The sequence below is a fragment of the Dendropsophus ebraccatus genome, chromosome 2, assembly GCF_027789765.1.
Source record: "Dendropsophus ebraccatus isolate aDenEbr1 chromosome 2, aDenEbr1.pat, whole genome shotgun sequence".
Classification (NCBI taxonomy): domain Eukaryota; kingdom Metazoa; phylum Chordata; class Amphibia; order Anura; family Hylidae; genus Dendropsophus; species Dendropsophus ebraccatus.
In genome coordinates this window covers 62,468,963-62,613,141 of record NC_091455.1, presented here as the reverse complement: position 1 = coordinate 62,613,141, position 144,179 = coordinate 62,468,963, and the positions used below count along the sequence as shown (strand labels likewise).

At 43.4% G+C, this 144,179-nt stretch overlaps 1 protein-coding gene across 2 annotated transcripts; it reads right to left on the bottom strand.

The window, feature by feature from the left end:
* Positions 1-74,982: 74,982 nt before the first annotated feature.
* TRAPPC8 (trafficking protein particle complex subunit 8) lies at positions 74,983-130,397 on the bottom strand. Of its 2 annotated transcripts, XM_069957660.1 has the most exons (30): positions 130,012-130,397; positions 127,608-127,802; positions 119,932-120,015; positions 115,514-115,603; positions 114,554-114,728; positions 112,031-112,184; positions 111,306-111,396; positions 110,325-110,572; positions 109,570-109,685; positions 108,863-109,013; positions 108,095-108,195; positions 107,809-107,914; positions 106,112-106,243; positions 100,379-100,603; positions 98,788-98,896; positions 98,270-98,464; positions 97,722-97,882; positions 97,120-97,194; positions 96,901-97,027; positions 96,006-96,163; positions 94,272-94,714; positions 92,735-92,882; positions 88,579-88,675; positions 85,459-85,530; positions 84,227-84,285; positions 83,339-83,512; positions 81,861-81,962; positions 79,989-80,134; positions 78,070-78,159; positions 74,983-75,974 (listed from the first exon to the last, which is right to left on the bottom strand). In XM_069957660.1, exons 1-30 carry the CDS (start codon positions 130,166-130,168, stop codon positions 75,740-75,742), a joined length of 4,416 nt encoding a protein of 1,471 aa, XP_069813761.1. In that variant the 5' UTR covers positions 130,169-130,397; the 3' UTR covers positions 74,983-75,739. The 2 variants fall into 2 exon arrangements, with proteins under 2 accessions (XP_069813761.1, XP_069813763.1); XM_069957662.1 differs by lacking the exon at positions 119,932-120,015.
* Between the last annotated feature and the right edge of the window lie 13,782 nt (positions 130,398-144,179).

Sequence of the window (144,179 nt, the reverse complement as noted above, 5' to 3'; positions counted from 1 at the left end):
TATTACAGCAACTAAAGTTGTGAATGAAGGTGATAAAGGTCTCTTCTTAACTTTAAAAGGGGTAGTGCGGCGTTTAACACTTATTCACTAAATAACACACATTACAAAGTTATACAACTTTGTAATGTGTGTTATTTAAGTGAATGGCCCCCTTCCCCGTGTTCCCCCCACCCCGGAAGTGTGGTGCGGTATACTTACTCAATTGCTGTCGAACCCGGTCGCCATCTTGGGCCGACGACGTCATCTTCGGGAGGCCAGCCAAACCGCTCCAGCCGTCCCTCATGCTGCCCCCCCCCTCTGCCGCGTCATCAGCTGCTCAGCCGCCATTGGCTGAGCATAACTATGCCGGCACCAGGGACAGCTGGAACGGCCCGGCCTCCCGAAGATGACGTCGTTGACCCAAGATGGCGGCCGGGGTCAACAGTAATTTGGTGAGTATAATGACTCACTCACTCAATGAGCACCACACTTCCGGGGTGGGGGGAACACGGGGAAGAGGGGCCATTCACTTAAATAACACACATTACAAAGTTGTATAACTTTGTAATGTGTGTTATTTAGTGATTAAATGTTAAACGCCGCACTATCACTTTAAGCTGCTACTGGTTTCCCTTCAATGAGATAATGTCCAGATTCATCATCAACCCCTACATTACAGGATAACAATGGACTGAGTGTTAGATGAAACAGTACACATGAGCCTGGTACATAGCAATAGGTGATAGATGAGAGATAACCTCCACATAACAGGGCAGAGGCAGCATGCATATATGTATAATGGATGAAGGTGGATCAGAATACATCCCTGGATCCAGGGCCTATCACCAGAAATAGGCTGAGTGTTATGGGTAAACAAACCTTGGTGTAGAAAGTTCACTAGAAACATTCTGTTTATACATTGTGGCCCCTAAGGGCCCTTTTACACAGGTCAGTAGGCTGCAGCAGGCAAGCCCCAAGCTCTGTGACTATATACCATGATGTATGCTGCCAGGCCTTACAAATAATCAGGGCATTGTTCGTGCTGCCCATTCAGTGCCTCATTGTGGCTGCTTATCACCTGTTTACACCTGTGCAGCCGACATTCATGTATTTTATCAGCCTAAACCAGTCATGTCAAACTATTGCCCACGGGCCAAATCTGGCTCATGGTGCCATTATTTTTGGCCCACCAGGCAACTCAGAGTTTGAATAACATCTAGCCCACCATGGCTACTATCAGGGGCGTAGCTAGGGGTTCAGCCTAGGGGGGGCGAGTGAGGCTGAGTGGGCCCCCAACCAACGTTACCCATAGGGAACCCCAGCAGGTGACAAGGATTTTTTTGAATAATAAAGGGAATATTCTTCTACATTTCTTATAGTGAATAAGGATACAGAGCCGTGTAAGAGGCTTCTACATCTGGAATATAGAACCACAAAAAAAGTAAAAGGGCTTAACATTAGAAAAATATAGCTGCCTTCTTCCACAGACAGCACCACTCTTGTCCTCAGTTTGATTCTCCTGGTGGCTGCAACCTGTGGGTGACAACCATCAGCCCTGAAGTTCCAGCAATACATCTGTCTACAGCGGCAGGTATCGGAGGATTGTACTACTGTACTACAACTCCCAGCATACCCTGAGGGCTGCAGACTGTCAACCTGGAGCCCCCCTTCCTCGACCAAGTGCATGCTACTGGTATATATATATGGTATTACCAATAATACCAGTATACAAGGGGGAAATATCGCCACAACCACTACCATCACCACCATATTGTTACTGACTAAATCCTCTATACTAAATCCAATAAAACACAGTACCAGATTACAAGTAACAAATAACACCACTACTTACTGACTAATACCAGCACATACCGACTAATACCAGCACATACCGACTAATACCAGCACATACCGACTAATACCACCACATACCGACTAATACCACCACATACCGACTAATACCAGCACATACTGACTAACACCACTGCTGCAACTGAATAATCCACTGTACACAGAGCAATATCACCTCTTCAAGTCATTTACCAGTAGCCCCAGCTCAACACAGGTTCTATACACCATATACATTACAGTGCAGATATATTTAGTGACTCACAGGTGACGTCTTCTCTGATCAGAGTTCTTCCCTTTTCATCTTCTTCTCCATCTGCCCTGGGCCGTTATGAGAACTTCTCCGAGCCACGAATCCACAGAATCTGCCAGACAGACATATTAGTCTCCACACTCTGGCACCATCCTCATCCATCCACCATCCACACTGCACATCTGTATTGGCCCCTTTACACCCTTGTTTAGTGGGTAGGCTGACTCTTATAGATGGCTCCCCCCTGTATTGCCCCCTTATAGATGCCCCCCCTGTATTACCCCCTTATAGATGGCTACCCCTGTATCCCCCCCCTTATAGATGGCTCCCCTCCCCTGTATCCCCCCCTTATAGATGGCTCCTCCTGTATTCCCCCCTTATAGATGGCTCCTCCTGTATTCCTCCCTTATAGATGGCTCCCCCCCCCTGTATCCCCCCCCTTATAGATGGCTCCCCTCCCCTGTATCCCTCCCTTATAGATGGCTTCCCTCCCCTGTATTCCCCCTTATAGATGGCTCCCCTCCCCTGTATCCCCCCCTTATAGATGGCTTCCCTCCCCTGTATCCCCCCTTATAGATGGCTCCTCCTGTATTCCCCCCTTATAGATGGCTCCTCCTGTATTCCCCCCTTATAGATGGCTCCCCCCCCCTGTATCCCCCCCTTATAGATGGCTTCCCTCCCCTGTATTCCCCCCTTATAGATGGCTTCCCTCCCCTGTATTCCCCCTTATAGATGGCTCCCCCTCTGTATCCCCCCCCTTATAGATGGCTTCTCCCCTGTATCCCCCCCCTTATAGATGGCTCCCCTCCCCTGTATCCCTCCCTTATAGATGGCTCCCCCCCTGTATCCCCCCTTATAGATGGCTCCCCTCCCCTGTATCCCTCCCTTATAGATGGCTCCCCCCCTGTATCCCCCCTTATAGATGGCTTCCCTCCCCTGTATTCCCCCCTTGTAGATGGCTCCCCCCCTGTATCCCCCCTTATAGTTTGCCCCCTGCACAGCAGATTAAAAAAAACAAACACACAACTCACCTAACAAGCGCTCCCCCGTCGCTGCTGTCTTCTCTTCTTCTGCCCCCAGCTGATGCGTCGCTCCCTGGGGGATTCCCGGGCAGCGCACACATCCGGAAGCTGAGTGTGCGCTCAGGCCGGGACTTCCGGTACAGGAAGTCCCAGCGACGCGCACTAAGGTTCCTGATACGTGCGCTCCCTGGGAATCCCCCAGGGAGCGACGCATCAGACAGGGGCAAGATTGCCTCTTGCGGCCGCAAGCAAGACCGTGCTTGCGGTCGCAAGAGAGGCATAAAGGAGGGGGTGGGCTCGGCGGTTCGGGGGGCGTGTGCGGATGCGGAGCGCAGCCTCTTGTGGCTGGAGGCATAACGCTGCCTCCGGCCACAAGAATGATTGACACAGCCAGGAGCCAATGGCTCCTGATGCTGTGTCAATCACATCCTGGCCCAGTCGGAACTGTATGCGCTCATTAGGAGTGCGAGCGCATACAGTTTCGGCCACTACTGACGTGTTAATGCTGTCTGCAAAAGCAATAGCTTTTGCAGACAGCATTAACTGTCTAAGACCTCAGTGGGCCCCTGTCTGAGTGGGCCCGGGGGCAACCGCCCCCCTTGCCCCCCACCAAATTTCGCTACTGGCTACTATATAAGACTATGGGGGAGGGCTGGCTACAATATAAGACTATGGGGGAGGGCTGGCTACCATATAAAGAGATTATGGTGGAGGGCTGGCTACTATATGAGACTACAGGAGAGGGCTGGTTACTATATATAAGAGACTATGAGGGAGTGCTGGCTATTATATGAGCCTGCTGGGGAGGGCTGGCTACTATATAAAAGACTATGGGGGAGGGCTGGTTACTATATGAGACTATTGGGGAGGGCTGGCTACCATATGAGAGACTATTGGGGAGGGCTGGCTACCATATGAGAGACTATGGGGGAGGGCTGGCTACTATATGAGACTAATATGATGAAAGTGGACAATTTTAAAGGGGTTGTTCACCATTTTTTTTTCTTTCAAATCAACTGGTGCCATAAAGTGCCAGAGATTTGTAATTCACTTCTATTAAAAAATCTTAAGTCTTCCAGTACTTATCAGCTGCTGTGTGTCCAGCAGGAAGTGGTGTTTTCTTTCCTGTCTGACACAGTGCTCTCTGTTGCCTCCTCTGTCCATATCAGGAACTGTCCAGAGCAGCAGCAAATCACGTTAGAAAACCTCTCCTGCTCTCCAGACTGGAAATACAATTTCATGCTGGGCATACAGCAGATGATAAGTACTGGAAGGCTTGAGATTTTTTAATAGAAGTAAATTACAAATCTCTGGCACTTTATGGCAGCAGTTGATTTGAAAGAAAAAAAATTTTGGTGTACAACCCCTTTAACCTCTTAAGGTTGCATGACGTACCGGTACGTCATGCGCCCGTAAGAGGTGTTCAGAGCGGGGCCGCGCGGCGACCCCGCTCTGAACCGCCGCGGTCCCGGGTGCCGCTTGTAGCCCGATCTATTAATTAATCACATTCCTGATCTTGCACGGTAAAAGGCGTAAGCGCCCCAAAAATCCCAAAGTGCAAAATTGCGCATTTTTGGTCGCATCAAATCCTGAAAAAATGTAATAAAAAGCGATCAAAAAGTCGTATATGTGCAATCAAGGTACCGATAGAAAGAACAAATCATGGAGCAAAAAATGACACCTGACACAGCCCCATAGACCAAAGGATAAAAGCGATATAAGCCTGGGAATAGAGCGATTTTAAGGGACATATATTTGTTAACAATGGTTTGAATTTTTTACAGGCCATCAGATACAATGAAAGTTATAGTCGTAACGACTTGAGGAACATGCAAAATAAGTCAGTTTTACCCCAGGGCGAAAGGTGTAAATACACCATCCCCCCAAATAAAAGAAATGCGTTTTTTTTATTTATTTATCCAGAGTTACCCTTTAAGCAAGGTCTCAGGGCAAGAGTCTGGTCTTTATAGCAGTAATTTATAGTAATTATTGTAACAGGGTGTGGCAGAAACCAGAGAGAAGCAACTTGCTTAAAGCAACTCTGTACTCACAATCTGCCCCCCCCCCCCCCAACCGCTTGTACCTTCAGATAGCTGCTTTTAATCCAAGATCTGTCCTGGGGTCCGTTCGGCAGGTGATGCAGTTATTGTCATAAAAAACAACTTTTAAACTTGCAGCCCTGTGTCAAATTGCTGTGGCCTAGAGTGTCTATGCCCTAACTTTGCACCACCCCTCTGTCCCTCCTCCCCACCCTCTTCATCATTAGAAATGCCCCTGGCAGAACTTCTCCTATTCCTCACTTTTCTGAACACTGCATAGGTGCCTTAACGATCCAACTCATGTGCAGTGTTCACACAGCTGATGAATAGGACAAATCCTGCCTGGAATATTCCTAATGATGAAGAGGGAGGAGGGACAGAGAGGCGGTGCAGGCCTAATGCATAGTCACGCTAGACCACGCTGATTTGACACAGGGCTGCAAGTTTAAAAGTTGTTTTTTAGGACAATAACTGCATCACCTGCTGAACGGACCCCAGGTCAGAACTTAAATAGCAGCTATCCGATAGTACAAGCGCTTTGTAGGGGGCAGATTGTGGGTACAGAGTCGCTTTAAACCTCCTATCACTGAGCCAGTAGCTAACATATTTAGACATATCTGCTTACGGACACAATGAGGGTCCTGTAGCAAAAATTGCTGAAAAAGTTAAATGACAGATGAATGATAGTTTCCTTTGCATCATGTGGATGGCTGATCTTGTGTGCTTCATTACAGGATAACATGACCATTTATTCAGAAAGTCAGACGAGGTTGATTTTTATTGCTTTAGAAAATGTAAGTCACATGGTTGTCTAGGGGTCCGTTGCAAAAGGAAGTGATCATTGAACACAAGAACTTTGTGCGTCTGCATATTGTAGCCCTAGCAACTTGGCAATTACATGCTCTATTTATCTGCACATAATTATTCGAGTAAATGCCAAGTTTCTGTCACATGGGCTCCGATTGAACAATTCGTCAGCATTCATAAAATAAGACACTAATAACTTTCCGGAATCTTAGCAAAAATGGGAACTTTACAAACTTATCCCTAAAGTTCCATGTTTCAAGTTTACTCTTTCTGTGCCAACATTTATTAACCTTACTATGACTTCTCACCCCTAGCATTAAAGGGAATCTGTTATTTACTCCACCTTAAATGAGGGCAGCATAAACTAGTGTCAGAAATGTTGACTAGATATGTGTATTAGTTCCATCATTCTGTTCAGCTGTTCTCCTAATAAGCAGGAGAATAGGATTCTTGCCACACCCCTCCCCCCGTCCTCTGGCTGCTGATTGACAGCTGACTGACTATACACAGCATGGATAGATAACTGCCAATCAGCAGCTGGTGTGTGGAGTTTTCTGTTTCTCATGAATATCCAGGACTACTGAGCACATGCACATAATGGAGAGGAATACTTATCGTCCATGTTATTCAGGCGGATATCTCTGAATCAGCTGCACAGAACAATGTAAGTGATATATCATTCTGTTCAGCTTCTCTGTCACTAGTTTATGCTACTCTTTGATAGGACACCATAAACCTTTCGACAGAGTCTCTTTAACATTGAAATTGGAAATGTCACTTTTTATTTCAGATTTTAAAGGTACAGTACAGTGCAAATGTTTTAGTTAGGTATGGGATATGGAAAATATGATTGCTATCAAAAATACTGTAGAAGTGTTGATAGTTTACTTTTATTAACCAACAAAGTAACTGAACAAAACAGAATCACACAAAATCAAATTACACTTCTCTTTGCCTTGATATAGCCTGGGGAAGTGCACTAGACTGAGCAATCTGGATGATTTACAGGATGTTACTACTATAGATGTCATTGAGACATTAAAGGGGAACTATCAGCAAGTAAGACTTGTTTTTCCAGCACATCCCACAGGTAGTAAGTTGGATTGAGAAATGTGTGATAGGAAATGTGGAGACCAAGTCAATACCTTAATTCTTTGGCATATTCCTGAAAACATTCCATCTTTGCTGCCTGGCAGCACATATTATCAAACTGAAAGAACTCACTGACTTTAGACATTAGGGGAATACTTAATCTTGTCTAGAGAAAATATTTTTCTTTCAAATCAACTGGTATCAGAAAGTTATATAGAATTGCTCTTTATTTCTATTTAGAAAACTTCTCCTGCTCTGAACAGTTCCTGTCTGGGCCAGAGATGTCAGCAGAGAGCACTGTGTCAGACTGACAGCAGCAGCTGATAAGTATGGGAAGACTTGAGATTTTTTAATAGAAGTAAATTACATATCTATATAACGTACACCAGTTGATTTGAAAGAAAAAAGATTTCCCCTGGACAACCCCTTTAAACAATGTTTAGCTAGGTGGTACATGTCAAAGACAGCACATCCACATAAATGCTTGTATCTAAGGCTTCCTAGCTGCCTCTGTCAGCTCGCCTTCTTCCCATTATGTGTCCTGGTAACATCTCTTTCCCTTGTAAGCAATGCACACTCACACTTTATTTGGTTTCACATAAAATATATAAACTTTCAATACAGGCGGGGTTTCAAGTCACAAGACACATACATATCCCATTCTGGTCAATCCATTGATTGTGATCAGCAGTTTCCTGTCTGTTGCAGTCTTGCTGGTACAACGTGTTGTTTACCATATATTGTTTATATAACAATGTCTCTTTTTTACGTCTGTATGGTGGCTGCAATGTAAGTTCAAGGTGCTGTGCTCATAGGCGTGCTGCCAGCATTCCTCTCCTTTTTCCAGAAGCAGATACAAGGCTGAAGCCATTTTAAGGATTACAATGTTTTTATCCAATGTAACATCACCTTTATAGTCACCTTCACAGGCCTCCCCTAAAAACATTGAAATCAAACTATCCCTGAGGGTCTTTGAAAACCTGAGGCTTCTGAGCAGGGAAGGGGTGTAGGAGACTTCACCAGATCGAGACGGGTTCCCCTTGTGGGTAACCACCCTTTGAAGTCACTAACAAAAGCAGATGACCTTTATTGCTAGGTCAAAAGGCTGTGTGTGTGTTCTAGGGTCTTCACTACTTTTGGGGACAGCTCTTCTCTAGCAGATAGGCTACCTCTTAAGGGGCTTATACAAATGTGAAATTCTAATGTGTCTTAATATGGAAGGTATGGGGGTGACATCTTCTATGTTCATTGGCTTCTTTGGAATCGTCTGAGACTGGGAACTCGGCATACATATCTAGAGTTGCTTCTTCAACATCTGGATGTTCCTCGAAGACACATTGTTCTTTCTCCTGGAAGAATATCTATAAGCATCAAGTTAGTTTCAACCCCTTATTTACCATTAGCCTTCAATATAGTTCTAATGATAAAGAGTTTACAGAGAATTTAGTGAGAATCGGGCTTAATATCCAGTTGGTGTTAGTGGTTGGCTCATGGATAGATATCAGAGGGTTGTTATACCTGGAAGTGTCTGTAACATGGAAAATGATTTATCTTTACTAGATAAGTGTCCAAACAATGTGTCATATCGGCAGTTCTGTGTCTTAAAAGTAAAGGATTTGGGGGTAGTGATCTCTGAAGCCATTTTAAGGTTTACAATGTTTTTATCCAAAGTAACATCACCTTTATGGTCACCTGCACACCCGGATCTTACAGCTGCAACTTCACACACCCGGCTGAGTGATTGCCCGCTCAGCCAGTCAGTGACTGGGTGGTGTCCCTTCCCAGTCACTGATTGGCTGAGCGGACAATCACTCAGCCAGATACATGCCGTTGCAGCTAGAAGAGCCACATGACACCTGCGGCTGTCAACTGGACCTGGGAGAGGCGCTACAGGGCACTGGCATAGGTAAGTTTTCTTTATTATTTTCCTGCGCCCCAGTTCCTCTCTGCCTTTTTATAGTTTTGTGGGACTTCTTTAAATAAAATCAAATATATTACAATCGCATTAAAAACATAAAAAAAAAACATGCTTCAGTATCTGGCTCTAATCAGGAAAAGAAAATCTAAATGATACATGCCCTTTAAATTAGTATTAGGCCACAGGGACAATGATAATTAAAGCAGCTAGGGTCACGTGTTTGGAAGTAACACTAACAGGTGAGTCAGTGTACTTTGAATTTAATTGATTGTAATAAATTAATTGCACAGTTCTTTAGTAACATTTAGTGCATAAGTGCTTAAAGAAGTCCGGCAAAAAATATTTTAGCAAAGTTTTGTATTGCCCCCCAAAAGTTATATAAATCACCAATATACACTTATGACAGGAATTGCACATAAAGGTCTTTTTTCCCTGCACTTACTACTGCATCAAGGCTTCACTTCCTGGATAACTTGGTGATGTCACGACCCGACTCTCAGAGCTGTGCGGGCTGTGGATGCTGGAGAGGTTGATGGCAGGGGGACACTGAGAGACAATTGATGGGCAATACAATACTTTTGCCAGACTTCTCCTTTAAAGGGTCTTTTAAACAATATTTGACATGTGATGAAGACAAGTCAAAACTTATGATTGTTTGGGGTCTCGGTGCTGAAGTCCTCAGTGATCACTAGAATGAGCAGGGAGAAGTGCTCGGCTTAGTGCTTCTCTCCCTGTCTCTCTCCTTTCTGCAGGAGACTATTGTAAGACTTCATTTTTAAGGACCATGACTTAAAGTGACACTGTCATGCCCTTTTAGCATTCTGACTTCTCTACACAGGTGTAATGGGTAAATTTAGCAGTTTTCATACTTTAGCACAATCTGCAGTTGATAAAAGATGACTTTTTACTTTAACAAACACCATGACGTACAATATAAAATAAGGTATAAAAACTGCTAAATTTACCCATTACTACTGTGTAGAGAAGTCAGAATGCAAAAAGGGGGTGACAGTGTCACTTTAAGGCTATAAACAGAGAACAGATCATAAAGGAAAGACTGAGATTTCTCCTGGTTTAACCGATAGCTGCACCAGGACGTAACTGAACTTCTTGGTGCTGCTGAGGGGGGTTGCGCAGCAACCCCGCTCTGAACTGCCGCGATCCTGGGTGCTATATGCAGCCCGGGACCGCGGCTATTAGCAGGCATGGTCCGATAGCCGTGCCTGCTAATTTTTTAGATGCAGCTGTCAAAGATGACAGCTGCATCTAAGTACTTGCTGTAGCCCTTCCCTGGTCGTCTAGTGGGCGGATCGCGATCCCTGTATCCTGCAAAAGCCAAAAGCAATACAGCGCAGATCTCATGGATCTATGCAGTATATCTATACTGCATAGATCTCTATGAGAGATCAGTGTAGTAATACTAGTATGTTTGAAAAAAAAAAACAACATTTTTTATTAATACAAAATCCCCTCCCCTGATAAAAGTCAGAATCACCCCCCTTTCCCCATTTTATAAATAAATAAACATGTTTGGTATCGCCGTGAGCGTAATCGCCTGAACTAATAATGATCACATTCCCGATCTCGCACGGTAAACGGCGTAAGCGTAAAAAAAATGCAAATTTTTGGTCGCATCAAATCTCAAAAAATTGGAATAAAAAGTGCTCAAAATGTTGCATATATGCAATCAAGGTACCAATAGAAAGAACAGATCATGGGGCAAAAAATTACACCTCACACAGCCCCATAGACCAAAGGATAAAAGTGTTATAAGCCTGTGAATATTATTTTTTAAAAGGTTTTAATTTTTTAAATGCCATCAAATAAAATAAAAGTTATAAAAGTTACATATCGCTGTATTCCTAACAATTTGAGGAACATTTATAACAAGTCAGTTTTACCCTAGGTCGAATGGCGTTAAAACAAAACAAAAAACAAAAAAAACATATAAAAATAGGGTGTTTTTTTTCCAATTTCACTACACATATCATTTTTTTCTGGTTTCACAGCTTATTTTAGGCAAAAATTACATCTGCTATTGCAAAGTACAATTAGCGGAGCAAAAAATAAGGGCTCATTTGGGTCTCTAGGTGGAAAAATGCACGCGCTATGGCCTTATATACACAAGGAGAAAAAAACTAAATCGCAAAAATGAACTGTGTCCCCTAAGGGTTAAAATCCATTCCTGGCTTTGACTTTAAGAATCTGTCATATAAATTTGTGTGTGATCCTTTAGTCCCGCTAGCTAGATCTGTGGAAATCCCTCTGATTGCATCCGTCTTTACATTCATGTGCGTGTTTTCCACTGATGTGCATCACATTACCCAAGTATGTATTCCACCATGTGTAGGCATTATGCTGAGCTTTGTTGTCCCCTCTGCTGTCACGCGGAACCTTGTAGTTGCCTCTATGGCATATCGGGCATTGTGGTCCCCCTGTGTATGGCATGCTGGGCCTTGTAGTCCCCCTGTATATTGCATGCCGGGCCTTTTGTCCCCTTGTATATGGCACGCTGGGCCTTGTGGTCCCCCTGTATATGTCATGCTGGTTTTTGTGGTCCCCCTGTATATGGCATGCTTGGCCTTGTAGTCCCCTCTAGACACCCCACCCCCATTGGATCCCACAGGTCCAAATTCCGCCCCTCAGACAGCGCATAATCCACCCCCACCCCCGACACACACACACACACACACACACCACCACCACCACCCTTAGGCCTTATTCACACGTTCAGTAATATTTTCTAGTCCTGAAACAACCCGCTAAAAATTACGGATTGGACATCCGTATTGCATCCGTAGTTCCGTAAATCCGTTTTTACTACTGACTGCTTTATACAAGTTAATAAAGTTGGATAGGTTAAAAAAAAAAGTGGCACCAGTTTGCCCAACCCCTAAAATAAGTCACATGATCGCTTGTCAGCCTGTGGTTGCTTAGAAACAGAACCTTGTGACCTATAAGTCATCCGTATTTTTTACGGAAATACGGATGCCAAACATTGCAATCCGTAAACAATTGATTTCAATGAGAGGATCCGTAAAAAAATCTGGGTCCGCACTAGGACATGTCCTTTTTTTTCGGCATTGATTTTCATCCGTTTCATCTACTGATAGTGTGAATGGCCCAATAGACATCGATGTGCACTAACTCGGATATGGAAATAAGGATCCGTAAATTACTAGACGTGTGAATAAGGCCTTAGAGTTTAGATGGGAGTGCTTAATCCAACATCGCACACTACGGATTCCCAGCGGAGAACTTCAAGCATATTCTGCTGCGCGCCTCCGCATAAAGCTCCGCCCGTCCCATAGGCTCCATTCTATGCTCTGGCATGTTTTATTCTTCCAGGCAAAGATTTTAAAGACGACTGGGGTTTCAGGATGTGCTGTTTAAGATCTTTTAAAAAAGCACGAAGAAATGGGTAATCCTAAGGACTGTAGACACACTGGTGGCCAAGGAAAATGAGTGCAGCAGATCAAAAACATATCATGCTTCTCATGTCCAGCAGTGTTATCAGCTCAACTGGCATAAACCAGTCGGACCAAGGTACACCCATCTACTGTTCGGAGAAGTCAGTCCAGAAGTGGTCTTAGAAGAATTGCAGCCAAAAAGCTATAGCTTCCAAGTGGACACAAGGCTAAGCTAATTATGTATCAAAACTTATGAACTGAAGTGCAGGAAAATGGAAGCTGGTGCTGTGGACTGATGAGACCGTTTGAAACCTTCGGCTGTAACAGAAGGGAGTTTGTTCACCATAGGGCTCGAGAGCGGTACAATAATGACTGTCTGCAGACAACAGTGAAGAATTCCTTACAAGTTTGGAATTTGGAGTTTTTACAAGTGTAAGATTCCTTACAAGATTGGAGATTCCTTACAAGTTCTCACATTCTCTAATAGCTCAGTGTGTTATTAGGCTGATTCCCAAGCGAAAGGTCACTGGTTTAAATAGAGGAGCAGCCTCGTTGTCCAGACGCAACTAAATGGAGGAGTGGTGGGTAAAAGATCATGGCCAACAGTATTACAGTTATATAAAAACTCCCATAAAGTGCAATGCTAGCCACAAATAAAAACTAAACTTCTAGAGAATTCTCAGGCTTCTTTTAGTTGGTCCAGTGGAATGGACAAGTTAAAGGGGTAGTCCAGAGAAAAAAAGATTCTGCTGTCAGAAACTGCCAGAGATTTGTGAGATTTGACATGCAGGAGAACACACAAACCTTCAGGAAGCCACCATACAAATTACCCAGCTGATCCTGGCAGGTTTAGCCGACATTTGACTAATGTGTATGGGAACCTAATGAAGCTAATAAGAAAGTTATTGAAAATTAATCCCAAGATAGTTCAGTGGATTTGTGGATGTGCCACAGGGGTCTTTTCTGGGCCCTGGTGTTTTTTTCTGTGTAAGTGACATAGGAGAAGGTTTGGTACATGTGGTTTGTCTGTTTGACGATAATAGGGTTGATATTCCTAGAGGTGTCAGTAAAATGAAGAATGATTTAGCTTTGCTGGATAAATAGTTAAAACAATGGAAACTGCAGTTCAGTGATTTGAAATGTGAAATAATGCGCTTGGGAAAAGATAATACTAGTATTGTATTGGAAGGTCTTTGTTAGTGAACAATACCAGGGAACTGAGAGTTAAAGGAAAGTATCAGTCTGATTTCCAGTAATTTGCACAGCGCTCACCAGAATTTGTAAATTGAAATCCCCAGAAAGAAATAGGAAAATGTGCTCAATGAACACGAAGGATAAGGTAACTACAGGAGGGAGGCCCTGGAGAGGTAACCAGAGAAGAGGAATTCCTCCTTCATTTCTTTATGTGAGAGAACAGCTCCAGTGTCCAATTGTAATACAACAACTTCAACAGAGAAGGGTTTGTTGGGATCATCATTAGCACCGTCAGTCTAGGTAACAGTTCTTAGGACTCCAGAAATGACAAGCCACATCAGTAGGTTTTATGGTGCGTTTACACGGAACGATTATTGTTCGAATTTTTGCAATAATTATGGCATTCGAGCGATAATCGGCTCGTGTGAACACAGCGAACGATTAAGCGACGAGCAAGAAATCGTTCATTGTGATCTTCCAACATGTTCTCAAATCGTCGTTGGTCATTTGCTAAAAATTCTCAGATCGCTTTGTGTAAACAGTCTTTTAAAGATTCACCCAATGTGTGAGATGGGCTTAAGAGGATCGCAACAACGATTTTTTCTAACGATTTATCTTGTCTAAACGCTGATCGTTATAAAGACCAAATAGTTGATTCAAAATCATTAAACGATCGATTGGGCAAATTATCGCTTTGTGTAAACGGACCATAAGTCTTCTCACCTACATAGGTTATCTCTGGAGGACTAGTAGAGGAGTTTGTAGTGGCATTTGGAAAATACATCTAAGCCTATGCACCTGATGAACTTTATTGGACTCAATCACTTATGGAAACAGCTCCGTTAGCCAATGATGTTGTATTGGCCCACATTAGATGTATCTTTACTGTAAAGAAACAATGAAAGCAACCTTCGCTAAACCTCAAAAAAGCACGGTACACTGGTCGAGTCTACAGGTCCATATAAAATGGAGCCCTATGAGCCAAGCAGGTCCCCAGTTCATACATTCTGAGGCTTCCCTGTCCTTGTGTTTAACCCTTTAAGGACGGGGCCAATTTTCGTTTTTGCGTTTTCGGTTTTTCCTTGTGTTTAAAAGGCCATAGCACTTGCATTTTTCCACCTAGAAACCCACATGAGCCCTTATTTTTTGCGTCACTAATTTTACTTTGCAATGACAGGCTTAATTTTTGCATAAAATATACTGCAAAACCAGAAAAAAATTCAAAGTGTGGTGAAATTGAAAAATAAAAACGCATTTCTTTTATTTGGGGGGGAATGTGTTTTTACGCCATTCGCCCTGGGGTGAAACTGACTTGTTATGCATGTTCCTCAAGTCGTTACGATTAAAATGATATATAACTTGTATAACTTTTCTTGTATCTGATGGCCGGTAAAAAATTCAAACCATTGTTAACAAATATACGTTCCTTAAAATCGCTCCATTCCCAGGCTTATAGCGCTTTTATCCTTTAGTCTATGGAGCTGTATGAGGTGTCATTTTTTTGCGCCATGATGTTTACTTTCTATCGGTACCTTGATTGCGCGTATACGACTTTTTGATCGCTTTTTATTAAATTTTTTTCTTGATTTGATGCGACCAAAAATGCACAATTTTGCACTTTGGGATTTTTTGGCGCTTACGCCATTTACCATGCGAGATCAGGAATGTGATTAATAGTTCGGGCAATTACGCACACGGCGATAGCAAACATGTTTATTTATTTAAAACCTGGGAAAAGGGGGGTGATTCAAACTTTTATTAGGGGAGGGGGCTTTTTACTTTTTTTTTTACACACATATACTAGAAGCCCCCCTAGGGGACTTCTAGTGTATACACTTTGATCTCTCATTGAGATCTTTGCTGTATAGTGCACTCTTACCGGTGCATGACGTACGGGTACGTCATGCGTTCTTAAGAGGTTAAAGGGGAACTCCATATAAGTAAAATTTGTTTTCTATTAATAGTACATTAAAAGGTATATAGATGTGTCTATACAATGTATTACCGTATCTGTATGGTTCTGCCACACTGGTAGCTGATAGAAATCCAGGAAGTAAAGAAAAATCTGTGCTAATTCACATTGTCTCCTGCTCTCACTGCTCTCCCACCTTAGGAGATAAATATTCCATGCTTCTGTCTCACATTGAGTGTGTTTGCTGAGCACAGGCTGATGATGCAGACAGGGGGCAGGGCGAGATGTCACAGGAGGCGGGGCTGGATCCCCCAATCCCCTGAGTGGTTCACAATCTCTAACTGACCAGAAGCAGGTGCAGCAAGGACTGTGGACTTTGATGAACAACTGAGGGAAAGCATTGCATTCTGGAACCAGTACTGCATTCTGGGAACTGCTCAACCAGAATGTACAGAAACACAATACAGAACAAAAAACCCCAAACAAATGGATTTTTGGAAGTTTCAAAACTGGGATAGATAGGTAAGTAATGCGTTATGCTTCTGCAGAAGTTTCATTTTTTTAACCTCTACCTGGAGTTCCCCTTTAAGTTATTATATTATTGCCCCCCAGCTATTAATTACCATCAGGCACCACAATCCATCATCCATGTGCATTTCTTTATATCTGTGTATAATTTGTGTATGTATTGTGCTTATTTGTATGTAATATGTATGTACATGTTATATGCACTCACTTGAAACTCTTCATTCCATACCTAAACCTGCCAGGGACTCAGCTTCCAGGTCTCAATTAAGCAAGGAGGGAGGAGACATTCTAGCTTGAAGCCTCTTTGACTCTTTGCACCAGAGAATAAAAACGAGTTACAGCTGACAGATTCCCTTTAAAGGAGAAGTGTCGTGAAACTAACAAATGACAGGTGGCGGGGGGGAGAAGGGGGGGGCTTGGTGCGCGGGATATCCATCAACAGTGTACGTGACATTGCAGCTGGAGGAGGCCGGCGGCAATTTGATATCATTATGGAAAAGCTACAGGGGCATGGGGATGGGTAATGGTACTTTTACACGGAGCGATAATTCGCACGATTAACGATTTTGAATGAACAATGTTTTTTTTATAACGATCAGCGTTTACACGGAACGATACATCGTATGGAAAATTCGCTATGCGATCGTTTAAGCCTATCTCACACATAGGTGAAATCGCTGAAAGAATGTTTACACGGAACAATCTGCGAATTTGTGCAAACGATCAACGATGATTTGAGAACATGTTGAAAGATCAAAATGAACAATATTTTGCTGGTCGTTTGATTGTTTGCTGCGTTTACACGTACGATTATTGTTCGAATTCGACCGTTATCGTGCAAAAACGAACGATCAATCGTCCCGTGTAAAAGGACCATAAGTATACTTTTTTTTATTGTGTTTTCACAAACCCCTGCCTGCCTGAGATTTGTTAGTTGCATGGGACTTCTCCTTTCAAGAAACCTAAGTGGCACGTTATGCTGTTTGCATAGAGAGACTGACAGGTTACTAGCAGTGAGCTAGCATCGCTGGTCACATACACAGCTGTGTGCAAAGTCACTATAGTAATGTGAAAGGTTTGGTACTAGTTATATCTGGTGTATGTAGAGCGGGCCCCTAGAATCAAATTCCCAGGTGGGACCAAGGTACCTGACACTGGCAGGTGCTCCCCCTAAAATCCATAGGATAAGCGATATCAAGCTGATTGGTGGGGTCCCAGTGGTCACAAGAATGTGGGGATAGTGTCTCCTTCAAATAAGCAGAGGGGGTGGTGCTCCATTAATTCCCTAGAGGGCTTCTTATCCTGTGAATATCCTTTGAGAGAAGAGTATGTTCTCATGTATTAATGCAATCTGGCATATAGCATTTTTTTTTTTTGGGGGGGGGGGGGGGGTCAAAAACGCTGCAATTGTAGCTGAGAGTCAATGGGGAAAAGTTAAACCCAATACCCATAGGACATTTTTCTCAGCATTTTTTTTGTGGCAGGCTAAGCGTTTGATGTTTTGCGATAGATTTCTATGGGAGGGGAAAGAATTTCATGTCTATAAGCGAATGATTATTTTTTCCTCAGTTCTTCAATAAAAAAAGAATCACATGACTGAATAAAAAAAAAAAAAAAAAAAAGCCGGAACATTTTCAACAATCTTGGTTCAGATTTGTAGTGAATTTGCTACAGGGAATTTTGTGGATTTTGCCAAATTAAAGGATTACTCCAGCGTTGTGTTGTTGTTTTTTTTGTTGTTTTTTTTAAAATCAACTTAGAAAGTTATATAGATTTGTATTTCACTTTTTATAAAATCTCCAGTCGTTTAGTACTAATCAGCTGCTGTATGTCCTGCCTGCAAGAAGTGGTGTGTTCTCTCCAGTCTGGCACAGTGCTATCTGCTGCCACCTCTGTCCATAACAGGAACTGTGCAGATTAGTAGAGGTTTTCTATGGGGATTTGCTACCTCTTTAAATTAAATAAAAAAGTCGCAAAAATTAGAAAACTTAGGGTGGTATTACACGGGCCGATAATCGTTAAACAAGGGCTGCAGGGACATTGTTACCGATGTCCTTGCAGCCTTTGTTTAAACTGTATACATACCTAATCCATGGTCCAGGGTTCCTCCTCTTCTTAACTTCTCCCCAGGTCCGCGCACTTCAGCTTCACAGCGGCTTGTCTCTGCATACAGGCTGCTCGGCCAATCACTGGCTGCGGCGGTTCCGGCCTGTGATTGGCCGAGGGGCCTGTCAGCTGACACAGGCCGCTGAGAAGCCGGAGCGCACGGGACCCGGTAAGAAGCTCTGAGGAAGAGGAACCCTGGACCATGGATTAGGTATGTATTCTTCTTTGCTAATCATCAGCGTCGGCCGCGCACTACTATTACACGTAGCGGTGCACGGTCGGCGCCCGACGATTATAGGTCTGAACTTATATCAACGATTAGCCGATGACAACGATCATCGGCTGATCGTTGTCTTTAGTACACGGAACGATAATCGGCCGAATCGGGCCGATTCGTCCGATTATCGTTCCGTGTAATAGTACCCTTAGACTAGACAGTGTAAAGATGCCACATATTTGGATGCTGTTCACACCAAGTTTTTACTCTTGCTTCAGACTTGCTCTGGACAGTTTCTGTCATGGACAGAGGTAGCAGCAGAGATCACTGTGTCAGACTGAAATGACCACTTTCTGCAGGACATACAGCAACTAATAAGTACTGGAAGACTGGAGATTTTTTTTTTTTTATAGAAGTTAATTACAAATTACTGGCACCAGTTAATTTGAATTTTTTTTTTGTTGCTGGAGTACCCCTTCAATACTGTGGACTATTTTAGTTTTATACAACTAGACAACCCCTTCCGTACAGTCAACAATTTCCTATGAAAGCCTGGGAGATGTAGTTTTACATGCCACCCATCCTGCTTGTCTTTACTCTGAAGGATTTCTGGGTAGGGATCCCTCCTTCCCTATTCATTTCAGCAGCTTTATGTATAATACTCTTTGGCCGCCATTTCCACATACAATTACATCACATTGTCAGCAGTCTCCTTCATGTTAACAAATCCTCTGTATATAACCGTATACCAGTGGATTCGAAACTGAGCGACAGGAAATGCTGGGAATTGTAGTGTATAGAAATGTCTGTGAACCACATGTGTCCCTCAAAAAAGTTGGGAGTTGGGAAGGGCTGACTGCAAGGCATTCTGGGGAAGCATGATGTCATGTGTTTTCAGTCATCATCTTCATTATAAGCTTTACAGCAATGGAGCAGCTTTATCAATCTGCCAGAGACAAAACACTGATTTGCCCATAGCAACCAATCACAGCTCACCTTTCATATCTTAACAAGCTCTTTTAAAATTAAAGCTCAGCTTTGATTGGTTGCTATTTGCAGGTTAGACTGTCTAAGTTGCGCATTGCAACCAATTACAGTTCAGCTTTTTCAGTAATTTGAGAAATGAAAGCTGAGCTGTGATTGGTTGCTATGGGCCACATCAAACCATATTATTTTGTGTTCTTAGTGTGGCCTAACCATAAGCTGTTTGCTTGGTCACAAGTGTGTTTAGTGACCTCTGCAGTAAAGTACATAACCAATCATTAATGGGTTAATGCTTCAGATGTGTTTACCTGAAGTAACCATGGCAACCATGCACTATGATGACAAGCGCTTATGTCATAAAGAAGATTCCATAAAGCAATGCACCGCGCCCTGATCAGTGCCATCTTGGATGCGCCAGAGGACCTTGAGCTTGACTACTTTACTGCCCCCTACCCTTGATGTATTTTGGAGGTTGTAGCAGGGGAAAAGGGGAGGTCTGCTTTAGACTACCCCTTCATCAAGTCTCCACCTTCTTGAGAAGTGGACCTGGATCTGTGAGGGAGAAGAGATACATCCGCCTGCTAAGCCATCAATTAGGTGACAGATATTGCAGCCAGACCTCTCTCACATCCAGTTTATTATATTTATAGTATGGTATTACATTCTAAGCCCAGGGGAGGGGCAACTCTCCAGCCATGGCTCCCTCGAGGTTTCCCCCACATGGGGTTTTTCCTCGTCTGAGTGCTGGAGGGTGACTCTTTGTGAGTTCGGGGTCTACCATTTTCAGTGTCACGTAATTTTAAATAAAATCAGACCCTCTGACCCCTGATTACAATGTGCTGTGTCTTTATTTTGCTTTCTTTGGTGTAACTTATTATGCTTGGTAGTTGGGGGTCCATCACATATTGCATAGTCATAAAATCTGCCTTCCACACAGATCTATCACCTGCACAATGAGCGCAATTAGGATGGAGCAGTCGATACTAGAACTTCTGCATGTATATGTGTTTATCCCTGGATTAAAGGGACACTCAACTCTTGAAGAAAAAACATGCATCGCAAGGTTTATACCTACATCTGGAAGGATTGTCAAAAATTTTTCGATTGACAGGGTCACATCAATCATAGTATATCATAGCAATAGGAACACCACCATAAATATACATCATATATACACAACTCTCTTGTGTATGTGGGCAGCAGCAAGGCAAAGTATTGCACCCACACACACATACACCCAGGTTTGGTCTAGGAAGCTGCCCTCCTTTAAAATCAAAAGGATAGGGGATATCAAGCTGATTGGTAGGGCACCATTGGTCACAAGAGTGTGGGGAACGGGTCCCCCTCAAATAAACAGTGGGGACGGTGCTCCATTAATTCTCTATAAGTGTTTTTATCCCTTTTCTTGTGAATAACTTTGGAAGAGAGGTATGTTCTCATGTACTATATGGTTGGACTGTACGTTTTTCAGAAATATGCCATTTTGTGGTGTCAAAAATGCTGCGACCAGATGTTAGCTGATAGTCAATAGGGAAAAACAAAACAAAATACCATAGGACATTTTTCTGCTATGGTGATTTTTCTTTTTTTTTCTTTTTGTGAAATCGTGGCAGGCTAGGCGTTTCTATAGGTGGGATTGTCGTCATGTCTATATGGAAACTAGTGTTTTCTCCACAGTTCTTCAACAGAAAACCTAGAATCACATGATAAACAATCGCATGACTTGTACTTGGAAAAAAAAAAAACAGGATAAAACGCTAATAGTCATTTACACTAAAATGATAAAATGGTAGAGAAAAACACCAAAAAGCAGGAAAATGTGCAACAATCTTAATATTGGTTCAGATTTGTAAAGAATCTTGTAGAATTAAAAGGGGAATATGGCGATTTTTTTCTTTCAAATCAACTGGTGTCAGAAAGTTATAAAGATCTCTATTTTATTTCTATTTAAAAATCTCCACCCTTCCAGTACTTATCAACTGCTGTATGTCCTGCAGGAAGTGGTGTATTTTCTCCAGTCTGACACATTTCTCTCTGCTGCCACCTCTGTCCATGACAGGAAATGTCCAGAGCAGGAGAGGTTTTCTATGGGGATTTGCTACTGCTCTGGGACTTCTCCTTTCAGGAAACCTAAGTGGCACGTTATGCTGTTTGCATAGTGAGACTGACAGGTTACTAGCAGTGAGCTAGCATCACTGGTCACATACACAGCTGTGTGCAAAGTCACTATAGTAATGTGAAAGGTTTGCGCTGGTTATATCTGGTGTATGTAGGGAGGGCCCCTAGAATCAAAGTCTCTGGTGGGCCGAAGGTACCCCAGCCCAACACTGCTTGCTTTCATCAGCTGTTGGCCTCCCCTCTGCTAATTGTTGTCTTTATTACATCTCCCTAAATCTGCCTAATGGTGCGTTTACACAGAGAGATTTATCTGACAGATTTCTGAAGCCAAAACCAGGAACAGACTATAAACAGAGAACAGATCATAAAGGAAAGACTGGGATTTCTACTCTTCTCATATCCATTCCTGGCTTCAGCCTCCAAAATCTGTCAGATAAATCTGTCTGTGTAAACGCACCATAACTCGGGAGATAATCACTCTGTGTAATGCTGCGTTTACACACACAGATTTATCTGACAGATTTTGGATGCCAAAGCCAGGAATGGATTTGAGAACAGGAGAAATCTCAGTCTTACCTTTATCACCGGTTCCCAGTTTATAATCTGCTCCTGGTTTTGGCTTCCAAAATCTGTCAGATACATCTGTCTGTGTAAACGCACCATAATAGGGCCTTTAGGGTTCATTTACACAGAAAGATTATCTGACAGATTATCTGCCAAAGATTTGAAGCCGAAGCCAGGAATGGATTTGAAAAGAGGAGAAATTTTAGGCTTTCCTTTATGACCTGTTCTCTGTTTATAGTCTGTATTTGGCTTTGGCTTCAAATCTTCTTCAGATAATCTGTCAGATAATCTTTCTGTGTAAATGGACCCTTATGCCACGTTTACACGGAACGATAATTCGCCCGATCGTATGATTAACGACTTCGAAGTAACGATTTTTCTTTTATAACGATCAGTGTTTAGACGGAACGATATATCGTAGGGAAAATTCGTTTTGCGATTGTTTTGCGATCGCTTAATCCTATCTCGCACATAGGTTAAATAGGTGAACGACTGTTTACACGGAACGATCTGCAAATTTTTTGCGAATGACGATTTAAGAACATGTTCAAAGATCAAAATGAACGATTTCTGGCTCGTCGTTCAATCGTTCGTTGCGTTTACACGTATGATTATCGTTCAAATTCGATCGTTATTGTGCAAATTCACACGATAATCGTTCCGTGTAAACGTAGCATTAGACTCCAAGATCAGCAGTTCTTTACAGAACCCATTACATGGCTGTAAATCTTGATTCAAATCTACACCTGCTGAGAGTGTGTGATGACTCTCCCAAAGACAATCCCCAGGTTGCTACCCAATATGCCATAATAATTAGGGTGGTTTTTTTCAGTATCTTAAATTTATTAGTTTTTAACACAAAACCCATTAACATATAAAAACGGGAGACTAATGCTGCGTTTACATGGAACGATTATCGTTTGGATTTTCGAAAAAACGATCGCATTGAGCGATAATCGTTCCATGTAATCACAGCAAACGATCAAGCGATGAGTGAAAAATCGTTCATTTTGATCTTTTAACATGTTCTTAAATCATTGTTCGTCGTTCGCTAAAAATTCGCAGATCGTTTCGTGTAAACAGTCTTTCAAAGATTCACCCTATATAAATGATGGGCTTAAAGGATACCTGTCACCCCCCGTGCCGGGGTGACAGGCTCCCGACCCCCCGTTAGAGCGCCCTATACTTACCTAATTGCGCGCTGACAGGAGAGTCCGATGCCCATAGAGAATGACGGAGCATCGGACTCCCCATTCATTCTCTATGAGCGTCGGACTCTGCTGTGCGATTAGGTGAGTATAGGGGGATCTAGCAGGGGGTCAGGAGCTTGTCACCCCGGCATGGGGGGTGACAGGTCCTCAGATCTTAAAAACGATCGCAATAACGATTTTTCCTACGAATTTTCTAACGATTTATTCTTCTAAACGCTGATCGTTATGAAAACCAAATCTTTGCTACAAAATCGTTAAACGATCGATTGGGCGCATTATCGCTTCGTGTAAACGTAGCATAATGGTAGCATAAGGGTGCAGGTCATAAAGGAAAGACTGAGATTCCCTGTCTTTTCAAGTCCATTCCTGACTTTGGCTTCCAAAATTGGTCAGATAAATCTGCCTGTGTAAAATCAGCTTCTCTTGAAAATAAATACAAGCATTTAGAAAAGTTCCTCTAGAATCCAGACCATCTGACCATTGATGATAGTTGTAGTTACAACTGGTCTTTTCAAGAGGCCAGAAGTTAGTGCACACAACCAATAGCAGCACAGTCCCATGCAGGTGAATAGCAGCAGCAGCTGTGCATAGAGATGCAGTGTTCATGGATTATATGCTCTCTTATTTTATGTTTGTCGACTCACATTAGTTAATTATTATATTCATAGAGCCTTTTCATTACGATTGGTTTGGGTACATCACCAGAGACCATGGTTGGGACAGTACAGTTTATTTATTGTAAAAACATAAGCGAATCTTTTTAATATTACTACTATATTGTATACATTTGTTACCAGTGTGACCATGTAATTGCCGTTTTGGTTCCTCCATACACCGCTCCTTTTTAAATGTCTGATTTTTTTTTAAATTCCAATAATGTTCCTTTGCATGATTGTATTATTTGTGGTTTGTGAGCTTGTTCCCGTGGGTATTATAGTGTTAATATTGTGGGGATAGAATTACAGTAAGATTAGCTCTGGTACAATGCTCTGTTTTGCTGGGGAAAGATGTTCTCCTTTTTCTTTAATATTCTCCTTGCTGGTGTCTTGGCACTGATTGAACTTTTATATACTCAGCTGTTCACCTCATTTCTGCACATTTCTCCACTACTGAACTTCCTCATACCATTTACTTTATGACTCCAAATCAAACCTTGCACACTGTGTTAAAGCCTAAACCGGTCTTTCTCACACTATGAAAGTCACACTTTAGATATAAAGGACAGTGACCTGTAAGAAGTCCATTGGTTAGTTACCCCTTGCAACGGCACAGAACCTTTTTGTATAAACAAGTGGGTTTATTCATCGCAGAGAAAGTCACGGCACACTTAGTTTCTGTTGACAAAATGGACATATACAGAAGGCGTCCAAACATATACTCAGAGCAAGCTGAATTTAGGAGCGGTTATAAAAAATAAAAGGGGTTTTCTAGGTAAAATAGCCCAATGTAATTTCATCAGTTACTGATTGGCTACATCGGCTGTTCAGTGCCAACACTACACAGTGAACAAGACCTATTACTGTGGCTCAGCTGCCCTTCAAGTGGGGAGACGTTTCGGTCCCGGTCCAGCCACTACATAGTGAGCAGAGACAACTGCCTCCAGCCTCATTTATGGTGGGGTGTGGGCACCAAACAGCTTTTTAGGTGGGGTGCTGGGTGTTGGCACCTCACCAATCAGTAACTGATATTCTAACAAACAGCGAGTGTGGATCCGCTGTGCTGCTCACCTGGTTTGGCTTTGGGCCACAATAGGAAGCGAAGTCTAAGTATCCCCTGGGTCTTCACCAATTATCCCGCTCCAGGATGCGGAAACTGGACTTCTGTGGCCAGAGGACATCAGGTGACAAGTGTGGTCCGGGTGTGAGCCACGGCTGGTTCCCAACAACAAGACAAATTTGGTGCAAGGCACCAGGGAACAGAGTTTTCATGGTCAGAAAGCCAAGTCGTCAGCAGATGACTCAGCGCAGTACCAAGGATAAGGCAGGAATCATAGTCAGTCAGACAAGCAAAGGGTCAGGGAAGGTGTCTTCAGAGGCATGTCAAACATTCCAAGTCAGCAACAGGAGAGGCAGGCAGTATTGACGAGGGTCAGGCAAAAATCGTAACGCGAAGAGCGGGCACAGGTCAGGATGCATGGGAATACAGCAGACAGATACCTTCACTTGGAATGCTAGAGCCCAACAATGCTCAGGCAGGGGAGGGGCTACTGGAGCTAGTTTAAATAGGTGCGGGCAGGGCCGCCATCAGGAATTTCGGGGCCCCATACAACCAAAGTGTCTGGGCCCCCCACATTAATAAAAAAAAAAAAAAAATTGTGTGTTTGCCCCACGCCTTGCTGGGAGGTATAATTTGGTTCAGATCAATTCTAGAGAACTGGCTCATATTCCCCATTTTCCCCAGTGGCTTAAAATGTAACCTCTGTTATACAGTTATAAAATTGTAGAAACTAAATGTGAACAAGGTGCAATTCAAATAGACACTTACTTGTATAGCTGCCTCTTGTGCTCTGTATGCAGTGCATTATATTCACCCCTGCAACGTACAATTTATAGCGTGTCTACAAGCCCAGCGGGGCTCATTATGATGGAGACTAAAACTTATACAAGAGTGGGGTAGGGGTTCCCCTGTATTCAGAATGCTGTTGAGTACTAGGCAATGCCCCGTTTGGGGTTATTGAATTTCGAGGGTCTGGGGGGCTGTTTGATTTGTATATGTTCACCAATATCCCCCCCGGTATGCTCACTAACATAGAATATGTTGATAAGGCTAATATAATGAGGCTGTTCCATGTTAGTGAGCATATACAAATCATCCCCCCCCCAGGCAGACTAGTTTAGCTCACCCAAGCCAGTGATAGCGAATACATGGCGGTGAGAACGCTTTCTAGGAGATCCTGTTTGTGCAGCAGAGGTGCCTTTATCCTGCTCTGCATAGACCCTCGAAATTCAATAATCCAGACGGGGCATTGCCTAGTACTCAACAGCATTCTGAATACAGGGGAACCCCTACCCCACTCTTGTATAAGTTTTAGTCTCCATCATAATGAGCCCCGCTGGGCTTGTAGACACGCTATAAATTGTACGTTGCAAGGGTGAATATAATGCACTGCATACAGATCACAAGAGGCAGCTATACAAGTAAGTGTCTATTTGAATTGCACCTTGTTCACATTTAATTTCTACAATTTTATAACTGTATAACAGAGGTTACATTTTAAGCCACTGGGGAAAATGGGGTATATGAGCCAGTTCTCTAGAATTGATCTCACACACAGACACCAGCACACATGTATACACACATACAGACACCAGCACACCAGGGCACGATGAAGTTTGAACTTCTGCAACCTGGAGAAATCACCTGATATCACCTGCAGTCCTATGTAACACCACATAACACAGTGGTATCTCTGAGTACAGATAATGTAGTAGATTTCACCTGCAGTCCTATGTAACAGCACAGATAACAGTGATACCTCTGAGTATAGATCATGTAGTAGATGTCACCTGCAGTCCTATGTAACAGCACAGATAACACAGTGATATCCCTCTGAGTACAGATAATGTAGATGTCACCTGCAGTCCTATGTAACACCACAGATAACACAGTGATATCTCTGAGTACAGATAATGTAGTAGTCACCTGCAGTCCTATGTAACACCACAGATAACACAGTGATATCTCTTGAGTACAGCTAATGTAGTAGCTGTCACCTGCAGTCCTATGTAACACTACAGATAACACAGTGATATCTCTGAGTACAGATAATGTAGTAGTCACCTGCAGTCCTATGTAACACTACAGATAACACAGTGATATCTCTGAGTACAGATAATGTAGTAGTCACCTGCAGTCCTATGTAACACAACAGATAACACAGTGATATCTCTGAGTACAGATAATGTAGTAGCTGTCACCTCGGGGAGCCCCTACTAAATGATGTTCTACAAAATAAGAAAAGTGTCATACAGGGACTCACAGGTGACTTCTTCTTTGATCTGAGGCGTCACTTTCCCTTTTCCTCTCCATCCGGCCCAGACCTCCATGATGATTCCTTCCAGATACGTTTCATCCCCTTAGAACCTGCGAGACAAACAATTTAGGCTCCGCACATTTCTAGCAACTTCCTTTCCTTTCTCCCCCCTGTAGGCTCCCATAGTAACTGCGCTGTGTGGGATGTCCCCTGTATGTAGGATCCCCTGCTGTGCCCCCTGTATGTAGGATTCCCAGCTGTGCCCCCATGAGCTAATAATGCCCCTAGAGGTGGCCCCCATGAACTAATAATGCCCCCAGAGGTACCCCCATGCACTAATAATGCCCCCAGAGATGCCCCCATGAGTTAATAATGCCCCCAGAGGTTCCCCCATGAGCTAATAATGCCCCCAGGAGGTGCCCCCATATACTAATAATGCCCCCAGAGGTGGCCCCATATACTAATAATGCCCCCAGAGGTGCCCCCATATACTAATAATGCCCCCAGAGGTGCCCCCATATACTAATAATGCCCCCAGAGGTGCCCCCATATACTAATAATGCCCCCAGAGGTGCCCCCATATACTAATAATGCCCCCAGAGGTGCCCCCATATACTAATAATGCCCCCAAAGGTGCCCCCATATACTAATAATGCCCCCAAAGGTGCCCCCATGAACTAATAATGCCCCCAGAGGTGCCCCCATGAACTAATAATGCCCCCAGAGGTGCCCCCCATATACTAATAATGCCCCCAGAGGTTCCCCCATGAGCTAATAATGCCCCCAGAGGTGCGCCCATACACTAATAATGCCCCCAGAGGTGCCCCCATATACTAATAATGCCCCCAGAGGTGCCCCCATATACTAATAATGCCCCCAGAGGTGCCCCCATATACTAATAATGCCCCCAGAGGTGCCCCCATACACTAATAATGCCCCCAGAGGTGCCCCCGTAGACCAATAATGCCCCCAGAGGTGCCCCCATATACTAATAATGCCCCCAGATGTGCCCCCATATACTAATAATGCCCCCAGAGGTGCCCCCATACACTAATAATGCCCCCAGAGGTGCCCCCGTAGACCAATAATGCCCCCAGAGGTGCCCCCATACACTAATAATGCCCCCAGAGGTGCCCCCATATACTAATAATGCCCCCAGAGGTGCCCCCATATACTAATAATGCCCCCAGAGGTGCCCCCATACACCAATAATGCCCCCAGAGGTGCCCCCATACACTAATAATGCCCCCAGAGGTGCCCCCATACACTAATAATGTCCCCAGAGGTGCCCCCATACACTAATAATGCCCCCAGAGGTGCCCCCATACACTAATAATGCCCCCAGAGGTGCCCCCATATACTAATAATGCCCCCAGAGGTGCCCCTAAAAAAAACAAACATCCTACTCACCTAATCCGCGCTGTGCAGGCAGCAACTCTTCCTCCTCCTCTTCGGGCTCCATCTTGCGAGCCGCAGGGACGGGACTTCCGGCAGACGTGATGACGTCACATCATCACGCCTGCCGGAGGGGCACATGACCACGGCCCGGCCTCCCATAGGCTGCTGGTATGAAGTGCCGGCAGCCTATGGGAGAGAATACAGGAGGAGGACGCTGACAGGTCCTTCTCCTGTATTCTGATCGCTTTAATGTTCCGCCCGCTGTGCGGGCGGAACATTAAAGCGATCAGTGCATCCCGAGAAGCTGCGTGGCCGCAGCTTTTCGGGATGCTCAAAAACAGTTGGCAAGGGGGGCCGTGCGGCCCCCCCTAGCGTAGCGGTCGGGGGGCGGCGGCCGGCGGGCCCGCCGGGCCCCCAACCGTGTCTCTTAGGGTCCGGGCCCCATACGGCAGTACCACTTGTACTGCCCTATCGGCGGCCCTGGGTGCGGGTGACTTTGGATTGGTAGGCGGAAGAAGCTGGTGGAGATAAGCTGCCTCTACAAATCCAGAGCAGTTGGCCACCTACACACCCTAGTGGCCACAGGTGTCATTGCAGAAGGAGGAAGAAGACGCAGAAGACACAAGCAGCCCCAGGACAAGCATGAGTACCGCAAAGGAGCAAACAGGATGGCCGCTGGACTGGTTTTCTGACTGGTAAGGCAGCTGTCTCCTAGGTCGGGATGACTGACCCTATTTTTGTTGATTAAACAGCTAGGCAATGAAACTGGAAGACTAGAACGTGCTTGCATTCAACTTGAATGATGTAGTTTGTGTTAGTATTAACCATGGTCCTCTCTAAACCCACAACATATAACATCTCATCTGAGCAGAGAAAAACAAACATATTCCTTCTACCTATTGTTTTCTCTGCTCGCCACCACGCGCTCCGGCCGGTAGCGCGTGCAACACTTGCAATGTAAAAGTCTTTTGCTGGGTAGTGTGACGTCACGTAACGTCATACTACCCAGCAAAAGACTTTTACATTGCAAGTGTTGCACACGCTACCTGCCGGAGCGCGTCCCTTGTGATGAGGATATTTCAATTGGAGCAAACAGACTGCAACTCTCTTCAACAATCACTACACCACCATCTGGAGTGAGGATTGCTAGCTTCTTTTCACACTATCCCAGAGGGGATACATGCAGTGGATTACAAATCTCAACAGGGATAAAATGTGTATCTGGAGGTTAGTACTGGTTATACAGCCATAGTGTAGGGTTTTTTCAACAGTCTTTTGCACATTCTATATATCACATGCACGAAACAGGTACAATTACTTTGTTTTTGGTCCTATATACTACTGGGGGAGCGCACAGGAGGGCTGTATATAACTGGGGGAGCACACAGGGGTCTATATACCACAGGGGCACCTTAAAACTATGGGGGCACAAAGGGGTGTTACTACTATATATGGGTACAAGGGACCTAACTACTGTATGTGTTGGAGCCTGAAATATTTGTCTGGTAGATTCTGGAGAGAAGATTCACAGCTGAGGGAGACATCATGGTGGCCCACGCTGGATGGAGCAAAAAAGAAAAGGTGACAGATTCTGATTCTGAGAAGACGCCCCCTGTGAGTCACTGGATGTAACTGCACTCTGTTATAGGCTTGTAGTGATAGGGGTCAGTGTGTGACGGTATTATGTAATGGTATCATTGGTGATATTTTTCTGATATTGTTCAGTGCAGTTTTGAAAGGGTGCGCCGAAAGTGAAGGGGGGGGGGCACTCTTTAGGGCTGTGCACCAATGTATTAAAATGGCCCTGAAGCAGACAGAGGGCAAGAGAAGAAGTAATGTATAACAGTTTATTCAATTGTTAGCCATGCCTGGCGGCCAATGATTTTGGTATCAGACCATTTGACACGATCAGCCGATGCTCGGAGCAATAATTGTTCGAATCAGCCTGATTCAGCCGATTATCGCTCCATGTAATAGGGCTCTAAAAGTCCTAATAAAGTTTTCTTTTTACCGGTATGAAACCCGACAATCCAAGGAGGACGTTTCTTCTTTTCATCATGGTTTCTTTTGGAAGTTAAAGGGGTTGTCCGGCGATAAAAAATTATTCACAGAATAACACACATTACAAAGTTATACAACTTTGTAATGTATGTTATGTCTGTGAATGGCCCCCTTCCCCGTGTTTCCCCCCACCCACGCTAGACCCGGAAGTGTGGTGCATTATACTCACCGCATCTCGTGTCGTTCACGGTCTCCGATCCTCAGCAGTGACGTCTTCTTCGGGAGGCCGGCGGATCTTCCCGAGTGCCGGCCACCCTCTGCAGCGTCATCCGAAGCTCAGCCGCGATTGGCTGAGCATAACTGTGCTCAGCCAATCGCGGCTGAGCAGCTGATGACGTGGCCGCGTCATCAGCCGCGATTGGCTGAGCACAGTTATGCTCAGCCAATCGCGGCTGAGCTTCGGATGACGCTGCAGAGGGCGGCTGGCACTCGGGAAGATCCGCCGGCCTCCCGAAGAAGACGTCACTGCTGAGGATCGGAGACCGTGGTCGGCACGTGACAGGTAATGTATAGCGCACCACACTTCCGGGTACACGGGTGGGGGTGGTGGGACACGGGGAAGGGGGCCATTCACAGACATAACATACATTACAAAGTTGTATAACTTTGTAATGTGTGTTATTCTGTGAATAATTTTTTATCGCCGGACAACCCCTTTAAAGAACAAGAACATAAAACTGTAATTTGGCAAAAGCACCAAGAAGCAGCAACAGAAGCTGATGCTAGATGGCTGATCATAAACTCCTGCAAGCTACTTTTCCTTTCATAAGTTGCAGCCACCTAGCTAGCAGGTAAAACAGCACACACCTGGTGGCATTCCATATAAATTCAACTCATTCTGACCTAAAATGGGGCTGGTAATTTTTTTTATAAAGGTTCTTTGTGAAAACCACTTTAAAGTGACTGCACCACCAGGCCCAGGCAGAAGCACTGGAGGCGGGCCGACCCTCCCTTAGTGGGAGGAAACCCTAGCCCCTCTATGATAGGGTTACATTGATTCTAATGGAGTCACGCCATGGAGGGGCTGGGGTTTCTTCCCACTAAGGGTGGGTTGGCCCGCCTCCAGTGCTTCAGCCTGGGCCTGGTGGTACAGTCACTTTAAGGGTGCAGATTTGATGCTGTGTTCAGTTATATAGATCAAATCTGCTGCGGATCCGCTGCAGATCCTCAGCAGAAAATCCGCTGCGGATCCGGTACATGTGAACGCACACTAAGGGCACCTTTTATGATATTTGTCTTCTTTGTCAGGGTGTGTGCTAACACTGGGCATGTAGATGATGCATACAACGGAATCTGACCATAAAACATAAATAATTTGCATAGAGAGGTCCTTATGTAACTTTAGGCTACTGCAAAGCTTTCAATAGTGCTAAGCATAATACATAAAGTAGATACTTTTCTCTCTTGCTTGGCTTCTTACAGCATAAATATTAATGACCCTCTACCTCAGCAGTTGTAACACCTTAATGACCGGGCCTGAAAGGGTCCTAATGGCTAGCTGTTTTTTTTAAAAAAAATAATAATTTTACTGACAAGTGGCATTTTCACAGGAAATGTAATGTAATTAATGTTTTACATTAATCCACTTGCCTAATTAAAGGGGTTATCAAGTGCTACAAAAACATGACCACTTTCTTTCAAAGACAGCACGACTCTTGTCTCCAGTTCAGGTGCGGTTTGCAGTTAAGCTCCATTCACTTGAATAGAACTGAGCAGCAAACCCCCCCCCCAAACTGGAGACAAGAGAGGGACTGTCTCTGGAAGAAAGTGGCCATGTTTTTGTAGAGCTGGATAACCCCTTTAATTCATCAAGTAATTACACTTGGGTCGATATAAAAAATGCTAAAATGTATATAATTTTTATTTTATTCTGTAATATGTTTTTCCCTTACGTCCTCAGCAGCAGCACAAATGGGGGAAGATCCTATCTTCCTGCAATGGTAGGACAGATGGTACTAATAAAAGATTGATTAGGAGCCCTATAAGAAGGCCATACAGACCCCTCCTCCTTGTGTTTTTTTCTGTCCTCCTGTGGGACAGGTGGTAGGAGAGGGAAGCAGGCTCAGGCCTATGTTTGTGTCTGACTTTCCTTTCCAAAGATTCTTCCTTTCCACATGGTCGTGTGGAGAGGGGAAATTTATAGAAATGTTGTTTTTCCTGCTCTGCTGTATCAGAGAGGAGATTATTTACTTTTTAGTAGAGTTATCGCTCAGCTTCTCTGCTGTATGAAGCCGCTGTGTGAGGGAAGCAATGAAGCTGCTGCAGTAAGTATCATGGTGCTGCCAGACCTGTGTCCTCACCTGGGCGGCTGCTAATGTTTCTTGATACTTCAGCAAGGTAAGATATGCTGCTTTTTCTTTTGAGCTGGAAGCCTGGCATGTGTGTCAGGAGGATTATTGGATATATATATATATATATATATATATATATATATATATGTGTTGTATGAGGCTTTTACGCCTCAAATGTTTCGTTTCAATGTCTTTCACTTTTTTTAACATTGGTTGTGCAAGTCCTGTTAGACTGCTTCACTATATGAGTGACCTATGTAACTATAGTGTGTATACATGAACACAGCTTTAAAGCTGCTAGTTGTGTATTTAGTACACCTGCTGTCTCATTATTTTCTCCAGTACTGCTACAATAAAGCTATAAAAATGTGTATGTGTGTGAACACAGCCCTAGAGCTGCTAATTGTGTACACCTGTTGCCTCATTACTTTCTATAGTACTGCCATCAGATGATGCAGTGAAGCTATAAAACTGTGTGTGCACACAACCCTAGAGCTGCTAGTTGTGCAGTGTGCACACCTACTGCCTGATTACTTTCTATAGCACTGCTACCAGATGATGCAGTGAAGCTATAAAACTGTGTGCACACAACCCTAGAGCTGCTAGTTGTGCAGTGTGCACACCTGCTGCCTGATTACTTTCTATAGTACTGCTACCAGATGATGCAGTGAAGCTTTTAAACTGTATGTGAACACAGCCCTAGAGCTGCTAATTGTGTACACCTGTTGCCTCATTACTTTCTATAGTACTGCCATCGGATTATGCAGTGAAGCAATAAAACTGTGTGTTTGTGTGTGCACACAACCCTAGAGCTGCTATTTGTGCATTGTGAACACCTGCTGTCTAATTACTTTCTATAGTACTCCTTAGAATTGTAGTTGTGTAGTGTGCATACCTGCGGTCTGATTACTTTTCCAGTATTTCTATCAGATGATACAACGAAGCTATAAAACTGTGTATGAACACAGCCTTAGAGTTATTGTGTAGTGGTAGATACACCTCCTGTCTAATAACTTTCACTAATACTGCTAACAGATGACGCAGTCACCCTATGGAGCATCTGTGTGCTACTCCAGTGCTGCCATTTAAGAATGCAGTTGAGAGGAATGAGTTAATCCATCCAAAGTTTGAAGAAAAATAAACTCTTTTAATAGAAGAAAAATAAACTCTTTTCTGATGAACTTTCCTATTTTTGAACTGAATCCTGTTCAAGGCCATAAAGCTGGTCCACCACCTGTTTTTTTGCAGATAATTAATGTTATTTTATTATTCACATTTTTGTAAGCAGATAACAAAATGTTCATGTATCAACATCCTTATGTAAACAATTTTTTAATATCAACATCCTTATGTAAACAATTTTTAATTGAACATTTAATCTTACTATATGTCCATATCTGTCAAAACATATCTGTAGTTATCCGTTCTTTGAAGTTGATGACTTGCATAGTGTATGACTTTGCATTTTACATTCATATCCATTGGTTTTTTTCTGTATAAATAAAGGTGGGTTCTCAGAGATAGCAGAACACACCAGACTTGTTTGCAAGATACGTTGTCTGTGTCCTCATTCTAAGTGCATGGTGTGGGAGAGGGGATCCGGACCCATTCTCCAACTCAATTAGGAAACAGCCAACAACAGTAGGCCTTCTTTGAGAAGGCACCCTAACATTATTGGCGCCCGAACAGGGACACGCCCATTACATCGGGAGATCGGATGACCTGCACTGCTGTACCAGGAGAGAGAGGGGTGAACAAGGAGACCACAAAACCTGGCCAGGTAAGAGTAAAAAATTTGTTTGCTCTTTTCTGTGCTCTCCTCCTTCACATCTTTCTTACCTACCTCTGCAGAGTAAGTTATCAAAAGTGAACTCACGATAGGCGTGTTAATTTGAACTCTGTTCTCCTCTTGTTGGCTGTTCTATGTTTGTTTGTCCTAACCTGTGAGGGATAGTATATAGTAGGCGAAGAATTGCTCATTCAGGCTAAAACTGTTACTCAGGGCCCGGCCGTGGTTGTCACACAGATCCTCATAAACACGGAGCGTTGTGCAGTGGGAACAGTGCCAGTGCTAAAACCACTTTGGAATGAGCCTAGTAGCCTAACTATACAAGGACGCTGGACAGTAGTCTGGTTGTTTCCAAGGGAAAGATCTGTAATATGCTAATCCCTGTCCTTTGTATACTTGGGGTAACTTGTTTTGCAATCTACATAGCAGCAAGAGTATATTTCAACATAATAGAAGGAAGCCCTGAACCGTGGAATATTCTAAGTCCCAGCTTCTGGTAGTGATCCGTGGTCATAAGTGTACAGGACACAGGAAAGAAAATCATCAGTTGATTATTCTGGGTGCCTCCTGTCATAAGTGTACAGGACACAAGAAAGGAAATCATCAGTTGATTATTCTGGGTGCCTCCTGTTATACGATCACGAAGTAATATAAAATGGGACAAACAGAATCAAAAGGGGTTTCTGCAACCCACATAGTGACCTGCCGATATGGCAAAGAACAAGCAAAAAGGGCAAAAGCAATGTTGAAATATTTTAACATCCAACACGATGCTGTTTTTAACCCCAATACTTGGACTAAAGTCCAAGAAGAAAGGGGAGGATTAATAATTGATAATGGATGGGAAATGACAGTTACCCATATGAAAGATCTATCTCAACAGGCAAAAGGCCAACAATGGATATATGACTGGAAAGAGGGAACCTGGGATATAACCCAGAGGGGAGATAACAAAAAGGGACTGAGCCTTACTTCAGTCTCAAATCCCCCCCCTTCTTACACAAAAACAGTACACGTACCCCCGGGATGGGTATGTTTCAACTGTGGTCAACAAAACCCAGACTGGGAAGACACTTGCTTAGCATGTGGGGCACACAAGCCTCATCCTGATGCTTTGCACCCTGTGATTGAGAGAAGGATATTTATTAAGGAACCAATAGATCCTGCCAATCCTGATGCTCCACGAGATTACCAACTAAGAGCATTTGATGAATATAAACCCTGGCAACCTGGAGATCAAATGTCTCTGTTGCAGAATGCACCAAATCCTGGAATAGCTCCTGTTAGTTTTTGGAGGTACCTAGATCAAATTCAAGGTACATATAGAGCCGCTTGGATAGACATGATGGATCTCTGTAGAATGAAAATGAGCCCAGTTCAATTTTCCCAACTCCAGGCACATATTGGCAATCGTGCACCTCATGACATAAGGTCAATGGCATCAGGACAACAGTTTATGCCACATTTAAATGCTTTTTGCCAAATGCAACAGAGACAAAAGGGATCCGCAGGACCAGTAATGCAAGGTCCTCAGGAATCAGTGACTGACTATTCTTTCAGACTAAACCAGTCATATCAAGATGAGGGACTGGATCTACAAGATGCAGCAGTCAGAAGATTGCTAGCAAGAGCTTTCATAGATGGTTTAAGACACCCAATTGCAGATAAACTGAAATTATGTTGCCCAGAGTGGAGACAGGCAGATAATGTGGATGATATGGTTACAAAAGCATGTGGAATCCAATTGGATTTGCAGGAAGGAAAACAAAAAAGAGTAGTGGTAGCTGTGGCCAATGAACAGCAACCTGACCAGAAACCACGGAGAGGTCCCACTTGCTACTATTGTGGTAAGATAGGACATATGATCAAGGAATGCAGGAAAAGAAAACGGGATAATAAAGAAGGAGAAAAGGAGGAGTCAGAGCCAAAGAGACAACAATGACTATATGCAGCAGAGGATAAAGACACTAGAGGACCATTTGTCACAATACCCATACAAGTCTCTGGAGTTCAAACCCAAGCTCTAGTAGATTCAGGAGCCTCAAGATCAATGATACCCTCTGATAAGTTGACTCCCAATGATATATCAGATGATGCAGTGAGTGTAGTTGGCTTTGATGGTCACCTACAACAAATTTCTCTTACCCACCCACTAAAAACAAAAATAGGTCCACATATATTGGTATCCAGATTTCTTGTGGGTGGATCTGGGACAATGGCACTTTTGGGTGCTGATCTTTTGTCCCGCCTGCAGGGGAACATACAATATATGGAAGATGGGAATGTTATGTTGAAAATTCCCTCAGACCTACAATCTGAGGCACTGTGTCAAATACTCAGCCTTGAAGAGCAGAATGACAGCATTCCTGCTACTTCTCAGTCTACACTCCTTGATTCCTTACCTCCCATTTTATGGGCTAAGGATAAAATTGACGTAGGAGACATGCCAGTAGCACCAGTAAAAGTGAAATGGAAAGAAAATATCACACTGCCTCAACTTCAACAGTACCCTCTTAACTCTGCTCAAGAAAAGTCATTATCTGAGCAAATAGAACCATTGTTGCAAAGGGGGGTACTGATTAAATTAAAATCTGCAGCCAATACTCCATTATTCCCTGTTAAAAAGAAGACCATCAAGGGACAACCAACTGTTTACCGAATGGTTCATGATCTAAGAGCCATAAATGCAATACTGGAACCCCTCACTCCAGTAGTCCCAAATCCCCATACGCTGCTCAATCAAATACCATCTGGAACACAGTACTATACTGTCATTGACTTAGTCAATGCCTACTGGTCAGTGCCATTGCACCCTGATTGTTATCACCTGTTCACATTCACACACAAGGGTGTCCAATATGCGTGGACGAGATTGCCACAGGGAATGGTTCACTCGCCAACTTTGTACTCTGCAGCAATGGCATCTGTCCTAGAAGCCTTTCAGCTGCCACCAGAGACTGTGCTCTTACAATATGTTGATGATTTACTTCTTTGCTGTCCAACAAAAGAAGTTTGTGAAAAAACAAGCATGGAATTACTGAATTTCCTTGTTACAATACACTGCAAAGTGTCCAGAGACAAATTACAATTTGTCCAGGAGAAGGTCATTTTTCTGGGACATTGTCTATCAGCTGGCCAGAAACATCTGAGTCCAAGTCGCATACAAACTGTACAGCAAGCCAAACCTCCAACCAATGTGAAGAAGCTTCGTGCTTTTCTGGGACTCGTATCTTACTGTAGACAGTGGATACCAAATGCTGCAAAACTAATGCAACCATTGTATGACTGCACAAAAGAAATTCCTTTCAAATTTCCAGCAGAAGCAGCAGCTGCATTTCAAACTCTCAAGCAAGAATTGTTGAGAGCCCCTGCCTTGAGTTTGCCAAATTACGAGTATCCTTTCTTTCTCTTTATCAGAGAAATAGATGGGTATGCTTTGGGAGTCCTTACTCAGAAACATGATGGCAAACATAGACCTCTGGGGTACTATTCAGTCAAATTGGACTCAGTGGTCAAAGCAGCTCCCACTTGCCTAAGGACTGTCATATCAGTACAAGTCATTGTGGATAAAGCATCAGATGTATCTCTAGATTATCCTACCACCATTCTCACTACTCATGACGTCTATGCCATACTAACACAGGTCCAAACTAAGCATCTGTCAATGGCTAGACAAGTCCGTATGCAATGTGCACTTCTCCTTCCTCCTAATTTCATCTTTCAAAAACTCACAAGTCTAAATCTGGCTGAACTTCTCATATTCACAGATTTGGACAGGGGGGAAAAGGACAGTGACAATGGTGAAGAAACACTTGAAATCATGGAACACGACTGTGCTGAACTAATAGAAGCAGAGTCACAACCTATTCACAATATTTCAAGAATCCCATTGCCAAATCCTGTGCATGAATTTTTCATTGATGGCAGCAGGTTTGCTGATGAGCATGGCAAATTCCATACTGGATATGCTGTGGTAACCCTGCATGAGACAGTGATATGTGGCCCTTTGCCGCCAAGCTGTTCTGCCCAGGTCGCAGAATTAACAGCACTGAAAAAGGCCATAGAACAAGCAGGAGATGATGCCACCAATATCTACACTGATTCAGCATACGCACATGGCGTAATCCATGACTCAGGCCACATTTGGGCAGTAAGAGGGTTTCTGACTGCAGCAGGAAACCCTATTAAGCATGGGACTCTGATCAAAGAACTCATAGAGACAGCTGCAAAAACCAGAGATCTTGCAGTGATAAAAGTGGCTGCTCACACACGAGCAGATACCAAGGAGGCCAGAGGGAATGATTTGGCCGACAAAACTGCAAAGAAAGCAGCTCTTCTTCCAATAGAACCTGATGAAGAAGTGGATACTGTGAGTGAACAAACAGAATTACAAAAAGTCATTCAGTCTATGACTGAGGAAGAGCTTGATGAATGCACAAGAAAAGGGGTGTTGGTGGATGGAATATGGCATATTGAAGGGTTACCAGTTTTGCCAAAAGCCTGGTTTCCAACCCTTTACTCAGCCTTACATCTACCTAGCCATGTCAGTGCAAATGTGATGTTGCAACAAAGCAGAAAATTCTGGTATGCACCAGGATTCAGGCATTATGTGAATGAACGCCTAAGGGTATGTCACATTTGCCAGGCCAATAACCCTGGACAGACAGTAAAAGTCCCACAAAAACATTTACCAAGGGCTTATTATCCCTTTCAGAGACTTCAAATTGACTACATCCAGATGCCAAAGTCTGGTCCACATGAGTATGTACTTGTCTGTGTGGATCTCTTTTCTGGATGGCCGGAGGCATATCCGGTAAAGTCAGCCAATGCCAGAAATACAGCAGCTAAGATTGCTATGGAACTGGTTCCAAGATTTGGCCTACCAGAAGTCATTGAATCAGATCGAGGAACGCACTTTACTGGTCAAGTGTTCCAAAATGTGTGTCAAGCTTTGGGTATAGACTCAGCACTACACACCCCCTACAGGCCACAGGCCTCAGGAAAGGTGGAAAGGCTGAATGGTACCCTTAAGCTGAAAATACAAAAAACAATGCAAGAGACACATAAACCATGGCCACAGTGCTTACCAATTGCTTTGTATTCAGTGAGAACAGCCCCTCAGGGCAAGACTAAACTCTCTCCATACGAAATATTGTTTGGGCGGGCACCGCAGTTGGGGTGTTATCTACCACAGCAGTTGGAAATGAATTGCGATAACCTATCTGCATATGTTATCAGTTTGCAAAAGCAACTAAATAATAACCATTCTCGAGTTTTCTCTTCCCTTCCAGACCCTGAGGCTGATACTGGAAGTCATAAATTACAGCCTGGTGATCTTGTCTATGTAAAGAAGCATACTCGAAAAAGTCTTGAGCCCAGATTTGATGGTCCATTCCAAGTGCTTCTGACAACGCCTACATCTGTCAAGTTGGAAGGAAAGGAGACATGGATCCATGCCAGCCATTGCAAACTTGCATCATGATTTTGATCCTAACTGGGTCAAGTGTATCCTTGTTAAAAAAATCTGAGTCTCGAGAAAACATGTTACTAACACATCACAAATTACTTAACATGGAACTAAATGTATCTGACTGTTGGATATGTACCCACTCCCCAGTAACCGCATCTTCTCTTGCTTATCTAGCTATTCCTGTCCCATTTGAAGAATTTCTTGATGTTGATTCCTGTTGGGACCAATTAGCTAATAATGATACACAGTACAGTAGTCAGTGGAATGTCAGTGTCACAATTCCAATAGTAGGGTGGATATCTTTTCCATGGTGGGCAGGGGAAGTGAGGTCTCCAACCAAAGGTTACCAATACCTAGCATTCAAAGGGGGTAGTTGGGTGAGGAGAAACTCTACTCAAATAATACACATGGGAGATGTGCCCTTAGAGAATGTAAAAATAATATTCAATAGGACAGATGCTAGTAAAGGGACATCAGATGTATGGAAACCATCCCTATTGGAGAGAAAGATCATAGATTCTAAATGGGAATGGTCACATTTATTCAAAGGTGGTAATGAGACAACCTGTCAGAATGAACAACATAACTTGTGGTGTAATGATTCATCGGCATACAGTCCAAACGATCCTACATGTGGAAACCCAGATGCTGGATATTGTAGCCCTTTGGGACAAGATCCTGAGTGGTGTGCAATAAAGAGTGTAAGCAAATTGATTGATCTTGCCCATCATCTAGTTTTACAGCATTCTCACCTATGGGACCTCCCAGGAGGAGTGTATTGGGTCTGTGGAAGGAACGCCTACAAATGGCTCCCTGTGGGGATAAATGGTACCTGTACAGTGGTAAGATTGACACCTGCTACCTTTATAGTACAGACTGACGACCTCCCAATAGGTAAGATCCCTAGACATTCACTGACAAAAAGGGCCAAGGACAATAAACCGCGACATAATGGAAGACCTCATCTAGTACAGATGTCAATGGCCAACAAATTCTTTAGTACTTTATTTCTGTATCCTATGGTGATGCAAACTTGGGACAAATTAGTTGAAGCCACAGACTATTTAGATGATCAGATATTTGACATACTGGATATACTTAACACCTCAGTAGCAGTGCAGAGGCAACTTATGGTAGTTACTAACCAGCACACTGTGGTACTTGATTTTCTGACTGCTGCTCAAGGGGGAATGTGTCAGGTAGTTGGCCCTACATGTTGTCATTATGTAAATGATCAGGGAATAGTGCAAATCACAGCAGGACTGGATAAAATTGCACAACTAAGGAAAAAACATGATGAGATGATTCTGGCAGACCAGGATAAATGGTGGTCAGGGGCATTAGCTAGCTTAAATCCTGCAAATTGGTTCAATGGTATAGGAGGATGGTTCATGGGAATACTACAAACAGTTTTTCAGATCATGTTGTTTCTTTTATTAGTCTACTGTGTAATCAAAGGATTATGCTGTTGTTGTCAGCAAGTTACAAAGACTAAATCTTATACTCTATAAGTAATGATGTTTGTTTCTTTTCCTTCTAGATTGGCGTTATGATGAGGAAATTTCTTGGAGGAGGATATGCCCATGTGGCTCTAGGTGATGGTGTTGGACCCAGAAGCATCCGCACCCTGGCAACCCTCGCCGGTCAGAGAGTGTTTAGGGTACATATTGGGATTTAATCCTGTCCAGGACCCAGATTTCTTCATCATCGCCAAAAAGGGGGGAAATGAGAGGAATGAGTTAATCCATCCAAAGTTTGAAGAAAAATAAACTCTTTTAATAGAAGAAAAATAAACTCTTTTCTGATGAACTTTCCTATTTTTGAACTGAATCCTGTTCAAGGCCATAAAGCTGGTCCACCACCTCTGTTTTTTTGCAGATAATTAATGTTATTTTATTATTCACATTTTTGTAAGCAGATAACAAAATGTTCATGTATCAACATCCTTATGTAAACAATTTTTTAATATCAACATCCTTATGTAAACAATTTTTAATTGAACATTTAATCTTACTATATGTCCATATCTGTCAAAACATATCTGTAGTTATCCGTTCTTTGAAGTTGATGACTTGCATAGTGTATGACTTTGCATTTTACATTCATATCCATTGGTTTTTTTCTGTATAAATAAAGGTGGGTTCTCAGAGATAGCAGAACACACCAGACTTGTTTGCAAGATACGTTGTCTGTGTCCTCATTCTAAGTGCATGGTGTGGGAGAGGGGATCCGGACCCATTCTCCAACTCAATTAGGAAACAGCCAACAACAGTAGGCCTTCTTTGAGAAGGCACCCTAACACAGTGAAGCTACTGTGTGTGAACACGGCCTTAGAATTGTTAGTTGTATACTATACACCTGCTGTCTATTTACTTTCACTATACTGCTATCAGATGATACAGTGATCATGTGGACCTTCTGTGTGCTGACATTTAAGAATGCAGTGAAGCTACTGTGTGTGAACACTGCCTTAGAATTTAGTCGTGTACTATGTACACCTGCTGTTTAATTACCTTCACTAATACTGCTATCAGATGATGGTTATCATGTGGACCTTCTGTGTGCTGCTATTTAAGAATGCAGTGAAGTTATGAAGCCACTGTGTGTGAACATTGCCTTAGAATTGTAGTGTACTGTGTAACACCTGCTGTCTGATTTCTTTCACTGTACTGCTATCAGATGATGCAGTGCCCTATGAAGCTACTGTGTGTGAACACAGCCTTGGAGTTGCTAGTTGTGTACTGGATACATCTATCTAATTACTTTCCCTAATACTGCTATCAGATCATATAGTGACCATATGGAGCTATGTGTGTGAGCATATGCTTAGAGCTGCTGGATGTGTACTGGATACACCTGCTATCTGATTACTTTCCCTAATACTGCCATCAGATGATGCAGTGATTCTATGGAGCTTTTTTGCGCTGCTCCAGTGCTGCTATTTAAGAATGCAGTAAAGCTACTGTGTGTGAACATGGCCTTAGGATTGTAGATGTGTACTATCTGATTAGTACTGTTATCAGATAATGCAGTGACCTATGAAGCTACATCCTTAGAGATGCTGGATGTGTACTGTGTATACCTGCAGTCTAATTACTCTGTAATACTGTGTACACCTGCTGTCTAGTTACACTCTGTAATACTGATATCAGATGATGCAGTGACCCTATGGAGCTTCTGTGTACTGAAGGATGCAGTAAAGCTATGAAGCTGCTATGTGTGAACACTGCATTAGGATTGCTGGTTGCATATTCAGTGCACCTGTGTGTCTGATTCCAGGCACTCTGCACTAGTCTGTTAGTCAGTCTGGCACAACTTCCATCCTTGGATGTAGCAGGATTCTGGTAACAGAACTTCTGGGGAAAAAGCTTTCTTGGCGTACAGATCCTGCAAGATTCGACTTTCAGGTGGCAGGGAATTCATTTGTGGATTGCAACTTTTTCTCAGAAGAGACAATGACTGCTTAAGATTTTACATCTGAATGATAATCTACAGGCTGAACTGGATGGAGTCCGAGGTCATGGCTCCTTCAGACGCACAAAGACCTTGTTAAAAAAAAAAAAAAAAAAATTTCTTAGTAATTTTTCCCCCCCCAAAAAAAAAAAAAATAAATAAATAAAAAAAAAAAATAAAATAAAATAAAAAAAAAATAAATTAAATAAAATAAATAATTGTCTATATTACTATAGCTGAGCAGTATACTTGGCTGCCCGATCCCCACAGTTTGGAGACTGGTCCTTTGTTGAAAGGGGGCAAATGGTCACTCCAATATAAAGATAGTTGGATCTGTATTGGACATTCTCATGAAAGTCCTTTTTTTCTTATGATCAGGTCCATTATCTGCCCCAGTCTAATAAGAAGAGAAGGAACTTCTACTTTTGTTCCACATTCCGTAGGAATTCTAGTACGGAAGGTAAAGGAAAGAATCCTGCACAAGAAGGACCAGACGTCTCGGAGGCCTTGGGGATGGGGACAAGAACTTGTGACTACGTCTTTTCTGACAATTTATTTCCATAATGAGAGAGGTCTGTACCAGTGTTATATGATAGGAAAGGCTACCATATTGAATTTTGATCTGTGGGTCCCTCCTAGAGGGATGTTATCTGACCGTGTATACCTGTATACAGCCTCCTCTGAGGAAGGTGCTGTATGTGGGATCTATGATCTGTAGGTCCCTCCTAGAAGAAGGATGTTATCTGACCAGGTATACCTGCATGTACCTGTATACAGCCTCCTCTGAGAAAGCAGTTGTATGGAGGATTTATGATCTGTAGGTGCCTCCTAGAAGAAGGATGTTATCTGACCATGTATACCCGCATGTACCTGTCTACAGACAAAAGCTGCATATTCCTTTACATCAAGACCTTTTGTACAAGGCAATTGGCATTCTTTTCAATTTACAGCCCTTCTGTTTGGAATCATCTTGGCTCCATCTACAGTCACCTAGGTGATGTCTATTGTACTTTGACTGTTTGAGAAAATTGAAGCTCATCATTGTTTCTGGCATGGAACAATTCCTAGGGAGGAGAATAGATCCCCAGTCTGTGACTCTCTTCCTCCAGAGAGATTACAGAAGTTGACACAAGTCGGGGTTCTCGGCACTCCCCAGTTGCTGTCACTTCATCTGATACCCTTGGGTCTTATGTCTACACTGGAAATAACACCCAGAGACAAGGATAGCTTTTCCTGCTCAATGGCGGCAGTCTCCCAATGAAGTGGGTAGAGAAAACCATTGATATATCAAGCAGTGGGGCGCTTGTATGCAGGAGCAACGAGCAAAGGAGCCTTAATCCCCATCAGAGATGTTGCTGGCATCCAACATATGAAGGGAATACTAGTCCACTCCAGCACACCAATCTATGGTAAGCTATCAGTATAAGATCAAAACCGCATCTAGGATGGCGCATATCGATCTTTATAGGGGCACTAACTCTGTAGTATTACTACTGGAGGCAGGGGCATTTTGTCTGCTGCCAATCTATGCTGCGATGTAACCCTGTCGGAGGAACGGTCTCTGGACCAGAAGCTTTCTGGTAAATCGCACGGAGGATAGACCTATTCCTATTCAAGGTTCAAATTGGAAAACCTTTTTTCCTCACTCCTAAAAAGCCCAGAGTCTTGCAGAATCTGAGATAAGGTTGGGCCTTGGTCAGCCTCATTTGCCCCTATTGACCCAAGAGGGCATGGTTCACAATGGTGAGCCCCCTGCCTAAGAATCTTCTGGGAACTCTCCCAGTCTCCCCAGCTACTGACACAGAGTAGCAGAGATTACTCCCAGCGTCCCTGCCAGGTGTGGGCAGAGTCTAAAAATCTTACAAGTAGCAAGTCTCTGGTTTCATGATGGCCTCTTATTATCTAAAAGCATGGCGCTAATTCCATAGGAATAATCTGGAGGCTTCTGTATACCCTCAGTTAATAACTCAAGAGGGCAGGCTTGTCCAAAGCTTGACTGCCGTCAACAAGGTGGGAATTGATATGCTGTCAAAGTGGTGACCACTCTTCTGCAGTCCAGAGCCACAACTGCCTACAGAACCTACCTGAAGGTAAAGAAGATGTTTGAAGCCTGGTGGGTGAAAGTCTCTTCCACATCTCCATTGTTACAATCCATTACTCCTGCCAACACGGGAGAGAAGGAGCTTTATCCCTTAGATGTGGGAAGGGCTTGGAGCATGTATATTGAACGGGCAAACTCCTTCAGGAAATTCTACCACTTGTTTTTATCCTTTGCAGGGAAAAACAAAGGATGCAAGTCATCCAAAGCTTCTCTGTCCAGATGGATAAGGGAAGTCATCTCCATATGCTACCAAGAAGCTGGATTACAGGTACCTGGTGCAATCAAGGCACATTCAATGAGGGCAATATCATCCACATGGGCTGAAAAAAGATCTGTACCCTTGGAACAAATATGCAGGACTGCTTCATGGTCGTCCGTCAATACCTTTGTCAAGCACTATAGACTAGATATTCACGAGTCAACCAGTTTTTGGCTCAGCCATTCTGTCTTCTGTAATGGCCCTCCCTAGTCTGTTTTCATAGCTTGCTATATCCCCATTTGTGCTGCTGCTGAGGACGTAAGGGAAAGGATAATTTTTTACTCACCGTAAATTTTCTTTCCTGTAGTCCGAAGCAGCAGCACAGACTTCCCGCCCTGATTTAAACAAACTATTATTTATGCAGCATACCTTGATTGTTTTAATGCCTTATTAACTAAGATTTTATCATGAATTTTAAATTTTTTTGTCGTTAGAATTGACACAAGGAGGAGGGGTCTGTATGGCCTTCTTATAGGGCTCCTAATCAATCTTTTATTAGTACCATCTGTCCTACCATTGCAGGAAGATAGGATCTTCCCCCATTTGTGCTGCTGCTTCGGACTACAGGAAAGAAAATTTACGGTGAGTAAAAAATTATCCTTTATTTGCATGAGTAATCACTTTTATTTTGTATTTATTTTCCTTTACTTTTTTTTTTAATTATACTGCAGCCCACCTCTTACATATTATGAGGCATAAAGAATTAGCATACTCCTGCATGGTAATACTTTCTCCTTTCTGTTATTATGATTCAGGCTGCTATTAGGACTACGCTTAAGGCCATGTTCATATGGCGTAAGACACCAGCCGTTCTGTGACCCGGTCGGTTCATGATTAAGTAAGAATGACACCACTGGACACTTTAAAAGGAGGCTGGTGCTTGGCATCATTGTTTCTCTTCTGTTAACCATGGTTATCTCTAAAGAAACACGTGCAGTCATCATTGCACTGCACAGAAATGGCCTAACAGGCAAGAGTATCGCAGCTAGAAAGATTGCACCTCAGTCAACAATCATCAAGAACTTCAAGGAGAGAGGTTCCATTGTTGCCAAAAAGGCTCCAGGACGCCCAAGAAAGATCAGCAAGCGCCAGGACCGTCTCTTAAAAGTGTTTCAGCTGCGGGATAGGGCTCCCAGCAGTGCAGAGCTTGCTCAGGAATGGCAGCAGGCAGGTGTGAGTGCATCTGCACGCACTGTGAGGCGGAGACTCTTGGAGCAAGGCCTGGTCTCAAGGAGGGCAGCAAAGAAGCCACTTCTCTGCAGCAAAAACATCAGGGACAGACTGATATTCTGCAAAAGGTACAGGGAGTGGACTGCTGAGGACTGGGGTAAAGTCATTCTCTGATGAATCCCCTTTCCGATTGTTTGGGACATCTGGAAAACAGCTTATTCGGAGAAGACGAGGTGAGCGCTACCACCAGTCTTGTCTCATGCCAACTGTAAAGCATCCTGAAACCATTCATGTGTGGGGTTGCTTCTCAGCCAAGGGAATCGGCTCTCTCACAGTCTTGCCTAAAAACACAGCCATGAATAAAGAATTTTACCAGAATGTCCTCCAAGAGCAGTTTGGCGATCAACAATGCCTTTTCCAGCATGATGGAGCACCTTGCCATAAAGCAAAGGTGATAACTAAATGGCTCAGGGAACAAAACATAGAGATTTTGGGTCCATGGCCTGGAAACTCCCCAGATCTTAATCCCATTGAGAACTTATGGTCAATCGTCAAGAGACGGGTGGACAAACAAAAAACAACAATTCTGACAAAATGCAAGCATTGATTGTGCAAGAATGGACTGCTATCAGTCAGGATTTGGTCCAGAAGTTGATTGAGAGCATGCCAGGGAGAATAGCAGAGGTCCTGAAGAAGAAGGGTCAACACTGCAAATATTGACTTTCTGCAATAACTCATTCTAACTGTCAATATAAGCTTTTGTTACTCATAATATGATTGCAATTATATTTCTGTATGTGATAAAAACATTAGAGATCAGCGGACTGTCGGACTTTTGGTCCGATGGCATCGGCGCTTTCTCATCATGCCTTTGATCCCGACCGCATACTTGCGCTCCTGCGAATATGCGGTCAGGATATTCCAGGAAATTCCAGGAAATTCAACAGGGATTCCCTGGAATATCCTGGCCGCATATTCCCGTGAGCGCAAGTATGCGGCCTTATTTTCAATGGTATCCCTGCCAGAGCGTATACAGATCGTATGCGCTCTTCAACCAGAATCCCATAGGTGCCGGAAAAAAATGACATGTCAGTTTTCTGCGGCCGGAATTCAGTTAATTCCGGCCGCAGAAAGACCTGTCAGTTCACACAGTGAAGCAAGGGCTATGGGAAGATCTGATGCATCAGAGGTCCGCGGCCGGAAAGATCACTTGGCCGGTACTTAAGTACCGGCTGGGATGATCCGGGCTGAGACCGGCCGTTCCGTGACCCGGCCGGGGTCACGGAATGGCTGGGTGTTCACGTAGTGTGAACATAGCCCAAAGATGTTGTGAGTGAACCTTCCATTCTTAGCAGGACTAGGCCACCTACTAATTTATATGGAGGCCTCTAGACTGTCTCCTGACAAATGATATCATGGAAGAGAAGGCATGTTACAATTCAACTGCTCAATCCATTTGGGACGGCTTACTCTCCAGCCACTATTCTAATTATAAGAATGCCAAGCTAACCGTTCATGAGTGTGTGTATGGGGATTATGGGATAAATAGCTGTTGGCCAAACAAGCGCTCAGACAACCTCCATCTAAGGCATTGCTTCTCAAACTGTGAGGCGGGGTTCACCAGTGAGGCGCCCCCTAGCTGTTGGTGAGGCCCAGCTGAGGAGCCAGTTTTCACAAAATAACTATAATCTGCACAGTCCTTATGCTGTTCACAAAAATCTCCATTTTAGCAACATTATTAATTTATTTACTTTACTTACTTTATTAGTGTATAGAGCTTGGAAGATAGGTGAAAGATAGTCCTAGCATTATTTTCATCTTATAAATGGATTTTCACCACAGATAGTGAGGCCCAGGCACCCCCTTGGTCAGCGTGGTGAGGCCCAGGCATTACCTTGGTCTGTTGGGTGAGGCTCCAGTAGAAAAGTTTGAGAAGCGCTGAGCTAAGGTATATGGCTACCTCTAGTCCGCTGTATTCATGAGGGGGTGCTTCCCCACCTCTAAGCAGTGACTGACAGGCTGTGTATACATTGTATACTCTATGGCTATCCTGGGGAGGGGGGGGGGTACCCTCATGAGCAGTGGCGGATTATAATATGGGCGGTATGGGCGGCCGCCCGGGGCCCGAGGCTCCGGGGGGGCCCATGCCGCCCACATTATTACTATGCACGAGGTTACACAGCAGCACATCACTTTCGGGGCCCATTGGGCCCCTGAGTGATGTGCTGCTGTGGCGCGCTGTCCCTGGAGTCCGCAACCCCCCCCCCCCCGTAACTCCCCCCCGTCGCGGCACTTAGCCTCACTTAGGACAGGAGAGCTGCTCCAGGTGGGCGGGACGCAGAGCAGCCGTCAGAGGAAGCTGGTGATGCTGCAGGAAGTGAGCACCACCGCAGCCAGCAGTCTGGGGCCCTGTTTCCTCCCCCATCTGCTCTCCTCTGCTGTCGGTGCATGGGAGGAGGAGGGGGAGGGACGGAAGAACCCGATGCCGGGACCAGGAGGAAGATGGAGGAGGGAGGCATGGAGCTGCTGTCTGCTGACAACCAGGAGCTTCTTCATAATAAGTAAGTGTGTGTGTGTGTGTGTGTGTGGTGTTACACTGGGTCAGGCTGTATACTGTGTGTGGTGTCTGTTACACTGGGTCAGGCTGTATACTGTGTGTGGTGTTACACTGGGTCAGGCTGTATACTGTGTGTGGTGTTACACTGGGTCAGGCTGTATACTGTGTGTGTGGTGTTACACTGGGTCAGGCTGTATACTGTGTGTGTGGTGTTACACTGGGTCAGGCTGTATACTGTGTGTGTGGTGTTACACTGGGTCAGGCTGTATACTGTGTGTGGTGTTACACTGGGTCAGGCTGTATACTGTGTGTGTGGTGTCTGTTACACTGGGTCAGGCTGTATACTATGTGTGTGGTGTCTGTTACACTGGGTCAGGCTGTATAATGTGTGTGGTGCCTGTTACACTGGGTCAGGCTGTATACTGTGTGTGGTGTCTGTTACACTGGGTCAGGCTGTATACTGTGTGTGGTGCCTGTTACACTGGGTCAGGCTGTATACTGTGTGTGGTGTCTGTTACACTGGGTCAGGCTGTATACTGTGTGTGGTGTTACACTGGGTCAGGCTGTATACTGTGTGTGGTGCCTGTTACACTGGGTCAGGCTGTATACTGTGTGAGGTGTCTGTTACACTGGGTCAGGCTGTATACTGTGTGTGGTGCCTGTTACACTGGGTCAGGCTGTATACTGTGTGTGGTGTCTGTTACACTGGGTCAGGCTGTATACTGTGTGTGGTGTTACACTGGGTAAGGCTGTATACTGTGTGTGGTGTTACACTGGGTCAGGCTGTATACTGTGTGTGGTGTTACACTGGGTCAGGCTGTATACTGTGTGTGGTGTTACACTGGGTAAGGCTGTATACTGTGTGTGGTGTTACACTGGGTCAGGCTGTATACTGTGTGTGGTGCCTGTTACACTGGGTCAGGCTGTATACTGTGTGTGTGGTGTTACACTGGGTCAGGCTGTATACTGTGTGTGGTGTTACACTGGGCCAGGCTGTATACTGTGTGTGTGGTGTTACACTGGGTCAGGCTGTATACTGTGTGTGTGGTGTTACACTGGGTCAGGCTGTATACTGTGTGTGATGTTACACTGGGTCAGGCTGTATACTGTGTGTGGTGTCTGTTACACTGGGTCAGGCTGTATACTGTGTGTGGTGCCTGTTACACTGGGTCAGGCTGTATACTGTGTGTGGTGTCTGTTACACTGGGTCAGGCTGTATACTGTGTGTGGTGCCTGTTACACTGGGTCAGGCTGTATACTGTGTGAGGTGTCTGTTACACTGGGTCAGGCTGTATACTGTGTGTGGTGCCTGTTACACTGGGTCAGGCTGTATACTGTGTGTGGTGTCTGTTACACTGGGTCAGGCTGTATACTGTGTGTGGTGTTACACTGGGTAAGGCTGTATACTGTGTGTGGTGTTACACTGGATCAGGCTGTATACTGTGTGTGGTGTCTGTTACACTGGGTCAGGCTGTATACTGTGTGTGGTGTCTGTTACACTGGGTCAGGCTGTATACTGTGTGTGGTGTTACACTGGGTCAGGCTGTATACTGTGTGTGGTGTTACACTGGGTCAGGCTGTATACTGGGTGTGTCTGTTACACTGGGTCAGGCTGTATATTGTGTGTGTGTGTGTGTGTGTGTGCACACATGCGCCTGTCTCTGTGTATGAGAACTGTGGATGTAAACATGCAGTGTGGCCAGGCTGGGTTCAAACTATGTATATTTGAGGCTGTATTTGGTCCTCATGTCAGGTCCTCATAGCAACCAAAACCAGGAGTGGATTGAAAACACAGAAAGGCTCTGTTCACACAATGTTGAAATTGAGTGGATGGCCGCCATATAACAGTAAATAACGGCCATTATTTCAATACAACAGCCGTTGTTTTAAAATAACAGCAAATATTTGCCATTAAATGACGGCCATCCACTCAATTACAACATTATGTGAACAGAGCCTTTCTGTGTTTTCAATCCACTCCTGGTTTTGGTTGCTATACAGCCTCAAACATACAGCCTCAAATATACGTAGTGTGAACATAGCCTGGAAGTGTATGTGTATTAAGTGTGTTTCTGTATGTAATGTGCTCAGTAAATGTACTATGTGTGTTTAAAGGATGTATGTACACATGTACAGTATGTGTATATGATGTATGCATGTAGTGTGTGTGTATATGATGTATGTATATGGTGTATGCATGTACAGTATGTGTATGTGATATGTATATGTGTATGCATGTACAGTATGGGTGTATATGATGTATGTATATGTGCATGCATGTGCAGTATGGGTGTATATGATGTATGTATATGTGTATGCATGTACAGTATGGGTGTATATGATGTATGTATATGCATGTACAGTATGGGTGTATATGATGTATGTGTATGCATTACAGTATGTGTGTAAATGATGTAACTGTATGCATGCACAGTATGTATATGGTGTATGTATGCATGCACAGTATATGTGTATACAATGTATGTATATGGTGTATGTATGTACATTATATGTGTAGATGTAAGCCCCAGAGAAGAGCAGAAACATTGACAGGTTATCCCTAGAACTACAACCTCCATCATGCCCTGTTAACACTTCATGATGGGAGTTATAGTTATGCAGTCTCTGTCTCTCCAGATTGCAGCACTACAATCTCCATCATGTCTACTGGCAGCTCATGATGGGAGTTGTAGTTTTGCAGTCTTCTGTCTCTCCAGGTTACGGCACTACAACCTCATCATGGCCTGCTGGCAGTTCATGATGGGAGTTGTTTTTCAGCTGGGGTCGGTTGTGTACGAAGTGGAAGGAGGTGGGGGGGGGCAGGTAGGGGGCACAGCCCGGGGCCCAGGGTACATTTAATCCGCCACTGCTCATGAGTACAGCCATATGGCACAATGTTGCTCTGTGCTTGGCTAAGAGGGAAACAGACCTGTCCCTGTAATACGTTGCCCTTACAGATTTGCTTTAGGGTACTTTCACACTTATAGGATCTGCAGCAGATTTTATGCTGTGTGTAATCAATTAGTTACATTAAAGGGAACCAATCACCCAGAAAATCAATGTAAAGACAAGGATATGTGCTGATAGATCACCCAGCACACTTCCCAAATATGCCCCTGTAACCTCTGTGCCCCCCTCAATTAGACAGTAATCTTACTTTGTTCAGGTCACGCGCTGTATGTAAATTTTTGCTAAGTAGTCCTGGTGGGCGTATGTAGTCCTGGTGGGCGTATGTAGTCACGGTCCGGGGGCGTATCTAGTCACGGTCCGGGGGCGTATGTAGTCACGGTCCGGGGCTGTAATCACGCCCAGAGGGGCGTGATTCGGAGGCTTGCGGTCCAGTGACGTCATCCGGCGGCTTGCGTTCCGCGTAGCGGCCGCGCTGACGTGTTCGGGAACCCGCGCATGCGCAGTACGTCAGCGTCGTCTCCCGCCGTACTGCGCATGCGCGGGTTCCCGAACACGTCAGCGCGGCCGCGACGCGGAACGCAAGCCGCCGGATGACGTCACTGGACCGCAAGCCTCCGAATCACGCCCCTCTGGGCGTGATTACAGCCCCGGACCGTGACTACATACGCCCCCGGACCGTGACTAGATACGCCCCCGGACCGTGACTACATACGCCCACCAGGACTACATACGCCCACCAGGACTACTTAGCAAAAATTTACATACAGCGCGTGACCTGAACAAAGTAAGATTACTGTCTAATTGAGGGGGGCACAGAGGTTACAGGGGCATATTTGGGAAGTGTGCTGGGTGATCTATCAGCACATATCCTTGTCTTTACATTGATTTTCTGGGTGATTGGTTCCCTTTAATATTGCAGCATGAAATCTGCGGCAGATCCTGTATGTGTGAATGCACCTCTAAAAGAATGCTTGCTGCAAGCCGTGCATAAATTGTAAAATGCTGCACCCTGTTTACTACTTTCATGGTTATTTCTCACCTTCTTCTGCATGAGCAGCCTTGCTCTACTGGTCCTAATAAATGTTATAGGTGCTATACATCAAGGCTGCCTGTAATGAATATAGGAACTAAGCAGATAGATTACCATCCACTAAGGGCTCTACATTTATTGCATGTCATGCAGCATCTGTTATAGGAAGTCCAGCTGCAATATGTTTTAAGTTAAGCAGAATCAGCCTTCTAAGGGAAGTACACTATTAACCATTTAGGTAGAATAGGTGTGATAAAGCATAAGGGTGCTATTACACCGGCTGGCTATGGCCTGATCATTTTAGTAAATCTGCTAGATCAGTGCTCATTTACTGGACCGATTAGACGGCCCGATAATTGGGCAGTAAGGGCTGCATGGACATCGTTAGTCATGTCCATGCAGCCCTTGCCCAAACATTTATTACATTAGCTTTCCCTACTCCCAGTCTTCTCTCCTGTGCTCTGCAGCTTCCTGGTCCAGGCCAGTGATTGGCTGAGTGGCCTGTCAGCTGACAGGCCGCTCAGACGCTGCTGCCGGGACCGGGAAGCTGCAGAGCACAGGAGAGAAGACTGGGAGCAGGGAGAGGTATGGTATCAGGTGTTTGGGCAATCGTCAGCCGTCGGACACCGCTATTACACATTGCAATGCACGGTCAACGCCCGACAATTTTAGGTCCAAACCTAAACCAACAATAAGCTGATGATCGTTTCATAGACTGATCGTTGTCTCTATTACACAATAATAATTGTAATAATCGCTCCGTGTAATAGGGCCCTAAGTGTATTGTTGGGCAGTCTGACCACTGGGACCTCCAGCAATTACTATAGGAAAGGAACTGGGCTCCCTATAGACTTGGCTTTTCTGAGACACCAGGTTGCTTTCTTGTAGAAGGAGAGTGTCTGCTTCATACTTTCTTACTGAAAGGAATAAATTCGGATCCTAAGGGCCGTATTACACAGGCCGATCAATAATCTAGCAGATCAGTGTTTATTTACTGAGCTCAACCACGGAGATTGTTAGTTCTTGCCTAGTGTAAAATATTAAAGTTCATACATATGTCTCCACACTCCCTGGGGCTTCTGCCGTACCTTCCTAGCCTCTTCCTGGTCCCACAGCCCGGCGAGTACTGCAGACTTGGCCTTTGAAGTGACATGATTTTAGGTTAGGACCTAAAGACAAAGTGTTGCTATAAGCTAATCGCTGTCTTTATTACAGGGATCGATGATCTGCCAAATTGCCCTGATTCAGCAGATTGTCGCTCCGTGTAATAGGGCCCTAAGTCAAAACAGGATCTGCCATGTTGGAGTTTACTTTACCTCCTCTTCTATTCTGTCGTAAGAAAGATTAGCCTAAGGGGGTGATTGCTATTACCTATAATCATGAGATTGACAGGAAAGCCTAATGAAGATGACAGAACCACAGACGTAATTAGCAGCTTTACAGTATATTTACAGTATATTTAAACTGATATTAGAACCACTGGCCGGGGAAGTTAATAACAGTGATTATCATGTGGCAAGGGGTGGGATACATTAGGCAGCAAGTGACCAGTCAGTTCTTAAAGCTGATGTGTTGGCAGGAAAAGTAGTCAAGCAGAAGGGCCTAAGTACTGTGACAGAGTGTGACTACTATGGGACTCTTTCTCCCAAACAGCAGGTCTTGTATTCCCGCCATGTAGTCAATGGGGCCTAACAAAAGGTCAACCAAAAGGCTCACTGATGGCCGTTCTTAAAGATGAGCGAATCGAAACATGCCATCAGTTCGCTTCATTCTGCAAAGCAAATTCACAGCTATTTGATACCAAGTTCGCTAAACATGGCATCCTCAATGGCGGCCGCACATGTTAGCTTAAAGTACTGTCACTCGGCAGGGGCAAGGGATTATCCATAATCTCTTGCCCCTGTCTGATCTTCTGTGATGTCAGCAACCCCCCCCCCACCCACCCACTATATAAGGTGATTGGTTTCCTGGAGGCGGCCAGTCGGCTGTGTATAGAGGAGAGTAGGTTGCAGCAGGGAGAGCAATAGCGAGCGAGGAGAGGATAGGAGGGTGGATTGTGGGTGGTTTTCTGTGGGAGCCTTGCAGCCAGTGTCCAGTATACAAAGTAACTGGGTGCTGATTGTGCATTATAGCAAGTCACTGGGTGTGCATAACAAGTGACTGGGTACTGTGAGGACAGTGTTTCACCTAATAAATCACTGGGACCTGTGGATACATGGTAACTGGACAATAACTGTTCTCGGGGTTTTTAAGATATCACAAGGTACTCAGAGCTTGCACAATGGTTCCTGATAGAGTACTTGTTGTGTGATGGTTTAATGGCTCTTGTGGTTTTTTTAATGGTTTAAAGCTAAGATAAGAAGGGTTCTTGATTGGGTATAAACGTGATATAAGAAACTTCTAAATCTACTACCAGCAGCTATCTGTTGCTGAAAGGCATTAATCCGTGAATGTTTGCTTTTTGGTTTCTGCTGCCTCAAACCTTCAGTGGATGCGCAGCTGTTTTTCAGCCACCTTTCAGTACTATGGCGTGGGTGGATAAAACACAACTCAGTGCGAAACTAAGGGTGGTATTACACGGGCCGATGGGGGCCCGATAATACCTGTAAACGAGCAGCGATCTGCTAGATCGTCACTCGTTTACTGGGCCTATTACACGACGCCAGATAATCGTTTAACAAGGGATGCAAGGACATTGTTACCGATGTCCTTGCAGCCCTTGTTTAAATTACATACAGTACATTACCTATCCACGCTCCAGGGCTGCTTCTGCGATCTGCTTCTCCACAGGTCCCGCACGCTCTAGCTTCAGAGTGGCCTGTCAGCTGACAGGCCGCTCTGAAGCTAGAGCGAGCGGGACCCGGGGAGAAGACCGCAGGAGCTGCCCTGGAACATGGATAGGCCGCGCACCGCTATTACACGTAGTGGTGCGTGGTCGGCGCCCGACAAAAATAGGTCAGAACCTATATCAACGATCAGTTGATGATTGTTGTCATCGGCTGATCGTTGTATTTATTACATGGAGCGATAATCGATTCGGCCGATTATCGTTCTGTGTAATAGTACCCTAACTAGTTCAACACTTAGGCCACATTCACACAATGTATAGAATCAATAAACAACAGCCGTTGTTGCAGTTTGCGGCTACGCCCATTGTTTATTGACAACGGCAATCTGCATTGTTTTCTATTGAACCACGGCCACCTTGTATACATTCTGTATACAGTGCGGCCGCACAGAAAACTGATATGTCTATTTTGTGCAGAATAGACTGTGCACGCTGTGTGCTGTGCTTAATTAGAGCGTGGGCACACCGAATGTGCCTGCATTCCAATTAAGATAAAGTGATGTTCAACCGACCTGGTAGGAGGGTCACTCCCATACCCCATCAGTGGTACCCCCTTCCAAATTCTTTTAAACTGGAGACAGCTTAAGCACCCCAAGAGATGCATGTATGCGTTCAGTGTCCGACTGGCCCACCAGAGGATCCACCGGTAGGCCCCCAGCTTTAGAACCTGCCCTAACACTGACTGACATATTGTTTACCATTGGTTCTTCCCTGGTGGGGCCCCAGGATTATATCTTCTGGTGGGCCCCAGATACCCCAGTCTGACACTGCATGGGTTGCCTCTTGCACTTCGTCAAATCACTAACTCTGGCCACCACTTTTGAGACCTTTTCACTGCCAAACAGAGAAAAATCCTGAGTATGTCTCTGGATACCAATGACCTAGGTAACTTTGCATTGTGTTAGGACACAATAGAGTTAGATATGACGTAAGCCTTTACCCACTAATAGACCTTTGTATACACTGACAGCTATAATCGTCTCTATGGAAAGGTAAGGAGTGTAGGTGAGGTAATGTATTTACACAGTAGGTCACTTGTACTGATGATTTAGTGTTTCTGGAATGTAAAAAGTCACATTATAAAGGGCACTCACACAAATATAACACAATAATCCTTTCCTGCTTACTGATATCCCTAATATGCTATTAAACTTCTCCCCTGCTGACTACTTTGGCCACTTCTTCCAAGACATACTCATCTTGACAGTGACAGCCTGCTCAGCCAATCACTGTCTGTGGTGCTGTCCTGCTTCAGTCAGTGATTGGCTGAGCAGGCTGTCCCTACAGAGATAAGTCCATCTCAGAAGTAGCGGCTAGATCAGTCAGTGGGGGACTGAAAGACACCACAAGAGGACCCCAGGGGTGCATGGTTAAACCCCAATAAAGTCTCAGTTCTTCTCTAACAGGCTTAATAGAACCTATTTTATTAATTCAGAAGTACAATTTATATAGTGAGTAAGTCTACAAAAGATGTAAATAAGGAACCTAATGACGAGAATGTTTACACTAAATGCACACACATGCAAAAGTGATACTAACACGCATGTTTACATGTGCATACACATTAGGTCATGTTATTTGTGGACCCAATGACCATTTGAATTGAATTTATAAATAAAAAATGGAAGTTTTAGCCTGTTAGAGAGGGACTGGGTCTTTAGTGGGGCTTTCACACCCTTTGGATAATTACATTGATTGTATAGCATTTCCCAGACTACTGTGTAGCTTTTCCCATTTATTATGATATATGTCCCCTGTAGTACATATACCCTTTCATGGTAACAGAATCCCATCATGCAGTGGCCTGTTTAGAAGGATAATGTGTTCAGGAATGGTTTAAGGCAGTGCTTCTCAAACTGTGAGGCGGGGCTCACCAGTGAGGCGCCCCCTAGTTGTTGGTGGGACACAGCTGGGAGGGAGTTTTCACAAAAGTAACTATGATCTGCACAGTCCTTTTGCTGTTTGCAAAGATCTAAATTTTAGCAACATTAATTTATTTTGTACTTGCTTTATTATAATCTAGAGCTTGGGAGATGGGTGAAAGGTAGCCCTAGCATTCTTTTCAGCTTTTATATGGACTTTCACCACAGATGGCGAGGCTCAGGATCCTCTTGGTCAGTCTGGTGAGGCCCAGGCATTGCCTTGGTCTATTGGGTAAGGCTCCAATAGAAAAAGTTTGAGGAGCTCTGGTTTAAGGAATATGACTAAGAGTTCAAGCTGTTAACTTGGCCTCCAAATCCCTGAGATCTCAATCCAGTCAAGTATCTCTGTAATGTGCTGAAAAATAGCACAGGACTCCTTCTGAGGTCTAATGGAGTCCATAACGGTCAGTGTGGCTGCGATGTGAATGCAATGTGTCTGAAAACTCTGCCAACATGTGGTCTTACTAATCCTGATTATAAATCTCCTTTTTACACCCAAATCTTTGCAGTGATGGTCACTGCCGCTTTATGTGTCTCTACTATTGTGTGTATGAGGAGCTTTAGAGTCAACAGAGAAGAATCAGTATGTGCTGCTACCAATGTCTCTGGATACCAATGACCTACGAAACTTTGTATTGTGTTGGGACACAATACAGTTACATATGATGTGAGCCTGCAACCCACAAGTAGACCTTTGTATACTTTGACAGACTTATAACCAGCATCTCTACGGAAAGGTAAGGAGTATAGGTGAGGTAATGTATTTACACAGGAAACTATCACTAGATCACTTGTACTGATGATTTAGCATTTCTTGTATGTAACAAAACACATTATGACTTAAGAAAGTTATATTAAAAAGTCAGAAAGCAGAGAATTAAAGGGGTACTCCGTCGGGGGGGCTTTTTTTTATCTGGTCAGGAAGGAGGTGGCTGAGGGCAACCACATCCATTCACCTCCCCGGTTCCAGCAGCTGGTCCCATATCGTGGCGTTCCGGTCTCCGCTGCCCAGTTGCTTCCTGGTCTCTGACACAGGCTTCATCATTAAGAGACAGAATCTAAAAATTCCAGAAAATCACATTGTATGAGTTTTAAATATTAATTTGCATTTTATTGCATGAAATAATTTTTTTTTATCAACTTCCAACCAACAAGAATTCTCACAGACCTGTTAGTTTTTCTTCAAGAAGCTCCTCCTACTCTGCCTCTGTATTAATTACATCTGCTTGAACTTGTTACCTGTATAAAAAACAGCTCTCCATACATTCAATCAATTACACCCCTCGCCACCTCCTGGAAAAAAGGGGTTGTCCCTCTGGAGCTGGTGAGAGTTAAACTCAATTGGATCATGGCCAATGACCTGCTTCATGCCATCCTTCATGATAGAGAAGATAAATTTCAGACGGTTTGGCAGCCCTCAATCTCTTACTTATCCTCTTCTACTTAGGGTCGTTGGCTTTGGGTGCCCCTGTTGCTAAGTGGGCTCGGGAGGTGCGAGGGACTGATACTACCCCCCCTTCCTTCCTCCCCCCCCCCCCCCCCCCTCTTTTCTCTCTCTTTGTTTTTCTGTTTCTTCTCTTTCTCTCTCCTGTCTTCTTCCTATTTCTTCCTCTGCTTCGGTTCCACTATGTGCTGGAACCCGAGGCTTTAGATCAGTTGATCAGGGTGACGACGTTTTGGTCTGCCCTTTAATTTTGCCAGTGGACTATTGTCAGTTAATGGGTGATTTATGTTATGATGTTTGTTGAAATCACGACAGACAAAAATTAATGGTGTTTTATGTACTTTATTTGATATATGGGCTTACATTGCCGATTAAGGGCTAATTTTGTACATTTAGTGCTGTTTCTACATTTCTAATTGTTTGCGGAAGAAAAACGTAAAACCCAATAAAACTTTTTGGAAACCAATCACTCACACTCCAACCTTTCCACCATGGCCAAGACCAAAGAGCTGTCTAAGGACACCAGGGAGAAAACTGTAGACGTGCACTAGTAAAAACACAAAAAATTCAACAGACGTGGCAAGACGTGGCATGAAAATCACTAAAAGCAGCCTCTCCTAACCACTAAAGAAAATCTCCATAAAAATAACGTGGTTCTTGGCATACCATTTGCAAATAGTGTGTACCTCCAATATTGAGACCTGCACATGGCTGGGTAGGCAACAGGGCAATAGACAATCAGCTTACTGAGAAGGTAACAACTGTTGGTGCAATTATTAGAAAATGGAAGAAACACAAGATGATGGTCAATCTTCCTTGGTCTGAGACTCCGTGCAAGTTCTTGCCTCATGAGGTAAGGATGATTCTGAAAATGGTCAGGAATCAGCACAGAACTACACCGGAGTACCTAGTCATCGACCTGAAAAGAGCTGGGACCACAGTCTCAAAGAATACCGTTAGTAACACATTAAGCCCTCATGGATTAAAATCCTGCAGGTCACGCAAGGTCCCCCTGCTCAGGCCAGCACATGTCCAGGTCAGATGGAAGTTCACCAATGACCCTTCTAGATGGTCCAGAGGAGGCATGAGAGAAGGTCATGTGGTCGAATGAGACCAACATAGAACTTTTTGGTATCAGTTTCACTGCTTTAAGTAAGAAGAAAGATCAGTACAACTTCAAGAACACAGTCCCAACCAAGAAGCATGGGGGTGGAAACATCATACTTTGGGGGCGCTTTTCTGCAAAGAGGACAAAACGACTGCGCCATATTGAACAGAGGATGGATGGGGCCATATATTGTAAGATTTTGGCCACCAACCTGCTTCCCCCAGTAAGGACATTGGAAATAGGTTGTGCCTGGATCCTCCAGCATGACAATGACCTGAAAAACACAAGTTCCATAACCTCCGTAAGAAGTATTTCAAGATGCTGTAGTGTTCTAGCCAGTCTCCAGACCTGAACCCAATAGATCTTTGGAAGGAGCTGAAACTCAATGTTGCCCATCAACAGCCCTGAAACCTGAAAGATCTGGAAAAGATCTGTATGGAGGAATGACAAATTCCCAGCTACAGTGTGTGCAAACTTCAAAAACTAAAAGAAACATCTGACCCCTGCAGGGCCGTTTTAATACACTGGTGGGCCCAGTGCTCAGCCCTCAAGAGTTGCCCCCCCCCCCTCAAACGCCCCCCCCCCCCAACTCAGCGTTATCAGAATCGGAGCTCCACACACAGTATATTGCCCTGAAAATGCCCCCACACTGTACATACGGTAGTTACCTTAAAACCTTGTAAAGATATAACCAATGATACCATTACATAATACCGCCACACCATGACCACTATCACTACAAACCTATAACAGTTACATCCATTTATTCACAGGGGGCGTCTTCTCTGATCAGAGTCTTTCACCTTTTCTTTCACTACATCCAGCGTGGGCCACCTTTAAGTCTTCTCCTGGCTGTGAATGTTCTCTCCAGAAACTGCCAGAGAAACATTTTAGGCTCCAACATATACAGCAGTAAGGTCCCCTGTACCCCTATATAGTAGTCACACCCCTCTGTGCCCCTATTTAGTAGTTACACCCCTCTGTGCTCCCACTTAATAATTAGGTATGCTCTGTGCCCCAATATGGTAGTAAGGTCCCTATTTAATATAGGCACCTCTGTGCAGCCCCAATGTTAGTATAGACCCCCGTGTGCTGCCCCCAGTAGTATATAGGCCCCTGTGTGCTGCCCCCAGTAGTATATAGGCCCCTGCGTGCTGCCCCCAGTAGTATAGACAGATGTGCGCTGCCCCCAGTAGTATATAGACACCTGTGTGCTGCCCCCCAATACTATAGACCACTAGGTGCTGCCCCCAGTAGTATATAGACCCCCTGTGTTCTGCCCCAAGTAGTATATAGACCCCATTGTGCTGCCCCCAGTAGTATATAGACCCCCTGTGTGCTGCCCCCAGTAGTATATAGACCACTAGGTGCTGCCCCCAGTAGTATATAGACCCCTCTGTGCTCCCCCAGTTATATATACCCCCTGTGCACCCCCCAATGGTATATAGACCACTAGGTGTTGCCCCCAGTAGTATATAGCCCCCTCTGTGCTCTCCCAGTTATATATACCCCCCGTGCATCCCCCAGTAGTATATATACCCCCTGTGCACCCCCCAGTAGTATATATATCCCCTGTGCTCCCCCCAGTAGTATATAGTCCCCCTGTGCACCCCCCAGTAGTATATATATCCCCTGTGCACCCCAGTACGCTTTTCCAGTTATATATACCCCCTGTGCACCCCCCAGTTATATATATCCCCTGTGCAACCCCCCAGTTATATATATATCCCCTGTGCAACCCCCCAGTTATATATATATCCCCTGTGCGCCCCCAAGTAGTATATAGCCCCCATGTGTGCTCCCCGTTATATATGCCAGTTATATAGACCCCCCTGTGAGCCCCCAGTTATATACACCCCCCGTGCACCCCCAGTTGTATATATAACCCCTGTGCGCCCCTAGTAGAATATAGCCCCCTCTGCGCTCCCCCAGTTATATATACCCCCGTGAGCTCCCCCAGTTATATTTACCCCCTGTGCACCCCCCAGTAGTATATAGCCCCCTGTGCTCCCCGAGTTATATATACCCCCTGTGCATTCCCCTTTTATATAATCCCCCCTGTGCACTCCCCCAGTTATATATATACCCCCTGTGCACCCCCCAGTAGTATATAGCCCCCCTGTGTGCTCCCCGAGATATATATACCCCCCTGTGCATCCCCTCTTTTACCCATCCTGATGGCGCCCCCCTGGCAGGCTGGTGGCCGGAGCCCTGTGCGACCACACTGGTCGCAAAGAGCAAAGGCCGGCCCTGCTCAGGGTGGGCCCCTTTAACCAGTGGGCCCGGTGCACGCGGCCCTGGACCTCTGTAATTGCAAACAAAGGTTTCTGGATCAAATATTAAGTTCTGTTTTTCTATGGTATTATATACTTATTTCATGCAATAAAATGCTGAATAATTATTTATAATTCATACAATGCGATTTTCAGAATTTTTTAAAATAGATTTTGTCTCTCACAGGTGAAGTGTACCTACGATAAAAATGACAGACCTCTCCATTCTCTGTAGGTGGAAACCTGCAAAAATTGGCAGTGTATCAAATGTTAATATTCCCCACTGTATTTTTATTGGTGATAAAAGACTGGTGATAAAAGACTTGCGCTGGAGCACATATTGCCAGATTTTACTAACAAGGTTGAGGGGAATTTACTCAAGGATAGTGAAAATGAGATGGAGCATACATGGGGGAATATATCTAAAACACCACCTCCCCCCGTGTCACTGGATTTATTTATCCTCATGTGTCAGCCTTAGGTCAGAGCTGGCATAGATTTTAACTAATCCTGTGGATGGGGAAGCAAATCCTGCATTTCCACCAACTTGGCAAGAAACGGGCAGACCAGTAAAAAGTCACAAAAATGTGCTACTTTTTACTGGTCTATGCTCGATGCAGACCTGATAAATGTCTCCAATGTTTCCAAATCTAATTGGCCCAGGTGGGTAGGACTAAAGGTGCCTATGCACCTTCAACAACTGTCAACAGTCATATCTCCCATCCTCCACCTACATTCCATCATAGCTAACCGCTATCTCCACTGACATCATCTGTCTGTGTAAACACGGGAGGCCCCCATACACTTTATACAGTGGCGGGTTTAGCCGACATCAGTGCAAAGTGTAGTAGGCATTTATCATTTATAAGTAATAAAGGTGAAAGATCCCAGCATTCCGACATGCCATAAAACAATAAACTTTATGCCATTATTTATTCATACCGTTTTATGGCATCTTTTCACCTTTATTCCTACACTGTCTAGGACTTGGCCAGCGTGGCTCTGCTGCACCTGTAGCCATTGGGAGACGTGTACTTCCTGTGGTCATTTTTATCATCTTACGAACCAGGAATCTAGCAAGGCTGCACCCTGCCAGGTGTTAAACTGTAGCCGAACTCTACACCCGTATAGAGTGGGTGTAGATTTCAGGGAGGGTGCATAGGCAGCGCTTGGATTAATGTAGAGGCATGCTCCACTATAAATCCAGCATGCCCGTGCTCTGGGGGAGGATTATTTAAAATCAGCCAACTGATATGCCAGTCTCAATAACTTCTTGGGCCCCTTACCTTTTTGTATGCCCCTGTTGATGGCCACAGGATACATTATCAGTATTAGATCAGAGGAAATCCAGCTTCCAGCAATCTTGCCTATCAGCTATTTACAGATAAAAGAGTTATCCAGCCATCTATCAGCTTAAAGAGACTCTGTCAGCAGGCTTATGCTGTCCTATCTCAGGGTAGCATAAAATAGTGACAGAGAAGCTGAACAGAATGATGTATCACTTATATTGTTCTGTTCAGCCGATTCAGAGATCTCCTGTGGAATAACATGGACAATAAGTAGTCCTCTCCATTATGTGCATGAGCCCAGTAGTCCTGGATATTCATGAGAAGCAGAAAACTCCGCCCACCAGCTGTTATTGGCAGTTATCTATCCATACTGTGCATAGGCAGTCAATTGTAAAGCAGCAGCTGGAGGGCGGGGTAGGGGTGTGGCAAGAATCCTATTCTGCTGCATATTAGGAAAATGACTAAACAAAATGATGTAATAAAGTAATACACCAATCTGTTCCGCATTTCAGTCACTGCTGCCCACATTTAAGGCAGCATAATCCTAGTGACAGATTTGCTTTAAGATCAGCAGGGGCCAGACTCCTGGCACCCTGGATGATCAGCAGTTTGAAGAGTCTCTTCAAAGTTCCAGCACTTATTCCTGCATTGGTGCTAGTGACAATGGAGGGCACCATTGACATGAATAGGGCAATACTAAAGCCAGGTATCTATCTGCAGACAGCTGTTTCAGGGTGGAGCAGAATAGGGCAATGCTGCAGTACATTGAATTGTTGCATTTGGCCTGTTCAAACAGCTGAACAGTGGGGGCGCAGATCTAGTAATGATGAGCTATCCTGAAACAATTTGGCCAACAGTTATTGAGGATGTATAGGCACCTTTAAAGGGATTGCTGCTCCTAATGAATGGGGCTGAGCTGCAACATTAAAGCCCTTGGTCACAAGTTTTTTTTTAACACAATCACATTTTTGTGATCTTGTAGAATTGACGGCGGAGCAGATTCCTTTCCTCTTCACTGACGGATTTGGACAGTCACATTGAATCAGTTCAGCATTTTGCATTAAGCAGCGTCACTATGCGGGTGTGGTGACATAACTAGTCTCAGCATGTGAGCCCCACACACTCTCATTCTGTTTCGATTATACTCACAATACTTATACTTACAATTGCTATTCATAAGCACTGGACTGACACACATGAATGAAGCTGCTCATTTTTGGCCAGACCTTAGCTGGTCATACATCTTAGATAGCTGTCAGCTGAAGGCTCATTGGCTTTCACCTAGAACCCCTGATCCCCCCCCAATACACATATATGCTCCTTAGTCCACATGAGACATTGTTGGTTTTCAAGACCCTTTTAGTACAATCCCAATTATACTTTCATGGGTGGAGGTTTGTTTATAGCACAGCAGGCCTTTACACTTCAGCTTGATTCCCTGTCATCTACTATGCATGATGTATTCCAGTCGACACATGATACTTGCATGTCACATAACCCTTACATATCACATAACTTGTCATGGGATTAAATGTGCAGGAAAGACAGGAATGGCCACATTTCTAAGGGAGAAAAAAAGCACAAAAACAAAATACAAGATTAGGAGAAATTTCTATAAATAGCAGCCTGATAGTATAGAGAGTCAGTAGTATGCCACCTGCTGGTTGCTGCACAAAATACAACATGCATAGGCAGGTTACGAAGAGTCAGTGGACTGTAACCGACCTGGTGTAATTCTAAGGAGGAAGTGAAAAGAAAAAAGTCTTCTGATGTTCCTCCTGATTTGTGATTTGCAAAATTTTTAATTATTAATTTGTTTCATTGGTTTTATAGAATGATACTGCCTGTGGTGACTTAAAGGAGAAGTCCAGGCAAATCGGAGAGGCATTACGCAGCTACCAATGCTGGAGCGGGGGAAGTAAGAGTGCGTTATTTCTTTTATCCTCCTCCTTCACAGCACTTGTTAAAAACTCATTTTGCCTGGACTTCCCCTTTAAGTATTTAAATTAGAATAGAATGTCCCTGATTCTCTTCTTACTATATAGCAGTCCATGACTCATTTATAATTATCCTTAAAGGCATCTGTTTTCGCTTATCTTCTCCCCTATGCCACCAATGATAGTTCACGTGAATCAGGAATTCCAGGAAAAGTGTCAGAGGCTTGAGATACGTACATATCTGTTAAACTGCTCATTATTCCCTTAACATAGCAGGATCTTCACTTGGCGCCATGTGTTTTCCTATAGGCCTGCTTTGCAAATGTTTTTGCAAGCTTGTATAACTAAATGGAACAATTACTGCAGCAAACCATTAAAATGCAACAGCGGCAATCAAAGTGACATCCCCACTGACCTCAGTCATCGGCACAAGCTGTAGAGCACTGCAGTCACCTATTGTGAATGTCGTCTATACACCTTATCAGTAACCTGTTCTAAATGGCCTGATTCTATCTCATCTATACACCTTATCAGTCACCTGTTCTAAATGGCCTGATTCTATCTAATCTATACAGTGGTGTCACCTTTCACAGTATTTCTGTCTGTGATGATAGTCACTGAAAAGTCATCTCTACAAAACAGGAAATCTTAGCTTAATAATAGGCTTAGTGGCCAGAGGGTAAACCGTAAGATTTTAGGATTATATACACTCACCGGCCACTTTATTAGGTACACCTGTCCAACTGCACGTTACCACTTAATTTCTAATCAGCCAATCACATGGCGGCAACTCAGTGCATTTAGGCATGTAGACATGGTCAAGACAATCTCCTGCAGTTCAAACCGAGCATCAGTATGGGGAAGAAAGGTGATTTGAGTGCCTTTGAACGTGGCATGGTTGTTGGTGCCAGAAGGGCTGGTCTGAGTATTCCAGAAACTGCTGATCTACTGGGATTTTCACGCACAACCATCTCTAGGGTTTACAGAGAATGGTCTGAAAAAGAAAAAACATCCAGTGAGCGGCAGTTCTGTGGGCGGAAATGCCTTGTTGATGCCAGAGGTCAGAGGAGAATGGGCAGACTGGTTTGAGCTGATAGAAAGGCAACAGTGACTCAAATAGCCAACCGTTACAACCAAGGTAGGCAGAAGAGCATCTCTGAACGCACAGTACGTCCAACTTTGAGGGAGATGGGCTACAGCAGCAGAAGACCACCCGTTACTAGCATGGTGTACCTAATAAAGTGGCGGTGAGTGTAGAATATAGATAGTAAAATGTTTAATTAGGTAAAAAAAAATCACTAGAAATTCTTAATAAATATCTTTAGCTTAACTTAATTTAAACAGCGGGTCTTTTTCTGATGCCACATTCCCTTGAAGCATGAGACACGTCATTACGTTTTATAAATAAAATCGCTTTACTCGGTGTGCAGTGTTCTGTTGTCCTTAGTTATAACATCTGGTGCTCGATGAGCGCTCGCGTTATCTCCAATAGAATCAAGTTAAAGGACAAGTGCTATGAAAAACTTTTCCCCAGTAATTGAAGCACATTACAAAGTTATATAACTGTGTAATATACTTCAATCACCTATCTGTCTCCCTTCCCTGTCTTTTCCCCCCTCCACCCCCCACCAGGAAGTGTCCTAACTCACACAGACCTAATTACTGTCGTCACCGTCACCAAGCTCTTCTCTCAGCTCCTTCTCCTGTTACACTAGCCTCCCCCCTCCCCTGCCTTGTCAGGTGACTCAGCTTGCTTAGCTCCCATTGGTTAAACAACTGCAAGCCATCACTTGTCACATGTCATGCTTATCTTCCCTCCGACTGACAGATAGGCAGCCCCCCACCTCATACCCTCTCCTGCTGCCATGGACTGTGAGTAAATTAGTCATGTCACTAGAGAAGATAAGCTGAGCAAGCAGAGTCACCTGACAAGGAGGGGGGGGGGCTGGTGTAACAGGAGCTAGAGCAGCCCTCCTGCTGATGACTCATCCTCACAAGAAGGAGCTGCCTGGTGACGGTGACGACAGTAATCAGGTCTGTGTGAGTCAGGACACTTCCTGGTGGGGGGTGGAGGGGGGAAAAGACAGGGAAGGGAGGCAGATAGGTGATTGAAGCACATTACAGAGTTATATAACTTTGTAATGTGCTTCAATTACTGGGAAAAAGTTTTTCATGGCACTTGTCCTTTAAGGATGGGTTCAGTCTACTTAGGAAGGCTTCTTGGAAGAACAATGTATTGATGATGTTTCTTCATGTTTATTGCACTGACACGCCTTTTGTAATTTGCTCTTGCTGTATATTTTGTATTATATCAGGCAGCCGATCAGACGCCTCATGTGGGATGTTTGCTAACATAATGATATTTTGCTGTTTATCTAAGTATCCCTCTCGGCAGCAGTAGGAATTTATTAAAGTGGGCAAGGTTATCCATGTGACCCTACTAGCACTTAACATGTGAGAGTGCCTTTACACAGAGATTTATCTGACAGATTTTTGAAGCCAAAGCCAAAAATGGATTTGAAAAGAGGAGAAATCTCAGTCCTTACTTTATGACCTGTTCCCTGTTTATAGTCTGTCAGATAAATCTTTCTGTGTAAAGGCACCCTTAGCTGTCTATTTGTAGCAGTGTGAAGAATAAGACATGTGGATTATCATGATATTTCAAAAGATAGAAAAATAAATGAAAATAGAAAAGATAGAAAAAAAATTGATGAAACCTTTTTGTTTAAATGTTATAGCATTATAATGTGTATAAGATAATTATATATATATATATATATATATATATATATATATATATATATATATATATACACACACAATTTTATCAGTATTAATTTATTTTATGGGCTTTTTCTTCCTCTACAGATTTACTGCCCTTTTATGTAAATCATGTATGCTTTTCTGAGTCTAATAACATTGAACATTGTAAGATATGGCACATATGAGGTCCCACTGACACTATGCTGGTTTCACACATAGCAGTTTTTGTGCCAATGCCAGAAGTGGATTCAAATGGGATGGAAAATATAAAGGGAGGACCTGTACTTCTCTTTCCTGTTGGATCCACTTCTGGTTTCGCCACAAATACTGCAGTGTGTGAAAATAGCATTAGAAGCAAAACACAGGCATAATACTGATGTAAAATGCATGACAAGAGGCCTATATTGGAGACCTGCATACAGTACTTGTCATATAACCTTCTCTCCTGCGACTGTCATAAAGAATGTTGCTGTAAAGTTCATTGCATTCTTCTTTTATCCGACAATAAACTTAACTATTTTTCTAGTAAATTCTGTTCTGGTTGTGTCACATCTGTAAATGTACAATCACAGATTATTCCACAATGTTAAAAATATAATTTCCATACAGTTGTCCTAGAACAAAAGTTACCTTGTTAATAGTAGAGATGGGTGAATTAGAACGCTCTACATTTGATTACCAGTGGCTGAAGAAGTTGGATGCAGCCCTAAAGCTGCCTAGAAAACATGGATACAGTAACAGGTTATATCCATATTTTACAGGACTCTGCATCAAACTTTTTCAGCCACCGGTAATTAAATGTAGAGCATTCGGGTTCAGTTGCACCAGAGAGTGCTCAAGGTTCACTCATCTCTAGTCAATAGTGCATTTTTATGGTGCCCTCTCAATATTCTCAATAGTCACCAGCACTACATAGCCAAACTTATGTTTCCTTATTAAAGAGTTCAGGCTAGCCACATCCACTGCAAAAAGTGATTATAATCAAGCACATAGTCACAAAATCTCTATAGACAAACATTAATAGTAGTGTGGGTCTTAGGGCCCTATTACACCAACATATTATCTGACAGATTTCTTTGAGCCAAAGCCAGGAGTGGACTATAAACAGGAAACATGTAATAAAGGAAAGACTGAGATTTCTCCTCTTTTCAAATCCATTCCTGGCTTTGGCTTAAAAAAAATCTGTCTGATAATCTATTGGTGTAATAGGGCCCTTAGGGTAAATTCATATGGGCAAATAAGAAGATAAGAAAAACTTGTTTTCTATTAAAAGTACATTAAAAGTTATATAGATCTATCTATACAATGTATTACAGTATCTGTACGGTTCTGCCACACTGGTAGCTGATAGAAATCCAGGAAGTGAAGAAATATGGCCTCTGTGTGGATCCACATTGTCTCCTGTTCTTCTGCTCTCCCATCTTAGGAGACAAATATTCCACGCCTGTGTCTGACATTGTGTGTGTTTGCTGAGATCAGGCTGATGATGCATACAGGAAGCAGGGCGTGATTCACCATCTCTGACTGGCCAGAAGCAGGTGTTTCAGCTTCACTGATTGTGCAAAAGTCTACAGAGAAATTAGGGCTGTGTTCACACATGTTGGAGTGTCATTGCAGTACTGCAGCATCTGCACAAAAATGATGCAGTAACACAAACAGATAATGCTAAACAGCAGAGAGGATAAGAGCCAACACTGCCAATCCCACCTGCACAAAAAACAAGGCATAAACAGTATATCCCATGTAACATAATATCGGATAAAGTCCTTTTTGTGGGAATCACCTTCAAAGATAAAAGATGCCTGATCATAATATGTGCGTGGAGATGAAAAGAAAAAAAAAATGTCATTTAAAAAGTTCTTTGCTTTATTCCAATATCAGCATTACAGGTAGAGAATACAGCGTGCTGTGTTGTTGGGACCACAATGAAATAAAGTACTGCAAATAATTCAGTAACACAATGAAACTGCAATTTGTGAACACAGCCTAGATGTTCTGCAACAGCTTTGGGCGGGGAATAGGCAGGGTGGAGGACTGTGATGGAACAGCTGAGGGAAAGCATTGCATTCTGGAACCTGTAAAACTAAGTACATCTGCTCAACCAGGAAATACAGAAACACAAAACAGAACAAAACCCCCCCCCAAAAAATGGATTTTTGGTAGTTTCAAAACTGGGATAGATAGGTAAGTATTGTTATATGCTTCTGCAGAAGTTTCAATTTTTTTTTACCTTTACCCGGAGTTCCCCTTTAAGGCTACGTTCACACGTCGCAAAACTGGTGGAATTCCACAGCGGTGAATGCGCCAGCCTCCCTGTCATAATGACTCTATGGGAGGTTTGTGCGCCTCCTCTCTTCACGCTGAAGAATGAGCCGCGCAAGCCTCCCATAGACTGTCATTAGGACAGGGAGGTTAGCGGAATTCTGTCACTTTTGCTACGTGTGAACTTAGCCTAAGGGCTGTATTACACAGCCCGATGAGTAATGTAAATGAGTGCCAATCTGCTGGACCAGCACTCATTTACTGAGCGCATAACATGGCCCGACTGTCATGTAGCCCTTACTTTAAAAGTATAAAATAATAAAGTACATACATACCTGTCAACGCTCCCCACAGCGGCCACTGGCTGACTCTGAAGTTCCAGCAGCCTCTGCGGGGAGTGGACTAATGGCAAGAAGATACCGGGGAGTTGACTGAAGCGAGGAAGATACCGGAGAGCGGGCAGATGCATCGGGAAGCATGGAGATGTATGTATGTACTTTATTAATTTCTTTACACATTCATTAGCTGTCAGCCGTGCATCGTTATAACATGTAGCAATACGCACCCGGCGGCCAATGATTTTAGGTTAGGACCTAAAAACACGATCAGCCGATGTTCGTTGTCGTCAGCTGATCGCTATAATCTTCTCCCAGTTTCTCAGGACTGGATCCAGCTTTTCCCGGCACGGGGTTAAAAGGCAGCAGACTGTCAAGATAACAAGGCAATTCACTTCATTATTACTGCAAATTCGCTCATCTCTAGTGGCAGCTTTAAGGGAATTTGTCAGCCCTATTATCATGGTCAGAGCTGCTGGCATGGGCAGATGGTTATGGTTTGATTTATCTCCCTATAAATTGTCTCTTAGCTAAAAGCTGGTTTCAGAGTTATAAAATCATGTTGTGCTCTGCTCCAGCATGCAAGTTTCCTCCCTCCCCTGCAGGACTGTTGTACAAGGCCAAACCTTGTACATAAGTCATGCGATAAGTCATTGCCACCATAAATTGATCAATTTAAAAAATAAATAAAAGTACACATATTTGCTATCACCACATCTGTAACGACCCTGGCAATAAACTAATCAAATGATTTAAATTAAAAATGCTAAATCTGCCTTTTTTTTTTCATAAAATGTGGGCGATTTTTGAACTGCTCAAAGTGAGGCAGGTCAGATTTGAAAAATGGGAACTGGTCCTTAAAGGACAACTCCCACAAAAATTTTTTTTTGCTCATTTAACACACATTACAAAGTTATATAACTTTGTAATGTGGTTAAATACCTGGCCTGGCCCCCTTCCCCCACTTTCGGACCCCCGACCCCCCACCCCGGAAGTTAAGGAATGTATACATTACCTATTACGATCGTCACGGTCCTCTTCTCCGGGGCGGCATCTGGTGACGACGACGTCAGAGCCGAGGGGCGGTCCGGGTCTTCTTCCTCCTCGGCGTCTTCATGCAAAGTGAATGGGGATGAAAAGGCTGCTGGTGCACATGCGCACCAGCAGCCTTTTCATTGGCTGGAGCGCATCACATGGCTTCCAGCTTGCTCAGCCCTGATTGGCTGAGCTTGCTGGAAGCCATGTGATGCGCTCCAGCCAATGAAAAGGCTGCCGGTGCGCAAGCGCACTGGCAGCCTTTTCCATCCCCTGGACCCGGAAGTCGGAGACATCGCTGGATGGCGGACGGCGGCGACGGAGAGGCGGACGGCGGGCGAATCGAGTGGCGATCGTCACCGGAGAGATGGTGAGTATGGTGTCTGTGTGTGTCTGTGTTTTTTTTTTTTTTGGGGGTCCCGCGGGAGTTGTCCTTTAAGACCAAAATTTGCCTGGTCCTGAAAGAGTTAAGACAGTACCACCTTGAGCTAGTCTGTATTGCCCTGTTCACTGCTAATTTATAGAATGAAGACCATCCATCGTATTTATTTCATACACTTGTTATGGTATAAAGCAATCCATAGCCGTTGGTGACCGCTACTCGATTTACATAACTCAAGGAAATCACTGCTAAATGTAACAGGACATTTTCATTGCAGCGTACACATATCATAACTCACTTACATACAGTCAGGATAAAAGCTAGAACAGGTAGAGTAGTATTCACACTATGGTCATTTTAATAATTATTAGGGTGCAGTAATAAAAGACAGATAGTAAAAATATCCTCTACGAAAAAGCTGGACCATTTCTGCTCCATGTGGAAGAAACCTTAGGATACATTGTTAGCCCATGCCTGGAAATGTTCTGACCCCTATAACATTATCTTTATGTCTACAGAGGTGATGGCAATACATATACTGTATATTGCAGTAAATGGTAAAATCACTGCTCTTATTTTACAGCCTATAGCAGGGTAAAAAAGTAGTATATACACTTAAAAAGCAAATTTCCCTATTTCAATTCAGTGACCGCCATGATTGTGGAGACCAAAGTACTACAGCGGTCTATAGTGATATCACCAGGTATATGGAGTCACCTCAGCTATTCCACTACAGTATAAGAAGAGTGTGGGCAAAACTGTCAAACTAAAAAAAAACATGGCTGCTTCAACACAAGGTGTTGACAGGCAGTTTTGTTATTTTAATAATGACCTTAGAGGAATAATTCAAATATAGAAAAACACAGCTTTCTTCCAAAAACAGTGCAACCCTGCCTGCTGGTTTTGTGTTGTCTTGCAGATGAACTCCAATGGAAAGGAAGGGAAACTGAGCTGCAATCCCATACGCAGGAAAAAAAGGAACCTGGTTTTTCTTATCCTGGTAAATCTCTTTAAAAGGGCTGTATGCTTTTGGAAAATTTATATTTATTAGGGCTAATGCACACGTCCACAGAAACACGTCCATGCACAGATGGTGTCCTGCACAGTGGACCCTGGAGCTTTTAGCATCACGATTAGTTATGATGTTGGGAGCTCAGATACTGTTTAAAAATTTGGGCTACCTACATAGCCGCGCGGTTGTAGGGTTCAAAATTTTTTGCTAATTTATTCATTCAGAAAACTTGCCTCCTTCTCCTGATGTTCTGCTCTTTTTCTCCCCTGTTGACAGCTCGTTGTCTAGGTTACCGACCACCACTCTGCTCTAAAAGCAGTGAACAGGGGAACCTTGTGTATTAAGGAAAAAGGATTTCCCTTGCTGGGGATTTGCCTCCTATCTAGGGAAAATTATTTATTTAAACCTGATTTCTCAGCTCATTTGGCCAACAGCTACTGCTCCCTATCCCCTTAGCTGAACATTCATGTATTCTGTACGGAGAGAGGGGAAGTAAGACTCCTCTGGCAGCGACTTGTCTACCTGAAAACAAAAGGATCAGGTAGCTGGAAAAAAAAAAAGAATCAGCCCAAATTGTTAGGATTAGCATACATATGTCTCGTATGTACACGTGTATGGCCAACTTTTGACTAAATCACAGAAGAAGAAAAGCTGGCAAAGTCTGAGAAAATAAATAAAAATAATCAATTTGTTTAGTCACGTACTTGTTAAAACTTTTAATGTATTATGTACATTATTTTATACTGTTAACAATTAAGCAACAAGTAGTATATATTATGGCCCTTGGTACAGCCTATTATATGCAAGGAAAGTCTTTAAAACAGCAAATATGGCATATGTTTTATTCTATTTACAATACATTTGTTATAAATATAATACATCATCCTCTATTCAAAAGCATACTTCTTATCATACTGAGGCAAATTAACTGGTAGTTACACAATAAAGTGAATCGTATGACTTGAATGTTATGTTGGTGTAAAATAGTGCATTCTTTACTGAGATGAATCAAGTTGTTACAAATAGAAGCAAAATAGTCATTATCTTTTTGCTTTTCGTCTACACACGTGTGTTCAAAATTATAAAGCACCCCCAAAACATATCTAGCTACATCTGGGAAAAGAATAGCCATGAAGACCAAAAGTGCAAATGACACCAACACCTCACATGAATGGGCTTCTAGACAGCAGGGATTCTTCGGAAACACGTTTAACCCAAACTGGAACATTTTGATTGACTATGAGAAAATATTTTTTTTTTCTTGGTAAAATTAACTGAGTTTTATATACAGAGCAGGTAGGTGAATCCATCAAGTTCCGAATGTCTTGCATAAGGGAATAATAATAGTCACAAGTCTAAATGGTTCCTACTGGAATCTCTCAGAGCATCATATAAAGAGGAAGGTGCAACACTCCAGACATCCGTGGACGTGGGAGCCATTATTGTTAGCCAACCATTGAAACAGTCAGACGTTATTGATGACTATCAGTGCTGGCATGGCGCTCTGCTGACTGGTCTCGAACAGCGTGACTTGGTTGGCCAGCTTAGCAAACACTCTTGGAGTCCCAAGATTATAGATTCCGGTGTGGACAAAACAAGCGTTCAGTTTCAGGCTAAATACTTCGTGGCTTTTCAGCTGGAGTTTGTACTGAGTTTGCCCCAGCCAGGTAAAGGAGCCATGGATTTCTAAAGCTTCAGGGCTAAAAAGGTAAAGAAGAAAACAGAAAGTTATTATGTGACCTCCCAGAGACACTGATCTGTGGAACTGTAACCGAATTCTATTTAGTGATCATAAATCTAAGAAAACCAAGTCTAGAGGTTTTTTGTTATTTTATTAGGATACTATGAAGACGAAGGGTCAAAAGCGATTTTTAACGATAATCGCAAACGACATTGTTTACCGTTAACCTGTAATCGTTCATCACATTACACAGAATGATAGTCGTTAGTTATGATCGTTATTACAATCGTTTAGTCCATCTTATCTCGGCAAAAGGAGAAATGTTTTGGAATTACACTAAATGATTAGTGAACGAACGTGGAATTACAGCGAACGATTAATAATGATTTCAGGGTCAGATGTAAATGATTGATCAACGACACTCAAATAATTTTTAAATTCGAACGATATAATGATTTTCCGCATGATAATCGCACAATGGCTGTGTGTGGCAGCCTCTGCAGAGGGAGAAGTGTTTGGTATCACCGGTCACTGTAGTAGAAACAGTAGCAAAGAAAGCAATGATAGTAATCATCACTCACTATAGAGATGCTGCCAAACACAGTAATCATGTGACACAGCCTCCCCTCCAGGTACTGCATATAAGATTATATATGGGGGGACCCTGCTTTGCATATCGCTGTGCGGCAGCACTAGATGAAAACAGGGGGTCAGGAATAACAGAGCTTAGATAGCCCTGCAGTTCATGACACAAATGATGGTGACAGCAGAGAGGGCCATGTCAGAAGTGCACATGTAAATAAAAAAAACTACTACACATGTTTTGTAATATTACTTTATCAAAACGATGTATGGATGCGGTCATACATACAGGATCCGCAGCAGATTTGATGGCGCAGATTCAAAGCAAATCAAATCTGCTGCAGATCCTTACGTGTAAACACACCCTCAGGGTGCTGGGAGATCAGCTGATTTTTTTTTTGTTTTAGCTGCCTGCTTTTCTCTCAGTCTTACTGGAGTCTATTGAGTATGTCTCTTGAAACAAGACAGGGAGAGAAGCCCCAAGATGAGCACTTCTCCCAACATATTCTAGTGACATGAACACACAGACCCCGACAGATTAAAACTTTTGATGTGACAGAAGTGACAGACGGTTTTCCCATCTCAAAGGCATTATTGTAAGGATAGATTATCAATTTATAATCGGTATAATCAACATCTGGGACCCCCTCCAGTCATTAGAATAAAGGTGAAAAATCACTGGTGCAGCACTGGGCTCCATTTGAGTTTTCTTTCCTGCATGATGAGGCTCCTAAATGTGCAGGATAATACAGCCATCCCCACTTAAGTATATAGGGCCGCTTTGCTGTGCAGGAGAGACCAATAACGGATGCACCACCTCACCAGCATTGCATTCCTCTACATTCCCAGGATTGGTGGGGGTCCATGCAACATGCCATCACTTTATGAGACAGGAAAATCACTGAAAATCACAGTCCATGTGTATGAAGCTTCAAAACTGTTTTTTTTGTCAGTAGCAGGGCCTCATACATGTACTACAATGGCAAATCTGGGGTCTTCAACATGCCCCAAATACCACCCCAGGCCGAGTCATAGCAAAATACAGAGAGCCCCTGCACTAACTGCATAATTAAAGCCTCAGTCTCTATAAAGGTAAATGACTAGCAACTGAGTTATCTCTAGCTGTGGCCACTGCAGCAGCATGTCATCTGTAATATACAGCTGATTTCCACTCCATACACTTCCTGTTAATACATGGTAGATTATTCTAACACATACTATACTGATTGCACAATATACAGGTATTTCTATGCATAGTGTTGTATGAACAAGCTAGATTCCATAGACCTCAATAGATGCAACTGATCAAGAGCCTGTAGCTGTCTGATAGCTCCCCAATTCAGTGTACATAATGTATCCCTGATCAGTTGTAAAATGTTTACGTAAAATATATTACAAAGTGGTGTTGGGGCCCTATGTAAAATATGTACATTAGTGTAAAAGCCATGACAGTAGCACTGATAAATCACTACAAAAACAGAGGATCTACTGTACTGAAGTACTGTGACATCAGTACAGCTATACATACATACCCTGTTGTCTTATGTCTTAGATCGATTATTACTTCAACGTCTGCCTGAGAACTATTGGAAAGCACAAGAGTAACTGGAACTATACAGAGACTGCAAAAAGAGAACAAAAGCAAATTATTCATACTGTGAAGGTGGTGGGTTGGACATCATGTGACAATGAGGATACAACAAAAATTAAAAACATATTGAGGGAGATTTATCAAACATGGTGTAAAGTGAAACTGGCTCAGTTGCCCCTAGCAACCAATCAGATTCCACCTTTCATTCCTCACAGACTCTTTGGAAAATGAAAGGTGGAATCTGATTGGTTGCTAGGGGCAACTGAGCCAGTTTCACTTTACACCATGTTTGATAAATCTCCCCCATTATTCCTACACTTTAAAGCAATGCAGATTATTTGGATTTTCTAACTTTTAAATAGTTAAAAAAAATGACACCAGAGATGAGTTAGGGCTGCATTACACGGCCCGATGACTAGTGTAAGCAGCACCAATCTGCTAGATCATCGCTTGCTTACTGAGACCATTCAACAGCTCAATTATTGTGCAGCAAGGGATATATAATATCGTTAGCGATGTCCGTGCAGCCTAGTGATTGGTTGAGCGGCTTGTTACTTCAGAGATTGGCTTTGAAGATTCAGCAGCGGCTGTAGGCAGAAGGGAGAAGGACAACGGGGATCGTGGACAAGTATGTATAAACTTTATTTATTTATTTTTACCCAGTCATCAGACGTTGGCCACACATCGCTATTACATGTATTAATGCACAGTCGGCCATCATGGTTTCTTTGGCTGATCGTTGACTTTAGTACACAGAGTGATAATCTGCCGAATCGGCCTGATTGGGCAGATTATTACTCTATGCAATAGGGCTGTAAGATTTACTTAATCCAAATGTAATTAATCAGTTGTCAATACGTTTAGTCTTGTATTTCAACTGTATTTTTATTTCAATATATAGTCTTGTGTTTCAATTCCCCCTGCAGAAGTTGTGTGTGACTGTCCTCAAAAGATACCACTGCACACTATCTGCAGATCCCGATGTGAGAGGGTGGTGTCCTGTTATGTCTCGTAACACTCCCGTACACTTTACACCAGTGCTTTTCCGTTGAGTCACCTCATAGTTGTTGATGAGGCATAGCCGAGGAGGCAGTTTTAATAAAAGTGACTATAAGCTGCACAGTCCTTTCCCTGGCTGCATCAATATCTCATTTAGGGATATTATTCACTTATTTTGTACTTATTTTAATTTTTTACAAAGTTTAGGAGACAAATTAAGGATAGACTGAGCAATAATTTAAAATTTTACATGGACTTCCACCACAGATTGTGAGGCCCCGGCATCACTTTGCTCTGTTAGGTAAGGCTCCAGTAGAATAAGTTTGAGAAGCGCTGCTTTAGACTATTGACGCCCAACAAACCAAAAGAGTCTCCCTGCAGCAATCTCATGCATGTGCACACCAAAATTTTGGCATGATGGGAATCACATTAACACCTGATGTCAGCACATACGGAGATAATAACTACATATCGCTGCAATAAAGTACTAATACACAATTTACAGGCAATTAAACTTAACTATGATGTATTATATGTATATTGCTGATATAAATGGTGATCACGGATTTATTGCATCAATCAATTAGCGTCTGTATAGTAAAGGATGTCTCACACCTTGGTAAAGCCGGTTATTGCTTTACTGGTATGCCGCAATGCTTATTCCACCTCCTGGCTCACAATAGCAGCAGGGAAACATATAGCTCATATATATATATATATATATATATATATATATATATATATATATATATATATATATATATATATATTTTATAACCTAAGTATATAACAGCGTATTCCCAAAATATGCACATACTTGGATGACTAAACATGGGATGAGCAGCAATCCCAATAAGTTACCTTTTCTGATGGAACGGGTGATTAAATGATTCCGGGTAGTGAAGGCTTGTCTTTATAAGATTGGAGAGCTGTTCTGGAGATGGTCTCACAGGTACCGTCATATGTTCTGGTCTACTAAATTTTAAAAGAACCATTTCTGGCTGCTCCTTCATTAGAACAAGAGAGAAAGAGTGTAAATGGAATAACCCTACATTTACAAATGATAAGTAAATAAATAGTTAATAGAGTATTTTATACCCCAAAATACCGTTTACTTTCACATTCTGGAAGCAAAAAAAAAATTATTGTTTGTAGCTTAAAGTGACACTGTCACCCCCTTTTTGCATTATGACATCTCTACACAGGTGTAAAGGGTAAATTTTGCGGTTTTCATACCTTTTTTTATATCGTACGTCATGGTGCTTGTTCAAGTAAAAAGTGATCTTATCAACTGCAGATTGTGTTAAGTGGGCGGGGCCTCGCGGCAATAGCACCACTTAGCCATGCCCACCGCACCACTGTTGGCCTAGACCTTTAGGCCAGCCTGTTCCAATGGTCGACAAGGGGGCGAGGCCAATGGTGGTTCGGTGGGCGTGGCTAAGTTGCGCTATTGTCGCGAGACCCCGCCCACTTAACACAATCTGAAGTTTATAAAAGATCACTTTTAACTTGAACAAGCACCATGACGTATGATATAAAATAAGGTATGAAAACTGCTACATTTACCCTTTACACCTGTGTAGAGATGTCAGAATGCAAAAAGGAGGTGACAGTGTCACTTTAAAGTGCAGCAGCAGGCTTGCACCAATGCTCTTTTATTAGTTGTTTTTCACTTTTTTTCTGCTACAACAAAACAGCATGTGGTTTAGGCCTCATTCACACGTTCAGTAGTTTTTAAGGCCAATATATTTTGTCTGCAATCCTCAAAAAATGTGTTTATAGTACATCCATGTTTTTTGAGGATCCACAAAAAAATGGAAGTGGTGATACATATTTTTTGAAGATGTTGCAGATGTGTCTTCCGCAAAAATTACAGGTTAGCCTTCCATAGACTTCTATGGGTAAATCCATGCTGCGATTACAGCCTGCGCTAGGACAAGTCCTATTTTTTTGTGAAACCATGGATAATGTGAATAGCCCAATCAAAATGATTGAGCCCTAAATATGTCTAATTGTGGAGCTGCAATTAAAAAAACATTCACGGAATGTGTGATTAAGGCCTTAGGGAAAAAGGGGATTGTCTTAAACTGATGCACCCTATGCCAAAAAGGGCACCAGACTTCTGCCACAAGATTCTGGCACACCTTAAGCCAACTGATGGGTAGTGTCCATGAAGACTAGACAATCTAAATACACAGACTGAGGCTGTATCTTTGGACTGTCTAGCCTAAGTTTACACTAAGAATAAGACAATTTTAATAAATCAATCTCACTGTGTATGGGCGAGAAATTTACGACATAATGGACCCAATTTTTTTATTTCTACAAGTGATAATCTGCTGTCTAGCAATCCCACCATGCACATTTACTCATCATTTATTGCATGTACCGTATTTTCCCGTGTATAAGACGGCTTTTAACCTTGAAAAACTTCTTAGAAGTCAGGTGTGGTCTTATAAGACGGTTATGGTCAGCCAGGGCTGCGGTCAGGCAACGGTTAACATAATCCAGCATATAAGGCGAGCCCCTGACAATCTTCCTTAAAGTCAGGGGTAGTCTTATACGCTAGAAAATACGGTATATGACTGGGCTTACACATGCCAATAAACAAAAAATGTAAAAACACACAAAAGACTGATTGATGGGCTGTATATGTCCAAAGCACCCAGTGTCACAACACAGAACTGCTTGACACCTTATTGCAGTTCACAGACAGTGGCTTCCATAGATTACCTGCTTTTGTGGAAAGGATAATGCTTCTGTTCCAACTGTGTGCAGAGTCACATGATGTTGGCCTTCTAAAATTAGCTGTTTGTTATCTTCTACCACATATGCCTGAAAGGAACAATTGACAGATGTGTATATTGCATTGTGGACCTTGGTAGCTATTCATTTTTATTACCGTGTTTCCCCGAAAGTAAGACCCTGTCTTACATTAATTTTACTCCCAAAAGTCCCACCCTGCCTTACTTTCGGGGGAGGCCTTACATTGGGAAATTCCTCTACTGTTTTTCCTCCTAGTCATTCCCCTTCCTTTTTTCTGTCATTCCTCCTCATTCCCCCTGTACTTCTCATGCTTCCTCTCGCTCCTCCATATTCCTCTCCTGTATACATCCCCATTCATTTCCCCCTTATTCCTCTTTGATCCTTTGGATTTCTCATGCTTCCTCCCACTCCTCCTTATTCCTTTCCTATCCTTCTTCTTATTCATTCCCCTCCATTTCCCCTGTTCCTTCTCATTCCACAGACACACATACACACCTTACCTTTCTTCTGTCTCAACGCGATTCCTCTGCGGTACCGGGCTGACGAGGTGACGTTCGGCCAATCAGCTGCGAGCCGGCTGACTGGCCAATCGCAGCTCGAGCTGACTGGCCAATCGCAGCTCGAGCAGCAGGATGCGCCGCAGGCCATTTACTGAAGGCGGAATACGGGCGGCTCCTGGATGGAGCGAGGTACCGTAGCAGTTCCTGTACTTTCCCCAGGGACCCCACCCATATGCGGCCTTACATTCCCCCCTCCCAGCTACCCTGCTCTACAATCGGGGGGTGCCCTACATTGGCGGACCCCCCCGAAACCCTCACCCTGCCTTACTTTCGGGGGGGTCCTACTTTCGGGGAAACACGGTAGGTATAACTACAGTATAAGCATAAGAAGAAAATTCCATTTTGAGTTGCCCATAATCATCCACTTCTTTAAAGGGTTATACCAGTGTTTAAGGAAAAGAAAAAAAAAAAAGAATATGCTGCTGGAGTGGGGACTGCCCACACTAGTGTCATGTCTCAGCCTTGTTTCTGATAAACATGATGTAAACTTAGCAAGCAACCTGTCAGCTCCTGCTATCACTTTCATAAAATGTTGTACTGCTAAGGCTAGGTTCACACTGCGTTTTCAGCATCCGTTTAACGAATCCATTTTTTGCAAAAAACAAATTGCAAAAAACGGATGCATTTGTGTGCATCTGTTTTTGATCCGTTTTTCCATTGACTTCCATTATAAAAAAAACGGATCAAAACGGATGCGTTTTTTTTTTGACGCACAATAAAGTAATGTTGACACTACTTTCTTGACCGTTAAAAAAAAAAAAAAAACGGATCCGTTAAACGGATTGCAAAAACGCAGTGTGAACCCACCCTAAGGAGTTTGATATTAATAATATATGTGATGCTTGATCACCATTATATGGATTGGGACAATTTAAATTTTCTCACCTTCCACAATACAATTATATTAAGATTTACTTCACTGCACTTCTGTATCAACCGTACTGTCTCATCGGGTGGGCACTTTGCTGATCCACTTGTATGGAGAATTTTTTTCTTCTTTAACTGTGATAAGCAACTTCGGAAAAAGAAATCTGCACAGGGAGTGGTCGAGCTTATTATCTGCAAATGAAAAACATATGGCCATGAACTGCTGTATGGGTGTCACAAAGAAACTGAGCCAACAGTTGTTCAAGGAATTTAAGGGGAGATTATTAGGAAACACCTCTTTATCATACTGGAGTATTTCAACCTCATATCAATATATTTCCTCCCTTCACGATTTGTGGGGGTCAGACCTGTGGGCCCCGACTGATTCAAAGAATAAAGGGGCCACCTTCACATATAGCTGAATAGGAAAGGTTGCAGTTCCCTGCACAGCAGCGCTGCCAGGAGAGAAAGTGTAGATGGTGACAGCGCAACAACCCCTTTATTCTCCACATCAGTTGTGGACCTAACGCTTAGACCGCCACCCACCGATTATAAAGCCATGGCGTGATCAAATATTGCATCAAGGTGTATGAAAAGGTGTTACGGTGTTAAAAAAAAAAACAAAAAAAACATAGTTAATGCTGTAACCATCAATAATTTACAGCTGGTTTTTCAATCAATGCCATAAAACTGATGTCCTGTGCTTTTTATGAAGTATAGGTGCAGTTTTAAATAGAATATCACCACTGGATTTGCAGGCAGCAAGTATGGAAACATTCTCATTTACAATGAGAAACTAAAACCCTCCTCCTGGTGATGTCCACCTCTGAAATGTTGTCCAGCTCTCTCTTGTAAAGAGCCGTCCATCTGGGTCTTCACCACATTGCATCAGCTAAAATGACCTACCTGTTCTCCTCCAAACACAATGTCGCCAAAAGTATATTTGTCCAATGGCTGTTCAGCACCTAAGTGTTAAAGGCAAAGATACAATATTAGCAACATCAAAACAAGTATAATATATAATGCAAAATATTCATTTTAAAGTGTTGCTGTTGTTATAGCTTTCAAAATCGCTAGTAGATGTGAAATAAAGCAAGTATGCATTTTACATTCCTTTTTTTTTTTTTTTTTTTTCCTATCATGGGAAACCCTGTGTTTAGTCTTTTTTTTCCCCCCAAAGTAACTAAACCCAGGAAGTCCTGTGTATCCCAGGTCATCTGCGCTCAGAGAGAAGGTGGTCATGTGACTGATGGACACACTGAGCCGCAACACTCTTTTAAAACATAATTTAAAAAAATATATTTATATGTATATAGACTTTTTGCCTTTTTAATGTAAATTGCAAACTTGATTTATATTACATCCCCTGTTGATTTAGTTTTTGAAAGTTATAGCGGCAGTGACCCTTTAATAAACGGTTACTACGATTTAATGAAATCTTTAAACGTGTCACACAGACATCTCAAAAGTCTTACTACACACTTACAATGGAGCTCGTCTCCTGCAATGAGTCAGATTGTGCAGCGGTCCTGCCTCTTTCTAGTGATCAGTGGGGGTCTCAGCACTAGGACCCTGAACAATTACATCTTTTGACATGTCAAAGGCTTATTTAACACTTACATGAATGTACAAATTCGTTTAAAGGACGAGAAAAAAAGACAAAGCATCCACTGGTTGCTTGCCAGTCCCCATTACATATGGTAAGACTTCATGAAAAAAAATCTGACAGCCTTACCCCCCCCCCAATGACTAATGGGACTGCATTACCCTATAGAGTTAGTAGATGGAGTCTTAAGGTCCCCATATACCTTAGACCTGGGTACGGTTGTCAATCTAAGGTGTATGGGGCTATCATCTGTTAGTGGTTACAGAGGTCTCACTGCAGCTTCTCTCGCTTTCTGAATAAAGGTGTCAGCTGTAATTTTCTTTTACGCCCCTTTGTTGAGAGAGAGAGAGCGCGAGAGAGAGAGGGAGAGGGAGAGATAAGCTGCAGGGAGAATTCTCGCTTCAGCTTACCCATCCCTATAGAAAACTTGGCTGTTATATTCCAGGGTTATTGCTTATCTAGTAAAATAAAAAGCAGCAGTACAATATCATCTGTAGATATTACATAAGAAGTTATATTGAAAATACCTTACCTAAGGAGGATTGTTTGCACCGAACCACTTTGAAGCACATTTTGGCTCGCTCTCTGCTGGTCAGTTTGGTGTCTATTGAGAAACAAATGAATACAGTGACATAATCTCCTATAATGTAGTGGGACAGGTCCAGATTACTTTATACAACTTTGAGTATGGCCTACACTCTTCATAATGCTCTGCGCCAACAGCCTCAACAGAGTCAGCAAGGAGTGCAAGGAAATTTGAGCTTTGAAGTAAACTCTGGCAGGCTGTAACTAAAGGATCAATATACTGTAGGTAAAGCAATGAACTTATAATAAATTAAAAAATGTTGTTCAAAAGTGGACGTATACTTTAAGGGGTATTCCCATCTGGCTGTTTATGACACATGCACAAGATATGCAATAAATGTCTGATAGGGTGGGCTGTTTTACTAAATGTGCAAAATTTCCATTTACCTATATGGGAAATACATAAAGGGGAGCATTTATCAAGACCAGTGTACCTTTATATATATATCATACATAAAGCCCTTCCCCCATGCCAAATCTACTGAGAACCACACGCTTCTTACTAAATACGGTGAATCTGTTTGAGAAATTTACACCAGCTCATGATAAAATCGGGCGTGGGCATGCCACCTTCCCATTTTATCCACCCATCAGGCAAGCAGGGCATATGTTGGCAAAAAGTATGATTTTTACACAAACCTTTGTGAACATACGTTGGGCGCTGTGTTTATAAATTCCCCCAAACTGTGCAAAAGCCTACAAATAAAACTGGGGCTGCAGTAGAAATGTAGTACAGAAACATCTCAAAATGTACTGCTGTACAGCGGATGACAGTATCTGCAATGCTTCTCAAACATAAAAGAAACCTTAAAGAAGCATTCTACCTCTATTTTTCTATTATTTGTCCCCTGGCAGCAGGCTGGCGCATATATTTACCAATGATGATTGGTGTCCTGCAGCACAGCTTCATTACGGTCCTGTGACGCCATTCAAATCCTGTGGGCATCCATGTGACCTCCATGTGAAGTCAGGGTCTTCAGTGCATCTCTATGAAAGTGCTCTCATAGAGATGCATTGGAGACAATAACTTCCGGTCTTCAGTAGCCCTGGAGAAAGAAGAGGCTCAGAAGAGATGTGACGTCACTACACGTAAGATTTGATGAAGCCGCGCCGCAGGACACCGATCGTCATTGTTAAGTGTATGCACCACGTCAGTTATGTGCCAGGCTGTATATCAGCGCCATAACTGACCCTACATACCTCCAGACTATACTATATGGTTTATTTTTATTATTATCTTTATTTTTATTCTATTTTTATGTGTATTATGAAGAGGCATATTAAATTTATGTATATTATTTTTCATTTATCATTTTTCATACTCATGAATTTATAATTCACATATATATATATATATATATATATATATATATATATATATATATTCTGCAAGTTAGGACGCTATTTATTTATATAAACAAACATGAATATTTGCATATACACTTCTGTATTTTCCGGTAAGTGCTGTGGAATCTGTTGGCGTTATATAAATAATAATAATAATAATAATAATAAATAATTATATTATTATTAATAAATATAAAATAATTAACTATTGTTTTTAAACTAATATTTATACTATTCAGACACCTATTGTGTTGTAAAAGAGACTATGTAGATCAAGACCCGTCATGGACTTTACAAGACTTGGAAGAATTGATTCCAGTCCAATGTTTACAATATCCAGACAGAAGATTTAAAAGATGGAGGTTATTGTGCCCCAAAATTTCAGGCCACTGACGAAGGGGTACAGAGACACCACAAAACGCGTTTGTAAACCCCAAAATTCATGCAAGACATCCCCCATTAACATTTTGCAAGCTATCACTCAGCAGAAGCCAGAGTTAGACAGCGGGGCCCCGCTGGTCCATGATATCCACATCGAGGCTTCTGACGTCAAAGACACTAAGAGCAGACAGCGCGGGCTTACTGGGACGCTGGAGACTCAATTTGAATCCCCGGAGTGGTGCTTATGCACCAGGATATCATAATATTTCCTAAGATGTTATAAGAGTACAAACCCACACACCGTATACGCAGCAAATACGCAACAAATACGCAGCAGATTTGATGGTTTAGATTTCATGCTGTGTTCAGTTATTTAGATCTAATCTGCTGCGTATTTGTTGCATATTTGCTGCGTATCGCAGCAGTAAATACGCTGCATATACGGTGTGTGGGTTTATACCCTAAAGATACTTCAACTCACAGCTTATACAACGTAGTGCTGCATTGCAACTATATTGAGCTGCTGTCACAAAGTCACAACAGAGCCCGCACGGCTGGACTGCATCTAGTGGTCGTAATAAACTCTCTCTTTACAACATTATATATATATATATATATATATATATATATATATATATATATATATACTTTTTTTGGACAAGTTTAGCAGCAAAGAGACAGTATATATTGGGCTGCTGGAATCCTATGCGCTCTCCGTCCTGACATAGGATCTCTATGAGTCAGCAGTTTCTGGACTACTTTCCCATCATTTGTCTGCGGTCACTACCATGATAGGAGTTGTACTCCAAGAGGGATTCCCTGCTATGTCTACATTTATCTATATGTATTGTTTTAATATGTTATTTTCTGTATTGTTACATTTTTAGTGAACTTTTTTCCATTAGTGGTGGTACTATTAAATACTTCTAATTTATTTCACTCTATGACCTAGAGGACAGACTTTGTGTAAGAATTGCTTTTGTTTGTTTTGGACACATCAGGTATTGTGTCTGTTTACCTCGGTTACTGGGAGGTTTGGGTGAGCTGCACCTCACCTTTTATTGCAACAGCCTGCTGACGGGGGAACACATTTAAAAAATAAAAAAGTAGAATGCTTCTTTAATGTGTGAAGATATAATACACATGACTTGGGTTTCACTATGTTACTCTGCTGGACAGATTTAGGGGAGGCTTTGAGGAGCACTAGCAAGTTGGACATTTCCCTTCTTTGCTCATTGACACTAGTTCACTCCCTTCCAGTTTGTGTTCCCAGTAGCTATAAGCAGTGTAAGAGGCAAATCCATAACAAGGCTCCCCATGTTCCATAAAGATAACATACCTTTATCAGCCGTGGGATTGACAGACTTCTGCAGCTTCCAATTACTACTGCTGCTGGAAACTTGTACTATATGAAACTCTTTAACACCTGCTTCACTCTAAAATCCCCAAAAACAAAACATGTCATAGTAAGAACTATTTACCAAGAAAAACAAAACATGTCATAGTAAGAACTATTTACCAAGAAAAACAAAACATGTCATAGTAAGAACTATTTACCAAGAAAAACAAAACATGTCATAGTAAATACTATTTACCAAGAAAAACAAAACATGTCATAGTAAATACTATTTACCAAGAAAAACAAAACACATGGATGCTGTAAAAACAAAAGACTATCCAGGCATTTGTTTATTATTATTTTTATTGATTTATTTATTTTTATTTCTTAGGGAATGGGTGATTTTTGTTTTTAATTTAACTCATTCTTTCCTCCCATAACGTCATTTAATGACATTTGCTATTATTTAGCTCCTGCATCTACCCACTGATCACATGATGCCATGACACAAGCAAGAGGCCTTACATGCCGAGCCATGCAAAGTTGCTGACTCCTGCTGCTGGCTGCCAGATCTCCTCTCCTGCGGCTGAAGACTCTGTAAGGACAATCAGGAAAATACCAGCAGAGATCTAGTAGACTGACTAGATGTATTCAGTGGATTGCAAATATTTAATGCTGGACTTATAAACTGTCATGCTAATAGATAAAGTATATGTCAGCTATTAGTTGGCTTACTTCAATTTAAAATTGCAATCCAAAAATGCAGTGAGTGTTTTGGTGCATCTAGACCACACCACTTTTACCACGGCCACGTTCCATCTATTTGTAAATATAGTGCAAGTCATGTATGCTCTGGGTAGAAATCAGGCTCTGCCTCTGTCTTTATAATGGAGATTTTCTACTGTAATCTGTATCCTTACAGAATAGGAAGAGTCGGCCTACTGAGAGGCTATATAGTTATAATTATATATTAATATAATATAACATATTAATATAATACAATATATTTTTTTTATAAATAACATGAAAACCAAAATAAATAGGAATATATGATATGTTATATTTGTACTTTAAATATAGACCTACATTAAAAAAAAACCAAAAGAAAACACACATTGGCAAAATCTCCATAAAAATCAAGTAATTGTTTTTTTTTTTAATATTCATTATATATAGCTGTTTCCGATTACATTGTTGTCTTTGTATCCTTCTCCTGCTGCTTTTGTATATTTCCTGTCTTCTCCAGTGCGGTGTGAGGCTCCTCATACATTTAGAGTCTTTGGACAGCCATAACAGCAGATTTAGACTATTTACAGACTACTATTGGAGCTTACAAACATGAAAGAGCATGACAGATGCTGACCAAAGGCAAATATCTGCAGAAAAGTCCATCTGACATGCTGCATATTTCACTCGTTGTCAGGTGAAGTCAATGGTATAACTGGAAAGTAGTTCATAACAATTGACAGACCACCTCCGGCGGGTATGCGCTCCCTTTTCTGACCTTGCTAACATTCACTACTTCTGCCCAAGCCACAGAACACGAAGATCAATCTGTGATGTGATGTATGGAGTCATCATTCAAGACGACAACCTTTTCAGACCAACTATTAGCGACACGTTATTCACCATACGGACATCTGAAGTCACTCGAGAATGGTGGCCAGTTTGATTTTTCAGCTTAACCAACCATGCATAGGCAGGAACATGTTTTATTCCCCTAGAGTTTTCTCACATACAGAAAAAATCCTTCTATTGCCAGATTACAAGGAACACGTCCATGATCTGCACTTTCAGGTTTGTAACAAATGAATAAAGTATGGGAAGTGCCAGAAGAATTTTCTGGAAATGTGTAGAGACAAACTGGTCCAACCCCCAGATCAAATATCAAATTGCCACAGTGTTCTGTAATGTTTCATAGTGATAGATATTTCTAAGACTGGCCTGTCAGTATTGAGAACTCCCACTTTCTGGTGTTACACAGGAAATCTCTATGGTAGATAAAACATCTCCTAAAAATCATGAGAAATAACAGTATGCCCATATCTTGTCATGGTATTTTAGTATAGCTATCTAGTTAGTAGGGATAAAAGGAAGTCTATTGCCCATCATCTCAGACCTATAAGCACTATTTGATGGAGAAGGCTTAAAAAAAAGTTGTTAAACATCGCTTCCTCCAAAAGGACCCGAACGCTTAAAAAAGCTTTTTTTATTGCCCAGGGACACACGGGGAGGAATATATAAAACATCTTTGCCAGTGTATTGGTGTAAAAAATTTGCAAAAGTTTTGCACCAGTCCTTGGTTTGCACAAAATGTGTGGTTTTGCATCATGTATACCAGGGGCTTAGCATAAAAGGGGCATAGCACCCCATACCTGCTAGATTTCCTACAACTAATGCCAAAAAGCTGGTGTAGACTTACACTGAGGGCTACAGATTAGCTAAAGACTTGCGTGTCAAATGCTGCGCAGTGCGACTTCCTCAGGGTATATTTAGGATGAGGGAGCAGTGTATTATGTATATCTAATATCTTCATTGTACACCTATCTGCCCCCCCGCCACACACCTATGTGCATGTATGCTTTGCTCCCCTTATTTTAGGGACATAGGTGGTGCGTGTCCACCATACTAGACAGAAGTAGTGGTGCATTTTATCATGGATTGCATTACACGGTTGTATGTTTTTAAGAGTTTTTAACATTTTCTTTGTGTTCTAATAAAATTATACTTTTTGAAATGATAAAGGTGTGCTGATATGGTGCTTTTCTTTTTTCTTTCTTATACTGTATTGCGATATATTTGAGCACCTTAGCACCCTACAAACTTGTATTGGGTGGTGCCCTCCCAAAAATTTACTATTAGAATCCTACTCCACACTGCTAAGGGGCAACACCCGAAACAGCTATCTGTGGATGCATACCTGGCTTTGGTATTTCCCTAGTCATATCATCATACTTGTAATTGAGCTGGATATTGACTGCAGAGGCCACTTAATATGGTGCTTTTGGTGGTCTCCTTACAGGAGCCCCACCTTTGCTTGGTCCTTACCTGGAGGAATATCTGGCTAGTCCTATGTTTTGAGACTTAGGCTTTTGCCTATTTTAATAAATAATGGGGTGGCGCTCTGCAGTGATGGATGAATATTCATTAGAAGTGGGCCCAGTGCAGAGAAACAGCGTGGAGTATGATTTTTTTTTTTTTTTTTACCTTGATCCTCAGCGTTGTTTCTGTGCAGTTTGAGGTAAAACATATCAGGAAAGACTTAAAGAGGATGTACCACCAGGTACATCCTCTATAACCTGAAGCCACGGATCGAATGGTACCGGCAGGGCAGCGCACTGATTGGCCGGGCAGAACGTGCCGGGAGCCGCCGAAGCAAGCAGGAGCAGGGACCTGGTAATGTATATCCTGGCCGCCCCCCCCCCCCTGCAGCCCCGATCGCCCCCGGCCGCATGATCGCCCCCCACACCCCCCGGCCGCATGATCGTCCCCCGCACCCCCCGGCCGCATGATCGCCCCCGCACCCTCCGGCCGCATGATCGCCCCCCGCACCCCCCGGCCGCATGATCGCCCCCCGCACCCCCCGGCAGCACGATCGCCCCCTGCAGCCCCGATCGCCCCCGGCCGCATGATCGCCCCCCGCACCCCCTGGCCGCACGATCCTGCGGCCGGGGGCTGCGGGGGGCGATCCTGCGGCCGGGGGGTGCGGGGGGCGATCCTGCGGCCGGGGGGTGCGGGGGGCGATCCTGCGGCCGGGGGCTGGGGGCGATCGGGGCCTCAGGGGGGGCGGGCAGGATATACATTACCAGGTTCCACTGATTGGCCGGGCGGGCCCCGAAGCACCGGGAGCCCCGAAGCAAGCAGGAACGGGGACCCGGTAATGTATAATGTCCAGCGGCTAGGGGGTTAATGGGGAGGGCTGCAGACAAAATCCCTGCTGCGAGTTTCTCTGCTAATGAAAGTATAGGGCTGGGATCTGCAGCGAGTCTCGCTGCAAAAACGCAGCAAGGAGACTCGCTGCAGATCCGGCAAGTGGGTTTGTACCCTAAAAATAGAAATTAAACAGCAATCATATAAAAAATAAAAAAAAAATAAAAACTTTGTGACTAAGGTTCATTTTACTCCTCAGTAAACGTTTAGCAACTTGGTAACTTACTGTATTCATGTTTTCCACATCCACAAATACAAGCATGTTTCCTCCTTTGCTCTCCCCATCTTCTAGTGCATTGCTTCTGGAAACAGTAGCCCGGACATTCAAGGACTTGCTGGTACATATAACTGCAGTATGTCTTAACACTCTGTGGCTAAAGAATAAAAAGATCTGTGAAAATATCTGGTAAACCAAAAGTGTTAGCCAGTCTTTGCTATTCTTTCTAGGAGCAGCATAAAGTAGGGATGGGTACACTGGTCAGTCACATATGTGTGAAGATGCCTCAGTTTTGCAGAACTTAAAAGTGTATTTTTCTATATAAAAAAAAACAAAAAAAAAAACTTTCGACATGTCATGGAGACATGCCAAAAGTTTTGATTGGTCCGAGTCTGACTGTTCAGACCCATGGCGATCATAAGAAGGAGCGGGAAAGGACTATGCTGCAGTGTGTCCGTTCCCCGATCTGCGTCAGTGCTCCATAGACTTATGGCCCTATTACACCAACAGATCTGACGACAGATTATCTGCCAAAGATTTAAAGCCAAACCCAGTGGATTTGAAAAGAGGAGAAATCCAGTCTTTCCTTTATGACCTGTTCTCTGGTTATAGTCTGTTCCTGGGTTTGGCTTCAAATCTTTGGCGGATAATCTGCCATCAGATCTGTTGGTGTAATAGGGCCTTTACACTATGAGCCCGACTGGTCACGTGACACGGAGTCTGCAGAGGACTGTGCTTAGCGTGGTCCTCTCCCGGCTTGTTCACGATCAGTATGGCTCTGAACATTCAGACCCGGACCGATCAAAACTTTTGACATGTCTCTATGACAAGTTTTCTTACAATGACTCTTCTGGAGCCTAATACTGTGTGTAAAAAGATTACATTATGCCTAACATCGCTGAAATCATGCTGCAATGGATAACCAGAACAGTCTCCAAAACTAGTAGACACATATAAGCGACTGAAATCAGCATGTCACTATCTACAGTACTTTTACAGAGAAGAGCATACACCGTCTGACAAGTTTTCTTTGAAAGTACACTCCGTATGTTGTTATAAATACATCAAATGAACACAAAATTGTCCCGTGTGTACAACCCCTTCTTAAAATGTAGTTGCCCCAGTAGGTACGAAATAGGAGGACCCTTCTTGCAACTTCCTGCTTTGGCTCAATGCAAGTGGGTTGCCAAGCATGGTGCACACCTCTATGACATACATAGAATGGATGGTTCAGATAGGACAACACCTATAAACAATGTGTGCTCTAAACAAAGACCTCTTGGAGCTTGTATGATTCATTAAATAGCATAAAATAAAGAAATGTCCAATCCTGCTAAGTACAGGAATGTGGTCGGCATCAATTCTCTGCCTAGGACTGATAGATTTCTGCTATTAAAAGGGGTTAATATACTTCAATGGGGACAAAATGCAAAACCAGACACATCCCAAGACACAGGAGATCATTCCTCTAATATGGACAACCCCTTTAATAAACACCTGATCACCTACAGGTGGTAATGCATTAAGAAAAAAAAAAAAAACCTACCGCATCCGTGATCGTTTTTCTGTGCTTTCATAGTAGAACAAAAAGTTTATCTCGTGGACTCCTTCGTCATCAGGTCCTCGTAGCCAAAGTGGAAGCTGCACTGATGCACCAGGAGCTAATACAGAGTCTGTAAGTGGGATATCTACAACCTCCGGCTGGCTTGCACCACCAAAACCAAAGTCTACAGGCGTAACCGATGAAGTCAGCACAGAGCACCCAGAGGTAGAATCTGTAACAACGGTTTTATAGGCGCTGCAGTTCATGGACGCTGCAGGACTTAGTGGTGTCAGTGCCGCTGTATTGCTGCCAAATGTAAAGAATTCTGGTCTCTTGGACACAACTTTGAGTCCTGTCAGTGGGCTTTTGCTTACATTCACAAATTCAACGTGAGCTTTTCGGATTTCTCCACACAACAGTCCAGTGGGAAAGTTTATGAAGAACACCTGTCAATGTAATAGATACAGTAATGTATTATTAAGGTGTTTAGGGTTATACAGCTCATTAAAAATTGATCACTTCTCTCTCGTCCCTTCATTGTTTACCAGCTACAGCTCTTTACTTTTAGTAGCAGCTGTGCCGCTAGCTTACACCCATTCAGAATGGGATTGAGCTGTTATACTAAGGACACCGCTACTAAATGATCTGTGGAAGCAGCACTAGCCAAAGCACCACAACCTCTTTAAAGGAGCGAATACTTTAATAAAAATTTTGTATTGCCCCCTCAAAAGTTATACAAATCCCCAATATACACTTATTACGGGAAATGCTTATAAAGTGCTTTTTTTCACTGCACTTACTACTGCATCAAGGCTTCACTTCCTGGATAACATGGTGATGTCACGACCCGACTCACAGAGCTGTGCGCGCTGTGGCTGCTGGAGAGGATGATGGCAGGGGGACACTGAGGGACACTGAGCATCCCCCTGCCATCATCCTCTACAGCAGCCACAGTCTGCACAGCTCTGGGACTTGGGTGGTGACATCACCATGTTATCCAGGAAGTGAAGCCTTGATGCAGTAGTAAGTGCAGGGAAAAAAGCACTTTATGTGCATTTCCTGTAATAAGTGTATATTGTGAATTTCTATAACTTTTGGGGGGCAATACAATACTTTAATAAAAATTTTCACCAGATTTCTCCTTTAAACAACAAACAGCCAGGGCACCGAGGATCAGATGCCCAACAGTATATTATTCACGGCCTCTCTAAAGGATAGATAATTTTATGAATAACTTATTTCCTTTATTATGTACTGAAGCACCAGCGTTATTTCCTTCCTATCAGTTTGGCAATATAACATATACGACTACTTAACTTTATTTCCCAGTTTAATCCATTCTGAAATACTTTTTTTTTTTTTTGTAAAGGAGGAAACTTCAGAAATTTCTTTAACGGATTAGCCTCTGCAGATTGTGCACAATTCATTCTCTATAAAGGCCACCAAACGCCTCCAGGTTCGGCACTTAGGGGTGTTCAATGGTTCCCAAGTGAATAAATGGGGCATAGCCAGCATCAGCCACAAAGGCACACTGAGCGTGCCATTCATTGCAGACCTATTGTGTTGCTGTTTTTGTGATCAGTGGGGGTCCCAGTCCCAGCAATGGGAAAGACAAGTAAAACAGACCAGTCAGGACAAGCCAGGGTACACTAAAACTGCAACTTGGAAATAAGATATGATAAGGATGGACCTGCCTAAACAAAACTTGTGTTTTCAAGAACTGGAAGCATAACTTACCTCTAACAAAGGCATCTGTGGGGCAATGATAGGGTCTAACCGGCGGTCAGGTCCATACTGTATAGATGTTTTTTCCTCTTTAGTACCATTAAGTCGAGGCCCCTGTATCTCCAGATCCTGCCGCCCTCTGACTGACATTCCATTAGATATGAATTTCCCTAAAGTGAATACAGACAGAAAGACATTTCCCTCAGAGTAATTTTAACTCTATATAACAAGTCAGTGGTTGCAAAACATGCCTTTCATTGTAAAAGCCATGGTTGCTGATGTGTCCCAGGCTGCAATACATCTCCCTCTTCTCATCTTGTATGATGGACAGCACAGCTCTCTAAAGCCACTGCTGGAGCTCACCAGACATGGGCTGCAATCAAACTGCACGAAACATGCCTCAAAGAGCCTGGCGGTCCATCACACATAGATAGGGTGGGCAAAGTGAGCAGGGAGAGACATTGCAGCCTGGGGCACGTCTCTTTGGCTCTTTCGACCTACAATAAAATTTTTTGCTGTTTTGCAGCCACAGACATGTAGAGGCCTAGTACATTATATGAAATTTTAGCGGTACAACACTGCCAGCAGTTGCATATGCAATTTCCAGCCGACAAATTTTCTTCAATTACAAACCTCCCAGGACGATGACAATGTAATAGTAATAGCTTAGCTAACCCCCTCCCTATTTCCAATATCTGCATCCTACATATATGGCAAAGGCACTGGAAAGTGAATTCAGTAACTGCCCTGTAACACTGGTGCCAATGTATAAGATGAAGGCAGTTTGGGAACAGGAGTTAACGTTAGTTCTTTTTCATATGTCCAGGCAACAATCCTAGATAATGGTTCATTTTTATTTTTCAATGTTCTGCTTACTGGGTTTAGTAAAACCTATAGCATGTCTTACCTGTTGGTACATTATTGGGTGGAGCGACTCCATCAAGGCTGTTAGCACTCTGAATTGTGCTAAGATTATAGACTATACCAAGAATGTGCAACTCTCCAGCTTGCAGTGGAAACAGCTTTAATCTTGCCTGCAAGAATAACAAAAGTAAAAGTTAAATAAAAAGTTTCTACTTTAACATTTATACTGGAAGTTTCCCCTTCTTTATGTACTTTTACTTACAATTTTTGTTTCCTCATTGTTGATTAAAAACTCGCTGATCTCTTCCGTGCCAATTACATCGGTGAAACTTTTCCCCTAAGGAAATAAACAATCAAGTATCAATTGTATAGAGACTCGGAGCACATTTAATGTCTATAAAAACCTTTAACGGCTATGGACACCTTTGAAATTTAATTGTTTATAGTTACTTTGAATATAGTAAAAAAAATAATACTTCCAATTAGGATTTTACAAAGGCTTTTTGGCTCCCAGCATCTTTCATGAATGCATAGACATGACAGTTACTTTACTCCCTGTGAACTAAACAAGACACCCCTATAGTGCACAAAAAATGGAGGAGCAGTCATATGAGTAAGGCTGTAACAGGGCCATGCTCCCTATGCAATGTACATGGGTCCTGTATAGAGATGAGCAAACCTCGAGCATGCTCAGGTTTGTCCGAACACAAGCATTCAGCATTTGATTAACGGCGGATGAAGTCAGATACAGCCAATGGGCTCTCTAGAAAACTACTTCAGCAACAAAAATTATTCAAAAATATAACATAACATAATACATGTAATGGTATCTTCAAACCACCTTCAAAAAAACATTTGTAATACCTTGGGCAATAGATCCTTTTCATTGCTGATGGGTTCTTTTAGTTCTTCGTCTTGCTTTTGACTAAAGTCTTTAGGGTGAAATTTACACAGGAGGGATAGGTCTGTCAATAAGAGTGGAACCTTCAGTGGGTTTTTAAAGGACACCTCTACTGTTATTGGCTCTGTGGAGGGGAAAAAACAAACTTTATTAGACTTTACCTCAACATAACAGGGATACGGCTGAAAAGTTGTCAAAAGTTTTGATTTAGAATGTGAACATGCACACCTCAACCAATCATAACAGCAAGTGAATAAGTACTACTGCACCCAGTTCACTGCAGAAATAGTATTAGAACCTTACTACTCAACCTTCTATAACCCTTTAACATATTTACATGTATCATGTGTGCTGCTTCTCAACCCCTCTGAAACTGTTGTAAACTGCTCAGCTCTTAGCTCTGGTGAAATATAATCGGAGCTGTGATTTGTTGCTGTGGGCAGATTACACCAGTGTATACTACACAGTTTGATAAATCTGAAATATTGCGTATGTGTGGTTTGCAATTTACCTTGTACAACAGCAAGAGGAAATTTAGAGTTATCAGAGTTCCTGCTTAAACAATACTGTGTTGGCTGAAAGGTGACAGGAAGGACGCCTCTATTAACTACGGCTACCACTTGCTCTTCTAGCTCCCTCCACTGCTGAGAAGATTCGCCATCATACTCTTGGTCAAGACTGACATGGGTTGCTGCTTGCTTCTCACCTTTATATGCAGGGGAAAAACAAAGTATGAAGATCAAGCAAATTCATCAACAAACTCTTCACATACATCAACTACACTACATATAAATTTTCTAAAGAAGAATCTTCTAAAACACTTGAAATAGAACCATTTTAAGCATTTTATATACAGGCACTGCTTCAAACAAATACATTCATAAAACTGACAATGTCATTATTTAGCATATATCAAGGTCTACATGGACTATAAAACAACCATTCAATGTGTGACCATGCTATTTGGGGTTTCCTACTGTTGTGACCTGATACAGCCTAAGCCTATGACAATGCAAAAATGATACTAACCTTCAGCTGGCCGTCTATCATGACCAAAGAAGACTCGCGTCTCGGAACTATTGATATATGGTAATGGAAGCTGAGGTAAGGGACTATCTGGAGACTGCTGACACACATTCTGGAGTGAAACACAGAATACAGTATATAATATAATTATTATATTAGATGGGGAGCGTTTATTCATGATAAAACACTCTAAATCCCACTGTAAAACTGAATCTTCAGGATTTTTTTTAAACTTAGTTGTGGTGTCTATGCAGTTTTCATTACTGAAGATAAATATTTGCTGTGTTTTCACTGCAGATTCAGTTTTTTCATAACTTGTTTCTGAGCAACGTTTTTGTGGGATAATGAAAGAAGACATTAAAAGCCATATATTGAAATGTATAAGAGAGGACACGCATCATTATTGAAAAACCACAACTAAATGTAAAAACACAATGTTCTACATATGTGAGTGAACACAGTCAATGGGTTATTTCCACTATGGAAAGAGATGGCAAACTGCTAGAATGTCAAGACCTTCTAAAAAAAAAACTGGACTTAGGATTAAAGAGGGTCCCAGCAGTTGGACCCCCTCCCACAATATCAGAAAGTGATGTCATATTCATGCAATATGCCATCACTGTCTGATAGGACTGTGCACTGTAAACTTATCCAGACACTTCAGCATCAAATGCAAAAATTAACCTGAAAAAAATAAATGCCCCGGGACGGGGAGGCAGGACTCAGGGTTTTTGTATACTTGTCTTTATTTTTCTCATTGCTGTTGCAGTCTGAACAAAATGTATGAAAAATAAATAAATAAATGAAATGATGAGTATCTGGCTCCCTCTAGAGTTCTCAGCTGTAACTGCCCTTCTGTATTAGACTGCTGTGGGTCGGAGTCTGAGTAAAGGTGCTGATCCCCTTCACTGTTTACTGACACAGCATAGTACTTTACAGTGAGCTGTGAGGTTGGGGTCACACATAGTATTTGGTCGGTTTATTTAGCCAAAACCAGGAGTAAAACAAACAGAAAAACTATAATGCAAAGATTTGCACATTTCCTCTATGTTGGACCTACTACTGGTTTTACATCCACAATATATGTTCTTTGGTATAGTAATGAAGCCAAAGCCAGAATTGGATTTAAAAAGAGGAGAAATCTCAATCTTTCCTTTATGACCTGTTCTCTGTTTATAGTCTGTTCCTGGCTTTGGCTTCAAAAATGTGTCGGATAAATCCCTCTGTGTAAATGCACCCTAAGGCTTACATACTTGATTCACTTTGTTCTATGTGAGAATGTTTGGCAGATGATCAGCTGCTTTTTTTTTTTTTTAATAGAAAGTGATAGTTTTCTAGAGTGTTTTGTAAAGTTTTATTTCATTTCCTTTTACAGCAAAACTACAGTAAGTTCAGGTCCGAGAAACCCCGAATACTCTGCACTAGACTTTCGGTTGCCAAAGATGATGGATGCAGCCCTAGGTTTGCCTAAAAAAACATGAATACAGCGGGTTTTGTGAACCTACCTTACTGTAACTAACTTACAAGCATTTAGGATAATGAAACTAGAGATGAGGGAAACGGCAGTAACACAAAAGCAAAAAATAGGATTTACCTTATAAACATAGAGATACTCCCGGAGAAAGGTTCCTTGCTGTGACGCTGGCTGTTTGCTGTCATTGATTAAAATATGTCTGAAAGCAGACACTGCATTGTCCAGCTGCCGCAAAGTAACAGACTGACGCCCTATAGTGAAGTTAATGTGATCTTCAGCTAGTGACCAGCCTTTTCCTTTGTACACTTGCATGGCCTGACAATAACATCTAAGGGCGTGTTTTTTCTGGGTATAATAAATAGGACAACATAACATTAGAAAACCTCGAGATACTGAATCAATTGCATAATTTAGATTGTAACAATTTTCACCTTTTCAGAAATCAGTATGTGAAAGACAACAAGATTCCTCTGCAATGTTTACCAATTATCGAAAGGGGCCCAAAACTGTACACAGTATCCTGCATCCTATACAGCTGCCGGTATCAGAAGTGGCCAAACAGCTCTTCACAATTTGATGGGTGACTGGTGAGCATAGCACATTGAAAACTATTCCACCTAACATCTCAGCAGCAGTGTGTCAAGTCCTACCTTAGTATAGAGAACAGGACGTGGAAGACACTTGGCTGCTCCATGTCCTGCTCTCTATCCTCTCCGGCAGTGTAGCACTTGTCAACTGGCTACACATGGCGCTTATCCTCAGAGGCTCGCTGCTGATGCTGGTGACTACATTCCCCTGGGAGCTGAGGAACCCAGTCTCTAATCACAAGTGTCCTGCACAATGTACCCCGCTCAGTGCTGCCCCTTATATCCCTTTACTGGATAATGACAGCTCCAGTGCAGGGAGGGGAGACAGACCACCAGGATGAGAATTCACATGTCACATCATCCCAGTGGTCTCTCTCCCATCCCGCACTGAAGCTTACTAGTGATGTCACGATACCAGAATTTTGAGTTCGATACCAATACCAACTTTTTTTTTTTCAATGCTCGATACCAATTCGATACTGAATAAATTATATTGAAAATTAGAAATGCCCCCCATCAGGTCCGTAACGAACCAATTCACATTCCTTTAATTTTATTACTTTAAAAAAGTTTCCATTATTTAAAGTAAATGTGCTTTAAAAATTTCCCTATTCTCAATCCTAACACTGTTACCTGTCTGGCTGTGGTGTGAGGGGTCTTTTTTTGTGCCATGATCTGTAGTTTTATTCAGTAGCATGTTTTTATGTGCTACTGAACTTGGTGTTTTTTTGCGTTTGCACTGTTTACCGTTTGTGATCAGGAAGGTGATAATTTTATAGTAAGGACATTAACACTCCAACTATCTGGGAACAATGGGGGTTGTAGTCATGTAACACACCATCTATCAGGGGGATGGGATGATATGGGCTGTAGTCATGTAACACTTCAGCTATCTGGGGGATGGTGGGGGTTATAGTCATGTAACACACACACACACTTTAGCTATCAGAGGATGATGGGGATTGTAGTCATGTAACACACACCAGACATCAGGGGGATTATAGTAATGTAATACACTTCAGCTTTAAGGGGATAATGGGGATTATAGTCATGCAACACACACTTGTTTATTTGTGCGGCAGGGTAATCAGGTTACAGCCCCCCCTCCCTTCCCAGTTAGAGCACGACCGACCCCCTCCTCACCCGCACTGATGTCTGCCCCAGGAGTCTCCTGACGGCCCGGCCTGCCGCTCCTCCTCACAGTCCTGTGCTGCCAGATGGCCGCGTCTCCTCCAGCCTCCCCCTCCTCACCCGAATCGCGCTGCTCTCTCTCTCCTGCCGCTGACCCTGCTCTGCCCTTTGGATGACCTGAGCTATGCAATGCTATATATTATTGCTGTAGTATTGCATATATCAGTATCAGTGCTCTGCTATCAGCAGAGACACCGGGAAGGTGAGTGCGGACCTCGGGCTGTGAGGTGACCCATCAGCCCCCCGCACTCACATTGCGGGGGTGCCGATCGGACACTTCACAGCCACCTGTCAATCATCCATTTCAATGCCGCGATCACATTACATCGCAGCATTGAAAGGGTTACATGCAGTCATTAGCAGCCGGGGTCTGTTACACATAGTAGGCGACCCCTGCTGCATATACAGCACGCTCAGGATGGGAGAATGCCGCTGTCAGTTGTGACAGCGGCATGTATACAGTTACATAGCCGGCACAAGCCATCGCTGTGTGCCGGCAATTTGAATTTGGCGCCACCGGGGGCAGAAGCTGCGCGGGACCGAAGACATGACAGGTGGGAGCAGGGGCGGGACACAGAGAACACGGACGGTGCTCAGATAGCCGCTGGCCGTGTTCTCTGCTTTATACTTTATGTTATACTGCGCTATTATGCAAATTAACATAAAGTATCGATACCAGGAAATCCTGGTACCGAATAGTTTTTTGCCCCGGAATATCGATAGTAGTATCGATATTTCGGTGCATCCCTAAAGCTTACCATGCTTCATTCTCCCGTAGCAAAGCCCAGTCCAGCCTGCACCTTTGTAGGTTAGACAGCAGGTAGCGACGTCACCATCTTTTGGGGAAAAAAAGCGCTATATGTCCAATTTTCTTAGTGTATATTGAAATTAGTGTATATTAGTGTATATTGAAAAGTTGTATAACTTTTGTTGGGCTTTCATTCTACCATAACATGTATGATGAAACCCCAAAAATATTATTTATGAAAATATAAATTGGTGAAATTGGAAAAAAGAATGCAATATGGTAAATTTTGGGGGGTTCCTGTGTCTACGTAACGCACTATACGGTAAAAGCGACATCATACCATTATTCTATAGGTCAGCCAAACAAAACTATATGCAGGTTTACACAGATTTTCTAATGTTTTAATTTTTTTTTTATGAAATCCTTCTGTTTTTGCAATTAATAACAGGCCTATTGTGACGCTTATAACAATTTTAGTTTTTCACCAAAGGGGCTGTATGGAGTGTCATTTTTTGCGCCATGATCTCTTCTTTTTAATCTATATAATAAAAATCAAAGTCTGTCTGTCTGTCTGTCCCAAATAGACTTCCAAACGCCTGAACCGTTTGGCCCCAAATTTGGCACACAGATACATTGGGTGCCCGGGAAGGTTTTAGCGAAGGTCCCGTCCCCGCCAGATGTACAGGAGAGGAGGGGGAGGGGGAAGAGCGGCGCCCCATAGAGATGAATGGGAAAATCTCCTCACTGCACACACAGGTGATATAATTAGCTGCAGCAGACACGGCAGTTGGAGCCTTAGCAACCAATAGGATTACTGCTTTCATTTTCACAGGGAGCAATGGTTGCTAGGGAAGCTGCCTCACAACATCCACAGTAATAACTGGTAGACCCCCTACTCCATCTATACAGTACATGTATATACAGGACCCCCTACTCCATCTATACAGTACATGTATATACAGGGCCCCCTACTCCATCTATACAGTATATGTATATACAGGGCCCCCTACTCCATCTATACAGTACATGTATACAGGACCCCCTACTCCATCTATACAGTACATGTATATACAGGGCCCCCCTACTCCATCTATACAGTACATGTATATACAGGGCCCCCCTACTCCATCTATACAGTACATGTATATACAGGAAACCCTACTCCATCTATACAGTACATGTATATACAGGAAACCCTACTCCATCTATACAGTACATGTATATACAGGGCACTACAGGTATAGCAAACTGTGACTGGGTAACACTGCCACACCAGGCCTGACCAATACCGCCATACTGTGCTGGATAACACTGTCATACCAGACCTGACCAATACCACCATACTGTGACTGGATAACACTGCCATACCAGACCTGACCAATACCGCTATACTGTGACTGGATAACACTGCCATACCAGACCTGACCAATACCACCATACTATGACTGGAAAAAACTGCTATACCTGACCTGACCAATACCGCCATACTGTGTCTGGATAACACTGTCATACCACACCTGACCAATACCGCCATACTGTGACTGGATAACACTGCCATACCAGACCTGACCAATACCGCCATACTGTGACTGGATAACACTGCCATACCAGACCTGACCAATACCGCCATACTGTGACTGGATAACACTGCCATACCACACCTGACCAATACCGCCATGCTGTGACTGGATAACACCACAATACCAGACCTGACCAATACCACCACACTGTGACTGGAGAACACCGCCACACCAGACCTGACCAATACAGCCATACTGTGACTGGATAACACTGCTATACAAGATCTGACCAAACATTTTCTGGCAAGTCTGAACGGGAGGTTACTGCTCCTCTGCAAGGTGCTACCCTACTCACCAGACCATGGGTGCCTAATGGTAAATACGACCCTGCAGGTATACAGGACACTACAGGTATACAGGACCCCAAAACTATACACTACAAGTGCACGGGACCTCCACCAACTATATACTACAGGTATACAGGACCCCAAACTATACACTACAGGTATACAGGACCCCAAAACTATACACTACAGGTATACAGGACCTACACCAACTCTATACTACAGGTATACAGCACCTTCACCAACTCTATACTACAGTTATATAGGACCCTCAAACTATGCAGTACAGGTATACAGGACCCCCGAACTATATACTACAGGTATACAAGACCTCCACCAATTATACACTACAGGTATCCAGGACCCTCAAACTATAAACTACAGGTATACAAGACCTCCATCAACTATACATTACAGGTATACAGAACCAACTATATACTACAGGTACACAGGACCCCCGAACTATACAGTACAGGTATAAAGGACCTTCACCAACTGTACACTGCAGGTATACAGGACCTCCCTCAACTATACACTACAGGTATACAGCCCCCCCCAACTACACACTACAGGTATACAGGACCCCCCCAAATATACAATATAGGTATACAACCCCCCAACTATGCACTACAGATATGCGACACCCCTAAAAACTATACATTGTGGGTATACAGAACCCCTCCAACTATGCACTACAGGTATACACTAATTCCACTGATTAACTAAGATGAAACAATACCTTTAGCTTGGCCTCCTGGGCACCTTAGAACAAATCTAATTAACACACTGACACTTTATACCCGGGCAGCACCGGGTACATTTTCTAGTAATACCATATTTGTGTAGATCATACGTTTTAATTACTTTTTATTAATTTTTTTTTATGTATAATGTAACAAAAATAATAATAATAATAATTATCAGTAATCCTGGCGCTTTTTTTCCTCTTTTCGTTTACACCGTTCGCTGTACGGGATAGCGATTGTTATATTTTAATAGATCGGACAATTACGCACGCTATGGTATATAATATGTTTATTTATTTTTATATATCTTTTTTATATAATGGGAAAGGGGGGTGATTTTAACTTTTATTGGGAAAGGGGCTTTGGGGTATCGTAAAAAAGATTTTTACTTTTTTTTTTCCCTTACACACTTTAAGTCCCCCTGGGGGACTATTACATGCAATCATTAGATTGCAAACACTGATCATTGCTATGCCATAGACATAGCATTGATCAATGTAATAGGCGCTCTGCTGATTGAGCCTGCCTGTGGCAAACTCAATTAGCAGATCACCGATTGGACAGAACGGAGGAAGGTAAGAGACCTCTGGCGGTGCGACACAGCGGCCGCTTTACTGGGGTTGCATAACCCCAGTAAAGGTAAACAAGCCTTCCAGCACCTCATGGTCTAGGGTTCACAACACGTCAAAGGTTCATTCATGTCCTTTATGTACTCACCTGGCCCGCTTTACTGAAACGGTGACCTGCCAGGATCATGTGGAAAGCAAACTTCCTGACCATAGGACTCTTCATGTTGATAAAGCAATGGGCAGCTTGTTCCAAAAGAAGTGCACTCCGAAGATCTGAATCCTGCACCCAGAAAAATAAAACGGTTATCAGTGCAATTACTTTCTATAGGTGAATTTGTAAACCCATTGGCAACATCTGCACATCTACAGCATGTGTCTGGTGTGTAGTAGTTGAAACACTGCTGCAATGGCCAAAATCAGTTACCCTCTATGCCAGACATTAAACCTTCATCAATCATGGTCAACAGTGACCATAGTGAGAGATTAAACCAACACTTTCAACAGGTTTGCCACCCTCGTACTCTATCAGGCCCTGACATCTCACAGACAATACATTAAAATACAGTAGTCTTGCATTGTGTCAAAAACTCTACAGGGGAAAAAGTTAAAATTAAACAAAAATGAAGAAATTACCCATGTAATGACCATACTATAAAGTACTATTGCACTATAGAAAACTTTATGCCATACAATGTAAAAATGTATTTGACATGTAAAGTAGACTGTGTGAATAAGCATCCAAGGTCAGTTTAAATTTAAGAATGAAAACATGAAAACAGAAATATGTATTATATATAAAATGAGAATGCCGCCTTGCAATTCTGTGTTTGGATTTCTTTCTTTTACTAGCCACAACCTAATTATTACGTCAGCTTTTTATTTAGGACACAATGTGGGAGCGGGTTTGGCATACTGTAATTGTAAGATAATGCATATTAAAAGTACGTATAACCACGTTTCGAATATGTCATAATAAAACACATATTTCTATATTCTATGTAACAACTCTCACTGATGAAGTGAAATTTCTCTGTATTGTATTATATCTATTTAAAATAAAACAAAGTTTGACAAGGCATACTGTAAATAGTTGTAGTTTTCATTCAACCCTTTTGAGGCACAAACATACATTTTTTGAATACGGACATGGAGAGAAGGAGCTGCTGCACATCACCCCTATGGCTGACACAAATGCCTTTCGGCTACATTTAAAAACCAACGCCAGAATGTTGGTATATAATTTGATCAAACCATATTGCCTCACGTACCACGTGCAGGTCCCCTGGCTAGCACTCCTCCTTGTAAGAGCCATGTCACCCCATAGGGGTGCGGGGAGATGGGTGTTTGCCGATGGAGGCCTGCACTGGGTGTTTCGGCGGCCATTAGGTGAGATGCAGGGGGGAAGGGGGCGGTGCCCCAGGTGGGGGGGTGGCTGCTTTTAGAGAGGGAGACGGTAAACACACTGAGGACAAATTATGCCGTCTCTGAGGGTCAGGGCCAGGAGCAGGGAGCGTGTCGGGTTGGACTGAGGTTTGATGATTCTATACGTTTGGTGGGGGTGAAAGCATCTAGATAACAGCAAAATTGTGCAGAATCCATAATAACTTTATATTGGAAAGATGGAAAGCTAGGGGTGGGCAACGTAGTAATGTAAAAATTATTTTGGGGGGGGGTGGGAATACCCCTCTAGGGACTCATATAGTAGATAAGGTAATAGCTACAATAGATCGAACAACTGGTGCTCATGCGATCTGGGAGGAATTCAAGTACTTTTGTTATGCAGAAATCATTTTCATGAGATGTAAAAATACAAAGAATAACTATGAAGGAAATAAATCTACTCACCTCGCTTGTAAGACGGATCAAAAGGCCAGCAGATTCAGAATATTTACTCTGACTTTTTAATATTTCGGCACTCAATAGGACACACCTTTCTGCCAGAACCAGATTCCTACAGCACAATAGAGATAAAATAAAACACTGCTGGAGAAGCTAGTCATTACAGCAGTAAAAAATGGCTTCATGTTTCACAGTATCACACACAGGTAAGTTATCGCTGCAGCAGCAACACAGTGATTACCTGCTAGTGTGTTACACTGTACAAACACCCCCCATACGGCCAGTTACTTACTTGCATATGTCCCTATATGTCTGTGTTGCAGTGTCCATGTAATGAGCTGGATACGGCCTGGGAGCACCCGATTGCAGAAAAGCAGATACTGCAGCCATTTCCTGGGGAAGGAAGTAATAGATAATTTAAGGAATCTGTAGCGCTGAGACGTTTTATACCCTATGCTTACAGTACAATCTGAAAGTCACACTTCTGACACATTGTATGGAGAAAGTAACCTGAAGTATTTAACAGTGTCTTATATTTCTATAAAAGAGAACACAAATAGAACCGAACCATAAGATACAATATGTTTTGGGTTTTTTTAAGCTAGAACCTTTATCCCCCTGATCCCAAAACCCTGATATTGTCAGTCTTAACCATTCTGCTATTGGTTCAATATTTAAACAAAAAAGCATTGGAGAGAGGGGACAACCCTGTCTGGTCCCTCTATTTATTTTAATAGGAGAGGAGGGAGATCCATTGACTACAACCGCTGCCCGGTGGGATCTATTCAACAATTGGATCATACTGAGATAGCAACTCCCAAATCCAAATGCTTTTAACACTTTCCATAGATAGGAGCATTCTACACGGTCAAAGGCCTTGGTCGCATCTAATGCCACCAAGGCCCTAGACTTCCCAATTCCCATTTGCATATTTAGATATGCCCTTTTTATGTTGTTAATGGTAGTCCTTCCGGAACTATTTAACAGTGTCTTATATTTCTATAAAAGAGAACACAAATAGAACCGAACCATAAGATACAATATGTAATGTGATGCCTACCAGTGCTCCTGCAGCATAAAGCATTGCTTGGTCATTCAGGAAGTCCTTTTTTGCAGTGTGATAGCAACTGTAAGCCAAGTCATAATGCTGCACCAAGAAACACAAATCAGCCATTTTCCTAATCTGAAGCTCAGGGGCCTCTGGTGGATACCTAAACCAAAAACCGAACACAAAAGACAATATATCATTGGATACAAATTTATAACACCAAACTTGGTTATGAAAAAAGGCTGACTACAGTGCTAAGTATGTAAAATGAGAAAGACAGTAAGAAATAAAGTCAAGTAGTTTTAATGAGCCACCAAGGTTTGCAGTTGCTTCTCTCTTCCTAGACAGTTTACAGCTCTCTCCCTATACCCAAACATGAATCAATCAAAGCTGGTTGGGAGAAGCCACTAATGAAAGACGACATACCAATTATTTTGCTGGAACCATTCAAGTAGTATACAGTGTGCTACAGGTGAAGACTTGATCACTAACAATGATTGAACAGGTACTTTACATGCCTCTGACAAATCACTTCCCTAACAAGAGAGAGAGAGACACACACACACAGGGGGATAGAAAGAGAGAGAGAGAGAGAGAGAGAGAGGGAGATGGGGGGGAGAAAGAGAGGGGGTTAGAGAGAGAGAGAGAGAAACAGACAGACAGACACACACACACACACAGGGGGAGAGATGGAGAGAGAGAATGAATACAATACTTACAATAATCCTGAGGTATTCTTTAATTCACTGACGCTTTTCTCCGGTACTTTACCACCCGTGAACCACTTCTTTGTCGCAGAAAGTAATGATCGACTCAGTCCCTTTCTGGATATCAACTTTTTTTAAAAAATATAGTGAATAACTGGTATTTATGTGAAAAACAGACAGGCAACCATCCACAAAGATACAAGTCTTAACAGGGATCTGTAAGATTCTTATATATTTATCAGGTTTTATTTACAATCAACACAATTTACAGTTTAAAGGGAAACTAACAGCAGCTTGGAAGATTGTAACGTGTCGTTATCTTCCTATAGGGCCGGGGGATGCTAAAGATGAAGGTCATTTCAACAGTACTGTTTTTGGTAAATCTTGACTTTATTCAATATGTAAATAAAACAGTTTGGTGCATTGGAGATGGGACGTCAACCGTTAAAGCACTGATCTGTCACACCGGCTCATCCCTTCTCTTGGTGGTCTGCAGTGATGAACACCACCTCAATAATCATAAAGAGGGATGGGCCGGATCGGTTCACTGAGCAGCCCGCTCCATTCTCTCCCCCTCCCATCCTCCCAGCTGAGCATAGCTGATCAGAAAAAAAATATTCTGACCATCTGATCAGATGCTGACGTCACCTTGGCATCTCAAAGCTTTAGAAAAATAGAATTAAAAAATATATTTTTTAATCTACAACTGACAACGCAGTAAACAAACAGTAACACATAAGAGTGAGGCAGAAATAAAGCCTCCTCACCTGATCATTCAGTTGTCTTATTGTCTTCTCTACGTGTGGTATAAGTCCTCGGAAGGTGAATTCTTGTACAAACTGCCTAATGCGATCATGGTCAGTAAGTGTCAGACAACTGCCATGGAGGGTTCCCGTCACTGCCTTCTTTGTCTCAGTAGTACCTGGTGGTCTTCCATTATCGAGTCCATCAAAACTACCACCAGCATCACTAAGCTGGTCAAGTGGGTGTGTCTTTAAACTGTTTGACAAAGCCTCTAAGGAGAAAGCCGGAAGAAGAAAAGACAGTGTAACATTTCAGGGGGGGGGGGGGACATTAAATTTAAATCAAACTTTAATTTTTATACTAATGAGTTTTCTGACTTATTAACTCTGTATTGACCAAAACTATATATTTTATGGTGGTTGTTAGGGGCTTCATTCTATAGGGATGGGTTGTCAGACAACCACTTCATCCCCAGAGGAGTAGGACTAGTAGGAGTAGGACTAGTAGTACTAGTAGTAGTAGTAGTAGTAGTAAAGCTAAAAATGGTCTTCGACATGGAAATGTAACTATGTTTATTTCAGCAAAACAAAACTATCACTGAGCTCAAGGAGATCAGAAAAAAAGGAGTACTCATTCAAGAGTCTCCATTGATACATTGCCCCCTGAAAAATTTGAACATACAAAAACAGGGTCTGTGAAGTCTCAGTTACGAGTCTCAGAACACTTTGACACTAAAGGGGCCACCCTGGGGGCCATCCATATTTGTGTCCCAATACTCACAACTAAGTGGGCCTTAAGGAGCTACGTATCAGGGTGGTTTGGTGATCTCCCCACTGGGAGGCACCCCTTAGCAATGGGTTTCCTTCCCAGGAAGGATATCTGGCTATTCCTGTGTATTGTTCAATGTAATAATGAAAAAGCATTGGACTACACTGCATAGTATAAAGAAAATTTATCAGGACATTGGGAAAACTAAAAAATACAGATAATGCATCAAAACAAACCTTTGTCATAGTTTTCCAGTCCATCAACAGGTACAACATGATCTGAATTTCTATTTAGTAAAGCAGCATTATACCCATCTTCATACGAATCCTGTCAGAAAAAAAGAAACATTAAGGTACGGTATATACTAGATGTTGGTTGACAAGTATGAGTGACCCTTTGATCAGGTCACAGGTTGGGGAATCTTAGGGGAGGTTCACAAGCTGTGGAAGGAAAAACATTTTGTAAGCCAAAAATGCGCTCATAACATATGCAAACAAAAAGGGCCCTAACTCGAAGGAAACTAACAATGCCAGTAAAATGGGCATAAGGCAGAAAAAAAAAACAGGCTGTGTTCACAAATGTTTTTGTTGCATTTTGTTGGCTTAGTTGTTTTTTGATGGGTGAAAGCATGTTGACATAAATTAGAGTTCACAAAAACACACATTTTAAAGTAATGTAAGACAATGCTAAGGCCGCGTTCTTACATTGTGGTTACAGCATTCAACTGGAACTACACCCCCATGCGGTCATCAACAGCCAAGGCAAAAACTTTAGGGACATCAATGGAGCTGTGTGACAGAGAGGAGGGGATATGGTCACACTGGGGGGCAGAAGGCCTGCCCCCAGTGCATAGAGCCAGGCTGGTGCAAAAGAACGGCGCCAAACGTTGGAACCGCGCGGCGAGCACAGCACATTGCTGCAATAAGCTGTATTTCCTTGTTATTCACCTTTCATTACTTACCTGACTGTGAATAGTGTTTTTCTGGATGTACTGACTCCAGGGATCAGGTATCTGTTCATCTGCCCCTTTACTGGATGTTCTAGAATTAATTTTGAGTAAGTAGCATCCCTGAGTTCCATAGCGCTGTATCATTTCTTCATAAATTGTATCAGCCCTTGAGAAAACAGACAACATAACCAAAATTAATAATAGCTGTAACCCATATAAAATGAACAAAAAGGAAAGACTGCAAAGAAGCTACCAAAACAATTCTAGGAACAAAGGAGGTCTTGTCTTTTGACTCCAATGCAAAATTATTTCCTAAAGGAAAGACCATCAGTAATTCTTAAACGGCACTTAAATGTCAGTCATCACCAATAAATAAAGTTAAATCAGCAGGGGAGGTGATACACTACATCTTTGCACCATACTTCATTTATTTCGCTGCTGTTTTTTTATATGAAATACAATGCTATGAAATCGGCCACTAGGGGTCCCACTTACTGTAAAACTGCTGATGAGGCTCCATCACTGAGGCCATTTGGTCTTTAGTAACAGCAGAAAAGAGACTAAATGCAGGAAGTGATGTCAGGTGTCCCTCTGTAAACTTACTCATCTAAAGCAAATGTCATTTATAAAAAAAAAAAAAAGGCCCACCCAACAGTAAATTGCAGAAGCATTAGCAGCTCAGACCGCTGGAACAGCAATATTAGAATCAAAATAGAAAGCATACAATGTGTGTCATGAAAGGTACACTTTAAAGGGATTTTTTTCTACGAAAGCACTTCAGTTTTTTTTTTACGTGAAAAACATATATTGGTAAATACAACTTATCATGAATTAATAGTGTTTTTTTCCCCCAAAGGCAGTCCTACTCATATAGGCTGAATGCTATCAAAGGATATATCCTGTAAGTTTTTTCTCCTCAAGTCGGGTACACCAAGTTCTCCTCACACAACAGGAGTGCGCATAAAATTAGAGCATGGACAAGGCAGAATGCTATTCTGCCAAGGATGCATATTGAAATGATAATTATTGGCCATGGAAAAGGATAAGTGACTGGATTGGGATCAGGAGCAGTGCTGTACTTTTATGTCAGGGGTGGGGAACCTTTTCCCTGTCGAGGGCCAGTCGGGCAATAATAAAATCATTCGAGGGCCGCATAATGTGCGCAGCAGTTAGTAGCATGGGTTGGCAGTACCCAGAGCAAGGCAAAGTGTTGTTCCCCTAAAGCCCCTGCTATTGTAGTTAACCCTCTGTGATGCCTCTAGTACCTGATGTGAATCCTTAAGGCCCTATTCCACGGAACGATTATCGTCTGTACTTGGCCGATATTGGGCGCTTCGGCCGATAATCGTCCTGTGAAATAGAAGGCAACAATCCGGCTGATTGTTGCGTCGTTTGTCTTTCAAACATGTTGAAAGACAAACGACTCGTACAGCAGCGATCTGCTGCCGTCGCTCCAAGGAATAGGTGCGGCGGCAGCAGACCGCTGCTGTATGCTATGGGCTGCCCGGACTACCTAGCGATCACCCGGTCAGCCTCTCCGCGGCCCCTCCCACACTCACCCACTGCTGCCGCGTGGAATAGCAGCGGCACGAGCGGGGAACGAGGAGCAAAAAGAGCGCTAATATCGCTTGTTTGCTCCTGTCAGTGGGCCCGTGGAATAGGGGCTTTAGTGATGCCGGTAGCCAGTTAACCCCCAGTGATGCCCCTAGTAGCTGATGTTAACCCCCTGTGACTGTATCAAGTAAAAAAAATAAACATCCCACTCACCTTTCCTCTGCTCCCACGCTGCCCAGGTCCTCTTCTCTAGTCTGTCAATCTTCTCCTGCAGGCGGCGCGCTATGATATGACATAATCACGCACGGCCCACAGGAGAAAGATGTGCGCCTCCCTGGTAGGGAAGAAGTCGGCACAGACAGCCTGTGTCTGGCAGCGGTCGCATTCACAGACACAGGAGGATGCTCTGCGTGCCGGCTCCTGAATCACCAGAGCGGTGCACATCACAGGAGAGCCGCGGGCCGCATCAGGATGTCTCAGGAGCCTGATTTTCCCCACCCCTGCTTTATGTAGTTACCTGCCTTCTACAGACATCTTTGTTACAATATAGCACACTAACATTGTGCTAAAAACTGATTAGCTCAGTGTCTGCAGGCGGGGTATAGCCTGGTAGGAGGGGTCAACACTTTTTTATTTGCTTAGTGTCACCTCCTAGTGGCACCAGCCTATACCCACTGTCTGTGCCCCCCAATGACACGAGCAAGAAATAGCACACTAACATTGTGCTGAACAAGCAAATATTTCCCCCAGTTTGAGAATGATTTGCATCACTTTAGTACCCATGTGGTGTGCTGCTGATTTCTTCACTTATGATTAATTACTAAGCTACGACTCTTCTGAACACCACCTTTACTGCAGTCCTTGCAACCTTATTATTATACATCAGTGCCCCCTCTACACTCCTGCAAAGACTTACTCAGCGACTGTCCTTCTTAGGATACACTTTACAACAGAAGCACTATATCTATTATCGGTTCTCACCTTTTCTCTTCCCCACCACTGACATCATGCAGCAGCACATAATACTTTAAAGTGTTTGGTGTAAACCATTTAGGATAGGAATAGTCATTGCTGTGTTGAATCCGATGTTGCTCTTGCGATAACTTTAAGAACTGTTCCACAGGTTCGGGTTCATGTGAAGAAACAACCAGCATGCCTGAGGAGCTTGTTAAGTCAATGACTGAAATACCAGGTCAATGCCTTGACAGTATCAATAAAAAAAAGTGTTTCCTACTGATATATTGTAGAGTTTAATGAATTCTTGTACATGTATGGCACGCAGCTGTCTGTCAGCTCCACAGATGGACCTTGGTACATGCATATATCCATGCTGTCAGTTTCCAGATCACCAGCAGAATATACCTACCATCAGTAATGCTTTTGATCCTGTTCTCAGCTGCTGCTGTATCTTTAGGCCATTGCCTGCTCCATAATGAATGACAGCTGGAGGAGGCGGGGCTTGAAGTTACAGCCAGTGGTTAAAGGACTGGACAGATGGATGCCAGATCCCAAGCAGCATGGATGGTAAGTATACACTGCTGGTGATCTGGAGACTAACATCACAGATATATACATTCAGCCCAGCCATTCGATTTCTCATGCCATGTAAAGGAACTGCAAACTAGCGCCGATCTTGCTGATGGCGCTCTTTGGCAGCCACTTGCGGGAGAGAAATCATATAGTGTTAAAGGACCTTTAGGTACTAAATTGACAGGTCACATAAGTTAAAAGACAGATTTCAAAGACTGGGTACGTCATGCAATTTCATTGTGTACTACACATTTGCTGATAACATTAGACAATGTACGCAATTAACTGTGTATACAATTTTTTTTTTTTTTGGAGGACCATTGCCATAGAAGACCATATTTGTGCAATTATACTAAATTTTTCCTCAGCAATAAAAAATGGTATCTCCCAGATTACAGTTAAAAAGGATACATGCCAGGTAGTGGTTTAAGAACTCGTGGTCTGAGGCTGGCATACACTGAAAAAAGCTTTCCCGGTACGACTCAAACCAAGGGGTGGTTGCTGTAAAATAAATAAAAGGCATTAATAAGATACTATGGGTGCATATATAGCTGTATCGGAGGTGTAGACCAAAGCATAAAGACAGACCACACAGACTGCTCGAGGAAGGATAAGGATTTATTGGGGACAAAGTGAAAGACTGGAGTTAAAGGGAAACTAACATCAGGCCCACACATATATATCTGCTGTCCTGGTGCTTTTCATTACCTTTGTTTTAAGGATCCATTGTGCCGTTTTTGTGATAAAGATATAAACAGTAATATGTAATTCAGCTCTTTTGGTTAAAGGGGTTATCCAGCGTGGGGGCACTTTTTGGGGGGGGACCGGGGAGGAGGTGGCTGAAATAAAAGACGTCCACTTACCTCCCCGGTTCCAGCGGCGCTCAGGTGCCCGGCCGCTTCCGGGTGTCTGCCGCCGCCCGAGACGCTACGCCTCAGGGCCGCTCAGCCACTCAGTGAAGGAGGCGGGATCTGTTTGAAGTCCGCTCGGATCCCGCCTCCTTCAATGAGTGGCTGAGCGGCCCTGAGACGTAGCGTCTCGGGCGGCGGCAGACACCCGGAAGCGGCCGGGAACCGGGCACCGGAGCGCCATGATGCGGGACCCGCCGCTGGAACCGGGGAGGTAAGTGGACATCTTTTATTTCAGCCACCTCCTTCCCGGTCCCCCCAAAAAAGTGCCCCCACGCTGGAGCACCCCTTTAACTGGGGACATTACCCAACGCCCAATGCACCAGTCCGCCCGTCTGTCAGCTTTTAGAGCAATGCCTAATAATAAGTATTAATTAATTTATAATAGTATTAATGTACACTGTACTGTCAGTATGCAGGATCCTGAATATGAATTTATAGTCATTAGTAGACATCACTCCAGTGCGGGCAAGTGGTGCATGTTATGTGCAAACCTGCTGTTAGTTTCCCTTTAAAATACAGAAGATGAACATATAATTGTCTTCAAAACACAATTAGTTAAATATTAGCTGAAAATTTAGTCTTAAAGGGTAAGAAAGTCAGTTACAATAAAAATGCTGGATTTTACACATCTTTACTACATTTACATATTGTGGATCCCAACGGACTATTAAAAGTCAATGGGATTTGACAGGTGCAACGCATCTATTACAACTGTACAAACGATTAGACGGCTTTACATAGCGGCTTACAGTATTTGGTGTTTCCCATTATTGTTGCAGCTTTATGACTTCATGACGTAAAAGCTGAAAATAATGCTAGGGCTACCTTTCACCCATCTCCCAAGCTCTATATACTAATAAAGCAAGTACAAAATAAATTAATAATGTTGCTAAAATGGAGACTTGTGTAGATCATAGTTACTTTTGTAAAAACTGGCTCCCCAGCTGGGCCTCACCAACAACTAGGGGGCGCCTCACTGGTTTGAGAAGCACTAATCTAGACTGATAGATCTCTCCTGACCTCATATAAAGGTTAACAATGGTAACAGGTACCTTAGCTAGAAAGAGAGACTAATCCTGTACAACATCCTAGAAATGTCTTCTGCAACACCTATATTGATTAAAACTGCAAGAAAGGCTTCCAGCCTGGTAGGGATGCCCTGGGTAAAGGTCAATTTTTGCAGCTGAAGTACATACCTGTAGTCTAATAGTGGCGCTACAGGAACACATTGATATGTACATACCCAATGAAAACAATATACACTTATACAGAGGCTAACTTTCAACCAGTAGGTCACAATGTTGTTAGTGGCCATCAGATATGTAGTGCACATGGATACTAGCAAAATGAAATAAACATTTTTACATATAATAAACCTCTTATCAAAAAAGAGAAAAAGGGTATTTAAAATGAGACTGTACCAATAATCTGAACCCCCAAACCGCTTGTACCTTTGGATAGCTGCTTTTAATCCAAGATCTGTCCTGCGGTCCGTTTGGCAGGTATTGTACTAAAAAACTACTTGCAGCCCGTGCCAAATGGGCGTGGCCTAGATTGTGTATGCATTAGGCTGGCACCACCTCTCTGTTGCTCTTCCCCACCCTCTTCATCATTATGAATGCTCAAGGCAGATTGTCTCCTATTCCCCACCTGTGTCAGCCCGGCACATGGACTGGATCGTTAAGGAACCTGTGCAATGTTCAGACAGGAAAAAATGTTCTAGGGGCATTCCTAATGATTAAAGTTAGGGCACACATATTCTAAGCCACGCCCGTTGGGCACGGGGCTGCAAGTTTAAAAGTTCTTTTTAGGACAATAAGGCTGGGTTGACACTGCTTTTTTAGTATACGTTTAACGGACAAAAAAATATTGGCAGCAACGTTTTTGTGTCCGTCAAAAAAAACGGATCCTTTTTTTATAATGGAAGTCAATGGAAAAACGGATGCACACAAATGCATCCGTTTTTGCAATCCGTTCACAAAAACGCAGTGCGAACCCAGCCTAACTGTATCACCTGCCGAACGGACCCCGGGACAGATCTTGGATAAAAAGCAGCTATTCTAAGGTACAAGTGGTTTGAGGGGGGGGGGGTCAGATTGTGGGTACATAGTCGCCTTAAGGCCCCCAAGAGCCATCCAGGATACAGCTTTCATTTTCTAAATAGCAATAACATTTTATTTTTTTTCAATAGTGCTAATGAAGAGGGGATTGCACCCTTGAAACGCGTTGCATCAAATAAAAGCCTGAATTTGACTTCACACCAGTGCCAGGAGTTCTCTTCATTCAGAGAAGGTACAGGGGAACGTGGCCGGTGTTCCAATAGGGGTGGTTGCGCCAGACAAATCCCACCAACCTCTTCCTTTTACCACTATTGTGATTGACACCGAGGACCCACTTTGGAGAATCGGAAGGTGGAAGGCAGCATCCCCCGTTGATCCAGAGCGCTTATTAGAGTCGTGCCTAATTGTGTACGACCCACTCAGGTGAGCGTGCATTTGCACACATATGCATGTTTCTCCAAAGTGTGTTTTGACCTGCACATGCAGCGCCGTTTGTGTTTTTTTCTTTGCATGTACATTTTATTTTTTTTAATGGATGACACCATCAGCAGTTATCGATATATATCCTAAAGCGAACGTTCACACATGTGGATTTGCTGCAGAAAAACAAGTCAATGCATCAGTTGCAGATCTGCAGCAGATGAGCACATATGAACATGCCCTAGAATACAGTGCCTACTTGCTCGTATATCATCATTTGTTGGCCTAGCCTGGCTTATAGCCTCTGCTGCCTGTCTTCCAGCCTTTGAGTTCTGAAACCTATTGCAGAATATGTAATTGTGTTGCTCTAGTTATACAATGCTAAAACTAAAGGAAAAGCAAGTCAATACAGACACAAAACATAAAAAAAACAATAGTCAAGACATCCAAGTAAAACATTTCTTCAAACACCAAAAACAGGACATTAAGGTTACAAACACACTTGGCGGGTCTGCAGCGAGTCTCCATGCTGCGTTTTTGCAGCGAGACTCGCTGCATATCCCGGCCCTATGCTTTTAATGGCAGACAAACACGCAGCAGGGATGTACATCCCTGCTGCGAGTTTGTTTGCAGCCCACCCCATTAACCCCCCGGCCGCGGGAGCTGATACTTCACCTGATCCCGGCTCCGACGGTTCCCGATGTCTTCAGCAAGCCGGAGCAGGGACCAGGTGAAGTATATGCTCCAGCCAGCCGCCCGATCGCCCCCCGGCAGCACCGATCGCCCACCTGCAGCCCCCATCGGGGGGGGGGGGGGGGGGCGGGGGGAGGGGGGCGGCGATCGGGCGGCTGGGGCTGCAGGGGGGCGGGCGAGCGATCGGGCGGCCGGGGCTGCGGGCGGCTGGCTGGAGCATATACTTCACCTGGTCCCCGCTCCGGCTTGGTGAAGACATCGGGAACCACTGGAGCCGGGATCAGGTGAAATATCAGCTCCGGCGGCCGGGGGGTTAATGGGGTGGGCTGCAGACAAACTCGCAGCAGGGATGTACATCCCTGCTGCGTGTTTGTCTGCCATTAAAAGTATAGGGCCGGGATCTGCAGCGAGTCTCGCTGCAAAAACGCAGCATGGAGACTCGCTGCAGACCCGCCAAGTGTGTTTGTAACCTAAGGGTAGAAAATTAAGACATAAATTACAATGTGACAATGGTTTATTTCTTCTCAGTTATTTCTTACTGTTAGTAGATTTACAAATAACAGGTCAGATTACGGTTAACCATCACCAATTGCTAGTTTTTGACAAAATGAGATTAAAAAAAACACAGCTAGGTTAAGATGCGGCTAGATAGTCCTAGCACAATGATAATGGAAAGGGGACTGAGAAGACTGGACAAGGATTAGGTAGAGGGCAGATCTTGTTCCAGTCCTGGTGTTAATACTACCTGAATAATACTTGGACTTGTTCAGTTCCGTCAATGTTTCTTTCCAATTATTGTACCAAGGGACACTAGCTTTAATAGAGCGATCTGATAGAGAGAATACGGCGTTATTGAACTCATGTATACATTAGGACATGACCTATATATAACAGACCCATGACCATGGAAGGCTATGCACACAGCGCAGGGAAATAGCTTATAACTTATATTAGTCCTACAAAAAACAAAGGCTAAGGAGACGGCATCTGAAAACCATGAACAGTGAAGTGAGAAAACATCTGAAGCTTTCTGTTCCAGATAACATTAACAATTAAAATTAAAATATACACCTGCAAAAAATTGTCCCAAACTACTGTGTGGATGGAGTTATAAACTGTGTCAGGGTATGTGCACACTACGGAATAGGCGAGAAATTTTAAAGCAGAATCCGTGCTGCAGATTCCACTTGGAGTTCCACCTGTCCCAGTGATTCAATGGGATTTCTAAAACACAATCCACGCTGCAGAAATTTCTCACCTATTCCGTAGTGTGCACATACCCTGAATCCTGAGCCGAACCATGAATTTTGCATGCTTCAGAGCTGAAAACTCTCAGCACTGTTTGCAAAGCAGAAAGTCTACACACAGCTTGCTCTGGGATAGTGCAGGTAGTAGACATTGAAAAAAAAAATAAAAGGTCAATATATTACAGAGTTCAACTAAAGCAGTGTTCACATCATGCTAGAGATCTTGGCTTAGTCAGTAAAAACTACTCACATAAATATAAAGCAAACCAATACGGTCCCATTAGTCCAATGGAAGCGAAAAAGTGTCCTTATGGGAGCCTTCAGACTGGTATGGAACTTTGCAGTAAATTACACTATTCCGTAAAATGCACAACATGCTAAGATCTTAGTTGTTGGGTTTTTTCTTCCATTTACAAATTGTAATTTGCAATTTATCCCACTATAAGTCTATATGGTGAGATACATTACAGGGCTCTATCGGAAGGTCACCTGGCTTATACATCTGGCAGAGGCCATTAGCGCTGCAGAATCTGCTGCTGTGAGCTGCCATACACATGACTGCTGTCAGTCAAATGCTTGCTTGTAGGACAGCTAACTCTCCAGATTCCTCCATACACATGAACGTTCAGTCATGTTTTATGAAAAGAGAGAAAAGGAGGAGGCTGCAGGTAGACTCATCTGACAGCAGCTTATATTTCCAAGGACAAAAAGATCAGGCAGTTCTTATTGTTCATGTCTGACCCTGCTCTCTCCCAACATTACATGCTAGCGGTATGGGAGGCCCCGTTCTACATTATGGGGCACAATTATCAAACATGCGCCACAGAAAAGGCACAGATTGGTGTCTTATCTGTGGCATAGACTAGGTGTAAGCCCCACTCACCTTATAGGCAGGCGCTGGGGGGGCGGGGGGGGGGGGCAGGTTGCAGCAAGGTGGGGTAGAGACGTGGCCTCCGTCCGTGCCTAATTTATCATGGTTTATGCCTGGAAAGAAGCGTAAACCATGGCAGCAATCCACACCTGTTCTGGAAACATAAACACCACTGGAAGGAATTTTATACAGGAGACCTGAGAAGATGGCCCAAAATCTCAGAATTACAAAAATTTTATTTTCTCATTTCACTCTTTAGAGGGAAATGTGTTGCAAACACAAAAAGCACAGCAATACCAGAGGAAAAGGTCACCTACTGGGATCAACCTAAGGGAGGAATAAAAGCAAATTAAAGATATCATTCACTTTTGTACAACTTTCCCGCTTACACAACTGAATAGTATAGAGCGTGAGAAGGGAAGGGCAAAACATCCAGACTTATAAGACCATCCCATTAGTCTAGTGGACAATTTCTGGGCTTGCAGCAAGGAACTCCTTATTACATCCAATGCTAGCGATGCTATGCTGAAACCAATCTATAAGGAAATCGGTGTTAAATCCATAATATCCAGCTGGAATCAGACAGCACACATGTAATGTACATTACCCGTGGATATTATCTTGTTTGCAATGTATAAAACTGGTATATATGAAATGCCTGACCTCTTAGTGTCTGCTTACAGCTCTTTGCTGATTCTGTCCCCATATTCTTCTTATACTTGGATAGAAAGGTGGCCTCCTGACTGCAGTCCTTCCACTGCGACTTACAGAAAGAGACAAGCAAGCGGTAGATGACACAGCAGATGGGGCAGATTCACTAATATTACCCAATTCTTAGACAGTAGGAACTCATGGTGCCTTTACATGGACAGATTTATCAGACAGATCTTTGAAGTCAAAGTCAGGAACAGACTATAAGCAGGGAACAGGACATAAAGGTAAGACAGATTTCTTCTCTTTTCAAATCCATTCCTGGCTTTTGCTTCAAAAACCTGTCAGATAAATCTGTCTGTGTAAAAGCACCATTGAACTAGACATTCTTAACAAGTATCAGATTACTGTCCAGAACAGGAGCAAATCCCCACTAAAAAACCTTTCCAGCTCAGGACAGTTCCTGACATGGACAGAGTTGGCAGCAGAGAGCACTGTGTCACACTGGAAAGAAAACACCACTTCCTGCAGGACATACAGCAGCTGATAACTATGGGAAGACTTGAGATTTTTAAATAGAAGTAAATTATAAATCTACATAATTTTCTGAAACCAGTTGATTTGAAATATTTTTTTTCCCCGCTGGATATCCTCTTTAACCCCATAACCTCTTCTTCTGATCTAGGCTCTAACTATGAACATTAGATGCTAGTGTATACACTGAGGTCTGTATGTACAGAGGAGGGGTCCTTCAGTTGTTATTCATTCTTCTTTTGGTCTCTGAATAATGCCTGATGATATTCAGCAATGTGCAGGAGTATATTCTGACCATTACACACAGAACCTCCTGTAATAGCAGCTCTAAGCATGGCCTAGTTTCCATACGCAAAGAACAATGGAAACAGCAGCTTCTCGGCTCTTTGTCACGGGAAAGTTTCTAAAAGTGAACAATCCTTTAATATGCTTAAGTCTTAGCTTCAATATGCACTAGGAAAAACCTGCGACTTACCAAATCCAAACGGTGCGAAAAAAAACATACAAGTGTTAAGCACAGCATGACGCAATGACTGGGAACAAAGGTTACATGTAAAAGTAAACCAAATGTGAATTACGCAGCTAACATGGTGCAGGCAAACTAGAGACACGCTACTGCCTTAGACTTGTACATTACAGATTTGAATGCCTAAAGAGCTTAGGCCGCAACACTGATATATACCGTACATCATCTCTCTATAAATGTATATTAGTTTCTATACATCACTAAATTAAATTAATCCATTTTAGAAAACAATGCCAAGAAACTTACCAAGTAATAACCATAGTGATAAATTATTATAACTCTTGTTGAAGGGGTACTCCGGGCAAGAGGGTTCTTTTTGCTATGGCTGTGGAGGGGGTGGACGAGACAAGAATGTCCACTTACCTCCCTGGTTCCAACGCCAGGTCCCGCATCATGCTGCTCCGGTCTGCGGTGACTGGTTGTTTCCTGGTCTGTGACGTCTGGGACATGATGTTTCCAGGCCGTTTAGCCATTCAGCCGCAGAGGCGGGGTCACGAGAGGTGAGTGGACTTCGTTGCCTTCATCCACCCCCTCCCCAGCCATAGTGGAAAAAAGGCCTCTCACCCGGAGTACCCCTTTAACAAGAGTTATAATAATTTATAACTATGGTTATTATTTATACAACCATATACTGGTTACAGAGAGGATTCAGCTAGTATACAGCTTCCAAGGAGAAGCTGAGGTGGTTACAGAGGTTGAAGGGGCAAAGTGCTGAAAAGGGCACTTTGACCTTCAGGTTCTAGCAATCAGTTTTAACCCTATGACCCCCACCAACAAACCAAAATTTGTAAAAAATAAAAATGATCCTCACTTTGCCACTGTGAACAGCAGAAGGGAGAAGCACATGGTCCAACCCTCTGTCGTGTCATATATGCTGCAGGAAGCCTGTAGACCTTACAACGTCTTATACAGAATATAGGTAAGCAGCTCTGAGACTGAAAGATTCACACTGTATCAGTAAAACCTGTCATCAGTTTTATGCCGACCAACCCACAGAAACAGGGACAGGCTGTCTTACTCCCATAGTCAACGGATACTGCTTCATGTCAGACTAATTCTAGTTTAAAGCAAGGGCACATGAGCACCAAGGCCACTAAGCTAATGCACCATCCCGGGCCCGGTGTACAGTGATGTCAAACACACAACCATCAGGGCTCTGAAGTGGTGGGAGTCCATGACCAGAAGCCGGGCACGATATGCTTATTCCTCGTATCCTTCGTGCAGCTCTGTGACAGCACACACACGTATATACCTGTGCTGTCAGTTTCTAGTTTCAGTTCACTTAATCCGGCATGTCCCTCTATTCCTCTGGCTGTATCTTCAGGCCCACCTCCTCTGGCTGTCAATCATTCTGGAGGTGATGTCGGCTGGCGAGACATGCTGGATCACAGGCGCGGAAGGTAAGTATACACTGCTTGTGATCTGGAAACTTACAGCACAGATATAGACCTATCTGTGCTGTCAGTTTCCCTTTATCGTTATCGGCGGCACATAACCCTGTTTACAGAGGAAGATGTGTGGCCAATGGCAATAAAGTTTAAAGCTTGCTAAAAAGACACAATCAACTAAGTATCAGGGGTTAGCCCAGTCCTCAGATGATCGCTGTCACTTGTAAGAGTAGCTTCACAAGCACCAGATCCGCAGCGGATTTCAAGCTACGAGTTTGCAGCGAAATCTGCTGTGGATCCTGGTAGTGTGAAGGTCTATGGGGTCTACATATCCAGAGCGGAATTTCCATTTCACTGCGGATATGTAAGCCAGCAAATCAGTGCACGGCAGCACTGATTGGCTGATGGGGCGCCTGGAGCCTCACACACAGCCGTGGTGCCGAGCAGGTAATGTATGCTCCGGGCCGGGTCACATACTGGCAGCGGAATGAAAATTCGGCTGCGGGTATGTGACCCATTCAACTTCACACTAACAGGATCTGAAGTGGATATCTCTGCAAACTCGCAGCGTGAAATCCACTGCGGATCCGGTACGTGTGAAGCTACCCTAAAAGGCACTTTATTCCTGCCTAACCTCCTCAGGGTTATCCACAGCTTAAAAAGAAAAAAAAATCCTGTTCTGCACCCCCTGACTATACTGAGGCAGCACAGCAAACCAATATACTTACTGACAGTCAGTTACGTTGACTAATGGCCGTGTGAGACTCCCGGCAGTGTAACGGTCAGTACATAGAGCTGCGCTACTCACTGAAGGAGCGCACATGTAGCAATATAATTCTACTATGGATAAAAAAAATCCATGGGGACTTCACAGCAATATCTTCAGATAGATTTTACCGGAGATAGACAATGGATTTAAAATATCCGGTGTAATATGTGAAGTGATGGGGAGAAGTCTCGCTCATGAGTGGGTGGGGGCAGTAGCAACTCTGTTCTGGTTGTGTGCTTCCTGCTATTGGGTGGACGTTTTCTGAACCTACAGTACAATGCGGGATAAGGAAAAGACCACTGGAAAATCATCAGTCCCTACGTGCTTAAAGGGGTTGTCCGGCGATAAAAATTATTCACAGAATAACACACATTACAAAGTTATACAACTTTGTAATGTATGTTATGTCTGTGAATGGCCCCCTTCCCCGTGTTTCCCCCCACCCACGCTAGACCCGGAAGTGTGGTGCACTATACTCACCGCATCTCGTGTCGTCCACGGTCTCCGATCGTCAGCAGTGACGTCTTCTTCGGGAGGCCAGCGGATCTTCCCGAGTGCCGGCCGCCCTCTGCAGCGTCATCCGAAGCTCAGCCGCGATTGGCTGAGCATAACTGTGCTTAGCCAATCGCGGCTGAGCGGCTGATGACGCGGCCACGTCATCAGCTGCTCAGCCGCGATTGGCTGAGCACAGTTATGCTCAGCCAATCGCGGCTGAGCTTCGGATGACGCTGCAGAGGGCGGCCGGCACTCGGGAAGATCCGCTGGCCTCCCGAAGAAGACGTCACTGCTGAGGATCGGAGACCGTGGTCGGCACGTGACAGGTAATGTATAGCGCACCACACTTCCGGGTACACGGGTGGGGGTGGTGGGACACGGGGAAGGGGGCCATTCACAGACATAACATACATTACAAAGTTGTATAACTTTGTAATGTGTGTTATTCTGTGAATAATTTTTTATCGCCGGACAACCCCTTTAAGAGATTGCATAGATGTCTTTCCTATGGCATGTGGATAAGGTTTGTTAAAGGGGTTATCCAGCAATACAAAAACATGGCCACTTTCTTCCAGAGACAGCCCACACTTGTCTTCAGCTTAGGCGGGGTTTTGCTGCTCTGTTCCATTGAAGTGATTGGAGCTTAATTGCAAACCGCACCTGAACTGGAGACAAGAGTTGTGTTGTCTCTAAAAGAAAGTGGCCATGTTTATGTAGCACTGGATAACCCCTTTAAGACCTCTGCCAGTTTGCTTGAACTGTAATACAGTGCAGATTTGTTTTGCCCTTAGATTTTACGGTAAGGTGCCGTCCATGACAATTTTATATATCTTTGGATGGCAATAATATTTAAAATTAACAGAGTACTAAAAAGCATGGTGAGAGCACACACCTTATATACCTGTTGGGTGAATATGTGTTCAGCTGACAGCCATTTCTCCTATCCACCCTCTGCTATGAGCATGAATGTGTTTTCAATAGGAACAGGAGAATAATAAACTACTGCTAGACTCCTCTGGTGCTCTCCCATAAGAACAAGGAATCAGTCTCCAACAACAGCAGAGAGTGGTCATACACATTAGATAGTAAGCTAGTCCCACCAAAATCAACAAATTCGCCCAACATTCATCTGATGCATGTGGCCATCTTAAAGGGGTACAACAGCAATTTTTTTTTCTTTTAAATCAACTGGTTTTAAAAAGTTAAATTGATTTGTAAATTACTTTCAATACTTATCAGGTGCTGTATGTCCTGCAGGAAGTGGTGGATTCTTTTCAGTCTGACACAGTGCTCACTGCTGCCACCTCTGTCCGGACACAGGAACTGTCCAGAGCAGTAGCCCCATTAAAGGGGTTATCCAGCGCTACAAAAACATGGCCACTTTCCCCCTCTCTTGTCTCCAGTTTGGGTGGGGTTTTGAAACTCAGTTCCATTGAAGTAAATGGAGCTTAATTGCAAACCGCACCTGAACTGGAGACAACAGTAGGGGGAAAATTGGCCATGTTTTTGTAGCGTTGGATAACCCCTTTAAAAACCAGCACACACATGTATATACCCATTAAAAACCTCTCCTTCTGTGGACAGAGATGTCAGCAGAGAGTACTGTGTCAGCCTGGAAAGAATACACCAATTCTGCAGGGCATACAGCAGTTGATAAGTATAGAAAACTTGAGATTTTTAAATAGAAGTAAATTGCAATTCTATATAACTTTCTAAAACCAGTTGATTTTCGCTACCGGAGTATCCCTTTCAGTGTCAGTAAGCTCTGATCACATTCCTTGGTGAGGAAAAACTAGAATTGACCATAGAGTTAAATTTATTCAGAAAACAATCAGTTGAACTGAAACAGACTGTACAGTGCTAACAAGGCAGTAATACGTTGCATTAATGCCGCTAATATATCACATATGATAGTATCTTTGTTATGGCTATGCACTTACCACTGATATTCAGGTCATAATCCCCAGCGGTGATCACATTGGGGACCAATCCCTCGGCAGGCTGATTGGAGGCGACTACGTCATTCAGAAGCTTACGGATTGCTGCTTGCAGTGGCGGCTGGGTAACAATGCTGTTAACTGCGATCTTCAGGTTTTTTATCACATGGAGTTGGTTGTTGGGATCCCGCATGTGAACTTGGGGAGAGAGAATTAAAGTGTCAGTCATTTTCAACTTCTGATGTTCCTAATGTCAGTCTAGCTGGCCATCACAGCTGGGAACCCTCCATGATGTGTTATCCTGATACTGGTTACACTGTGGACAGTGGTAAGGGATGTGCCACTGCAGCCATGTTTTTCTTAGGCCTCATGTACACGGCCATGTTCACATACTCTCTAAGTGACACAGGTCTGTAATACAATGCCCTATAAATGTGTGGCGCTTCCAAATGTCCCTATTTTCTGTGAAATACAGAATTAATAAAGGTGTTTCTCCACCTGGAACATGTATCAACCATCCAGTGCCGAGCATGTGAACATGGCGGTGACTACTCCATTATACTCTATGGTATTGTGCTCCTTTAAGAGTCATGCTGACCGGTCCCCCAGGCCGTGTTACACTATTACGAGGCAGCATTGGTGGAGGCTGCCAAATAACGGGGGATCCCAGCTTGTCAATGAGGTCAGAATAATCATTGTTGTCCTGACCGGTTTTAGAACACAGAACAGAACTGCTTTTATGTACAGTGTATCAGTCATCGTGCAGATCTTCCCCGATCAGTGGTTGCTGCTGCCGCCAGAGGGTCGGGTTACCATGGATACGTCCATGACAGGCGAGTTCTGTGCACCAGTCTGGTTCAAAAGGCCTCATGTACGGAATTCACACAATGTGGATGTACACATGGTAACCCGATCTTCCAGTGGCAGCACAATGATCGGGAAGGAGCTGAATAACAGGAACACTCAATATAGGTTTTCTTGTATAAAATGTTAAATAACGCTATTCCTGGTATAAGAAAAGGTATACAACTCTCTAACATACCTAGACCTCTGCTTATAGTCATGGAATAGAAATACGTGTTTACTTCCAGGGGCTGAGGACCTGTCCTGGTCATGTGATCACAGCTATGAGACTTGCTGGCTCTAGTACAGTCATGGCTCCATGCACACCTGCTATCCGATCCTCCATGTAAAGAGCAAAGCAGCTGGGATCACATGACCAGGACCTACACCCTCCAAGCAGTAATGGTTCTCATTCAGTGACTACAAGATATAAAAAAAACTGGAGAAAATTATTATATGAGAAAGAATTAAACAAAAAGTAAAAAAGAAGAACCTGAAAATCAGTAAAGTCAAGTGCTACCCTGCAAGATGGAGACGGCTGCAGCCCACCGCCCCAAATGTGAGACATTGCAATCCCAATGACCTAATGTCAGAGAGGTTCAACAAGCCAGAAGCCCCCCCCCCCCCCCCCCCCAAACCCAACTGAGGCCCACTGCACCCCCTTTATCCAAACCTAAAAGAGGTCCGGGGCACCCCCAATTTAAGGCCACAGGACAGGGGTCTGCGGCACCCCCAACTCAAGGCAGACAGGACAGGAGTCCGGGGCACCCCCAACTCAAGGCCACAGGACAGGGGTCTGCGGCACCCCCAACTCAAGGCAGACAGGACAGGGGTCTGCGGCACCCCCAACTCAAGGCAGACAGGACAGGGGTCTGCGGCACCCCCAACTCAAGGCAGACAGGACAGGAGTCCGGGACTCCCCCAACTCAAGGCAGACAGGACAGGAGTCCGGGACTCCCCCAACTCAAGGCAGACAGGACAGGAGTCCGGGACTCCCCCAACTCAAGGCAGACAGGACAGGAGTCCAGGACTCCCCCAACTCAAGGCCACAGGACAGGGGTCCACAGCACCCCCAATTTAAGGCAGACAGGACAGGGGTCGGTAGCACCCCCAACTCAAGGCAGACAGGACAGGGGTCGGCAGCACCCCCAACTCAAGGCAGACAGGACAGGGGTCGGCGGCACCCCCAACTCAAGGCAGACAGGACAGGGGTCTGGGGCACCCCCAACTCAAGGCAGACAGGACAGGAGTCCGGGACTCCCCCAACTCAAGGCCACAGGACCGGGGTCCGCAGCACCCCCAACTCAAGGCCACAGGACAGGGGTCGGCAGCACCCCCAACTCAAGATAACAGGACAGGGGTCCACAGCACCCCCAACTCAAGGCAGACAGGACAGGGGTCGGCGGCACCACCAACTGAAGGCCACAGGACAGGGGTCTATCAACTCAAGATGCCAGGGGTCTCTCCACCCAACAGCACAGGGGCCTACCGCACGGACACCCATGATGCCAGCCCTCCAGCAGCCCCTTTGTTGCCCGGAGCTGTCACCCGGGCCGGCACTCACCCTCACTGCTGAGGCGGCAGAAGGGACGGACCAGCTCGCAGAATGACAACTGGTTTTTCCGGGCGAGTTTCTCGGCCTCATCGCTGCACAGGGCCGCCACCTGCGGGATGAACGAGTCCTGGAGGAACTCATGGACGGAGAGCAGGCACTGCGCCATCCCGGGCCCGGCCTCCTCCGCAGACGCTGACTCCGGTACCGGCGCAGATCAAGGGCGCCGGCCGCTCCGTGCACTGGGGACGTGGTGGAGTTTGCCTCCGGTACAGCGCAGGCTGCTCCGCCCTCTCCCGTCAGCCGGTCCCAGCTAGTCACGTGACTTCCGTGCCTGTCACCAGGGCAGTGAAGAGCGCGCTCCCGGAGAGACCCAGCGACTCAGTCTCGCCAGCGCGATGGGCGGATCCTGCGAGAACGTGACGTCAGCTGCGGGACAAGCGGCGCACAATGATGGCGTCATCCTGCTGCTAACGGCTGCATAGCTCCTGAGAGTTGTGTATTGTCCATGCGTAACTATACATTGTACTATAGAGCGCCGTGTATTGTGCGCGTTACTCCCTGTGTACAGACCTGTGTATAGTGCACATTACCCCCTGTGTGTACAGACCTGTATATAGTGCACATTACTCCCTGTGTGTACAGACCTGTGTATAGTGCACATTACTCCCTGTGTGTACAGACCTGTGTATAGTGCACATTACTCCTTGTGTGTACAGACCTGTGTATATTGCACATTACTCCCTGTGTGTACAGACCTGTGTATAGTGCACATTACTCCCTGTGTGTACAGACCTGTGTATAGTGCACATTACTCCCTGTGTGTACAGACCTGTGTATAGTGCACATTACTTCCTGTGTACAGACCTGTATATAGTGCACATTACTCCCTGTGTGTATAGTGCACATTACTCCCTGTGTGTACAGACCTGTGTATAGTGCACATTACTCCCTGTGTACAGACCTGTGTATAGTGCACATTACTCCCTGTGTGTACAGACCTGTGTATAGTGCACATTACTCCCTGTGTGTACAGACCTGTGTATAGTGCACATTACTCCCTGTGTGTACAGACCTGTGTATAGTGCACATTACTTCCTGTGTACAGACCTGTGTATAGTGCACATTACTTCCTGTGTACAGACCTGTATATAGTGCACATTACTCCCTGTGTACAGACCTGTGTATAGTGCACATTACTCCCTGTGTGTACAGACCTGTATATAGTGCACATTACTCCCTGTGTGTACAGACCTGTGTATAATGCACATTACTCCCTGTGTGTACAGACCTGTGTATAGTGCACATTACTCCCTGTGTGTACAGCGCCGTGTATAGTGCACATTACTCCCTGTGTGTACAGACCTGTGTATAGTGCACATTACTCCCTGTGTGTACAGACCTGTGTATAGTGCACATTACTCCCTGTGTGTACAGACCTGTGTATAGTGCACATTACTCCCTGTGTGTACAGACCTGTGTATAGTGCACATTACTCCCTGTGTGTACAGACCTGTATATACTGCACATTACTCCCTGTGTGTACAGACCTGTGTATAGTGCACATTACTCCCTGTGTGTACAGACCTGTGTATAGTGCACATTACTCCCTGTGTGTACAGACCTGTGTATAGTGCACATTACTCCCTGTGTGTACAGACCTGTGTGTATAGTGCACATTACTCCCTGTGTGTACAGACCTGTGTATAATGCACATTACTCCCTGTGTGTACAGACCTGTATATAGTGCACATTACTCCCTGTGTGTACAGACCTGTGTATAATGCACATTACTCCCTGTGTACAGACCTGTGTATAGTGCACATTACTCCCTGTGTGTACAGACCTGTGTATAATGCACATTACTCCCTGTGTGTACAGACCTGTGTATAGTGCACATTACTCCCTGTGTGTACAGACCTGTATATACTGCACATTACTCCCTGTGTACAGACCTGTGTATACTGCACATTACTCCCTGTGTGTACAGACCTGTGTGTATAATGCACATTACTCCCTGTGTGTATAGACCTGTATATAGTGCACATTACTCCCTGTGTGTACAGACCTGTGTATAATGCACATTACTCCCTGTGTACAGACCTGTGTATAGTGCACATTACTCCCTGTGTGTACAGACCTGTGTATAATGCACATTACTCCCTGTGTGTACAGACCTGTGTATAGTGCACATTACTCCCTGTGTGTACAGACCTGTGTATAGTGCACATTACTCCCTGTGTGTACAGACCTGTATATAGTGCACATTACTCCCTGTGTGTACAGACCTGTGTATAGTGCACATTACTCCCTGTGTGTACAGACCTGTGTATAGTGCACATTACTCCCTGTGTGTACAGACCTGTGTATAGTGCACATTACTCCCTGTGTGTACAGACCTGTGTATAGTGCACATTACTCCCTGTGTGTACAGACCTGTGTATAGTGCACATTACTCCCTGTGTACAGACCTGTGTATAGTGCACATTACTCCCTGTGTGTACAGACCTGTGTATAATGCACATTACTCCCTGTGTGTACAGACCTGTGTATAGTGCACATTACTCCCTGTGTGTACAGACCTGTGTATACTGCACATTACTCCCTGTGTGTACAGACCTGTGTATAGTGCACATTACTCCCTGTCTGTACAGACCTGTGTATAATGCACATTACTCCCTGTGTGTACAGACCTGTGTATAATGCACATTACTCCCTGTCTGTACAGACCTGTGTATAGTGCACATTACTCCTTGTATGTACAGACCTGTGTATAATGCACATTACTCCCTGTGTGTACAGACCTGTATATAGTGCACATTACTCCCTGTGTGTACAGACCTGTGTATAGTGCACATTACTCCCTGTGTGTACAGACCTGTGTATAGTGCACATTACTCCCTGTGTGTATAGTGCACATTACTCCCTGTGTGTACAGACCTGTGTATAGTGCACATTACTCCCTGTGTGTACAGACCTGTGTATAATGCACATTACTCCCTGTGTGTACAGACCTGTGTATAGTGCACATTACTCCCTGTGTGTACAGACCTGTGTATAGTGCACATTACTCCCTGTGTGTACAGACCTGTGTGTATAGTGCACATTACTCCCTGTGTGTACAGACCTGTATATAGTGCACATTACTCCCTGTGTACAGACCTGTGTATAGTGCACATTACTCCCTGTCTGTACAGACCTGTGTATAGTGCACATTACTCCCTGTGTGTATAGTGCACATTACTCCCTGTGTGTACAGACCTGTGTATAGTGCACATTACTCCCTGTGTGTACAGACCTGTGTATAGTGCACATTACTCCCTGTGTGTACAGACCTGTGTATAGTGCACATTACTCCCTGTGTGTACAGACCTGTGTATAGTGCACATTACTCCCTGTGTGTACAGACCTGTGTATAGTGCACATTACTCCCTGTGTGTACAGACCTGTGTATAGTGCACATTACTCCCTGTGTGTACAGACCTGTGTATAGTGCACATTACTCCCTGTGTGTACAGACCTGTGTATAGTGCACATTACTCCCTGTGTGTACAGACCTGTGTATAGTGCACATTACTCCTTGTGTGTACAGACCTGTGTATAGTGCACATTACTCCCTGTCTGTACAGACCTGTGTATAGTGCACATTACTCCCTGTGTGTACAGACCTGTGTATACTGCACATTACTCCCTGTGTGTACAGACCTGTGTATAGTGCACATTACTTCCTGTGTACAGACCTGTGTATAGTGCACATTACTTCCTGTGTACAGACCTGTATATAGTGCACATTACTCCCTGTGTACAGACCTGTGTATAGTGCACATTACTCCCTGTGTGTACAGACCTGTGTATAGTGCACATTACTCCCTGTGTACAGACCTGTGTATAGTGCACATTACTCCCTGTGTGTACAGACCTGTGTATAGTGCACATTACTCCCTGTGTGTACAGACCTGTGTATAGTGCACATTACTCCCTGTGTGTACAGACCTGTGTATAGTGCACATTACTTCCTGTGTACAGACCTGTGTATAGTGCACATTACTTCCTGTGTACAGACCTGTATATAGTGCACATTACTCCCTGTGTACAGACCTGTGTATAGTGCACATTACTCCCTGTGTGTACAGACCTGTATATAGTGCACATTACTCCCTGTGTGTACAGACCTGTGTATAGTGCACATTACTCCCTGTGTGTACAGACCTGTGTATAGTGCACATTACTCCCTGTGTGTACAGCGCCGTGTATAGTGCACATTACTCCCTGTGTGTACAGACCTGTGTATAGTGCACATTACTCCCTGTGTGTACAGACCTGTGTATAGTGCACATTACTCCCTGTGTGTACAGACCTGTGTATAGTGCACATTACTCCCTGTGTGTACAGACCTGTATATACTGCACATTACTCCCTGTGTGTACAGACCTGTGTATAGTGCACATTACTCCCTGTGTGTACAGACCTGTGTATAGTGCACATTACTCCCTGTGTGTACAGACCTGTGTATAGTGCACATTTCTCCCTGTGTGTACAGACCGTGTGTATAGTGCACATTACTCCCTGTGTGTACAGACCTGTGTATAATGCACATTACTCCCTGTGTGTACAGACCTGTATATAGTGCACATTACTCCCTGTGTGTACAGACCTGTGTATAATGCACATTACTCCCTGTGTACAGACCTGTGTATAGTGCACATTACTCCCTGTGTGTACAGACCTGTGTATAATGCACATTACTCCCTGTGTGTACAGACCTGTGTATAGTGCACATTACTCCCTGTGTGTACAGACCTGTATATACTGCACATTACTCCCTGTGTACAGACCTGTGTATACTGCACATTACTCCCTGTGTGTACAGACCTGTGTGTATAATGCACATTACTCCCTGTGTGTATAGACCTGTATATAGTGCACATTACTCCCTGTGTGTACAGACCTGTGTATAATGCACATTACTCCCTGTGTACAGACCTGTGTATAGTGCACATTACTCCCTGTGTGTACAGACCTGTGTATAATGCACATTACTCCCTGTGTGTACAGACCTGTGTATAGTGCACATTACTCCCTGTGTGTACAGACCTGTGTATAGTGCACATTACTCCCTGTGTGTACAGACCTGTATATAGTGCACATTACTCCCTGTGTGTACAGACCTGTGTATAGTGCACATTACTCCCTGTGTGTACAGACCTGTGTATAGTGCACATTACTCCCTGTGTGTACAGACCTGTGTATAGTGCACATTACTCCCTGTGTGTACAGACCTGTGTATAGTGCACATTACTCCCTGTGTACAGACCTGTGTATAGTGCACATTACTCCCTGTGTGTACAGACCTGTGTATAATGCACATTACTCCCTGTGTGTACAGACCTGTGTATAGTGCACATTACTCCCTGTGTGTACAGACCTGTGTATACTGCACATTACTCCCTGTGTGTACAGACCTGTGTATAGTGCACATTACTCCCTGTCTGTACAGACCTGTGTATAATGCACATTACTCCCTGTGTGTACAGACCTGTGTATAATGCACATTACTCCCTGTCTGTACAGACCTGTGTATAGTGCACATTACTCCTTGTATGTACAGACCTGTGTATAATGCACATTACTCCCTGTGTGTACAGACCTGTATATAGTGCACATTACTCCCTGTGTGTACAGACCTGTGTATAGTGCACATTACTCCCTGTGTGTACAGACCTGTGTATAGTGCACATTACTCCCTGTGTGTATAGTGCACATTACTCCCTGTGTGTACAGACCTGTGTATAGTGCACATTACTCCCTGTGTGTACAGACCTGTGTATAATGCACATTACTCCCTGTGTGTACAGACCTGTGTATAGTGCACATTACTCCCTGTGTGTACAGACCTGTGTATAGTGCACATTACTCCCTGTGTGTACAGACCTGTGTATAGTGCACATTACTCCCTGTGTGTACAGACCTGTGTGTATAGTGCACATTACTCCCTGTGTGTACAGACCTGTATATAGTGCACATTACTCCCTGTGTACAGACCTGTGTATAGTGCACATTACTCCCTGTCTGTACAGACCTGTGTATAGTGCACATTATTCCCTGTGTGTATAGTGCACATTACTCCCTGTGTGTACAGACCTGTGTATAGTGCACATTACTCCCTGTGTGTACAGACCTGTGTATAGTGCACATTACTCCCTGTGTGTACAGACCTGTGTATAGTGCACATTACTCCCTGTGTGTACAGACCTGTGTATAGTGCACATTACTCCCTGTGTGTACAGACCTGTGTATAGTGCACATTACTCCCTGTGTGTACAGACCTGTGTATAGTGCACATTACTCCTTGTGTGTACAGACCTGTGTATAGTGCACATTACTCCCTGTGTGTACAGACCTGTGTGTATAGTGCACATTACTCCCTGTGTGTACAGACCTGTATATAGTGCACATTACTCCCTGTGTACAGACCTGTGTATAGTGCACATTACTCCCTGTCTGTACAGACCTGTGTATAGTGCACATTACTCCCTGTGTGTACAGACCTGTGTGTATAGTGCACATTACTCCCTGTGTGTACAGACCTGTGTATAGTGCACATTACTCCTTGTGTGTACAGACCTGTGTATAGTGCACATTACTCCCTGTCTGTACAGACCTGTGTATAGTGCACATTACTCCCTGTGTGTACAGACCTGTGTATACTGCACATTACTCCCTGTGTGTACAGACCTGTGTGTATAGTGCACAGTACTCCCTGTGTGTACAGACCTGTATATAGTGCACATTACTCCCTGTGTGTACGGACCTGTGTGTATAGTGCACATTACTCCCTGTGTGTACAGACCTGTGTGTATAGTGCACATTACTCCCTGTGTGTACAGACCTGTATATAGTGCACATTACTCCCTGTGTACAGACCTGTGTATAGTGCACATTACTCCCTGTCTGTACAGACCTGTGTATAGTGCACATTACTCCCTGTGTGTACAGACCTGTGTGTATAGTGCACATTACTCCCTGTGTGTACAGACCTGTGTATAGTGCACATTACTCCTTGTGTGTACAGACCTGTGTATAGTGCACATTACTCCCTGTCTGTACAGACCTGTGTATAGTGCACATTACTCCCTGTCTGTACAGACCTGTGTATAGTGCACATTACTCCCTGTGTGTACAGACCTGTGTATACTGCACATTACTCCCTGTGTGTACAGACCTGTGTGTATAGTGCACATTACTCCCTGTGTGTACAGACCTGTGTATAGTGCACATTACTCCCTGTGTGTACGGACCTGTGTGTATAGTGCACATTACTCCCTGTGTGTACAGACCTGTATATAGTGCACATTACTCCCTGTGTACAGACCTGTGTATAGTGCACATTACTCCCTGTGAGTACAGACCTGTATATAATGCACATTACCCCCTGTGTGTACAGACCTGTGTATAGTGCACATTACTCCCTGTGTGTACAGACCTGTGTATAGTGCACATTACTCCCTGTGTGTACAGACCTGTGTATAGTGCACATTACTCCCTGTGTGTACAGACCTGTGTATAGTGCACATTACTCCCTGTGTGTACAGACCTGTATATAGTGCACATTACTCCCTGTGTGTACAGACCTGTGTATAGTGCACATTACTCCTTGTGTGTACAGACCTGTGTATATCGCACATTACTCCCTGTGTGTACAGACCTGTGTATAGTGCACATTACTCCCTGTGTGTACAGACCTGTATATAGTGCACATTACTCCCTGTGTGTACGGACCTGTGTGTATAGTGCACATTACTCCCTGTGTGTACAGACCTGTGTATAGTGCACATTACTCCTTGTGTATACAGACCTGTGTATAGTGCACATTACTCCGTGTGTACAGACCTGTGTATAGTGCACATTACTCCCTGTCTGTACAGACCTGTGTATAATGCACATTACTCCCTGTGTGTACAGACCTGTGTATAGTGCACATTACTTCTTCTGTGTACAGACCTGTGTATAGTGCACATTACTACCTGTGTATACAGACCTGTGTATAGTGCACATTACTCCCTGTGTGTACAGACCTATATATATAGTGCACATTACTCCCTGTGTGTACAGACCTTTATATAGTGCACATTACTCCCTGTGTGTATAGTGCACATTACTCCCTGTGTGTACAGACCTGTGTATAGTGCACATTACTCCCTGTGTGTACAGACCTGTATATAGTGCACATTACTCCCTGTCTGTACAGACCTGTATATAGTGCACATTACCCTCTGTGTGTACAGACCTGTGTATAGTGCACATTACTCCTTGTGTGTACAGACCTGTGTATATCGCACATTACTCCCTGTGTGTACAGACCTGTGTATAGTGCACATTACTCCCTGTGTGTACAGACCTGTGTATAGTGCACATTACTCCCTGTGTGTACAGACCTGTATATAGTGCACATTACTCCCTGTGTGTACGGACCTGTGTATAGTGCACATTACTCCCTGTGTATACAGGCCTGTGTATAGTGCACATTACTCCGTGTGTACAGACCTGTGTATAGTGCACATTACTCCCTGTGTGTACAGACCTGTGTATAGTGCACATTACTCCCTGTGTGTACAGACCTGTGTATAGTGCACATTACTCCTTGTGTGTACAGACCTGTGTATATCGCACATTACTCCCTGTGTGTACAGACCTGTGTATAGTGCACATTACTCCCTGTGTGTACAGACCTGTGTATAGTGCACATTACTCCTTGTGTATACAGGCCTGTGTATAGTGCACATTACTCCGTGTGTACAGACCTGTGTATAGTGCACATTACTCCCTGTGTGTACAGACCTGTGTATAATGCACATTACTCCCTGTCTGTACAGACCTGTGTATAATGCACATTACTCCCTGTCTGTACAGACCTGTGTATAGTGCACATTACTCCCTGTGTGTACAGACCTGTGTATAGTGCACATTACTCCTTGTGTGTACAGACCTGTGTATAATGCACATTACTCCCTATGTGTACAGACCTGTGTATAATGCACATTACTCCCTGTGTGTACAGACCTGTGTATAGTGCACATTACTTCCTGTGTACAGACCTGTGTGTATAGTGCACATTACTCCTTCTGTGTACAGACCTGTGTATAGTGCACATTACTCCCTGTGTGTACAGACCTTTATATAGTGCACATTACTACCTGTGTGTATAGTGCACATTACTCCCTGTGTGTACAGACCTTTATATAGTGCACATTACTACCTGTGTGTATAGTGCACATTACTCCCTGTGTGTACAGACCTGTGTGTATAATGCACATTACTCCCTGTGTGTACAGACCCGTATATAGTGCACATTACTCCCTGTGTGTACAGACCTGTGTATAGTGCACATTACTCCCTGTGTGTACAGACCTGTGTATAGTGCACATTACTCCCTGTGTGTACAGACCTGTATATAGTGCACATTACTCCCTGTGTGTACGGACCTGTGTATAGTGCACATTACTCCCTGTGTGTACAGACATGCTGTGACAGTAGCACAAATAGTTTCGGAGCTCCCGGCATCATCATTCATTACATTATACTAGGTCCAGTCCGCAGTATACATTCTGTTTCCAGACCATATATCTTCAGGAAAGGCACCAATAGTTTACCCCCCAAAAAAGTTGCTGTACAGTATGTCCTATTGGTGTATTCTTTCCAGTCTGACTCAGTGCTCTCTGCTGCCACCTCTGTCTGTGTCAGGAACTGTCCAGAGCAGTAGAAAATCCCCCTAGAAAACCTGTTCTGCTCTCCAGACTGGAAATAATACAACTTCCTACAGGACATACAGCAGCTGATAAGTAGTAGAAGACTTAGGATTATTTAAATTGAAGTAAATGATAAATCTCTGGCACTTTCCGGTGCCAATTGATTTGAAAGAAAACATTTTGGGTTACCTAAAGGTGCCTTTCCTGCAGAAAGTACCATGTCTATCCAGACAGCTTTTTTTTATTTCTATCCAGACAGCTTTTTTAAAGGGGTTATCCAGCACTAGAAAAACATGGCCACATTTGCCCCACTCTTGTCTCCATTTCAGGTGTGGTTTGCAATCAAGCTCCATTTACTTCTAAAGAAGTGTGTTTTAAACCCCAACAAAACTGGAGACAAGAGTGGTGCAAAAGTGGCCATGTTTTTGTATCACTGGATAACCCCTTTAAGTCGCTTCATGCTGTGAACACAGGAGCATGTGAAATTGAATGACAGGAGTGGGGCGTACATGCCGTCCATTGTCCATTCAGCACCTCAGTGGTGGTAAGGTAGAGGAGGCAATTACTGATAAAAGAAAACTGTCTGTGTAACATATTGCAACCGTTTCATGGAGGGCGTTGATATTTTGGACCAGGTGCTGCAGCCATTCCTGGTAAAGTACAAAACTAGTGCAGTGTCCTAAAAGGTTACTGTCTCCCTAATCCAGACTACTACCTACAATGCCTACAAATTTACTTGAATGAGTGAAACCGTTATATGTCAATAATACGATAAAGTTATCCGTACCAGATTTCCAAAATCTGGCTTGGCTATTAAGGCCCAAGAGTTGCTCTTTTTAAATGGGGTTGTATTATTCTACCTGCACCAATTCGTTACACTCAGTGGGTCCTTTAAGTCATTCAGGCTAAAATGAAGCCCTGGCTAAAGTTTGATCTTTTCCTTCCCTCACGTCCCACAGCGGCACAATAATGGGGTATTCTTGCCCCTGTGAGCTAGGCAGGACAAAAAGAATATTTACTAGTACAAACAAACAAAGTTTTATTATCTCAAATAATGGCCCCTCCTCCCCCTAGAATAAAAGGAGGCGGATCCCCACAGCCAGTGAGTCTTTTTTTGTACAAAGGCAAAAAGGCATCCAAGCCTTCCATCTCTAGGTGGATTTCAGAATGCATCAATGTCTGCTACACTTTGAATGACCAAGATCCTCCAAAATTTACGAAAGCCCATTCCACCAGGGCCATGGCGGCCTCATGGGCAGAAAGAGCCCTTAGACCTCTGGAACAAATTTGTCTTGCAGCAGCTTGGTCTACGCCTAGGACTTTCTTTTGGCACTACAGAATAGGAAACTCTATTCCAAGTTTTTCCACTTCGGTTGTTAACTCAGCTTTTCAACAATCCCACCCTTGGGGCGTTTAAAAGTACATGTCAAATGCCCATTATTGTGCCGCTGTGGAACGTAAGGGAAGGTTACATTTGATGGATAATGTGTTTTCCCTTAGTCCCATTAGCGGTACAACTTCCCGCCCTTAATTCTTTGTGTTGTTTGATTATATTTTTCTACTTTAAAATGACTCACTGGCTGTTGGGATCCGCCTCCAATTATTCTAGAGGGAGGAGGAGCCATTATTTGAGATAATAATACTTTGTTTGTACTACTAAATATTCTTTTTGTCCTGTCTAGCTCACCGGGGCAAGAATACCCCATTATTGTGCCGCTGATGGGACTAAGGGAAAACACATTATCAAATGTAACCTTCTGGGTCATCATCATGTGGCAAAGCAATAGATTACGGCCCAAGCAGGGGTATTTCCAAACACAGGACTGTGTAATATTGGGGGGCAGTTTCTCCATTTCAGCAATCGTATATGATGCACTTGTGAAAAATCGAAAATGAGAAAACAGGTCATAAGGAAAGACTAAGGGCCCTATTACACTGGACAATTATCGTGCGAAAAATCGCTATATCGCTCAAATTTAAACGATAATCATTTTACGTAATTGCAGGCAATGTTGTTGTTGATTAGGGATGGTCCGAAACTGCCGAGGTTCGGGTTCGTATGAACCCGAACGCTCGGCATCAGATTCCCGCTGCCTGCCCGCTCCGTGCAGTGGGTGGATACAGCGGGAGGACCGCCTGGAGAACTGGGATACAGCCTATGGCTTTGGCTGTATCCCAGTTTTCCAGGCGGTCCTCCCACTGTATCCACCCTTTCCACAGAGTGGCCAGACAGCGGGAATCATTGCCGAGAGTTCGGGTTCACACGAACCCGAACCGAACTCGGTTCTGACCATCCCTATTGTTGATCGTTCATTTACTGTAGATCTGAACCTAAAATTATTGCTAATCGTTTTGCTTATTGTTCGCTGTAATTCCACATTTTGTTCTCTCAAGTTCCGCATTTTTTCACTGATCGTTTAGTGTAATTGCACATTGCTCATTGTTTTGCCGGGATCAGAAGGAATAAACGATCATAGTAACAATCGCAATAACAATCGTAGTAACGATCGTAACTAACGACTATTGTTCTGTGTAATATGGTTAACTATTTCAGGTTAACGATAAACAATCTCGTTTTGTGATCGTTTATCGTTAATCGTTAAAAATTGCTCCGTGTAATAGGACCCTAAGAAGGAGATTTATCAAACTAGTGTAAAGTAGAATTGTCACAGATTCGTTGAAAAATGAAAAGTGGAATCTGATTGGTTGCTAGGGGCAACTGAGCCAATTCTACTTTACACCAGTTTGATAAATCTCCCGAATTGAATTCTCTTTTTCTCATATCCATTCCTGGCTTTGGCTTCAAAGATCTGTCAGATAAATCTGTCTGTGTAAATGCACCATTAGGCTAGGTTCAGACTATGTAAGTGTGCGGCTGTATTTGCGGCTGTAATTGTGCGGCGGTATTTTTGGTGGTTCATGCGTACGCTGGAAAGTATAGGATATACGGCTGCACAGTGCACACTATGTATGAATCTACGGCCCTATCGTAAACGGACCCGTAAAAAATGAACAAGACCATTGTTTGCGGCTGGAAACGCGGCCGTAGATTGACAGGCGGTCCGTACGGAGTACTTCAAAAATAGACGGCAATGATGCCGAATGCCGATGCCTCTAATAGTTAATATATTAAGTTAATAAAACACATTTTCTTTGTAATAAAGTCCCTTTCATTGGTCAATAATTTAATTCTAACGAATCCATCATTTTGCAATTAAATATACTGTTAAAATAAATAGATATATAAATAAATGTATATTTATATATATATTTATTTTTTGACAGTATATTTAATTGCACAATGATGGATTCGTTAGAATTAAATTATTGAACAACGAAACTGAATTTATTTAATCGAAAATGTGTTTTATTAATTAAATATTAATTAGTACAGGAAGCTCTATAAGCCGTTAATTCATATTGCCGGCAAAAGAGCATTCTGTACTAATCATCACTTTACTTTAATGAAAACATCAAATGTTTCTTCTAATTATGTTATCACAATAGCATTATTAGAAGAAACATTTAGAATTATATGTGCGCTCAGCTGATTGGCTGTTCGGCTGAGCGCACATATAATTAGTGGGTCCGCAGCACAGTGACTTCATTGTGCTGCGGACCAGCGAAGTGGACACATTGGGGTGAGTATACAGCTCTCTCCACCCCCTCCCCTGCACTGCACCCCTCCCAGCAAGGAAGGGGGGGTCAGTTAACCCCTTCCTTGCTGGGATGGGTGCAGTCTGACATCAGTCTGGCCCCCAAGGGGTTAAGGGGGATGCAATACATCCTCCCTTAACCCCTTGGGTGCCAGACCGTAAGCAGCGATCTGTAAAGATGCTGCATACTGTAAGGAGCACAACACCGCTCACAATGATGGGTGTTGTGCTCCTGTTTGTGTGTTTTTTGTGTGTTTCTCCCTTTTTGTTTTTCAGATATCGGTATCCTGGGGATTACGTCAAATTCCATGGACTACGTCGATGACCAGCGTTTTTTTTTTTTTTTTTTTTAATAAAATGGTCAATGAGGGATGTGAGGGTGTTTTTATTTGAATAAAAAAATTTTTTAACTTGTGTCTTGTCTTTATTTCTTTACTTTATAGACTTAGTAGTGGAAGCCGTCTAATAGACGGAATCCATTACTAAGTTGGGGCCTAGTGTTAGCCGGTATAAAATGGCTAACACTAACCCCCTATTATTACCCCAGTACCCAATGCCACCAGGGGTACTGGGAAGAGCCGGGCGCCAGTGGTCCCGGAGCGTCAAAATTGGTGCTCCTGGACCGGGCGGCAGCAGGCTGGTAAGATTTAGGCTGGGGAGGGCCTAAACCAATGGCTCTTCCCACCCTGGTGTTACCAGGCTGCTGTCGTTTGGTTTTTAACCCGGTTGGTTATAAAAATAGGGGGGACCCTATGCGTTTTTTTTTTTTTTTTAATAA

Excerpts from the sequence above, each read along its gene's own strand:
- TRAPPC8 (XM_069957660.1), bottom strand. The coding sequence starts at position 130,168 with ATGGCGCAGTGCCTGCTCTCCGTCCATGAGTTCCTCCAGGACTCGTTC. Across the intron at positions 115,604-119,931 it reads CAAGTCCAAGTATTATTCAG|CAACCACCCCTTGGTTTGAG; the intron begins GTAGTATTAACA and ends TTTATTTTACAG. Across the intron at positions 98,897-100,378 it reads AGTATCTCTATGTTTATAAG|AATGTGTGTCAGCAGTCTCC; the intron begins GTAAATCCTATT and ends GTTTCACTCCAG.